Source organism: Neoarius graeffei, chromosome 23, assembly GCF_027579695.1.
Source record: "Neoarius graeffei isolate fNeoGra1 chromosome 23, fNeoGra1.pri, whole genome shotgun sequence".
NCBI classification, from domain to species: Eukaryota; Metazoa; Chordata; class Actinopteri; order Siluriformes; family Ariidae; genus Neoarius; species Neoarius graeffei.
In genome coordinates, this window is record NC_083591.1 from 56,032,937 (window position 1) to 56,177,115 (window position 144,179).

At 41.0% G+C, this 144,179-nt stretch overlaps 4 protein-coding genes across 4 annotated transcripts; 1 reads left to right on the top strand and 3 right to left on the bottom strand.

Moving 5' to 3' along the window:
- Positions 1 to 6,117: 6,117 nt before the first annotated feature.
- Positions 6,118 to 9,310, bottom strand: sst2 (somatostatin 2). The gene is made up of 2 exons (XM_060906472.1): positions 9,173 to 9,310; positions 6,118 to 6,297 (listed from the first exon to the last, which is right to left on the bottom strand). Exons 1-2 carry the CDS (start codon positions 9,308 to 9,310, stop codon positions 6,118 to 6,120), a joined length of 318 nt encoding a protein of 105 aa, XP_060762455.1.
- Positions 9,311 to 16,460: 7,150 nt separating this feature from the next.
- Positions 16,461 to 68,766, bottom strand: LOC132871329 (collagen alpha-5(IV) chain-like). Its single transcript, XM_060905440.1, has 55 exons — positions 68,631 to 68,766; positions 62,141 to 62,247; positions 61,754 to 61,993; positions 46,955 to 47,017; positions 46,648 to 46,704; positions 42,825 to 42,914; positions 42,606 to 42,650; positions 42,442 to 42,486; positions 42,278 to 42,340; positions 41,311 to 41,364; positions 41,188 to 41,214; positions 37,757 to 37,807; positions 37,589 to 37,651; positions 34,769 to 34,804; positions 34,628 to 34,672; positions 34,342 to 34,419; positions 30,773 to 30,817; positions 30,584 to 30,646; positions 30,065 to 30,109; positions 29,812 to 29,868; positions 29,615 to 29,665; positions 29,325 to 29,400; positions 28,102 to 28,137; positions 27,571 to 27,744; positions 27,343 to 27,411; positions 27,119 to 27,199; positions 26,935 to 27,005; positions 24,656 to 24,844; positions 24,281 to 24,452; positions 24,115 to 24,201; positions 23,935 to 24,039; positions 23,736 to 23,830; positions 23,510 to 23,660; positions 23,310 to 23,411; positions 23,017 to 23,181; positions 22,843 to 22,932; positions 22,617 to 22,745; positions 22,124 to 22,222; positions 21,928 to 22,020; positions 21,696 to 21,835; positions 21,491 to 21,605; positions 21,304 to 21,384; positions 20,944 to 21,042; positions 20,724 to 20,771; positions 20,413 to 20,595; positions 20,202 to 20,326; positions 19,968 to 20,040; positions 19,277 to 19,351; positions 19,003 to 19,128; positions 18,810 to 18,905; positions 18,494 to 18,703; positions 17,315 to 17,492; positions 17,114 to 17,228; positions 16,648 to 16,820; positions 16,461 to 16,563 (listed from the first exon to the last, which is right to left on the bottom strand). The coding sequence occupies exons 1-55, from the start codon at positions 68,764 to 68,766 to the stop codon at positions 16,461 to 16,463; spliced, it is 5,385 nt and encodes a 1,794-aa protein (XP_060761423.1).
- Positions 68,767 to 68,801: 35 nt separating this feature from the next.
- Positions 68,802 to 111,830, top strand: LOC132871330 (collagen alpha-4(IV) chain-like). The gene is made up of 41 exons (XM_060905441.1): positions 68,802 to 68,878; positions 71,645 to 71,687; positions 74,031 to 74,102; positions 79,926 to 80,060; positions 82,238 to 82,282; positions 82,454 to 82,570; positions 82,685 to 82,741; positions 96,185 to 96,268; positions 96,483 to 96,545; positions 96,643 to 96,687; positions 96,860 to 96,913; positions 96,993 to 97,050; positions 97,138 to 97,242; positions 97,344 to 97,502; positions 100,314 to 100,400; positions 100,494 to 100,648; positions 101,770 to 101,842; positions 101,947 to 102,053; positions 102,251 to 102,434; positions 102,541 to 102,594; positions 102,691 to 102,795; positions 102,883 to 103,101; positions 103,187 to 103,346; positions 103,572 to 103,747; positions 103,876 to 104,019; positions 104,106 to 104,216; positions 104,577 to 104,749; positions 104,850 to 104,913; positions 106,612 to 106,686; positions 107,059 to 107,166; positions 107,250 to 107,348; positions 107,480 to 107,551; positions 107,632 to 107,760; positions 107,980 to 108,015; positions 108,184 to 108,324; positions 109,574 to 109,681; positions 109,897 to 110,034; positions 110,127 to 110,243; positions 110,369 to 110,557; positions 110,846 to 111,129; positions 111,570 to 111,830. Exons 1-41 carry the CDS (start codon positions 68,802 to 68,804, stop codon positions 111,828 to 111,830), a joined length of 4,683 nt encoding a protein of 1,560 aa, XP_060761424.1.
- Positions 111,831 to 119,952: 8,122 nt separating this feature from the next.
- nyap2b (neuronal tyrosine-phosphorylated phosphoinositide-3-kinase adaptor 2b) lies at positions 119,953 to 141,849 on the bottom strand. Its single transcript, XM_060906473.1, has 5 exons — positions 141,637 to 141,849; positions 134,714 to 135,733; positions 121,595 to 122,566; positions 120,524 to 120,621; positions 119,953 to 120,432 (listed from the first exon to the last, which is right to left on the bottom strand). Exons 1-5 carry the CDS (start codon positions 141,839 to 141,841, stop codon positions 120,217 to 120,219), a joined length of 2,511 nt encoding a protein of 836 aa, XP_060762456.1. The 5' UTR covers positions 141,842 to 141,849; the 3' UTR covers positions 119,953 to 120,216.
- Positions 141,850 to 144,179: the final 2,330 nt, after the last annotated feature.

Here is a 144,179-nt window from a genome sequence, read left to right on the forward strand (position 1 = left end):
GCAAGCTGGAGCCTATCCCAGCTGACTACGGGCGAAAGGCGGGGTACACCCTGGACAAGTCGCCAGGTCATCACAGGGCTGACACATAGACACAGACAACCATTCACACTCACATTCACACCTACGCTCAATTTAGAGTCACCAGTTAACCTAACCTGCATGTCTTTGGACTGTGGGGGAAACCGGAGCACCCGGAGGAAACCCACGCGGACACGGGGAGAACATGCAAACTCCACACAGAAAGGCCCTCGCCGGCCACGGGGCTCGAACCCAGGACCTTCTTGCTGTGAGGCGACAGCGCTAACCACTACACCACCGTGCCGCCCGCCATTTTTATTATTATTATTATTATTATTATTCATACACATTCCTTTCAGGTGTCCAACGTGTGTCTTTCTCTTTCAAAATTCTCTCAAAATCTTCCATATTTAACGAAGCAAACCTGGCAGCCATGTTTGTTTACTTACAAATTGTCCTAATCGCTCGCTAGCGTGGAAGTTATACATCTCCGACATGTGGCATCATGTTGTCTTGACAACCATGCAGTATCATAAACCATATTCAACACTCATCCTCTATTGGGTAGAGTGATGTAATACACGTCAGATAAGCGATATGCTAACAATATTGCATGCTATCAAACCAAATGAATGAAACCCGCTAGAAGGGAATAGAACGTGTTTTTATTCCATCGAAAAGTGTCCTGTGTGTATAATAATCACTGATATTTCACTCTGATGACGTCACTCCCGGTGTTTTCCCGCATTTTAACTTGTCAAAATGGCGAGCCAGTTCAAAATTAAAATTCTTTTCATTAACTTGTGTATTTTTTTGTAGATGTGTCCCTATAATATAAAGAACGTTACACTGTCATGCGAAGATATGAAGTTTATCTTCTCGTGTTGAAAAATATTTCCGTTCACTACTCGAAGATAAACTTCATAATCTTCACACAGCCGTGTAATTTCCTCTGTGTCCACAATCCTCATGCTGCAGATTCTGAGATGCGAATACAGAAATGCAGAACTTAAGTTGCGTTTATTTATATGAGATGCCGTACTATTTTAAATATGTTGAAAGAATGATATAAAATAAACATTGGTTGTATGTCAGATGTCGTTCTTGTTATAGACACACCCCCTTCCAAGACCTGTTCGCTCCAACACCGTTACCAATCAATCAATATAATTAGAGAAACCCTTCGAAGTCCTTTTTACAATGCCAAATTCAAATGAAGGTCAAGATGATACAAGTCAAGTAGATGCGTTTTATTCCTCTTGTGGACAGATAACGTGATCATCCGTAGTGTAAAACTGGTAAACTAGCCACATTTACATAAGGTTTTTTTTTTAAATTAATTTATTTAGCAACGCGAATAATGCAAAAACTGATTTTGGATAATAGAACAATTAATGAATTTCTCTCCACGTGGCCCAAAATTCTCCGCTATTTTTTCCTGCTTCACCATGACCCAATTCAAGATACTATGTCATGCATCACGTGGTGGGCTTTCCCTGTTCACGCAAGGCATTGTGGGATACAAATTTGAAACAGGAGAGAAAAATGGAGGACGTGAGTGTGCGAATGAAACGTGAAAGACCGACTACAGTAACGGAAAGAAAGCAAGAAGAAAAGATGTTATGTTATATACGAAGGAAAGGAAACGCAGGACCAAACTAATAAACATGGGCGCTCAGCGAGCACCTCGGTGTGATCAGCTGTTCGTTTAGCGACAGAATGATGGAACTGTCAGTGCACGCTCAAAGGTAAACCTGTAGATGGCAGTAATGCAACACTGTGGATGCCAGCTGCCGTAAAACCCAAAAGAAGAAGAAGGTAAACCTGCGCATGCACACACGGACTTCCTCTGTCTGCTTGACTGCACCAAGCGAGCGATTTCATGCACATTATTTGCTTTAATCCCCTCAAATTAAATAACTTCCCAGCCACAGAATGGCCTGATATTTTGTGAGATATTACAGAAATAAACAGATATCACAATCACCACATTTCAGACGGAACTACATTTCACCGGTTTTATGAAAACGAAAGACCGTCTAGCTTTAAATAATAAAAACGTATCATCGTTAACAAATCGCTGATTTATAAGAGCATTAAAACCCTTTGAGAACAGGAACATAAATTCATCACACCAACCTGTCATTGATTATTTCCCTATAACAGCATGACAGTGAGTGTTTTATTCCTTACACAATGAATTATTGTATATCTTCATCTTAAATTCAGAAATGATGTAATCAACACACTGTATTTCTTCTTTTTTGCGTCAAATTTGAGTCACAGTAAACAGCTATGTGTATCGGGTATACAGTACAATGAAAAAAATTGCTTGACCTGGAAAATATTAAAAATATTCAAACACTTACAAAGTGTGAAAAATCCAGCCTGAGATCACAAGATCACATTTTAGCTGAGAGAAGTGAAAATGGATTAAAATGATTCAGTAAACTCTTATTTTATTACTTTAGTACTTCATGCTAATTAGTATATTAAGGACGTACTGTCTATGAACATTTACCACTCCGTTGAAGGAAATAATCACTGAAAACTAACCGAATTTTAGTCACCATATCAATTCTAGGACAGTGTTTCTGTAATGTTTTATGTGACTGAAGTGGAATAAACAGAGAAAATGCATGATTTATAAGGAACAAAAGTGAGTGAGTGATATGCTGTAGTCCATATAGACTATAAAAACACTCTACCGCTAACTTTTAGCACATGCGAGAAGACGAAAATAAAATACACTCAATCAGTGGCGGCTGGTAGTCTTTCAAACAGGGGAGGCTGGTCGGTTACGATATTTCCAGATTTTAAAAGCAAAAACATCAATTTTGCCCATACTCTTGCCTCTGATCTGGCTGATTGTTGGCAGCATCACAAACTGTGAAATAACAGGTTCTTTTGGCCCATTAGCCTACTGTCCAATATACATGATGGTGGTGTTGGGGGGGAGGGGTATATTTTAACATTTTATATTTTAAAATTGTGGCATGTTGTTTAAAAATTGATCATTATTGAAAGCAGCTCTTTGTCAGGAACCTCAGCAGTAACAGCAGAGTGTTCTGGAATAGGCACAAGCACTGACCTCGGGGAGCCAAACATAGAGCTGGGGGCCACACATTTCATTCAATGACACTTTCCCTATATTTTACTTATTTTGACTGAGAAATGTTTTATTGACAATTTTGATAACCCTTCACTTTTAATCCAGGTCTGTAGTGTGAAATGTTCTCGGCTGTGTTTTTGTTTAAAAATGTTTTCCAAATTGTAGCTGTGTTTAATTCATATCCAGAAAAATATATATTCCAATATAATATACTCAGCATAAACATTTTAAATAGATTCTATATTTTTGGTCCATCCATGACATATTACTAAAGTAGCCTATTTACTCCTCGGTGTGATCAGCTGTTCGTTTAGCGACAGAATGACGGAACTGTCAGTGCACGCTCAAAGGGAAACCTGTAGATGGCAGTAATGCAACACTGTGGATGCCAGCTGCCGTAAAACCCAAAAGAAGAAGAAGAAGGTAAACCTGCGCATGCGCACACGGACTTCCTCTGTCTGCTTGACTGCGCCAAGCGAGCGAATTCATGCACATTATTTGCTTTAATCCCCTCAAGTTAAATAACTTCCCAGCCACAGAATGGCCTGATATTTTGTGAGATATTACAGAAATAAACAGATATCACAATCACCACATTTCAGACGGAACTACATTTCACCGATTTTATGAAATTGAAAGGCCGTCTCGCTTTAAGTAAATTCTGTCCACTTGGTGGCCGTCTTGGTAAACCAGGTGTTTGCTATTAAAATCTTTGACAACAAAGCTAATTAGCTTCCCCCTCTTTGGGACAAGCCACCGTTTTGCACATTACATACTGCCTCAGTTAGAAGTTAAGCAATGGCTCATCTTTATTCAATCTGTCTCTGTGTAGCTAAAATTAGTAATGGATAGGGTGACCAGACGTCCCGGTTTTACCGGGACAGTCCCGATTTGGGGTTATGTGTCCCGAGTCCCGACAAAAGTCTGTCGGGACACGGATATGTCCTGGTTTTCGCCACTCGCGACGTTTGCGACTGAGCAGCGTGGGAATCATTAGCGGAGAAATGTCTGCATTTACTATTTTGATGAATTGACAGGAATCGCAAACTTTCCTGGTTACTGCCCCCTGGCCCTGTGGCATGGGTGTTTATTTAGCCACATTATTCCAGACAACAGAACGTGTTGCCATGCAACAATAAAATAAACATTAACTGGCGCGAATGTTCTTTGTCTAGTAGCTAGCAGCAGTAATGCTGCAGCAATTATGCTGAAAAGAAAATGTACCTTTTCCAAAGATTTACAGGGCACCTACCCCTTCCTCCGAGAGGCGCAGAACAATGCGCACGAAGCCGACTGCACACACTGTAAGTGCTTTGTTCTTGTACTGAGTTGGGTAGCCTATGCTGCAAATGCTGTGCGCTCCTGTGGGGGCTTTCCTCGGGCTGCCGCCCCTCTCCTCCTTTACTGCTGTTTTGTTTGAGTGTATATTTACGGAAGCCGCGAGAGGCCCTTCATATAATCTTTTTTTATTCACCTTGTTATCCTGAGATAACGACATCATTAATTCAGGATCTCGAGAAAACAAAACAATTATTCCGTGATCTCGAGAAAACAAAGCAATTGTTTCATGATCTCAGCTGGATCACTGTATCTCCGTCGGTAGAGACGAAGCCGGGCCAGTCTTCTGCGGAGGTGCCACGGACTAATTTTGAAATTATCCCTTATTAAAAGACTTAATGCAATCTCTCCCTGTGTCAACCCCTGATCAAAATATTGCCTTATTAGGTGATCGATTATTCCAGACATTCTAATGACCAAAGTTGCATCTATACAGAATGAGAAATAGCCCCAAAGTCAGCATATCACAAGTCTCTTGGCGCACCTGAATGAACCATTTCTCAGCTGTTTACTCGAGATCATGAAATAATTGTTTTGTTTTCTCGAGATCACGGAATAACAGTTTTGTTTTCTCGAGATCTTGGAATAACGGTTTTGTTTTCTCGAGATCTCGAATTAGTTGTATTGTTTTCTCGAGATCCTGAATTAATTATGTCGTTAACAAGGTGAATAAAAAAAAGGATTCTGTTTAACATACCATTCTGACAGTTTGGCCATATCGCTGTGTTGAACAGCTTGTTGCACCTTCCATTGAAGTGTTCACTTTTGTCCACATCTTCTTGCTTTATTCATTCAGTTGTGGGGAATGGTTAGTAAGGTTGATTCTGACCTAGGCTATGTTGAGGTCACATATCTACTTTTTAAGTTCATGCTATAGTGCATACAATTTTAGAGATATAGCCTACATGTGCATATGCATTCTTCTTGGTGTTCTCACAAACAGGTGGAATAAATCAGTTTAAATTTGGCCTATGGACATAGCCTGGCCTATTCTCAGCCATTACAAAATCTGTTGTCTGACCATAATTTAACTGATCTGTATACCACTATGCTACTAGATAACAAAATGCCTGTTTGTTTTATTTCATGTGAGATGTTGATAATGTGAGCTTCAACAAAATGATAAGAGCACCTCTCTGAGTGTCACGTTTACGTAAAAAAAAGGTGTGCGTGCACGAGCATGGTCGCGCGCAAAAGTGTCCCGGTTTCAGACTCGGGAAATCTGGTCACCCTATTATAGTGGTAAGCTAGCTCGATTAGCCAAGCTGTGGAAAAGCTTCAGTGAAAATCAAAATCTTCAAACACCAGATCATGAAGCATCTCGGTCAATTTTTTTTCGTCATGCAAATTACCCAGAACCACGCCCTAAATTTGTAATTTAGCACAGACAAAAAGCCACACACACCTCTATTTGTTGATGCTGTAATGTTTATTTCAAGCAGTTTGGGCTTCAGAACAGGATAAAATTGGCACCCAGTATTGGAACATGCTCTACAATTCCTTCAGCTGCTAAAATTAAAATAATTAACAAAGGCCCAGGTGTGCTCGAATTCAGAGACCGAGTGTGCCAGCCTGTCTTAGTGAGTGATTCGCAGCATATTAACGGTCTAAACGGCGCTTCCAGCCCTGGCTCGCGGGTGTAAACGAGCTCAGCATGCTGTCCTGGACTTCCAGAAGTAGTTCATGCAGTTGAGTGGTTTAGCCGTCACCATGTTTTCTCTCCTGACGAGCTCGATCCTGTTGCGAGGGGGTTCTTCCACCTGAATGGGTGCGAGCTCGTTGTTACTGAGCATCCACTGGAGCTCAGGAAGGGTGAGTCTCTCTGGAACCTGCACAGAAAACACAGCACTTTAAGAGAACTTGGGGAGGATAATACTGTTTAAAACATTCATTCATTCATTCATTATCTCTAGCCGCTTTATCCTTCTACAGGGTCGCAGGCAAGCTGAGCCTATCCCAGCTGACTACGGGCGAAAGGCGGGGTACACCCTGGACAAGTCGCCAGGTCATCACAGGGCTGACACATAGACACAGACAACCATTCACACTCACATTCACACCTACGCTCAATTTAGAGTCACCAGTTAACCTAACCTGCATGTCTTTGGACTGTGGGGGAAACCGGAGCACCCGGAGGAAACCCACGCGGACACGGGGAGAACATGCAAACTCCACACAGAAAGGCCCTCGCCGGCCCCGGGGCTCGAACCCAGGACCTTCTTGCTGTGAGGCGACAGCGCTAACCACTACACCACCGTGCCGCCCCTGTTTAAAACAATGCTGTGTAAAATATAGCACTCTTAGAAAAAGAAACCACGAAGACGAAATACTGTCATCACCCATGAAAGGACCTCTGATAAATCCTGTGAACTGAAATCTAAAGCTAATGTAGCTAACACAGCAGCAGTAGAAACCTTCACACATGTTCAAATAAATAATTTGGAAAGTATATCATCTCATCTCATTATCTGTAGCCGCTTTATCCTGTTCTACAGGGTCGCAGGCAAGCTGGAGCCTATCCCAGCTGACTACGGGCGAAAGGCGGGGTACACCCTGGACAAGTCGCCAGGTCATCACAGGGCTGACACATAGACACAGGCAACCATTCACACTCACATTCACACCTACGGTCAATTTAGAGTCACCAGTTAACCTAACCTGCATGTCTTTGGACTGTGGGGGAAACCGGAGCACCCGGAGGAAACCCACGCGGACACGGGGAGAACATGCAAACTCCACACAGAAAGGCCCTCGCCGGCCACGGGGCTCGAACCCGGACCTTCTTGCTGTGAGGCGACAGCGCTAACCACTACACCACCGTGCCGCCTATATTATATTATATTATATTATATTATATTATATTATATTATATTATATTATCTCATCTCATTATCTCTAGCCGCTTTATCCTTCTACAGGGTCGCAGGCAAGCTGGAGCCTATCCCAGCTGACTACGGGCGAAAGGCGGGGTACACCCTGGACAAGTCGCCAGGTTATCACAGGGCTGACACATAGACACAGACAACCATTCACACTCACATTCACACCTACGGTCAATTTAGAGTCACCAGTTAACCTAACCTGCATGTCTTTGGACTGTGGGGGAAACCGGAGCACCCGGAGGAAACCCACACGGACACGGGGAGAACATGCAAACTCCGCACAGAAAGGCCCTCGCCAGCCCGGGGCTCGAACCCAGGACCTTCTTGCTGTGAGGCGACAGCGCTAACCACTACACCACCGTGCCGCCTATATTATATTATATTATATTATATTATATTATATTATATTATATTGAAATGAGTGTTTTACTGGGAAACACGCCACTCGTTTTTGTCATCTGAGCTCCATCCGGGACACGGAGAACCGAAACCATGACATAAATTTCTATATGTCACTCATGAGGAAATCGATGAGCGAGTTGTTTTGATAATTTTTTTGTTTGTGAATGTGTCAATATAATAAAAAGAAAATCACATGTTGACTTGAAGATATGAAGTTTATCTTCTCATGTTGAAAAACTCGCATTTTTCATACGAAATACATCGCAGATCTGAGGGACATATTTAAATAACATTGTCTGGCTTTTTATCGTGCTCTATCAGTTATATTCCATTCAGCGAGCATGATACTGAACGAGTCGAAGACAAGTAGCTGAATGGAATATATCTGATAGACCACGATAAAAAGCCAGCGAATATTATTATTATTAAACATACACCTTCCTTTTGGGTGTTCAACGCGTCTTTCTCTTTCAAAATTCTCTCAAAATCTTCCGTATTTAACGACGCGGCCACGTTTGTTTATTTACAAATTGTCACAGTCGTTCGCTAGCGTGGATGTTTTACGTCTCCGATGTGTCACGTCATGTTGCCTTGACAACCATGCAATATCGTAAACCAGATTCAACGCTCATTCTCTATTGGATAGAGTGACGTAATACATGTAGGATAAGCGATATGCTAACAATATTGCATGCTATCAAACCAAATGAATGAAACCTGCTAAAAGGGAATAGAACACGTTTTTATTCCATCGAAAAAGTGTCCCGGATATATAATAATTCCCGATATTTCACTCTGATGACTAGATGTGTGTTGTCAAAATGGAGAACCGGTTCACGATTAAAATTCTCTTGACTGACTTGCATTTTGTTTTTTGGGTTTTTTTTTTGTGTGTGTGTGGGTGTGTCCATGTAATATAAAGAGCATTACATGGTCATGTGAAGATATGAAGTTTATCTTATCGTGTTGAAAATATTTTCACTCATTCGCTTCGCTCAGTCGTGATATACGTATACATTCACTACTTGAAGATAAACTTCATATCTTCACATGACCGTGTAATATCCTCTCTCGATATATATACACTACACTTTAAATATTAACTGAAGCACTTTGGAAAAATGTAGAGGTAAAAACCTACCCGAAACCTTCTAATTCAGTTGAAGTCTTTCCACACAAAATCCTGCTTTCTGTTGTTGCTCTACAGGCAGTTCTCTGATGTTTCAGGCTGGTTTTTGTTACAAGATCAGATCAGATTCGTTCTGTTTTTCTCTGATATCTGATGCACAGTTTTGTTTAGTTTTTTGCTCATTTCATTCCATACTGATCCTGAGTATAATTGTGCCATCTCTATTTAGTACACATCATTTAATAGTTATCACTATTTATTCCACTTAACAAATGCATTCATGAGTCATACCTCTTCTCCAAGCGGGACGTTACGAGCTTCTCCCAGAGCCGAATTCAAAACCACGTGAGGCTGGCTGCACGATATGACACCGACGGCTGAGACCAGGCACATGAGGGTGAGAGTGAGACGGAGTGCTGAAGACGACATCTTCGTGGTCTGGTTCAAGTAGGTGGTGATGATTTCGAGCTGGACAGTTTCTCTTTCTCGTCTGTCTCTGGTTTGCGGGTCTGTTATTTATACTCCTCTACTCTTTACCACTAAATCAAATCATTTTCACTTGGAAAAGTTTTACAACTCCAAGTCGAGAATTTGACTCGGTTACCGATCAACTTTATGTTATTTTTCCATCAGCTAATAGGCCTTTCAGTGCTGCCCAAATAAAGAGTGCCGTCCCATCAACCGGCTCGTGCTAATAAACTGCAAATGGGTGTCCATTGCATTACAGTGTTTCTACAGTGACCGATTTCTCAATGAGCCCAGGACATCATCAGGGTCATGTATCCTGGAAACAGCTGGTCGACTCTGGCTCGTTCCTTCCATCCAAAAGCATCCTGATTTAATTAACTCATCTCTCTGGTAACGTTACTGTGTGGCCTGTTGATTCCATGAGAATTTTGTTCTTCATTGGAAATGAGGAATGGACCATTAGGAACATGGAAATATTGAGTCAGAATTACGTGACTTTATTGTTTCTGTCCTAACAACTTACACAAGGACGCCCCATATAATCTAAACTTAATGAAAATGGATTCAAATATTTATATAATATATTTAGCAAAGAAAAGAAAACATAACTACCTGTATGGTGAAGTGTTCCATAAGAATAGATTTATTTAACATTTATGGAAGGAGTCTCCAGTGTTGGTGCTTTGTAACAGTCAGTCTTATTAACTTGAAGAAACAGAAAGGCTGCTCTATTGTACAGTGGCATGCAAAAGTTTGGGCACCCTTACTGAAAATGTCTGTCACTGTGAATAGTTAAGTGAGCAGAAGATGAACTGATCACCAGAAGGCATAAAGGTAAAGACGAGACATTTCTTTTCAGCGTTTTCTGCAAGATTTGTGTATTATTTTTGTTTTGTACAACAGGAGAGTGAAAAAAGAAAAGGAATACCATGCAAAAGTTTGGGCAGCCCAGTACATTTGAGTTCTCAGGTAACTTTTACCAAGGTTCCAGACCTTCTCATCTCATCTCATCTCATCATCTCTAGCCGCTTTATCCTTCTACAGGGTCGCAGGCAAGCTGGAGCCTATCCCAGCTGACTACGGGCGAAAGGCGGGGTACACCCTGGACAAGTCGCCAGGTCATCACAGGGCTGACACATAGACACAGACAACCATTCACACTCACATTCACACCTACGCTCAATTTAGAGTCACCAGTTAACCTAACCTGCATGTCTTTGGACTGTGGGGGAAACCGGAGCACCCGGAGGAAACCCACGCGGACACGGGGAGAACATGCAAACTCCGTGCAGAAAGGCCCTCGCCAGCCACGGGGCTCGAACCCGGACCCTTCTTGCTGTGAGGCGACAGCGCTAACCACTACACCACCGTGCCACCTATATTATCTCATCTCATTATCTCTAGCCGCTTTATCCTGTTCTACAGGGTCGCAGGCAAGCTGGAGCCTATCCCAGCTGACTACGGGCGAAAGGCGGGGTACACCCTGGACAAGTCGCCAGGTCATCACAGGGCTGACACATAGACAGAGACAACCATTCACACTCACATTCACACCTACGGTCAATTTAGAGTCACCAGTTAACCTAACCTGCATGTCTTTGGACTGTGGGGGAAACCGGAGCACCCGGAGGAAACCCACGCGGACACGGGGAGAACAAGCAAACTCTGCGCAGAAAGGCCCTCGCCGGCCACAGGGCTCGAACCCGGACCTTCTTGCTGTGAGGCAACAGCGCTAACCACTACACCACCGTGCCGCCCGGTTCCAGACCTTAATTTTCTTATTGAGCTAGGAAAGGTCAGATGATGCAGATTTCAAAGCTGTATAAATTCTCTGACTCCTCAAACTTGTCCCTAAAATCAACAGCCATGGGCTCCTCTAAGCAACTCCCTCGCATTCTGAATAATAAAATAATTGATGCTCACAAAGCAGGAGAAGGCTACAAGAACGTAGCAAAGTGTTTTCAGGTAGCTGTTTCTTCAGATCGTAATGTTATTAAGAAATGGCAGTTAACAGAAACAGTGGAGATCAAGGTGAGGTCTGGAAGATGAAGAAAACTTTCTGAAAGAACTGCTCATTGGATTGCTATAAAGGCAAATAAAAACCCCTGTTTGACTGCAAAAGACCTTCAGAAAGATTTAGCAGACCCTGGAGTGGTGGTGCACTGTTCTACTATGCAGCGACACCTGAACAAATATGACCTTCATGGGAGAGTCATCAGAAGAAAACCGTTCCTGCATCCTAGCCGCAAAATTCAGCATCTGAAGCTTGCAAATGAACATCTAAATAAGCCTGATGCATTTTGGAAACAAGTCCTGTGGACTGATGAAATCAAAATAGAACTTTTTGGCCACAATGTGCAAAGGTATGTTTGGAGAAAAAAGGGGGCCAAATTCCAGGAAAAGAACACCTCTCCGACTCTGAAGCATGGGTGTGGATTGATCATGCTTTGGGGTTGTGTTGCAGCCAGTGGCACAGGGCACATTTCATTGGTCGAGGGAAGCATGGATTCGAATAAATACCAGCAAACTCTGGAAGCAAACATCACACCATCTGTAAAAAAGTTGAAGTTAAAAAGAGGACGGGTCCTACAATAAGATGATCCAAAACACACCTCAAAATCTGCAATGGAATACCTCAAGAGGCCCAAGCTGAAGGTTTTGCCCGGGCCCTCACAGTCCCCTGACCTAAACATCATTGAAAATCTGTGGATAGATCTCAAAAGAGCAGTGTATGCAAGACAGCCCAGGAAACTTGTAGAACTGGAAGCCTTTTGCAAGGACAAATGTGTGAAAATCCCCCAGGTAAGAACTGAAAAATTATTAGCCGGCTACAAAAAGTGTTTACAAGCTGTGATATTTGCCAAAGGGGGCATTGCTAGGTATTAACCATGCAGGGTGCCCAAACTTTTGCTTCGGGCCCATTTCCTTTTTTGTCATTTTTAAAATTTAAAAGATAAAAATAAATTGTTTTTGCTTAAAATATAAAGGTAATGAGCCATCTTTAACTTTATGCCTTTTGGAAATCATTTCATCTTCAACTTGCTTAACTGTTCACAGTAACAGCAATTTTGACCAGGGGTGCCCAAACTTTTGCATACCACTGTACATGATAACAGGAATTAACTTACTTCACAGTTGTCCCATAACACTAACTGTAACTTTAAAATGTATAAAAAGTACATCATCATCATCACTACCTTAATTAAAGCTAGACTACCTTTCAAATTTTTCGTCTAGGTCATAAAAAGAATTTTCCCGACACCCAATTATTTTTGTTTAATGACCGAAAGCTACTGAATTCGAATCACAGACTTCCAATTTTATTAGTTTTTAAAAAATACAACAATTAATGAATTTATCTCCATGTGGCCCTAAATTCTCCACTATTTTTTCCTGCTTCACCATGACCCAATTCAATATACTATGTCATGCATCACCTGGTGGGCTTTCCCCGTTCACACAAGGCATTGTGGGATACAAATTTGAAACAGGAGAGAAAACTGGAGGACGTGAGTGTGCGAATGAAACATGAAAGAGCGACTACAGTAACGGAAAGTGAGAAGAAAAGACGTGATGTTATGTACGAAGGAAAGGAAACACAGGCCCAAACTAATAAATATGGGCGCTCAGCGAGCACCTCGGTGTGATCAGCTGTTCGTTTAGCGACAGAATGATGGAACTGTCAGTGCACGCTCAAAGGGAAACCTGTAGATGGCAGTAATGCAACACTGTGGATGCCAGCTGCTGTAAAACCCAAAAGAAGAAGAAGGTAAACCTGCGCATGCGCACACGGACTTCCTCTGTCTGCTTGACTGCGCCAAGCGAGCGATTTCATGCACATTATTTGCTTTAATCCCCTCAAATTAAATAACTTCCCAGCCACAGAATGGCCTGATATTTTGTGAGATATTACAGAAATAAACAGATATCACAATCACCACATTTCAGACGGAACTAAATTTCACCGGTTTTATGAAAACGAAAGACCGTCTAGCTTTAAATAATAAAAACGTATCATCGTTAACAAATCACTGATTTATAAGAGCATTAAAACCCTTTGAGAACAGGAACATAAATTCATCACACCAACCTGTCATTGATTATTTCCCTATAACAGCATGACAGTGAGTGTTTTATTCCTTACACAATGAATTATTTTATATCTTCATCTTAAATTCAGAAATGATGTAATCAACACACTGTATTTCTTCTTTTTTGCGTCAAATTTGAGTCACAGTAAACAGCTATGTGTATCGGGTATACAGTACAATGAAAAAAATTGCTTGACCTGGAAAATATTACAAATATTCAAACACTTACAAAGTGTGAAAAATCCAGCCTGAGATCACAAGATCACATTTTAGCTGAGAGAAGTGAAAATGGATTAAAATGATTCAGTAAACTCTTATTTTATTACTTTAGTACTTCATGCTAATTAGTATATTAAGGACGTACTGTCTATGAACATTTACCACTCCGTTAAAGGAAATAATCACTGAAAACTAACCGAATTTTAGTCACCATATCAATTCTAGGACAGTGTTTCTGTAATGTTTTATGTAACTGAAGTGGAATAAACAGAGAAAATGCATGATTTATAAGGAACAAAAGTGAGTGAGTGATATGCTGTAGTCCATATAGACTATAAAAACACTCTACCGCTAACTTTTAGCACATGCGAGAAGACGAAAATAAAATACTCTCAATCAGTGGCAGCTGGTAGTCTTTCAAACAGGGGAGGCTGGTCGGTTACGATATTTCCAGATTTTAAAAGAAAAAACATCAATTTTGCCCATACTCTTGCCTCTGATCTGGCTGATTGTTGGCAGGGTCACAAACTGTGAAATAACAGGTTCTTTTGGCCCATTAGCCTACTGTCCAATATACATGATGGTGGTGTTGGGGGGGAGGGGTATATTTTAACATTTTATATTTTAAAATTGTGGCATGTTGTTTAAAAATTGATCATTATTGAAAGCAGCTCTTTGTCAGGAACCTCAGCAGTAACAGCAGAGTGTTCTGGAATAGGTACAAGCACTGACCTTGGGGAGCCAAACATAGAGCTGGGGGCCACACATTTCATTCAATGACACTTTCCCTATATTTTACTTATTTTGACTGAGAAATGTTTTATTGACAATTTTGATAACCCTTCACTTTTAATCCAGGTCTGTAGTGTGAAATGTTCTCGGCTGTGTTTTTGTTTAAAAATGTTTTCCAAATTGTAGCTGTGTTTAATTCATATCCAGAAACATATATATTCCAATATAATATACTCAGCATAAACATTTTAAATAGATTCTATATTTTTGGTCCATCCATGACATATTACTAAAGGAGCCTATTTACTGTTGTTGATGTGGGTCACTTGCTGTTAGCCAATTCACTTTCTCGTACCAGGAGAGCTGAAAGGAACGAGTATTATTCCCTACCTTTTTCACCAAGTCAATTTGAGGCGTTGGTCTACCCTGCTCTTTAATTTTAATTTTTTCCTTGAAAGGAAGACTGGCAAATGGCTTCGCCAAAATTAAATCAGCAATGCTTGGCATCCGTGCGCAGCTTTCTTGCTAGCTGACTAGCCCCCTCAAGTTCAAGTTCAGTCACTCAAATAAACGACATTTCTGGAACTAAGATAGCAAACTTGACAACACTATATTTACACTTTATTTACAATGAAAATATATACAAACTAAAAAAGCTGGTAGAAACCGTATGTAATGAATGAAATCGAAATGGAAGCCGATCTCTTACAATACACCACAGCACTTGCGAATCCACATGGGACTGAACTGAGATTCACCGCTGCCTGTCTATATTTGAAACAAGCTGTCAATCAAAGAAAATATCCGGCCGCTTTCACCAATCACCAGTCTCCTCGCGGAAACTGCCATGTCCCTCCCACTGTGAGGCTGGGAGTCCGTGGGCAGGCATTTTCGCAGTATTTGTCCAATAACCATCTTACATTTTGAGATTGAAAAGCACATCGCTCCCAAATGCCATTGACGTCCACTGAGGCTGGGAGTCCGTGAGACTCCGTGGGCGGGCGTTTTCGCAGTATTTGTCCAATAACCGTCTTGCATTTTGATATTGAAAAGCGCATAGCTCCCAAATGCCATTGAAGTGCACTGAGGCTGGGCTGCATCGCGCTGTCACGAGGGGGAAAAACTCACGCACACATTAGGCAAACTGGGGAAAGTTATAACGGAATGATTTCGCACTGTAGTTGGGTTGAGCACATATATTTCTATGATTCTGGATCTGAAATAGCAATGTTATAAGGTCGGCTATAACATAAGCCTAGCGCAATTCATCCTACATGATGTTCATCATTTTTAGAGGAGGCTGAGCCTCCCTCGTTGTCTTAGAGCAATCGCCCGTGCTCTCAATAAATGGTTATCCAAGTTCAAAGTAGTGAAGCCGTGGGTTTAAAAGGCTAAAAGGGATAAGGGATGGATCCGGCTTCAGCCACTTCTACGTCATCAATCCCACAGCCTCATTTTGACTTTTCACAGTATCCTTATACTGTCATGTTGTCTGTTGTTGCCCGGATGGGGATGGGTTCCCTTTTGGGTCTGGTTCCTCTCGGGGTTTCTTCCTTGTGTCGTCTGAGGGACTTTTCCTTGCCACCGTCGCCATTGGTGTGCTCGTTGGGGATAGATTAGGGATAAAATTCTCATATTTTAAGTTGTTCAAATTCTTTAAAGCTGCTTTGCGACAATGTTTATTGTTAAAAGCGCTATACAGATAAACTTGACTTGACTTATAGAGGTGCAGATGAATATGGCGGCTTACACATATTTTGACCAATGCCCTAACTTAGCCACTTTTAAATGTGAAAATAATCAATATCCTTTCAGAATTACTACCTCAACTTAGTGCTACTTTGAATTACATGTCAAAGTGCTTAATTACAAGAAAATTCATATTTCACGATTCATTTCCTTTAATTTTGTGAGATACAAGATTCAGAAATTGAGAAGTTGAAAAATCAGAAAGATGAGTCTACTGGCCATAAGTCCAACTGGCGCATCGCATGAGGTGTGAAAACAGCCATCCACAGAATTTCTGAAATGTTCTGCTAGTATAGTGCAATGAAACGCATCTCATTTAATTAGATTACACTAAATTGCTTTTGGTTTACTTTCATACAGACACGGCAGCGACTGATGACACTCGTCATGGTTGGTCCTTTCACTGTTTTGGGCTTGGGTTTACTGTAAGAGAACACACACACTGATGTAGACTGGATTTAAATGAAAATAATAAAACAGTAAAAAGGGTTTCAACCTCAACCTCACCGAAATATCTTTTCTACATCAAGGGAAGCCAGCCAGTAGCTGTAGGAGTCAGGGTAATAGTTACATGTGCCACGGCCATGACACTCGATGAAAGGGACTTGTCTGAAATGCTCTAGGCAGGAACCAGGAGAGATGAGGGATTGTCCTGAGCCCTCGGCACCAGCACCGGTTTGCTGCCAGAGAAAAAGAGTCAGAATAGAATTGATTTGTCATTTGTTCATTCATTAGCAAGGGGAGATCTTTACCAAGAGTGCAAATAATTCCTGTAACTGGATGTTTATTATAAATCCATCCATCCATTATCTATACCACTTATCCAGAAGCTGGCATCAATCCCAGCTGACTGAATTTCCACATAATTTCCAAACAAAGACTTCCATTTCTTGTTAGCTACCTTCATCTTGTAGCTAATACAAAACTAAAGAAGCACATTGCACACCAAAAACAAGAAAATCCCAACTCCTACCATAGCAAAAGAGTAGCCAGTCCAGAGCGAAAACCAGCCTTCCGGACACTCGGGTGTCTGTGTGGTCTGGCTGTGTATGGCGATGGTATTGGCTGTGCTCTCACACACCGAACATCTGTTAAAAACATGCAAATCCAACATGGAATCCGTGTCTCCAGTAATATGTCGAATCCATAAGGAACTGTTTTCCTGGTTCCTTACCTGCTGATGTATTTTGCCAGAACATCCCCTCTGATTGGTTCCATTTTGGTGGGCATGGGCTCATCTGTGGATAGCCAATAGGAGTAGTCGTTGCGCGAGGCATAGCGACAGGTGTGCTCCGTATCGCAGAAGAGGAAGGGCATGGTGGAGAAACGAGGCAGGCAGCTACCTGATGTGCCTGAAGAAAAAGTTTTTTTCAAGGCATGAAGCACGGCAAGCCATATTCAGAGTCAGAGGCGTCAATATTTATGCGAGAAAAGTTATCTGAATTCATTACAAGCATTTAGCAGATGCTCTTATCCAGAGCAATGTACAACATACCCAGATCAGCCTGGGGTTAGGTGCCTCACTCAAGGGCACTTCAGCCATCCCTGTTGGTCCAGGGAATCGAACCAGCGACCTTTTGGCGCCAGAGCTGCTTCGCTAACCATTAGGCCATGGCTTCCCTCAATGAAACCAATTCAGAGTTGGTTTATGAGGATGTTTAAGTTGAAGCTCTGGATGGCCTAATCAGATTACTAAAATTCACTTTTATATGTGGTTCATATCTCAAAAACTGTTAGATTTTTCTTATGCAGCTCTCTTGCAATAGGGGCTTTAACTGACTGTGTGTAATACAAACTCCAAGTTATTCATTCATTCATTCATATTCTGTGCTGCTTATCTATTGCTGGTCGTGGTTGAGCTGGAGCAAATCCCAGCTGACATTGGGCGAGAGGCAGACAATCACACCTATTTCATCGAGTTCACACCTATGGACAGTCTAGAGTAGCCAGCTGACCTAATCTGCATGTCTTTGGACTGTGAGAGAAAACCGGAGAACCCAGGAGAAACCCACACAGGCATGAGGAGAACATACAAATTCCACGTAGGAAGACCCCAGTCAGCTGGCAGGTTCAAACTGGGAACGTTCCTGCTGTTTGGCAAATTAACAGCAATATTTTTTTCTTAATCTAGAGAACCTGTTCAGGCATTTCAGATTAACTCAAATTGTCTTGATACTTGATATACTCTTGGAAAAATGGGTTCTCAAAGGTTTCTCTGTGGGTTTCTTTGGGATAATTAAGGGGTCTTAGCTTCGTAACAGGGTTGGAACCCTTTCTGATAAGGTCTGTTGTAGAGATTTATAGCTATGTCACCAATATCAACATACTACTCCTATGTGAGCATGAATGTTACCCAGGTCTTGTCCATGTGCCCTCTCATTCCCATGGATGAATAGCAGGGAATATCCTGAATAAATGAACGTAGTTCCTTGTGGGCAGTTGGGAACTTGGATGCTCTGGCTGTGTCTGGTCAGAAGGAAGCTATTGAGAGTTCCTTGGGCTGCCTTTCCTGGAGGTCCTCGAACACCTTTCCTTCCTGGCTGCCCCACATAGCCATCTGGTCCTAAAGAGAGACCGTTTGCATTTATATTCATTCATTCATTCATTCATTCATTCATTCATTTATTTATGCATTGATATGTACAATATTTTTCACATTAGGCACCAACCTAGTAGTCCAGGTGCTCCTTTATCTCCTTTTTGTCCAGGGAAACCAGGGTGTCCTGGAGCACCCTGACCTGGAGGTCCTCTGGGGCCATGCAAGCCTAAACAAAAAGACATGTTTCCATCACACAACACGCCTCTCAACAGATTCATTAATATGGACATCACCTATCCTAATAAACAAATGTAACACCACACCTGTTGGCCCTGGTATTCCAGGTGACCCAGAAAATCCAGAAGGCCCACGATCTCCAGGGTTTCCCTTTGGCCCTGGATCCCCTGGCAAAGTAATTACTGGTATACAAGGACTATGTGCATCTAAACCTAACACATGAAGACCATAAACACATGAAGGATGGGAACTGTTGAATTTTAACATATTTCTAATGCATGTGTGTTTACTGAAATGTTTAACACAAAAACTACAAAGATGCTGTGACTACTAAAACAGCTGACTCCAGAATGAACTAACCTGGTGGTCCAGGAGCTCCTGGAAATCCAGGTTCACCTTTCTGTCCAAGATTGTAGCTTGGATCTCCAGGTTCACCTGAATGCGAAGTACATAAGTGTCTTTATTGCATAACAATATGACTGATATAATAGCTGGATAAAACGCAAGCCCTTGCTGATGATAAAAGGGTCACTCTAATCTGAGCTCCAGTCATTTGGGTCACAAAGAGCTATAATGTTATTCAAATGTAATATCATTTGTGTTATTCATGTATTTTGCTATTTCTATTTCAGCTATAATGACCTGTGACATAGCTGTTATATCATATGACCTATAAATCAAAAACCTTTCATCAAACCTGACTTTTGCCAGGCAGCCAGGGTGACTCACAGCAGCTCTATGCTTTCGAGTTGTTTTCAGTTTTAGTTTCCAATCTTTTTTTGCTTTCAATAAACAAAAAATTTTTATTTATAGTAGATTTAACTTAAGTTTACATTTATATTTATGGCATTTGGCAGATGCCCTTATCCAGGGCAACTTACATAAATGTTTAAGTCTCTATCAATAAATATGTCCTGACACTGGGTCACTAGGTCATGGATAAAGAATACCAAGTTAGCACTCAAATGAATCATCCATTTAAACATATTCATGTAGTCCTGTACAGTTTATTGATTTATAAAAAAAAAAAGATAAATTACTGCCCCCTTACCAGGAAGTCCAGGAAGCCCAGGAAGCCCTGGGTCACCTTTTGTCCCAGGGGCACCAGGAGCACCAGCAGGTCCCTGCCAGCAATGATAAATCAAAATTAGATGTCACTGTATTGGTGAAGAGGCCAAAAAACAGACCCTAGTTCAGAATCAATGCCCTCATACTTATATAAACCTTAATTAACTGAGATAAAAAAAATAAACAACAACAACAGGAGTTTAGAGGAGTAATTCACCCGGAGACCACGGTGTCCTTGGGTTCCCTTCTCTCCAGCAAGACCTAGCATGCCTGGTAGTCCCCTGTCTCCCTTGTCCCCTTTCAGTAGACAATCTCCTGGAGGACCTCTGGGGCCTTGTAGCCCTGGGAATTTGACAAGTTGAGATTAGGAGGCTGACTGAAAACCCCACAGTGAAAGAGGTGCTGGAAAGTAAGAATGACTCCCTCACCAGGACTTCCAGGTCTTCCATGAAGACCAGGTTCTCCTTTTTCCCCAGATAAACATTCTCCTGGAACCCCAGGATATCCAGGAGAGCCATTCGGTCCCGGTGGCCCTGGGGGTCCCTTTGTTCCCAAAGGACCAAGAAGCCTATTACCTGGTTTACCTTTAAGTCCCCTGTTTCCCTTGGGACCTGACAATGTTGCAGATTTCAATTAAACCTGATGTTCTTTTATTACAAACTGGTGAGCAAAAAATACATTGGAATCATGCAAACAATTACAGTTAGAATGCAGGTACAGTGTTTATTTAAATACTTGCCTGCTTGCCCTTTATGTCCTTTTGTGCCCGGAACAGGGTTTGTACAACCTGAAAAACATGCAACACATTTGCAGCTTACATACTACACACTACATTTCAAATGTTCTAGGATTTGTGGAATTTTTAATTTTCTGTGAAACATTAATACAGACAAACACCACATCCAGTCACTGGAAAGCTGAAGCACACTGAATGAAATGCAATGAATGTAGGCTTCTACCATTGTCCCCCCTTAGACCTGGTTGTCCAGGAAAGCCATCTTGACCCTGGTTGCCTTTTTGGCCAACAGGTCCAGGAGGACCAGGAAGGCCAGGAGTCCCTGCAACCAGATGCAAAGTTAATATCTGTTACTCATTCTAACCAAAACATAATTGACTTGTCTGTACCTCCAGGGTAAAATAGTTATGCTCTACCAATAATTGTTTGCTACACATTGACAGAACATTATGCAAAACTTATGGTTCATCAGGACCTTAAGGGAACAAAATATAAAATAACAAAAATAAACTTTTAAGGGAGACAAAAAACATCAAAACTGATGGCAAGTAGTGAATAATCTACAGTGTAAACAGACATGCACCTTGATCTCCATTTGGGCCTGTAGGTCCAGGAGATCCAGGGGCACCATGCGAGCCTGGCTGACCAGGTGTTCCTGGGGGCCCTGAAACAGGCACATAGAAAAAAAACAGAAAGTAAAAAAGAACGACATGAACAAATGTCATTCTAAGAGCACTAGCAATAACTGTGCTCAGTAAATTAGTGTTCACCTGCATATCCAGGGGCTCCAGTGTCTCCCGGAGGTCCTCTTGACCCAAGGTCACCTGGTGGACCAGGTAATCCAACATTCCCCTTCTCTCCTTTACATCCAAATACAGGCTCTCCCTGTGAGAAAACAACATATATGCATTGTATGTAACCACAGCCAGTGGCGTTAAGTATTAGGGAACACAAAGTACAGAGAACACTTTCTACCTTTTGACCTTTTGGGCCAGGATGCCCCAGGATGCCTGTACTCTGGTCACCTTTTTGTCCTTTGAGTCCAATAGCACCATCTTCTCCTCTATGCCCTGTGGTTCCAGGTTCACCTGGTTCTCCTTTCATACCTCGAGGACCTTATGAAACAAGTATATGCCACCAAGTAAATGCAAGAACTGAAACTCTGAAAACAGGATAACTGTGCAGCTCCATACATTGTGGCACTCACCAGGAAAACCTCTAAATCCAGGATCACCTCTAGGCCCAACTTTGCCTGGTTCACCAGGAACATAGCTGTCAACACCTCTATCACCAACAGGGCCTAGAAAACAGTCACTTAAAATAACCCCATACCTACCAAGACCAATTTCAAAACAAGTCATAATTCCCTCATAAATTCTTGTACAATATGCCTGAAAATGCACCTGATGGTCCTGGCCTTCCTGGTACCCCATTAATCCCATTAATTCCTTCAGGTCCTGGGAGTCCTGTATCTCCCCTTTTACCAAGTAAACCTGGTGATCCTGTTAAGGTTTAATGCAAAAATAGATTTTTTTTAGTGAGTGGGGTAGAATTGTCATAGAGTTAGTAGTGTTGCCACTTCCAGGTTCTCTGCTTTCCGACCAACATTCTAGAAAAATGCATGTAGGTGAATTGGTGAAATTGACCCTAGGTATGAAATAGTCTGTGAATGTATGTATGCAGGGTTGCCGACTATGGACTTGGGTCCCATCATAGGTTTATTTTTGCCTCACACCTACCGCTGCTGGTATAGGCTCCAAACTAAATTGCAAACTAAGATTGCTGTAAAAGTTATGAAATATTATAACATGATAAGATATGGAAGCTATTCACAACAGTGGATTTTAAAAATATTACATTTTCACAAAAAGGGTATCCTTGTTGGATGATACTTACCTGGTGGACCTGGGTCTCCTAGAGGCCCATGTTCCAGTATGCAAGGACCTTGAGGCCCAAGTATTCCAGGATCTCCATGAACACCAGGAGGCCCTTCCTGTCCTTCTTTTCCAGACAAGCCCTGAGATCCTGTCAGCAGAATGTAACTCTTGTATTGTTTATCTTACTTTGAAACATTAGTAGCAAGTGTGTGTGTGTGTGTGTGTGTTGAAGCTTCATGCCTTACCCTTGGGACCAGGTGGTCCAGTGAGTCCAAAGATGCCATCTGGGCCTTCAACACCTGATGGTCCTGGTGGCCCCTGTTCACCTTTGGGTCCTGGTTACCAATCAAAGAATCAACAAAAAATTACATTTTCACATGTTTCAAAATATGGCAAGGTTTATTCCAAACAGGTTTTACCTGGTACACCACAAATTCCATTTGGCCCTGGGAGACCTTGTATTCCAGGAGGCCCTGGTGCTCCCTGCATTGAGGACCCAGGTGGTCCCTGGGGTCCGGCCAGACCAGGCTTACCAAAGCCTGGCATACCAGGGCTCCCCCTACAGCCTTTCTGTCCACTTGGTCCTGAAAGTGCACTTGTATGCGTAAGACAGGTATTTTCAACAATCAAAATTGTTATGATATACCTTCCTTAGTAGTTCATGTTTACATAACTCCATGACCATATTTGAGATAAGCATGTGCTTGCTAACCTCTGTAGCCTAGTTGACCTCTACTTCCTGGTGGACCAGTTGCTTGGTGACAGTCACCTGGTTCACCTGGTAATCCCTGAACACCCGCTGCACCTTTATTTCCTGTATTGAAACCACATGATTCCACATGATCACATGATTCATAAGAAATGTGTGAATCATTAAGAATATGTTAGCCTGTTTTCTTGTGAGGTGTGTACCTTTTGGGCCTAACACCCCTGGCCTTCCTGCAATTCCAAATGATCCAGGGAAACCAGGAACACCCGGGTCTCCTGGAAGACCTTTAACACCTGGATCACCTGGAATTCCTGCCAATCCCTCTAGCCCTGGTGGGCCATATCCAGGGTCACCCTACAGATAGTTCCTTCTAGTAGTGAACCTGATGTCCAAAATATTTACACAGTATATAAGTGTTATTTGTTGTACCTTTGACCCTGGTATTCCCGGCAGTCCCGTTGGTCCAGGTAGTCCATTTAAACCAATTCCTGGAACTCCTGGTGGCCCTGGCTGGCCTTTATCACCTGCATACACATTGTACACTGACAGTTTAACACATTCAAGGTGTAATTGTCAGGGCTGCTAATTGAATTGAATATAAGAATGCATAAATTGATTGTATGCACACCTTTGGTCCCTGGTGGTCCAACATTTGGATGCAATAAAGTGCCTTTGTCTCCCTTTGGACCACGGAAGCCTGGAATGCCTGGATGACCTGGGGATCCAGGACTGCCTGTGTACACATAGGCCCAGTAAGTAAAATAGGATAAGATGCAGCAATAATGCTTGTGGCTGCCCTAGGATGTACCTCGTGGTCCATCTGGCCCTGGAAGTCCCTTCTGGCCTTTTGGACCTGGATATCCTGTGCTGCCACTACTACACTCTCCTTTCTCACCTACCAAATGATTATCAAAGTTTTACATTACCACCAAAAGGGTGAGTATTTACAACACATATGTGTTTTTCTTCCTTGCCTGGGGGTCCAGGTGGGCCTCTGATGCCTTGAACTCCATGGCTGCCTTTCTGGCCAGGAAATCCAGGTACTCCAAAACCTGAAAGACCTGGTGGCCCAATTGGCCCAGGGTTTCCTTGAATTCCTGGTAACCCAGCAGGTCCTGGATCTCCCATGGGGCCTAAAGTCATACCCTAATCACAAAATGACCAATATTTTTTGTTTTCTGATGAAATGCTCAGTTGTAGGCCAGCTTTGTAGTTTAGGTTTCTTGGGGAGTGAACACTTCCTTCAAATTACATGGACCAAGCAAAACATCATTCTGTAGTTACAAATATAAAGTCTACATCTAAATAATTCTAAAAGAAAATGCCCTCTGAGAAGCAGTATCACTTACAGAATTACCCTTGGTCCCAGGTGGTCCTTTAGATCCAGGGTGTCCTGGTGAACCATAGAGACCATCTAGACCAGGAAGGCCTGGCAATCCTGGCAACCCCTTATCTCCCTTCATTCCAAGGTGATAAGAGTTTCCTCCACTTCCCTTTTCTCCTGGTACACCCTGAAGTCCAGGTGGCCCTGGAGGTCCCTTCAGCAAATAAAGAACCTTATTACAATCAACCAAATTTGGACAAAGATTTGTCATGTTTATATTCAGGCCCTGTCCACATGGCAACGGATTCAGGTGAATCTGATAAAATTGTTTATCGTTTCGGCCTGGCGTCCACACGACACCGGTGTTTTGGGTGCCCCAAAACGAAATCTTTTGAGAACGGGTTCCAGAGTGGAAAAATCTGGCAATGGCGCCGTTGCGAAGTCGTCTGGATGAGTAGAACGGATTTGTTTACGATGACGTCACAACCACATGACTGAGTGCTTCACGCCGGGTAGAAGTGTAACAAACTCGATGCGAGTTGTCAACAAATCCTATAACTTAGTTCATGAAACGTGCTTACAAAATATTTTCACTGTGAATATTTATTGTGTAATGGTGCAAAGTGAGAGAGAGAGAGAGAGAGTGAGAGAATAGCCCTTAGGGCAGAGTCTTTAGTCCAAACACTGCGGAAGCAGTATAACCAAAACCGCGCACCGCCTGTGCACGTTCCAAAAACAAAAACAATCCCGCCAGCAAAAATAGGGGAAAAAAAGGAGTGATCTCACCTCTTCAGATGTTGGTTTAAGTCCGCCAATATATTCCTCAAAAAGGGCGTAGAAGAACAAAGTAATCCATCAACGTGTAGCATTCAATTTATTCCGGACCATTAAAGAATTCTGGAGGATATCAGAATGTTGGCATACCAGCTTCCATCTACCCCCGTTCATTCCTCTTTCCGCGTCTCCATTCAAAAAACGAGCAAGTGATTTAAAGGGACTATATCCATAGGACAGGGAGTGAGAAGGTGTGTGCGTGTGACAGTGACAGGGAAGAACCTAGGCTCATGCTCGCCCTGAATTTCTCTTAAAGTGAAGGCAGAAGAACGTTCAGCACCTGGCCAGGCTTTCTATGTATTAATTTACATAGCCGTTTTAATATGAAATATAAATAAGTGTCTTAGACAATAGATACTATTTTACGCTACTGATTAATAATCAAAACTTTATGTGGCTGATGCTACAGAAGAAGGGGTTTATGTGCATGTGTCCTACTTCTTCTATTGTTCTGGTGTCTCCGATGGGACCGTCTTACAGCGCATGTGTGGCATGTGTATTGCATCGTTTTCAGCAAGCGTTGCGTTGCCATATGTACCTGATATTTTACTGATCCGTTGCCCATGTGGACGCGATATTTTAAAAAAAAAATCTCGTTGCCATTGTCGTGTGGATGTAGCCTTAGTGTCACTATACCTCCTGCCAAATATCTGCATAAAGGTTGAAGTTAAGATGCTTTCATGTCTATGATATTTAGTTTGATTTAAATTAAACCCCTGTGTTTGGGCTGCACCATTACACTTCAGGTACAGACCAAAACAACCAGCTTCAAAGTGATGCAACCGTGGTTGAACACAAGTTCAGGAGTTGTGGAAAGAATTTTTTTTTGACATGCAACCTGACAAACACCATTTCTGCATTGTAGTGTGAATACGAGGAAATTTAGCTTTCCTTGATGTATGGTTTTCATGTGATGGCAGAAATTATAAGCAATGCTGTGCTGTGTGAGAAAGTGTGTTTTTTGCCTTTATGTCATACAAACAAGCAAAAATGGCAGAAATGATGTAAAGATTATGGCTCAGAAACCCAGTGTACAGCATGCTGTTTTCTATCATTTTCATGTTTTGTTGTGGATGAGAAAGTGTAAGTAGATAGACTGAAAATGATACTGTGACCAAAAAAATGGATGTGCACTAGGCCTTATATTGATATCAATCAATCAATCAATCAATCAATCAATCAATCAATCAATCAATCAATCAATCAATCAATCAATCAATTGGCTCACAGTCACTGGCTCTGGGTTATCCGTGCTTGGTTGTTATTCAAGAGATTATAATGGTGGCCAGTGAGTGAAGAAAGCCCAAGAAGACACTCAGCAAATTTTTTTTTTTTTAGCTTTTGAGTCTAGCTACAAATTATGTACGTGTGTACCATCTGATTAGTTTCAATCTCATTCTAATTTTTATAAGGCAAACAGACTACCATTGCATCCTTAGATACAAAATTGTATCATCGCTATTATTATACCTCATAACCTGGTAAACCAGCAACACCTTTAAAACCTGCATCTCCCTTTGGGCCAGGTGGTCCATTTACACCTACAAGTATAAAATAGTATACAGAGTTTCAAGTGGCTTTTATTTAATGTCACAATAAATATACTCTAGCTAATTGTAAACATTGTAACTGTGGTCTGGATAATATTATATACCTGGAAGGCCTTGAGGACCTGGTGGGCCTTGAGGACCTGTAAGTCCATTGCAACATTCATAACAGGGCTCCCCTTTATCACCTGTAATAACAAACAAGAAATCCCTATTTACATACATATGAAAACTTTCTAAGAATAAAATGATGCCAAGCCCACAAAACATGTTTCTGTTTCTTTAATTATACACAACCTATAGTAGAATTTCATCATGACAGTTTGTGTACCCTTTGGTCCCAGAAGGCCATCAGTACCAGTAACACCCGGAAGACCCTTGAATGTAATGGTTGGAGGATCTTCGACACATGGAGATAATCAATGAGTAAATGTTATAGAAAACAAGATCAGAAAGAAGACTGAAGATTCTATTCTATTATTAATTTAACAAAATTAATAAAATCACATTTATCACCTCCAATAATGTCAAGTCATGTTATGTAGAAAAGTTTTGTAACCTGGAAGCAGTACTGGGCCTGGGGGTCCTGGGTCTCCAGGAGGACCCTGTAGTCCTTGAGGACCATCTCTACCTGGAGGTCCAATCTGATCTGGTGCTGCATTACCCTTCTCCCCTTTGGGTCCTCTTTGGCCTGGTGGACCTGATGGCCCCATAGGTCCAAGGGCATATGAACCTACAAACATACTCAAGCTAATTAATTACATGAAGTACTGTACCTATAGCACAGGGAGGATTATTTTTCTATGAAGTTCTAAGAAGAATCTAAAAAGGTTATGAATGTTATAATTTCTTTTGTTTTTACATTTGACACAGGTGAAAAAGATGGAAGCTTGGAACATTATCTGTTTATCTGTTTGCCTGTTTCAAAAGAATTTAGTTTTCCAGTTAAGGCATTCTCAGTTAAATTTTTGTAGGAACTACAGTACAGTATATGTAAGTTTTTCATGCATATTATTTTACCTGCATGTTCTATAATTTTTTGAAATTTTTTTAATTAATTGGTGTATATCCTTCACATATTTATAGTTACCTGGAAGTCCTGGTGGTCCTGGAAATCCTGCAATGCCTAGAAATTGTAAAAGATATTAACAAAAAATGTATATTTTTATTTCTTTGCATACATCACTTTACACCGTAACATTTAACATTTTTGGATGGAATCTCCATTGTCAGCACTTTGTAACCTTCAGAAGTAAAGCAATAATTTTACTTTAATTTTTTGGCATGGGAAAGTTTTCAGGACAGATGAATTGCAGAATTGCACTTTGCAGTTTCTTGTTAAAACTGTTCATTGCTGCTGCGCGCTCATGTCTTCCAAAACAGAGACCTCCAAGACGCAATGAAGATCCACGTCTACAGAGTTGTGATCATCCTAGCTTTTCTCTACGGATCCAAAACCTGGCCACCATCTGAAGACCCTTAAGCATTTCCACCTATGCTGCTTGAGGAGTCTTTTGCATCAGCTGGGAGAACTACCATACCAACGCCAGCATCTTAGCAGAAGCTAAATTTCCAAGCATCAAGTCTATCATCATCCAAAGCCAACTGTGGTGGGCTGGCCACATCATCAGAATGGATGACAGCTGACTTCCGAAACAGATCTTCTACTCCCAACTCAGAGAAGGAAAGCGGTCCAGATGAGGACATAAGAAACAATACAAGGACCTGCTGAAACAAAACCTGAAAAGCTGCAGCATCAACTGAACAACTGAAAAGACTAGGCCAGAAACCGTAGTGTCTGGAGAGCAACCATCAGAAAAAGAGTCGAGAATTTTGAAAACCAATGGACAAACCACATCAAGGAGAAGAGGAGGCTGTGCCTTCCCACCACCAACATCTGCAGCATCTTCAACAAATCCTATAAATCAAGGATTGGGCTCCTCAGCCACCTGAGAACCCACCGAGACCAAGCTGCTAATGACTAGGAGAACATCATCTTTGCTTTCAAGGGATAGCCATGACGAATGTGAGTGATAACAGGAATGAACTTGTTCTACAGATGTTCCCCATTCAATAACAGAGTTGTTGTTACATTTAATGCAACTCTAAACAGATAAAAGTATGTGTTCATTAATAAATAAAAATAGAAAATGTTGGCAAATTGCTGTTGTATAAGAGGAATAAAACAGTCAGGAGAAGAATCAGCTTTAGCAGTGTCACAGAACAATGTAGGAATAGAATTTAGGCCTAAAACTAAATATTTGTAATTCTAACATCCATCTGTTCCAAGTATGCACCTTCAGATGTACTAACCTTTCATACCAGGCGGCCCAGGCTCTCCTTCACAACCAGCATCTCCCTCATATCCCTTCAGTAGACATCTACCAACCTGTGGATCCACAGTGAAGCTCATTTAACTTGGAGATGTAAATTTTTTTTTAAAGTATTTGAGATTCAACATACAATGGGATCAGTGATCTGAATTGTAAAAAATAAATAAATAAATAAATAAATAAAAATGATAAAATTAAAAAGCAAAAAAAAAAAGCTAAATATTAAAGTCAGCTTATTCATTTATTATGATGACAAAATAATAAATGTACTTCATGTATGTCTCCAGGGGGACCTGAGGGACCATGATCACCTTTCTCACCCTGGTAAAGATGAAAAGACAACATTCATACCGGAGCTGTAGCATTTCCTGAGATTTAATCCACATCACTTATGAAAACGTGACTGTTGTATCAGTTAAAGTTCCAGAAAGCAGGTTTGTGAGAATTTTACAAAAATGTACACTCACCTTGGGTCCTGGTGGGCCAGGTAAGTGTTCTGGAGGCCCACGGGCTCCTTTTTTACCCTTCAAATGATTAAAGACACATGCTCATACTCAAAAGACAGATATTTATGTACTTCTGAATAAATTTAAGAATATTTAAGGAAAGATACAGGATACAAAGACAGGCTTTATCAGCCAATATATATTTATAATCAAATGATGGGATAACAGAAATACACAGTGTTCATAAAAAAATTGAAATATATATAAAAATTACTGTCAATCCTTGTAATCCAGGTTCTCCTTCCTTTCCTAGTTTCCCCTAAATGTAAAACATTAAGATATCAATACTTTATAATTATGCAATATTATTAGTTGAACAAAACATCCAGATGTGTAAAGAAATATATACAATTATAGCAAGTGTAGCAGGAATGACGCTACAGCGAAATGGGTTAGCTTATTTAGCACTACAGCTACTTTAATTACTTTAAAGTCACCCTGAACGGAATAAAAGACTTGGTGTCATGTTGTTATAGGAAAACAATCAAGAACAGGCTAGTCTGAGGGAATAAAGTTTCTGTTTGGTTGATTATTTTTCAATAACAGCATTTTATACCACATTCATTCACCAATGATTACAATTTTAAGTGTTACAGTGAATTATATAATAACATTTAATTGCCCTTAACCTGTCACTGTGAACATTGCACATGCTAGCTGTCACGTAACACTGTACTGTAGCGATGTATTGAACGTGATATTTGGGGAAAAACAAAAACAGCCTTAAATCTACCTCAGCCCCTTGGACACCTTTGTCCCCCTTTTCACCTTTCTGAAGGGAGGAGCCCGGGCGTCCCTACAAGAAGGAAAGACGAGTACAAGCTCTATAGACTGTTTAAAGAAAAGTCCAGGATCCCATGGAAACTGATAAAGAAAAAAAGGCATAATTTTCAGCTTGAAAAATGCATGTAGAAAAACTCACAGGTCTACCATCACAGCCTCTTTCTCCCTCGTCTCCAGGCTCACCCTGAGGAGAGACATTTGTGCAAATGATCCATTTTGTAGTCTTCGGCGGTAGATATACTATAATTACAGGAACAATAACACATTTTCAAAGCTTTAAACTTTTACAGAAAACCTGATTTTTTAAAGGGGACATGCTGTGGATATGGCAATGGGACTTGGGGACGTACTGGACCTTTCAAAGTGGACTGGTACCTTCCCAGTCTGGAACTACCATACAAAGAAAATAGGTGGAGAGAACAGTGGTGGGTTTCACAAAAGCCTCTTAATGCTAAGAGCATCTTAAATAGGAGAGAGAGTGTTCATTGTGTTCCTCGCGCTAGCATTTAATGGTGATCTTTGTGCTGCGATGCTTTTGGGAAACTCAGGCCAGATCAGTTACAAATGTGCATGCATCTCATTTCATTTTTGATGTCACTACCCCGTCATTAACATATGACCACCCATAGCAATCTAAATCAAGAAGATGGAGCCATGTCAACTCTGTTGGAGTCTGCAAACTGTTACTAAAACGTACAAAACTTCCAAAAAGTCAAACATTATACATTCTATTGGATATTGTAATTTATTCTATCCACATTCACTGGATATGAGCAATCGCGCTCTGATTGGCTACTCTACTACTAGGATATCAGCTCAGATACCGTGAGTGGAGAAAAACAAAATAGCTGCGCACATCAAGTCAGATATGTCACTTTGTTATCAAGTATTTAAAAGAAACAGAAATAGCTAAAAGCAGGGCTGCCAACTTTTCGAAATTCCTTGGAGTGAGATTTTTTTTGGGGGGTGGGGGGGTCGACGGCAAAATTTTTCCGCACACCATGCAGTAAGTGGGAATTTTGTATTCAGTTTGATATTCACTCGTCCCTCTGCATTCTGGTGTTTTGTTAATGGGTCGTCCAGCTGGAGATGGACAAGGGGGGGGGGGGGGGGGGGGGGGTTTTGAGATTTTGGATTTAGTAGATGTTCCTGCATTCTGGTGGATTTTTGGAGTGGCCTGCTGTGCCATACCTACATTCTTACACACCCTGACTTGCCAGGCCTTCAGCTTGTGGCCAACAAAAGCACCAAGTTTTGGCTTAAAAGCCCCCACACTAGAAAACTACAGATGACTGCCAATGTTCCTGTAGCCCTATAGACCTGTGTTTCAGATTTAAAGGCAAGTTCATGTTTGAAAATATTTCATCAGCTAAGCCTAAACACCTTCTGAACTGAAACTAAATGTTAAGTTTTTAATAACTGTTGCAAAAATAAGATTGTCCCTCACTGACTATTCATTATGCATTTAAGGGCTTTCCCCACCACTGGGTTCAGCAGAAGATTGGCATGGGGAAAAATATCAACAGCAAAAGAACAAATAAAATGCTTAAACAGTAAGCAAAATGTGCATGTGCTACAAGAAACATTAAAATGATTAAGTTTGAACAGTATTGGAACACAAAAAGCTGAACCTTGGCCATAGGTGGGAATGTGCACACAAAGTTGGGCTTAACAATTTTGGTCATACTTAAATAAGCTATATTAATATATTTCTTATTAATTTATTTCTTATCTAAGTTTCTTATTAGTAATAGAGCATTCGTCAGGGCCTGTTATCTGACAAATATTCTCTACCTGTCTTGCCCTCTTTGAAACCCTGTCTCCTCAGTTCTCTGTCTTTTTTTAATTATTCACAAGTTCAAGTTCTTTGATATTAAAGGTGACCATGCTTTATTTACTTTAACTGAGCAATTACATACATCATAAATAATTAAAAATAAATACCCTGTAAATAAACAATAGGTATGGTGGCTAATGGCTCTTCTTGCATTTGTAATATTATCTCTTACTTGCTTTATTTTACAACATTTCCAGTATGGCTTCAAATAAAGTCATAAAGTATGATAACATACAGTAAACAAACTAAAAATGTGCCTTAATAACCGTGTGCTAAGGAGGTGCTCTCCTGTGCTGCTTGTTGGGGAAGATAGAGGCTGTGGCACGGCAGTAGGCCTATAATGATTTAGCATGCCTAGTACACAGCTCTCGATATGGCATTAAATATTCTCACAACACTTATAGGCTAAAACGATTAAGAAATTTTATATAAGTTCATAATTACGCCAGTAACACCACACATTGGCGTGCATATGTACAAACCTGTCTGAGACACCCGTCTTCAACTCGGATACCTTCTTCTCTCTCCTCTTCCTCTAAATTGACGGTAGGCAATTATCCAACTTCCGGCGAGTGCAGCATCATTAGATGCGCCACCTACCATAGGGGAGTGTGTACAGAAGGGAACACCGCTCTGCCTGTTTAGCCATGCGTAAGGCGTAATTGATCAATCGCAAGTGGTTGGCGTAATGCAATGGGTAGCCTAGATTAGATAGATAAACTAGATTTTTTTCTAGCGTGAGAAATTGGAGGTATGGCGTGTGAAGACAATCAAATGCGTGTGTCTCACGCTCATTGCGTGAGAGTTGGCAGCCCAGCTAAAAGAATATAGTTGGTTTCTCCCCCAATAGCTCCTGTTCCACACTCCAGCCCCGTTGGCGGCAGTAATGCACCTTTAAGTTGGTTTACCAACCACCAACAAACCCTAAAGAAGAAAACAAAATGGTGGAGCATGTTGCTGCTGAACCAACTGAGCATGAAGTAAAAACTCTACTTGAAACCAAAATACAAAAAAAAGCAACAAAATATGGAATGAAAGTATTTAATTGTAAGAAATATATATCGTATATATATATATATATATATATATATATATATATATATATATATATATATATATATAAAAAAGTGTGTGCGTGTATATGAGGTTTTTTTTCAAGAATTATTATTATCGCATTTTCCACAAATTGCTCCTGTCATTTCGCTGGTTTGTTTACATTCTAAGCGGAAATGATTTTGTCGGACATTTTGTATAAAATTTTGATTTATTGAATTTGCAAAAAAATACAAATAAAAATACTCTGTTTCTCAAAATCCAGTGAACGTGGAGAGAATAAAACAGTTATTCCACTCAATCTCATTGTACATGGCTTATAGCCAACTCGATGCTACGCACCTCATCAGCTATCAGCTCATGTACGACTCGATTTCGTGGAATAACTTAAATATTCTTCTTTTGGACTGAAACCTAGTTTGCTTGTATAACCAGTCAAAACTGTTCAGCTAATGTTAAACATGAAAATTCAACATCAAAAAAAGAAAAAGCATTAAAAACAGCAACATGAAGCCTGTAGCTAAACAATTCACTGGGTGTGGATGACGGAGTTCTCGTTTAAAGATGCTAGCCAATCAGGTGAAGTTATTTGCATATTTAATATTTAAAGCCACAGCTGCAAAATCAGCCTTTTTTATCCTATAATGATTTCATGCCATACATGAGAGAAAAGAACCAAGGCATTTTTTCAATTAAAAAAAAAAAACTAGCAAACTTTATAAAATATCTCAGGGAATGATATAAAATAATTGAAAAGTGTACAGGTCATCCATCCCCTTTAAAAATTCAGTGCAGAATTGAATCTAACTACACGTTACCTTTATACCCCGTTCACTATTCGCAAAAAATATTCCTCTTCCTCGTGGACCAGGCGCTCCAGGAGGACCCTGACCTCCCTACACATATTAAACCATGATATATCGTTGTATTGTACATTGACAGCAATTTGAATCGTCCACATCCAGTAAAATCAATAGATCCATCATTATACTGAAAACACAAGGCTGAATTGTGAATCATGTCTGTGAAGCAAAATATTCATATGAAAAGCTTTAATGTTAGATATATAAGTAACATATAAGTAATATACACTGTAATGTGTACCTTTGGACCATGAAGTCCTGGAACTCCAGATCGTCCTTGGGAGCCCTAAAAGACTCAGAGACACATACTGTACATATACAAGGCCACATGGCAGAGTGACACCTTTCCAAAATTAGTCTAAGACACAAAATAAGTTGATACCTTTAATCCTGGAGGTCCAGGAGGTCCAGGAGGTCCCTATAAAAAGACACAGCAAGAAGGTGTATTCATATACACTCACTGGCCACTTTATTAGGAATACCCCGACATCCACCTGCAGCTGTTTTATTTGATGCAGTTCTCTAATCAGCCGATCCCTTGAAAATCATGCAGATACAAATCAAGAGCTTCAGTTAATGTTCACAATGTTCAAACATCAGAACGGGAAAAATTGTGATCTCACAGTGAAGTGTGACTTTCTTTCTTTCACTGTGGTATGGGTGTTGGTTTGAGCCAGATGGACTGGTTTGAGTATTTCAGAAACTGCTGATTTCCTGGGGTTTTCACACACAACAGTCTCTAGAGTTTACACAGAATGGTGCGAAAAACAAAAAAACATCGAATGAGTGAGCGACAGTTCTGTGGGTAGAAACAAACGCCTTGTTGATAAGAGACGGTCAGAGGGAAATGGACAGATTTGAGGTGGTTTGAGCTGCTTTTTTGCCAGGAAGGTTATAGTAACTCATATAATCACTCTTTACAACCGTGGTGAGCAGAAAAGCATCTCAGCATGCAACAGAAAACAGAAGAACACACTGGGTTCCAGTCCTGCAGCCAAGAACAGCAATCTTAGCATCAAAAACAAGTTTCTATTAAAGTGGCCAGTGAGTGTGTGTCTGGACTTCATTCCACATATAGTACATACTTTTTCTATCTTTTATATGCTTTATATTGTCTTTTTATATTTTCTTTTCTACTTCTGTGCAAGTAAATTTAGCTTTTTATGGTAAATTCTGTTTTTTATGACACCAAACAATCATAAAAAGCATTTCACTGCACAGCACACTGTGTGTGTGTGTGTGTGTGTGTGTGTGTGTGTGTGTGAGAGAGAGAGAGAGACAGGGCCGCATTAACCCTTGCCGAGGCCCTGGGCAGACACACCCCCGAGGCCCCACCCCTGCCTGTTGTCAACTGCGCTCAGCAAATTCACCCCCTCAGACGCGCCTGTCTAACTAGACACAGAAACTTAAATAATGACAGTGGCACAATTAGAAATACTATTGAACGATAAAACTTTATATCCATCAACACCTATTTAATCGAGAAAAAGCAATGGTGAAATAGGCAACTACATGGTGAAAAACTCCATCAGACATCACGGCTAACAAGCCTGGTTAACTAAAGTTTAACCTCAAGAAGCCTTTGAATGAGTGAGTCAATGAACAACATGTCAAGAACATAACCGAGGCCTACAACAGTTTCTTTAGTATTCAGAACAAGAACATTCATTTGGTATATAACCGTTCGTTTTCATTTTGGAATCCAGGCGACTTTTAACTTGTGAAAACAGAGCGATAACAAAGAAAGAAAAATATCTTGCTTCTCAGAAATAAATCTCAAAATGTTAGGCTGTGTGAAACATTTCATCCTTTCACACACGTCCCAAACAGCAGCGGCACACAGCTTTGCGCATTCAGTTTGACAGCCATGGGTCAACTTACAAGGGCACTTTCCTACTTTTCTGGAAAGCAAAGTCATTAATTAAATCATTGAACTCAAGCTGGCGTAGCGTGTGAAGACATGGTGGACAGTGATCATATTGACAATGACGGGTGATTTATGCGACGGGACAAGGTGGGCTTCTTTACGGGTGGCGAAATGCATCAAAAATGTTATCAATATGATCAAAACTTCTGAAAATATCGTTTCATATTTTCCGATATCGGGGGCGGCACGGTGGTGTAGTGGTTAGCGCTGTCGCCTCACAGCAAGAAGGTCTGGGTTCGAGCCCCGTGGCCAGCGAGGGCCTTTCTGTGCGGAGTTTGTATGTTCTCCCCGTGTCCGCGTGGGTTTCCTCCGGGTGCTCCGGTTTCCCCCACAGTCCAAAGACATGCAGGTTAGGCTAACTGGTGACTCTAAATTGAGCGTAGGTGTGAATGTGAGTGTGAATGGTTGTCTGTGTCTATGTGTCGGCCCTGTGATGACCTGGCGACTTGTCCAGGGTGTACCCCGCCTTTCGCCCGTAGTCAGCTGGGATAGGCTCCAGCTTGCCTGCGACCCTGTAGAACAGGATAAAGCGGCTAGAGATAATGAGATGAGATGAAATTTTCCGATCTCGCTACTTCCGAGGCCCCCTGGTAGCCGAGGCCCTGGGCAGCTGCCCATGAAGCCCGTTAGGATAACGCGTCCTTGGTGAGAGCGAGAGAGAGAGAGCAATTAAATATTCATTTGAAATTGAATTTTACAATGGATATCATATGTTGAAAACAAATTTTCATGTTGATTTAACTGTTATAAAAATGGGATACGCTGTTACATTTCCACAAAGACTTTTAATAATATGCATGACACCAGCACCGAGTGATGTCATTTACTCTGGCGGGAAACTTCAGAAACTGAGGCAGTGAGGTGTGCTATGTTTCTTCTCTCTTTAATTTGAATAAAATGTTAAGGATACACCAAAAGTAGATTAATTATTCATCAACTCTGTTATTGTGATATCGGAGTGAATCTCTCGCTCATTTTTTAAAAACAATAATATGATTAAAATCCATAAAATTCTGTTTTTTTTTTAATACATACCCTGTGGGAGCTAGTTTGAGGTTAGCGTGTGGAGTTAAGACACAAAACGGTGAGAAATGTCAACTCTGTTATCATCAACTCTGTTAATGGATTGCCCAGTTTTCTGATAACGGAGTTGACAACATTGTCAACACTTGAAATGTACCTGCAGTTATAGAATGGGCCGTATGTATTTGGTCTTTGAGAAGCTGAACTGCTCAAAATAAGGAAAGAAGTCTTAAATTAACATTCCAAACTCACGTCAGTGCCTCTTAAACCCATTGGTCCTGGAAATCCCTTTAGACCCAGTGGTCCTGGTGGTCCCTGTAAGAAGGAAAACATTGGAACTGCTTCTTCTGAAGCTCAGAAACAAGGTTTTTGTATGACATTTCTAATCAAAGTCTTGGGAAAGTGGCGTGAATGACGTACCGGAGGTCCAAGACTTGCTTCTGTATTCAGGTCAGGGTGTACGGAGTCGCCCTGGTACCAAACAGAGGAAGAACGAAATCAGCAAGAGGTAAAGAAATGTTTTGGTCAGAAAAAATGAATCTCGGCACATTTTTCCACTTATCCCACATACATTTTTGGTGTTTGTAGTTTATTTTACTTCTGCAGTGGACAAAATGGACAAAGCTAATGGAGATGTTCCAGGACAGAATTGTAGATCAGGTGGAATTTTTCAACCTAGGTTAGAATTTTTAACCCAGATCATAATTTGTTGCTTGTATTTGGGAGATTTACTATATCTAGGGTTAGGATTTGGGAAGAGTTTGTATTTTAAACTACTTGATGACATAATAAGACTGGACTCATTAATACATTCAAAATATATAGTAGTCCTTCTATTGCAATTGTCACTGGTCTAGTGGTTAAGGTGTTGGGTTAATGACACCTTAGTGATGAGTATATTAATTTAAGTCAAGGAAATTGGAATATTAATTTAATAATAATTGGAATATTAATTTAAGTCAAGGAAAAGTTGCACCCTGCCACCCTGAAAAAAAAAACAGATTGAAAAAATTGTGAAAATTGACAGAGTTATAAGTGATTGGAAAAAAATCCTGTTTTTCATGGATCATTCTGAATCAGTGATCCAGATCAGCACCAAAAGTCATCATGTAATTCAGCCCAAAGGTATTCTTCATGTGAAATTTGGTGATGATTGGTTGAAAACTATAATAATAATAATAATAATAATAATAATAATAATAATAATAAAGTAGAAAGATCCTGAGTGAGCGTAAGAATTTGCGCCAGCATTGCTAGCACAAATAAAAAAAATGCTGAATAGACAGACAGATGTGGGGAAATACTCAGTAGGTGTAGACAGAGAGGAAATGGATGGAAAAAAGAGAAACAAAAGAAGTGAATGAAAATCCCTTTTAAGAATCTTAGATAATCCAAAATTTTACCTAGGTTGCAAATTATGAACTAGGTAAAAAAAAAAAAAAAAAGGTAAAAAAAATCACCTAGGTTGAATTTTTTTGACCTGTAACATAGATACACTTCCTAATCTTCAAGACACATTAATAAATGATTAATCAAATGATTTTTTTTTTATAACAGGGAGAGTCCGTATTCACAAATTTAACTCAAGATAAAATTCTGCTTTCCATATTTAGGAACTGGAAGTCATTCTGATTTCCAAGATCTCCAGCTCCATAACATTCCAGTGTTCAGCTACTTGGTAAGTTTTGTTTTAAAGTTTTGTTCTTTTTTTCTTTCTTATATTTATATATTACAGTCCCATGGAATGCGGTTTAAGGCAAATATTTACACAAAAGATTTTGTTTTGGGAAAAAATTCTATTATTTGCTAGAAATGTTAGCTTCATAGCAGTTTAAAACTTAACATTGAACTGTCTTAGCTTATTAATGAATTAAAAAAATTAGTTCACAGACTTTTCTTTGGCAGCTGCATTCACAATTTAAAATTTGTTAACTGTTTTTCACATCTGTAATTCTCAAACAGCTGTGAGCGAAGTTTTCTTTGAATGCCAAACAGCCTGAACAGAAACCCAGTAAACTGAAATTTGTCATCTGTTCCTTCTTTTCATTCAATCTGTTCTGTCTACTTTCAGTTTCTGTCACTGTATGATACACTGCATGAATCTACGATCTGGGCTTGAAAGAAATCAGCCCCAGCCTCACTTCTTATATTGATGTATTTTTATCTTTGATAGATGAGAAGGCTTAAGGCTGGTTTATACTTCTGTATAGAGGCTTTGCATTGTCACGTGACCCCATAGCAACAGTAACTACACCACCATGACAGGGGGCACGTTTTTAGTGCTTCATTCCGCCAAGTGAGTTGTTGTTGATTGATATGGGAAGGTTTTGCTGCTGTTTTGGATGTGCAAATCGTTCTGAATGAAACAAAGACATCAGATTTTTTAATTTACTAAAAGTAATTCATCATCAGGGTGGCATGGTGGTGTAGTGGTTAGCACTGTTGCCTCACAGCAAGAAGGTTCTGGGTTCGAGCTCAGCGGCCGACAGGGGCCTTTCTGTGTGGAGTTTGCGTGTTCTCCCCGTGTCCGCGTGGGTTTCCTCCGGGTGCTCTGGTTTCCCCCACAGTCCAAAGACATGCAGGTTAGGTTAACTGGTGACTCTAAATTGACCATAGGTGTGAATGTGAGTGTGAATGGTTGTTTGTCTCTATGTATCATTCCTGTGATGACACATACAGGAGTACACCCTGGCGATTTGTCCAGGGTGTACCCCACCTCTCGCCCATAGTCAGCTGGGATAGACTCCAGCTTGCCTGCAATCCTACACAGGATAAGCAGTTATGGATAATGGATGGATAGAAAAATAATTCATCATTGGGGGAAAAAACTAGAGCGATTTCTAAACATAGAAGGGAAAAATGGGAAAAACATTCAGCAGGACTCGGTGTTGAATAGAGAGGCCAAAAACCTTATGGTATGCTTACTTCATTTCCACAAAGATCAGAATTCCAAAAAAAAAATTCATAACTGCAGCAAGGTGCTCATTCTTATCCAGTGAAGTGAGCAGCAGAGCGTCACCTTCACCGAGACTTAAAAAGTGCATTTACATTCGGGGATCCTTTGGAGCGCATTGTGTGCACACTTTGAACCCAGTCATTATGGGAAACACCTGATGCTGGTCTGAACACAATCACTGATGCTCATAATTGCTATTGAACTGTACAATAATTATGTTTAGACAACTGTGCAGAGCAGAGTAAGAAATCATTCAGGTAGAAAAGCAAACAATGCAAAAGATATGTTGCTCATTATGAAAAAAAAAGAATAATATTTTTTCCTCAATATTTTCCGTAAAATGTGTTAGTAAATAACCCATGTTAAAATTAAGAATAAAAATAGTTAAAAATTAAAAATAAGCGCTGGATAAAAACCGATCTATCTTATGTAAATAAAGACACAAATTTCGTTGTCCGGTGGTCAAGTATTTATGAGATACGTTGCCTTGCACTTATGATCGTGTTCCCTGTGGCAGTACAGTCGGACGTAGTTCGTATGTACGGTCATTGTACGGTCGCAAAAGCCATCATAATTCAGGTCGGTGCTTTACCATATTCTCTATAGCACGAAGCTCTGCTATTAACATGATTGTGTGATAGTAGATTTCTGATTTTTATGGAGAAGAAGGAAATATGTAGAAGGAAATGCGATGCTACGAAATGGACCAATCACAGTGTTTGTTGTCTGCTTCGCCGTGACATGACATGATGTGTAGTTACATTTCTGGTGAGAGGTGTTTTCAGGCTGCTATGTAGGGCACAGATTCTACACAGAAGCAGAAATCAGCCTTAATAATACAGTGATAATAATATCAGCTGATCTTGTTAATGATCTTGTCAAAACAAAACTCTACCTTTGGCCCCGGCCAGCCAGGTGGTCCCTGAAAAACAACAACAGAGAATGGAGTCATTTTCTGACTAATATTTACAACCCACAGATTAGTTAAGATCAGTTAATAATCAAACTGAGTTCTTACTTCATGTCCTTTTGAGCCTGGTTCACCTGGTGGGCCAGGAGAGCCTTCTTCTCCCTGTGAAAACACCATGAAGATCGACAAATCTTTTTCTTGTCAGATAAATGTTCTATGCCGTGTCTAGAAATAATGACTGAAATGAGTAAAATTACTGTATTTACCAGTAAAACAAGACCATCTCAAGGCTAGAATGACTAAACCATCTGCAGTTCATCTCTCATCTCATTATCTGTAGCCGCTTTATCCTGTTCTACAGGGTCGCAGGCAAGCTGGAGCCTATCCCAGCTGACTACGGGCGAAAGGCGGGGTACACCCTGGACAAGTCGCCAGGTCATCACAGGGCTGACACATAGACACAGACAACCATTCACACTCACATTCACACCTACGCTCAATTTAGAGTCACCAGTTAACCTAACCCGCATGTCTTTGGACTGTGGGGGAAACCGGAGCACCCGGAGGAAACCCACGCAGACACGGGGAGAACATGCAAACTCCGCACAGAAAGGCCCTCGCCGGCCACGGGGCTCGAACCCAGGACCTTCTTGCTGTGAGGCGACAGCGCTAACCACTACACCACCGTGCCGCCCCAATGTAGAAGTCATAAAATAGAAATTTATAACCAAGTTTGTATGAAAAAACAACATTAGGTGCTTCAGACTTTTGCACAGTATTGTATATTATTGAATTTTTATATTTTTGTTGCAGTGTACAGGTGTCTCGAAATGTATTTCATGTGGGAAGCCATGGCTTAATGGTTACAGAAGCAGCTTTGGGACTAAAAGGTCACTGGTTCAATTCCCTGGACCAGCAGGAATGGCTGAAGTGCCCTTGAGCAAGGTACCGAACCCTCAACTGCTCCCCAGGCTGCTCTGGGTATGTTGTACATCGCTCTGGATAAAAGTGTTTGCTAAATGCCGGTAATATTTAATACAGTGTTAAATCTAACAGTATATTACTGCTTTAATACCTTTGCACCATCACAGCCAGGAGCACCAGGTGGACCAATGGGACCTTGATTTCCTGGTGTACCCTAAAAAAAAGGAAAAAAATATGTGAAATAAAAGAAATATAAGTACATAGAGGTTGCAAGTCATGGAATATGTCAGGAAAGTTGGACTGGAGTAAAATTACCGGCAAACCTGAAGTTCCAAGGAAACCCGGGCTTCCAATAGGTCCCTGTAAATTTGTGTACACACACACACATTGATCTGATAAACTATTTAAGATAAGCAAACTGGAACAGATATTCTATAATATAAAATGAAATAATAATAATAAGAGAACATAAAAGTCACCCTGTCTCCTTTCAACCCTTTGAGACCAACAGGACCAGGGTTTCCCTTAAAAAGAAAATCATATAATTCTGATCATTAATACACAGAACAACTTTATTTTTCATGTTTTAAGGCAAATGTAGCTTCTTTCTAACCTATAAGGTAAGGGATACAGTACATCATGGTATAAAATATCCAGAAAACAAACACACTCAGCTCTTTTAGTGTAATGCTTGTTACCTTTTCTCCACGCGGCCCTCGATGACCCTCGGCTCCGATGTAACCCAGGAATCCAGGAGGCCCAGGTTGGCCCAGATATCCTTTTACACCCTGTGGGAATTCACAAACTGAGAAAAGAAATCATGCAAAGAAAAAAAAAATGGAAGAAGGATGGCAATATATGTAACTCCAGTTCCAAAAAAGTTGGGACGCTGTGTAAACTGTAAATAAAAACAGAATGTGATGATTTGCAAATTATGGAAACTCTGTCTGTATTTCACTGAAAATAGTACAAAGACAAGATATGAAATATTGAAACTGAGAAATTTGAAAGAGGAATGTTGTCCCATTCTTGCCTGATTTACAATTTCAGTTGCTCAACAGTTCGAGGTCTCCTTTGTTGTATTTTGCGCTTCATAATGCGCCAAATGTTTTAAATAGGAGACAGGTCTGGACTGCAGGCAGGCCAGTTTAGCATCCGGACTCTTTTACTATGGAGCCATGCAGTTTTAATATGTGCAGAAAGCGGTTTGTCTTGCTGAAAGAAGGAAGGCCTTGCCTGAAAAAGATTTTGTCTCTATGGCAACATATTGCTCTGTAACATGTATATGATTCTGCATTAATGATGCCTTCCCATTTATTCCTGGACACATTAAATATTTATCAGGACTGTAATTTAGAGCTTTAGGACCACTAGATGTCAGCATTTCACAACATTCCCAATTAAAAATCATCAACTCCAGAAGGGGGCGACATTTCAGTCTGGCAAGAACATGTCAGGGTGACTCATACCTGTGTTGAAATATCTGAGAAAGAAGTTACTTCCTGTTTTAACTTGCATTATAGCAGCTATAAACAGTCGTTCCTTCATCAGTCACTCTCTTTCTCTCTGTCACATTGCAGTTTGTCCTGTTATTGAAAAACCACAAAGTCGAAACTCTTCTGTCCTGAAGACTTCCCCATGTCTGGAAACTACCTGTTTTTGTGTCACTGACTTTCAGACTTGAGCTTTTTCTGCTCATTTGTAGACCGTCTGTGGATTTCTGTCAGGAAAGAAGAGCTTATCTGTGTCTTCCCCAGTACTTTGGGACAGTTTTACAGTGTTACACTTCCGCCATGACAGAAAACAGTAAACTCCAGAAAACACAAATGTCTACAGGGACAAGATATTCCTCCCCTCTGTCGCAGTAACGTCTCAGCCAGCCAAGGTACCAGAGGTCGGATATTTTATTCTTCAAGATGTTTAACAATACTGTACAGCCAAAACAGATGTGTTTCTGGAGTTCAAGCCTCCATGTTCCCAGAGTCTACAAAGTCAAAACAACACATTCAAGGCCAAAGTTGAGCAAAATATCGCACGTCTGTAACAGTCTGTGCTTCTCTGAAGCATCACACAAAACTAGGCACAGCTTTCAGATCACACCTTGATGAATTCACAACCACTACAGTTACAAATATTATGAGTTTTTATATATATAAAATAAAGTCTTCTACTTTTAAGGTTCATAATTGTACACAGTGTACATTAATGTGAGTTTCTTCTTGATTATTGTGGTTTTTATATTTTTAAATTATATTAATTTTATGAAAACACGAAAAAGTATTTGGCTCATTTTATGGTATTAAGATGAACAGATGAAAAAAAACCCTTTCTTCCAGTTTGTCTTTTATTCCTTTTTATTCTTCATAATATTATCCTTGGACAAAATGATGCACTATCTATCTATCTATCTATCTATCTATCTATCTATCTATCTATCTATCTATCTATCTATCTGTCTATCTATCTATCTAGACAGATTAGATAGATAGATAGATAGATAGATAGATAGATAGATAGATAGATAGATAGATAGATAGATAGATATTTATCATTTTTTAAATGTCATGCATCATGTGAAATAAAAGTTAAATGTTTTGACCCAATTTTTTTTCACAATTTATCTTGAGGCAACAGAAAAATAGGGGAGAGAGAGAGAGAGAGAGATAAACAGATAGATACAGTGGTGCTTGAAAGTTTGTGAACCCTTTAGAATTTCCTATGTTTCTGCATAAATATGACCTAAAACATCATCAGATTTTCACACAAGTCCTAAAAGTAGATAAAGAGAACCCAGTTAAACAAATGAGACAAACATTTTATACTTGGTCATTTATTTATTGAGGAAAATGATCCAATATTACATATATGTGAGTGGCAAAAGTATGTGAACCTTTGCTTTCAGTATCTGGTGTGACCCCCTTGTGCAGCAATAACTGCAACTAAACGTTTGCGGTAACTGTTGATCAGTCCTGCACACCGGCTTGGAGGAATTTTAGCCCGTTCCTCCGTACAGAACAGCTTCAACTCTGGGATGTTGGTGGGTTTCCTCACATTAACTGCTCGCTTCAGGTCCTTCTACAACATTTTGATTGGATTAAGGTCAGGACTTTGACTTGGCCATTCCAAAACATTAACTTTATTCTTCTTTAACCATTCTTTGGTAGAACGACTTGTGTGCTTAGGGTCGTTGTCTTGCTGCATGACCCACCTTCTCTTGAGATTCAGTTCATGGACAGATGTCCTGACATTTTCCTTTAGAATTTGCTGGTATAATTCAGAATTCATTGTTCCATCAATGATGGCAAGCTGTCCTGGCCCAGATGCAGCAAAACAGGCCCAAACCATGATACTACCACCACCATGTTTCACAGATGGGATAAGGTTCTTATGCCGGAATGCAGTGTTTTCCTTTCTCCAAACATAACGCTTCTCATTTAAACCAAAAAGTTCTATTTTGGTCTCATCCATCCATAAAACATTTTTCCAATAGCCTTCTGGCTTGTCCATGTGATCTTTAGCAAACTGCAGTTGAGCAGCAATGTTCTTTTTGGAGAGCAATGGCTTTCTCCTTGCAACCCTGCCATGCACACCATTGTTGTTCAGTGTTCTCCTGATGGTGGACTCATGAACATTAACATTAGCCAATGTGAGAGAGGCCTTCAGTTGCTTAGAAGTTACCCTGGGGTCCTTTCTGACCTTGCCAACTATTACATGCCTTGCTCTTGGAGTAATCTTTGTTGGTCGACCACTCCTGGGGAGGGTTACAATGGTCTTGAATTTCTTCCATTTGTACAAAATCTGTCTGTCTGTGGATTGATGGAGTCCAAACTCTTTAGAGATGGTTTTGTAACCTTTTCCAGCCTGATGAGCATCAACAACACTTTTTCTGAGGTCCTCAGAAATCTCCTTTGTTCATGCCATGATACACTTCCACAAACATGTGTTGTGAAGATCAGACTTTGATAGATCCCTGTTCTTTAAATAAAACAGGGTGCCCACTCACACCTGATTGTCACCCCATTGATTGAAAACACCTGACTCTAATTTCACCTTCAAATTAACTGCTAATCCTAGAGGGTCACATACTTTTGCCACTCACAGATATGTAATATTGGCTCATTTTCCTCAATAAATAAATGACCAAGTATAAAATGTTTGTCTCATTTGTTTAACTGGGTTCTCTTTATCTACTTTTAGGACTTGTGTGAAAATCTGATGATGTTTTAGGTCATATTTATGCAGAAATATAGAAAATTCTGAATGGTTCACAAACTTTCAAGCACCACTGTAGATAGATAGATAGATAGATAGATAGATAGATAGATAGATAGATAGATAGATAGATAGATAGATAGATAGATAGATAGATAGATAGATAGATTCTTTTTTAATCAGCTCTATCATTGCACCATATAAAATAAAAGTAAAATATGTTGACCCTTTTCCCCACAATTTATGTTGAGTGAACAGAAAAATAGGAGACAGACAGACAGACAGACAGACAGACAGACAGACAGGTACCTTTTCACCCTTCACTCCTCTGCAGTGACAGATGGATTTCCTGTTACATACACATTTCTGAAACACAAACAGTGTAACGTTAGCGCACGCCACATGGATGACACAGAACTGTTCAGCTCATTAACACCATCTGATCATCAATTACATTATTTTACTCATTTCAAACATATCAGAAAGTGTCCGATCCACATTTAAACACTTCTTTCTCAGACATCTCGGGTTCAGACTGCGTCGTTTAAGATTACATCTCACACTGTCGGAGACGATCCCAATAAAATCTCTCGCTGACCTATAACCTGTAACAGACTGTGATCACGGCTGAGCACTGTGTCACATCACTGTATACAGTGAAGATCCTCAAACCAAAGACCTGCAATTAACGGAAATAACGGCAAAGTCAAAAATCAGATTGAGGTGAGCAGAATATTTTTTCTGTCCGTTAGCACATTTTATGGTGACAGCACTATTTATTTTGAGGAATTTTCACAGAATTGAGAAACTTTTAATTGCAGCTTTGCTGTTACTGAAATTATGTTCAGTTCTTTGGGTTTTCTGAAATCAACACCAGGTCAAAAGTATACATGCAAGGTCAAAAATTTACATACAGTCACTTAGATTATTATTCAAAGGTGTTGAAACTTCCAAAATGTCTCTTATCTTGCCAAGGCCGAGGTCTCTTAACTTCCTGTTCGTGATCATGATTGACTACAGCTGGTAGCTTCTCTGTGCCTTCATAAAAAGGCTTGTTTACAGCACTCATTGCATTGACCAACACACAGTAAAATGGGAAAGTCCAAGGAGCTCAGTGCAGATCTGAGAAAGAGGATCACAGATATACACAACTCCGGAATGTCTCTTAGAGTCATTTCTAAACAACTGCAAATTCCAAGATCAGTTCAAATAATTGTATCCAAGTTATTGTGAGGTGTAGTCACTTTGCCAAGCCATTTTGCTTCAGGAAAACCCAAACTGTCACCCTCAGCTGAAAGGAAATTAGTTTGGATGGTCGGGAACAACCTGGGAACCACCATGTCACAGCCCTGCCATGAACTGGAACCTGATGGATCACTGTCTACAGTTCAGATCACCGTGGATTAAGAGGCTGCTATCCAAGAAATAACCCCCTGCTCCAAAATCGACACCTTCAAGCTTAACTAAAGTTTGAAGCTGACCACACAGCCTTCTGGAGGAAAGCTGTATGGTCAGATGAGACAAAGATTGAGTTGTTTGGCCACAATAACCACCATGTACAGAGGGACACTGTACCAGCTGGTGGTGGTGGTAGGATCATCATGCTCTGGGGCTGTTTTGCTGCCAGTGGAACTGGTTCATTGCACAAAATGGATGGAATAATGAAGAAGGAGGACTACCTCAGAATTCTTCAGCATAAACCAGGGGTCTTCAATCCTATCCACAAAGGGCCAGTGTGGCTGCAGGCTTTCATTCCAACCAAGCAGGAGCTACACCTGATTTCACTTGTTTAATCATTTCACCCTCGTCTCCAGTCAACAATCAAGTGAGCCTCCAATTTGGCTGTAATGAAAGCCTGCAGCTACACCGGCCCTTTGCAGATAGGATTGAAGACCCCTGGCATAAACCATCGGAAACTTGAACACGACTTGGGAGTTACAACAGGACACTGAACCCAAACATGCATCAGAGCTGGTTGTGGAGGATAAAGCAGGCTAACATTAAGCTTAAAACAAGTCCTGACCTCAACCCTGTTGAAAATATATGGACTGTGCTCATAAGTCGAGTCCATGCCAAGAAAAACAAAACAAAAACAAATTTAATTGAACTCTACCAATTCTACCATGAAGAGTTGTGAAATATCCAATCAGAATTCTGCCAGAAGCTTGTTCATGGTAAACAAAAAATGTTTGGTCAAGGTGAATCTTGCGAACAGACATTTTACCCCAATATTAGTTGTGCTGTATGTATATTTTTGACTCAGTGTGTATACTTTTGATTGTGTTGATTTCAGAAAACCCAAAGAAAATTGTGCACCGAATTCAAGATTTTTTAAAGCTGTATGCTGTACAATCATTCTGCCCCAGAAAAAGAACAGTTCAAAGAAATTACTGAAAGCCGAAGTATTGCCATGACATTCATATCCAAGATGACATTCAGGTCACTGTATGTAAACCTCTGACCACAACTGTAATACAGGATACAGACTTTGATAAAACTGTTTTAAAAAAAAAAAAAAGTACAGGCCTGAGGTTTCCAAAATCATCACAGCACAAAGATGATCGAGCAACCAGCACAATGAACGCTCTCTCTCTCCTTGTTAAGACACTCTTAGCATTAAGAGACCTTTGGGAAACCCACCGCAGGTCAATATTTATACACAAATCTCATCTTTAACAGATTTAATCAATATCATACAGCCCCAGGGGATAAAGACACTTATAAAAGACTAAACCTCTACACAAATCCATACACAACGCTGTCTGCCATATTTGTCTCTCTTTAATAGTCATGAGAGTTTTCCAGATTTTCCCAGAATTCCGGGTTTTTAGATTTTCATAAAAATTCCTCCGGATTTTTTCCGCTATGACAATTTTTTGTTATTAGAAATCCGGAAACGTTATCATGAAAAATGCTTGAAAACGTGTCGCTGTTTTGCTTGCGTGAGCGCAGCCATTTTGAACCACCGTAAACAACACCCACCCTCCCCTTCGCTTTCTCAAGACCTCGCGATGTCTCAGAGGTATCGATAGCAAACGAGAACGGAAACCCGATCATAAACGTGCACGTGTGTTCACAAAAGGGAGATTACTCATTGATTGTCGAGTATTTGTATAGTGCTTTGTGTAAATTTATCCATCCGTGATCAGCCAGGTACAATGTTCAAGCAGGTAGACAGGCATGCTGACCTACGTGCCATTGACGCGGGTGTAAGGAATGCGTTCAAGTGGTCTTGGCTTGAAGAAAAAGACCTGAACGGAGATTTTTTTGTCTGACTACATCAGAAAGCTAGACAAACCTGGTAAGTAATTAGATCTAATTACTTTGTAATAATAGCATGGTATTATTATATTAACATCAGACAACCGCAATAGTTTTAATAGATACTGATAAGATTCGGTATTGAGCGTATTCAATTTAAACATTTAGTCAAGCGGTTCGAGTTGTACTGTGTACTAGAGGTCTGCGCGGGACAGAATTTTCAGTCCCGCTCCCACCCGCTCCCGCATTGTGCAGTCCCGCTCCCGCCCGCTCCCGCAAAGAATTATGATTTTCAGTCCCGCTCCCGCCCGCGCCTGCCATATTTTGTCCCGCTCCCGCCCGCAAATCCTGCATGATGCAGACGTTCGCGTTATTTCTCACGAAAGTTCTTGTCATTGTTCATGTCATCAACAACAGCTCTTCTAAATTTGAGTGCCCTATCATCTACATGATGTGACACAGTTGTTGGATGGGGCAGAATATCTCGCGCATCGAATTTGCCTATTGTGGCTGCCATGTCAACTAAGTGTTGGGCTAACTGAGCTAATCCCCGACCAGCGATGCTGTCATACGGGCGGAGATCCGCAGCAACAAAATCAACACATTACTCCACGGTCTTTGCCTTCAACGCATCTGTCACTTTTGCGTGTTCCCTCTGAACTCCAACAATTGTTGTCCTTTTAAGACAGTACATACATGGCGATTCAGGCCTGATGTACCTGATTTATGGCCGTTGTTTGTCAGAACCTTTTAGCACTTATCACAACAAGCAAAGGGCAGCTGATTTCCTTCTGCGTCGTACACGAGTGAGAACGACTTCCAAATGTCTGATTTCAGGACTCTTGACTTTTTAACAGTAAATGTACCTCTTTTTAAAGCAGCACTTACTTCTGAAGCACTGTGAGCTTCACTAGAGGAGCTCTGCTCTTCTGCCATGATCGGAGATCTCAAACACGGAAGAGCGGAAAGGAATCGGAAACGTACGCGAGATTAGACCACATCCGCAAATTTAGGCATCTTAAAATGTTTTTATTAATGCCAAATAAAATATCCAGCACAAATTATATATGATAGACATAAATTAATAATTTATAAATTTTATTTTAAACATGTTTTTAGTTAGCGGGACTGCAGCTTATCACCTCTCCTGCCCGCTCCCGCATTGTGCACTCCCCCTCCCGCCCGCAATGAGCTTTCAAAATTTGTCCCGCACCGCACTGCTTTGCATCAGGTCTTGTGGGTCCCGCGGGACTCCCGCGGGAGTGCAGGGCTCTACTGTGTACTAAGTCAGTCAGTATATATGATAATGTTTATTTCACGTGGTTTCAATCGATGTCTTAACTTTTAATAAGTTGTGATTGTGAATTCAGGCATTTAAGTGAGAAACGGCGAATCATTTATCTAAACTGACATTTATAGTATTTTTAATAATACTATAGATCTACGGTATATATTCGACAACACTGTATTTGGTTAGTGTTCTAGGTAAAACTTGTTTGGTTTTCAGTGACAAACAATGTGATTCAATTTAAAACTAGAATAGACTAGATATCAACTACATATAGTAGTATTTAGTAATCATGGTAATAGTAACATTTATTTTGAATTACGTGAATTTGGGGAAAGTGTTAGATGGCTTTTACTGAATGGTTCACTTAACGCAAGCAATTGTCTTGAAACAAGCTAGATTCTATATCTGACAGTTTGTTTTAATGACAATTGTGGTTTTGTGCTATTCAGTGTTAGGGGGAAGGGGGGTTAAAAATTTCTGGGCTTGGCCCTAGGGGAATTCCTGCCCAATTTTTTTTTAGGGTCAGGACTTAAATTTTTTTCAGGATTTTTCCAGGAGGATTTTAAAAAAAAAAAAAAGATGTTAGATGCAAGCTTAAAATGTCATTTAAATTCTGTGCATTCATAAAGCTGTAAAATACAATAGTGAAGGATGCATTTTTCTCCTTATAGAAAGTGCAGTGATGTGAATTCTTCAGAAAAAATGGAAAGTCATGAATTTTAAATAATTATAATGACATTAAAGTGAAGTTTGACATAAAACTAAAAAAATGTGATACGGAACATTTTTTAAAAATTTTTGTGTTAAAAATGTATAGTAGTATACATATCATTCTTAATATTATGCCGTGTTCGATTTTAGTAATTTTCATTATCTCTTATATTTTTCAGGAATTGCATCGTGTATTTGGTGCAACGATACTCTGCAATATGGCTCATCTGGGAAGAAGGACCTGAAATCGCATGCCAAAAAGGCAAAACACAATGCTGTGAGGAAGACAAGACAGACTAATCAATCTCTTCCTGCAGTCTTCAGTGCAACTAAGGCCATGAATGAAGGAACAAGTGCCCAGCCTTATGCAGTGTACCATATGGAGCCGCTCCAAATATTCATGGAAGTAGCGGCTGCTCTGAGCAAGTTCAACCTCCTCGTCCATACGTCAGCATTCTAGACAGAAAATCGCATCTGGAAGCAATGACTCTATCATTCATATCAGAACATTCGCTGCCTCTCCGCTTAACACCACAACTCATTAAGTTCGCACAGAAATTTGGGACGGATGCAAAAGCAGGTAGAGATATGACAATGGAGAGGACCACAGCTTCTTATAAGCTGAGAGATGGGCTGGCTGAAGTCATGCGCAAACGTTTAGTTAGTGATTTACAGACACACAAGTTTTCCTTAAACATGGATGAACGCACCAGTACCAGTAACCAAAAAGTACTCAGCATTTTGGTTAGTTATTTGAGGGATGCACAGAATGAGTGTGTTGTGCAGCATTACCACTCAACAACACTCACTGTGGTTAATGCAGCGGTTATTCACGCTATCATTTTGGAGAACTTCAGTAAAGATTCCATACCTCTAGAGAACTTGATTTCAAATTTGACAGATTCTGCAAACTACATGAGAGGCAAGAAATCAGGTGTTGAGACACGTCTTCGATCTAGTGCACCACACCTGCTGGATATCGATGGAGACACCTGCCGTCAGGGCCGGCTCTAGGTCTTTGGCTGCCCTAGGCGAGATTGAGTTTTGCCCCCCCCAAGAAAAAAACCCTCTAATAACATCTAAATAACACTTTAATCTAATCACTCTATTCTATTACTATTAAACAATGTACGGTGCATGGACAATAAACAAGAAGTCATTTTTATCTTTTTCATTATTGTTATTATTGTTATCATTATTAACATAAAGTGCCACAAAGTAAAATGACCACACAAATTCAATACATATCTCCATATAATGGGCAAAAACTCTTCCGCACCCTGTTCAAAGTGTAGTGCATGGTCAATAAACAAGAAATTATTTTTAGTTTATTTTTTGCTATTAAAAGTTAAGTCATCTCTGAAGAATTAACAAATTAAATGAATAAATTCTACAATTCTAAATTGTGCAAGCTTAAGCACCCTGTTAGGACATCAATGGGCTGTATTTTCAAACAAAAGTGCTATTATGGGTACTTTGTTATTGAAGTCTATTGCTGTTTGCATCTAGTTAGCTAGGCAGACATTGATTCAGGCGTCTAAAATATTAATTTGCCACTATAATGGTTGATATGAGAGATTAGATCAGATTTACCTCTATACTTGGCTCTATTTGTTTCTTCCTGTAGCCTTCGTTTGCGCCCTTGCGCACCCGAGAGTTTGGATTTCTTCATTTAAGCACTTGTAGTCTGGGCTACTTTTTGCAGTGGATAGCCATTCTCATTCCCCGATGAGCACCGCTCCCCCCGCCCCCCTTATAACCTATCATTGTGCATTTTTAGTAGGCATAAGGAAATCACCGACCACTACTGTGTAGGCTACACTTGTTTTTCAACCTTTTTGAGCCAGGGCGCACTTTTTTCAATGAAAAAATCTCAAGGCACATCACCAATAGAAAATGTTGACTGAAACTAAAATGCTGTTGCTAATATTTACAATATACAGTCATTCAATAATTTTCCACGGTACACTTGGTGATCTCTCATGGCACACTAGTGTTCCGCTTTACTAGAGTTCGGCAGCACAGTGGTTGAAAACACTGTACACCACTGATGCACTTGGTAACATCTCCATTCAATAACTCCATCCCTCCTTTTTGGTGGGCTTTTGGTCGCCCTTGGCACCCCTGGGCACACTTTGCGCTCTAGGCAATTGCCTAGGTCGCTTATAGCAATCGCCGGCACTGCGTTAGCATGTACACAGTAATACAGCCTGACCTTTGACTCCTGGTGGTCCAGGAAAGCCAGTATCTCCTGGGGATCCAACTGAACCTCTTACACCATCTTGCCCTGGTAGTCCTGATGGTCCTTCATCTCCAGGATCTCCAGAAACAGCTAAACCTGGAGGACCAGGTGGACCTATTTGACAAATCGCACCCTGACTACATGCTTTGCTGTACAATTAAATTAGGCTAAGACATTATAATGCTGACTCATTTTCAGAATAGTGGAAGTCATAATTTTTCTCCCACCGTTTCTGCGCCCCTGGATGGACGCAGTGCCCTTAGCATTTGCCTATATTGCCTATGCCACGGGCCAGCTCTGCCTGCCGTCATGTTCACAACGCTGTCAGGAAATTTTGTGCTAACTTTGAAATGCAAGTTGAAAAATTTTGTGATGATTTACTCACCGACACCAAGTACAGCACTGATATTAGGGAGTATCTGCAGGAGCTGTGCATAATACTGGGTGTAAGTTGATCTGAGCCCTACACAGAGAGTGGCACACCGCTGGCTATCAGCCTACGATGTAACACAAAGGAATCTCTCCGTAACTGATCCCCTTACGTTGTTGTATGCTGTCTGGATACCAAAAAATCTTCACTTAGCTTATGATATTCATACCAATCGCCTTATGGAAAAGCTGTCCAAACAGTCAGTGAAGAGGGTAAAGGCTATTCATGTGCAATGTGCTACCAAAGTTCTGAGCGAAGATGGGAAAAAACGTAAATTAAGATTGGTTGACAAGTTGTTTTATCAAAGGGACAAAACACTTTTGAACATGAATATGTATTTATCTGTTCTACCCATGTTCAAATCTTTCGTCCTGATGTTTGAACGGAAGGAACCAATGGTTCACAGACTCCACGATGAACAGACAGATTTATTTCGCCATTTTCTCGCCTGTTTCATGAGACAAGAGAAGCTGCATGACATTTCTGCCTCCAAGTTACAAAAGATCAAAGTCGATGATCCATCCATGCATCTGCCTTCAAAAGATGTCTTCATTGGTGATGCAGCCGAAAGGATACTGGAAGGATTGCCTAGACACATCAGCCTGCGTCAAGAATTTAGAAAGCGAGTGAAAGCAGCATACGGTATGTACGGTAGGTTCAGCAGAGTATCTACAGGGAAAGCTTCCTCTGTGCAACGAACTTCTTGTGTGTTTATCTGCCATCGACCCCAAAGCACAAGGGCATTCTGTTACACACAGTCATCTCAAGAAGCTGGTGAAGTTTTTCCTGACAGTAATCACCTCCAGTAGTGATATAGATCTGTATCTGAGAGAAATTTCAAAGATCCAAGTCGATCCTACCCTTCCAGATTGTGCCGTTACTCATCTCATCTCATTATCTCTAGCCGCTTTATCCTTCTACAGGGTCGCAGGCAAGCTGGAGCCTATCCCAGCTGACTACGGGCGAAAGGCGGGGTACACCCTGGACAAGTCGCCAGGTCATCACAGGGCTGACACATAGACACAGACAACCATTCACACTCACATTCACACCTACGGTCAATTTAGAGTCACCAGTTAACCTAACCTGCATGTCTTTGGACTGTGGGGGAAACCGGAGCACCCGGAGGAAACCCACGCGGACACGGGGAGAACATGCAAACTCCACACAGAAAGGCCCTCGCCGGCCCCGGGGCTCGAACCCAGGACCTTCTTGCTGTGAGGCGACAGCGCTAACCACTACACCACCGTGCCGCCCTGTGCCGTTACTGTAGATGGAAAATCAAAGGACAAGCATCTGGACCACTGGTGGGCTGAGGTGATGTCAAGCTACCCAGCACTGGGAAAAGTAATAAAGGCCTGTCTGAGCATCTTTTCTGGGCCATGAATAGAACAATCATTCAGTGTAATGAATGATATCATTGACTCCAAGTCAAATCGACTAGCTGTCAGGACATATTCAGCCCTACAAACCGTCAAGTACGACTTGAAGGCAAGAAACACCACTGCCTTGAAACAGTACCACAGAGATGATAGTCATCACGATCTGGTAGACAAGAGCACAGTATTTCATATGCAGACAGCTTATGGAAGATATAAGAAGCGACTGCAGGCTGAGAAAGAGAAGAAGAGTAGGAGAGCTGAAGAGTTGAAAGTGACAGTGACACCACAGAGAAATCCTTCCTCAAAAGTGACTGTTCATCAGTTGGCAAAGAAGATCTCATGTCATCTCATTATCTGTAGCTGCTTTATCCTGTTCTACAGGGTCGCAGGCAAGCTGGAGCCTATCCCAGCTGACTACGGGCGAAAGGCGGGATACACCCTGGACAAGTCGCCAGGTCATCACAGGGCTGGCAAAGAAGATGAAGAAGAAGATTATGAGAAGGTCAAGGGAGAGGAAAAGGAAAGAGCCAGAGTCTGGCCACAGTCCCTCTGCGAAGAAGAATGAAAAAAGAGCAAAGCATAACTAAATTGCATAGTTAAAGTGTATCCTTGAATATGTATCCTTGATAATGTTTAATTCAAGATAAAATAAAAAGTTGTGTAGAGATTTGGTGAAATAATAACAGCATTATTAAACAGATGTATTCATATATTGATGAAATAAGTGTGATAGATATATGAAACGGGGCGGCACGGTGGTGTAGTGGTTAGCGCTGTCGCCTCACAGCAAGAAGGTCCGGGTTCGAGCCCCGTGGCTGGCGAGGGCCTTTCTGTGTGGAGTTTGCATGTTCTCCCCGTGTCCGCGTGGGTTTCCTCCGGGTGCTCCGGTTTCCCCCACAGTCCAAAGACATGCAGGTTAGGTTAACTGGTGACTCTAAATTGAGCGTAGGTGTGAATGTGAGTGTGAATGGTTGTCTGTGTCTATGTGTCAGCCCTGTGATGACCTGGCGACTTGTCCAGGGTGTACCCCGCCTTTCGCCCGTAGTCAGCTGGGATAGGCTCCAGCTTGCCTGCGACCCTGTAGAACAGGATAAAGCGGCTACAGGTAATGAGATGAGATGAGACATTTAAAATAGTGCTGTACATAGGGTAGCTAAGAAATCAAAAGTAAAATGCACAAACAAACACAAAAAGAAAAGATGCATTAATAGCTACAACAAAAATACACATTACAAACACAGAGATTGACAGATAGACAAAGAGGCCAGAATTACACAAACAACAAATGAACAACAACATTGAATAGCACCCACCACAAAAAGAACTAGGGAATGGACAGCTAAGAGGTTGCAAAAGCCAGTGAGTAGAGATGAGTTTTGAGCCTGGATTTAAAAGAGGAGATAGAGGGGGCGAATCTAATGTCTGGGGGCAAACAGTTCCACAGACTTGGAGCCGCTACTGCAAATGCCCCATCACCTTTTTGTTTGAGGTGAGTCCGGGCCACATGGAGAAGACCTTTATCAGCAGATCTGAGGGACCGAGGTGCAGGGAGTGGTTTCAGAAGATCTGAGATGTAAATAGCTTGACCATGCAGCGCCTTGTAGATTATTAGTAGGACTTTAAATTGGATCCTAAAACTAATGGGGAGCCAGTGTAAAGAAGCCAGGACAGGGGTAATGTGCTCTCTCTTCTTGGTACCTGTCAGCAGTCTAGCAGCTGCATTTTGCACCAACTGTAAACGCATTAATTGAGGCCAAGTTTACATTAGACCGTATCTGTCTCGTTTTCTTCGCGGATGCACTGTCCGTTTACATTAAAACGCTTGGAAACGCCGGGAAATGGGAATCCGCCAGGGTCCACGTATTCAATCCAGATCGTGTCTGGTCCGGTGCTGTGTAAACATTGAGAATACGCGGATACGCTGTGCTGAGCTCTAGCTGGCGTCGTCATTGGACAACGTCACTGTGACATCCACCTTCCTAATTCGCTGGCGTTGGTCATGTGACGCGACTGCTGAAAAACGGCGCGGACTTCCGCCTTGTATCACCTTTCATTAAAGAGTATAAAAGTATGAAAATACTGCAAATACTGATGCAAATACTGCCCATTGTGTAGTTATGATTGTCTTTAGGCTTGCCATCCTTCCACTTGCAAGTGGTAAGTGACGCGCATGCCCGACATGCACTGAGATCACACACACAGCGGCTCAGTCCCGAATCACTGCTCGTGCACTTCACTCGCGCGCTCTGTGAGCTGCGCAGGGCCGGAGTGCGCACCCTCCAGAGGGCACTCGCTGTTCAGGGCAGAGTGATTTGGAGCGCAGGATGCCTGCGGAGCCGAGCATATCCGTGTATTGGCGTTGCTGTGTGCACGCGAATCGTGTATTGGTGTTGCTGTGTGCACACTAATCGTTTTAAAAACGCTAATCTGATGATCCGCTGATATGGTCTAATGTAAACCCCACCTGAGACTGTGGGAGACCAAGATAGAGGGAATTGCAGTAATCTAGCCAGGATGTAATAAAGGCATGGATGACTTTTTCTAGGTTTTCAAAGGATAAAGAAAGTTTGAGACGGGAGATCATTCTCAGCTGGAAGAAGCTATTCTTAATAACCACTAATCTGCTTTTTAAAGCAGAGTTCTGAATCAAGAGTGACACCTAGGTTTTTAGCATATGACTTAACATATGGAGAGAGATGAGCAAGCTTGTCAGCTGCTGAGGATCTAGATTTGGGAGGACCAAAAATGATAACCTCAGTTTTGTCATTATTTAGCTGGAGGAAGTTGTTGGTCATCCAGCACTTAATGTCCTCAAGACAATCCAATAGTGGCTGTATGGAATCCTTAGATTTAAAGGGGAGGTACAGTTATGTATCATCTGCATAGAAGTGAAAGGATAAATCATACTTTCTAATAATGTTACCTAGGGGGAGCATATACAAACAGAAAAGTACTGGACCCAAAATAGAGCCCTACGGGACCCCATAGGAGACTGGGGCTGAGGAAGAGGAGAAATGACCGAGAGATACGGAAAACGTTCTGTGTTTTAAATAGGATCTGAACCAAAGCAATCCTGTCCCATTAATGCCTACCAGTGGCGATCCTAGAGTGATTTACTCCCCGGGCGAAACCCCCTGCTGGCGCCGCCCCCCCGTCTTGGTTTTTTTTTTATTGGGGACCACTTTTTTTTTTGGGGACCGTTTTTTTTTTTGTTGCGCCCGCGCTCATGCCCCCCCCCCCCCCCCCCCCGCGTTGGGCTCTGTATTAGCCAACAGAATGTTAACCTTAGGTCGGAGGTCGATGATCGACTTTGTAGTCGTTTCATCTGATCTCCGGCCCTATGTCTTGGACACTCGGGTGGAGGGGCTGAGCTGTCAACTGATCACCACCTGGTGGTGAGTTGGATCCGCTGGCGGAGGAGGAAGTTGGACAGACCTGGCAGGCCCAAACGTATGGTGAGGGTCTGCTGGGAACGTCTGGCCGAGCACTCTGTTGGGGAGGTCTTTAACTCCCACCTCCGGGAGAGCTTTTCCCAGCTTCCGAGGGAGGCGGGGGACATTGAGTCTGAGTGGACCATGTTCTCTACCTCCATTGTGGATGCAGCTGTTCGGAGCTGTGGCCGCAAGGTCTCCGGTGCCTGTCGTGGCGGCAATCCCCGAACCCGGTGGTGGACACCGGAAGTAAGGGATGCCGTCAAGCTGAAGAAGGAATCCTATCGGGCCATGTTGACCTCCGGGACTCCTGAGGCAGCCGACGGGTATCGGCAGGCCAGGCGTGCTGCAGCTCGGGCAGTTGCGGAGGCAAAAACTCGGAACTGGGAGGAGTTCGGGGAGGCCATGGAGAAGGACTATCGGTCGGCCTCGAAGAAATTCTGGCAAACCGTCCGGCGCCTCAGGAGGGGGAAGCAGTACTCTGCCAACACTGTTTACAGTGCGGGTGGGGAGCTGTTGACCTCGACTGGGGACATTGTCGGGCGGTAGAAGGAATACTTTGAGGATCTCCTCAATCCCACCATCATGTCTTCCACTGAGGAGACTGAGGCTGATGACTCAGAGGTGGACTCGTCCATTACCCAAGCCGAAGTCACTGAGGTGGTTTGCAAGCTCCTCGGTGGCAAGGCACCGGGGGTGGATGAGATCCGCCCTGAGTATCTCAAGTCTCTGGATGTTGTGGGGCTGTCTTGGTTGACACGCCTCTGCAACATCGCGTGGCGGTCGGGGACAGTGCCTCTGGAGTGGCAGACTGGGGTGGTGGTCCCTCTTTTTAAGAAAGGGGACCGGAGAGTGTGCTCCAATTATAGGGGAATCACACTTCTCAGCCTCCCAGGGAAAGTTTACTCCAGGGTACTGGAGAGGAGAATTCGACCAATAGTCGAACCTCGGATCCAGGAGGAACAATGCGGTTTTCGTCCTGGTCGCGGAACACTGGACCAGCTCTATACCCTTCATAGGGTGCTCGAGGGTTCCTGGGAGTTTGCCCAACCAGTCCACATGTGCTTTGTGGATCTGGAGAAGGCATTCGACCATGTCCCCCGTGGTATTCTGTGGGGGGTGCTTCGGGAGTATGGGGTTCGGGGCTCTTTGCTAAGGGCTGTCCGGTCCCTGTACGAACGGAGCAGGAGTCTGGTTCGCATTGCCGGCAGTAAGTCAGACCTGTTCCCAGTGCATGTTGGACTCCGGCAGGGCTGCCCTTTGTCACCGGTTCTGTTCATAATTTTTATGGACAGAATTTCTAGGCGCAGCCAGGGGCCGGAAGGAATCCTGTTTGGGAACCACAGGATTTCATCTCTGCTTTTTGCGGATGATGTTGTCCTGTTGGCTTCTTCAAACCAGGACCTTCAGCATGCACTGGGGCGGTTTGCAGTCGAGTGTGAAGCGGCTGGGATGAGAATCAGCACCTCCAAGTCAGAGGCCATGGTTCTCGACCGGAAAAGGGTGGCTTGCCCTCTCCAGGTTGGTGGAGAAGTCCTGCCTCAAGTGGAGGAGTTTAAGTATCTCGGGATCTTGTTCACGAGTGAGGGAAGGATGGAGCGTGAGATCGGCAGGCGGATCGGTGCAGCCTCCGCAGTGATGTGGTCGCTTTACCGGTCCGTCGTGGTGAAGAAGGAGCTGAACCAAAAGGCGAAGCTCTCAATTTACCGGTCGATCTACGTTCCGACTCTCACCTATGGTCATGAGCTTTGGGTAATGACAGAAAGAACAAGATCGCGGATACAAGCGGCTGAAATGAGTTTCCTTCGCAGGGTGGCTGGGCGCTCCCTTAGAGATAGGGTGAGAAGCACAGTCACTCAGGAGGAGCTCGGAGTAGAGCCGCTGCTCCTCCACATCGAGAGGAACCAGCTGATGTGGCTCGGGCATCTTTTTCGGATGCCTCCTGGACGCCTCCCTGGGGAGGTGTTCCAGGCATGTCCCCCCGGGAGGAGGCCCCGGGGAAGACCCAGGACACGCTGGAGGGACTATGTCTCTGGGCTGGCCTGGGAACGCCTCGGTGTTCTTCCCGAGGAGCTGGCCGAGGTGTCTGGGGAAAGGGAAGTTTGGGCTTCCATGCTTAGACTGCTGCCTCCACGACCCGGTCCCGGATAAGCGGAAGAAGACGAGACGAGACGAGATGAGACGAGATGTTAACAGCTTTACATGGTCGTTTAAACATTTCTCGTCGTGTGTTGTACGTTGCGGACACGGCCCGTTATAAATTTGCTGTTACCAGAATGGCAATGATCAAGTCGTAATGTATTACTTAAGACTCTGTGTAATGTCATAGTAGTGTAGTACTATGGTAGTAAAGTCTTTTTGATGACTAGTACAACGTTCCGCTGGCGGGATTGTGCATATTATGGGGCTACGACAAGTTAGGCACACACACTGATGACGTCACCTGCGCAACTTTGGTATTGGGCTTCCCCATCCAAAATGTTCACACACACACCCCCCCCCCCCTGCCCGTCTTGTTTTTTTTTTTTCGGGGTTTTTTTTGGGGGACCTTTTTTTTTTGGGACCGTTTTTTTTTTTTCACACCCGTGCTCGTGCCGCCCCCCCCCACGATGCCGCCCTGGGTGGCTGCCTGGTTGGACCGCCCCCAGGACCGCCCCTGATGCCTACCCACTCCTCAAGACGAGAAAGGAGGATGCCATGGTCCACAGTATCAAAGGCCGCACTAAGGTCCAATAGGACCAAGATTGCATTCTCGCCTGAGTCTAGAGTGAGCAGTAGATCATTAGTCACTTTGAGCAGAGCTGTTTCAGTACTGTGGAGTGCTCTAAAACCTGACTGGAATGGCTCTAGAATGTTGTGCTCAGACAGGAAGGGAAGCAGCTGGGACAGCACAACTTTCTCCAGCACCTTGGAAATGAAAGGGAGCTTAGAGATAGGGCAGTAATTACTCAAGCATTTACCATCCAGGTTATGCTTTTTAAGCAGGGGTTGTACAACCGCATGCTTAAAACACACAGGAACAACACCAGATGACAGACACGAGTTAATAATTACCTGTATGGAGGGACCAACTACATCAAAAGCTTCTTTAATAATACAAGAGGGGACAAAATCACCAGGAGAGGAGGTTGGTTTCATGCGTAGGACTAAGTCCTTCAAATCTGCAAGGGGAATATTATGAAATTGACTGAAACTAGGTATAGGGCCAGGGGAGACATAAAGGGGGGTTGGCGGTGGGAGGGGGAACTGAGCTCTGATAGTCTCAATCTTGTCAATGAAAAATTCTAAGAATTTCTCACAAGCATCAGTATTGGTGATAGGAGCTGGTGAGAGTGCTGGGTTTGTGATTGAGTTTATAGTGTTAAACAGAATTTTAGGTCTGTTGGAATGCTGATTAATAATATCAGAGAAATACTTAGCTCTGGCAGCTTTAGCAGCTGCCTGAAAGAATTTTAGTGAAAATTTAAAGATTTCGAAAGAGATAGTGAGACCATCTTTCCTCCATTTTCTTTCAGCTCTCCGGCAGGCCTGCCTAAGAGAGCGGGTAGCTTCACCTAATCTGACCTGAGATTTGAAATGTGGTCGTCTATAACTAAGAGGAGCCACTAAATCGAAAATAGATGTGCAGGAGGAATGAAATAAAGCAATCAGTTCATCTGGGCAAGATGAGGCAGATGCAGCTGTAGACAAAGTCGTAGCAACAGCCTTACTGAGAAAACAGTCTGAGAACTGAGCTGTAGTGAGTGAGTTTATGCGTCTAGAGTAGTGACCAAAAGCTCTGACGGTCTGCACAGAATTGGGAAGGATTGTGTTGAATAGGATAGGTGTGTGGTCAGAGAAAGTAGCCTCCTCAATAATAATGTTATCTACAGTGAAACCATATGACAAAATGAGGTCAAGGGTGTGGCCCAGTGTATAGGTGGGTTGATCTATGTGTTGAGTGAAGCCAAAAGAGTCCAATACATCACAGAATTCCCTTACTAAGGGTTTGTCTGGGCAGCAAACATGAATATTAAAATCACCCAATATTAATAACCGGTCATGCACTGACACATAATAAGAAAGAAAGCCTGAGAATTCAGCAATAAAATCTTTATCTGGCTTTGGGGGTCTGTATATCAATACACACACCAACGGGTTAGTTTTAGATTCCACTGTTATGCACTGAAGTTCAAAAGTAGAAAATGTCTCTACAGGAAGCGACTGTATCTTGAAGACATTTTTGTAAACAAGAGCTACTCCGCCTCCTCTTCCAATGCGCCTTGGAGTGCTAATGAAGGAACAATTTGTAGGGCACAGTTCGCCAAAGGCAGAAGACTCACCAACTCCAGCAGCGATCCGGTCTCAGTTAGGAACGGTAAGTCCAGATCATGACGGGAGAAAAAGTCTCATCTCATTATCTGTAGCCGCTTTATCCTGTTCTACAGGGTCGCAGGCAAGCTGGAGCCTATCCCAGCTGACTACGGGCGAAAGGCGGGGTACACCCTGGACAAGTCGCCAGGTCATCACAGGGCTGACACATAGACACAGACAACCATTCACACTCACATTCACACCTACGCTCAATTTAGAGTCACCAGTTAACCTAACCTGCATGTCTTTGGACTGTGGGGGAAACCGGAGCACCCGGAGGAAACCCATGCGGACACGGGGAGAACATGCAAACTCCACACAGAAAGGCCCTTGCCGGCCACGGGGCTCGAACCCGGACGTTCTTGCTGTGAGGCGACAGCGCTAACCACTATACCACCGTGCCGCCTGGAGAAAAAGTCATTAAGTATAAAAGTTTTGTTCACCACCGACCTGCTGTTGACTAGCGCCATCCTAGCCACAGAATGAGCCACATCCTGAAGACAACGAGAGTATTCCAACTTACGAAATTGGAAATTTTTAGTTCACTTTAGCTTCTGCAAACGCGCAACTCTACTAAAAGATTGACAAACGAGGCTCAATGTCCCCAACATTGAAACCTGAAAGCTTTAGAATCTCTAACAGACCTTTACTTTTTAACAGGACTGTTTTGGGATTTTGCTGAGTTTACTTTCAACTGTCTGATTTTTTTCAAAGTAATGAACTGTGTAGGCAGGAAAATCACCGCGTTTTCTAAATGCACTCCTGAAAATTACTCATTAACTAGGGGAATTAAATTTGATATTTTTGACATGTTAATCATTAATGTACATGAAAGAAAAAGACTTAAAAGTTATAACTTGTTTTAGTGAAAATAAGTGTTAAAATGCACTAGAATGCAGGGTTTTGCGTGTTATGTTATTAAAATATTTTCGGGGGACGTTCCCCCCGTTGCCCAGCCCCACCCCCCCACCCCATATTTCAGGGTTTTTTCTTTGCTTCACTTTCATCTCTACTTTAAGTGCTTTAAGTGTGTGTGTGTGTGTAAACACACAGAAAAGACCACCAGGACTGCTGCAACCACACTATACACATGCTAAGAAATGTCTAAAAATATTCACGATTGTGCAGAAACACTCGTCTCTCTCAGCTTTACAGAAAAGCACGGAATAAATGAAACTCCTCCTCCACTGTAATATGATCTGGAGTTTATCTTAACCTCAGGAGATCTCAGGAGACCCCTAAAAAGTCATGTCCTTACATACAGACGCTGGGATTTTAAATGTTACACTCCTGGTTGCTATCTATGACGAGTTCCTGTGCTCCTCGTGTCCACATACCACAAAAAAAAGAACATGGTGTGAACGAGTGTGTGAATGTGTTTGTGTATCCAGGATAAATTCCCTCTTCACGCCCCAGCATTCCTGGGATAGACTCCGGATCCACAACAACCCTGACCGTGATAATGTGCTTACTCAGAACAAATTAATGAATGAAATGTCAACAGTTTTTTTTTTTATCCATTTATTATTACTATTATGTCACATAGAGCATCCGCTGTACAGGTATCTATGAATGAGATGTTACTATAGAAACAATCACGTATTTAACAGTTATTCCACGAGGCGCGTAGCACCAAGTTGGCTAGAATCCATGTATGACTAGATTGAGTGGAATAACTGTTTTATTCTATCCACATTCACTGGATTTTGAGAAACAGAGCATTTTTATTTTTATTTTTTGCAAATTCAAGAAATAAAAACTTTATACAAAATGTCTGACAAAATCATTTCTGCTTAGAATGTAAACAAACCGACGAAATGACAGGAGCAATTTGTGAAAAATGTAATAATAATAATTCTTGAAAAAAATTAAAAAGATACGTTCTTACCATCAAATACTTTTATTCCATATTTTGTTCCTTTTTTGCATTTTTTTGTGGTTTTGTTTTCAAGTAGAGTTTTTATTTCATCCTTGGTTGGTTCAGTAACACGCTCCGACATTTTGTTTTTCTCTACTCACGGTATATGAGCTGATATCCTAGTATCTGATGAGAGTAGCCAATCAGAGCGTGTATCCAGTGAATGTGGAGAGAATAATAGCTGATAGTCAAATAGTTGGAGAGGTATCATTAATTAAGTCAGTAACTAGTTAGCTGGATAGATAGATAGATAGATAGATAGATAGATAGATAGATAGATAGATAGATAGATAGATAGATAGATAGATAGATAGATAGATAGATAGATTTACTTTATTGATCCCAAGCTGGGAAATTGCTATGTTATAGCAGCAAGTTATCAGACATGCAAAAAAAAAAAAAAAACAACGCTGTACAAAATAAAGTAGATTGAAAATAAAAATTCCAGAACAAGCCGACTATACAATATAAAGATAAAAATGTAATGATAAAATATATATCTCTGTGTACGTGCTTTGTACAGGTGAATGTGCATTAATACGAAAAAGAAAAATTGAGCTGAATGCATATAAAAACTGTACAAAAGTGGCAGTATTGAAAAGAAGATGAATGAAGGAATGAAGAAATGAAAATAAATATGTAAAGTCTAAAGGTGCAAAGTGACAGGAGGACCAGGAGCAGGGATATAAACAGAATCATTCTATCTACATTCACCGGATATGAGTAATCGCGCGCTCTGATTGGCTAGTCTACTACTAGGTTATCAGCTCATATACCGTGAGTAGAGAAAAACAAAATGGTGGAGCGTGTTACTGAACCAACCGAGAACAAAATTAAAAACTCTACTCAAAAACAAACCCCCCCAAAAATACAAAAAAAGCAACAAAATATGGAATGAAAGTATTTGATGGTAAGAACATATCTTTTTTTAATTCAAGTATTATTATTATTAATATTATCACATTTTTCACAAATTGTTCCTGTCATTTCGCCGGTTTGTTCACATTCTAAGCGGAAATTATTTTGTTGGACATTTTGTATAAAGTTTTTATTTATCGAATTTGCAAAAAATAAAAATGCTCTGTTTCTCAAAATCCAGTGAATGTGGAGAGAATAAAGCAGTTATTCCACTCAATCTAGTCGTGCACGGATTATAGACAACTCAGTGCTACGCGCCTCGTCGGCTGTCAGCTCACGTACACCTCGATTTCATGGAATAACTATGAAATATCTATCTCTCTATCTATCTATCTATCTATCTATCTATCTATCTATCTATCTATCTATCTATCTATATACACATTAGAGTTCAGAGTTCTCTCTGTCAATACTGTACAATTTAAAAAATTAAGATGAATCAATATAAAATTGTGCAAAATAAAATTTTGTGCATTTATGCAGTGCTGCATTTAGGGAAGAGGATAGCTTAGCTAATGATGCAATCAAACTGGAAAAAAAAGACAAATAAATCCTAGTCTTGGTGTCCTATGATCAGTTTTGGTACATGTTTATAAAATTTAACATAATCTCCTGACTTGTTGACCCAGGGACAATATAATTTATTCTGAATCGCTGAAATGAAAACAAATTCAGATGAATTTGTACAAAAACTGTTTTCATGACCACCACAAGATAACCATGTTCCCGAACACCAATGCCACATCCTTGAACATTTTTCAACAATAAGCAAGGACATCTGTCCATTTAGTTTTCCCTCCAACAAACCGTTTCTAAAGTTTTGGCACCCCCCAATAAAAATGCAGAGTATGTTGATTAATAAAAGATTAATCAACAAGTGAAGGCATATAATAAGGACTATTTTGTTCTGATAATCAGTTAAACACAAAAAATATTGTGTATTGTGTTGGATTGAGAAATGTATACATTGATTCATATTGCTTCAAATACAATCACAATTTAGAATCAACTTGCAACAAACATATGAGCCTTTTCTAAAATTATGGCAATTGTAATAGTGATTTTAGATACATAAAAACCAACATAGCATTCATTTTCAACCCCAGTCCCATAATATTATTCCAATTCTGAATTGTTCACATGATGTTTAAGGTTAAAAGGAATAAATCAATGACAAATCATTTCATTTATGATTAATAGATGAGCCAGAATGATTAATAACTTCCCAACCTTACCCCTTCTGCCTTTCCATGCCAGAACGCAATCCAGCCAAGGAGGAGGATCAGCAGCGTCCCTGTTGCTCTCATCCTTCACAGTATTTTTATTGCTTTTATTTTAAAAAATATACATCATTAGTTTCTCTTATAGATCACTTTTAGATCTCCTTTTAGCTGGAGATACTGGCAGCACAGATTTGAGGCTGCTGCAGATAATAAAAGTGCTTTGGGACTGGGACAACCCACTCTTCATAAACAGGCCCACATTACTGAGTGACCAGAGCCATGTCGGATCAACAAGAGAGGAATTTCAGCACTTGTGATGATTACTGGCTCGTGTGTGGCTTGATTAGATGATAAGCAGGACCTCAGGAGGGAGAAACAAAACACAGAGGTATGTAAAGGTATATAAGGGAAGATTTTTCTTGAACACGAAATTTAAATAAAAAGAAAAAATTGTCAGCTGACCTTGAAAGGAGACTCGACAAGACAAAAAGTTGTGTTATAAATCACTGAATGATATTCAGTGGCTTTTTGCAGTAATAATTAAACCCTTGATTAAACATTAAGCCTGTTGTTCAAATTCATGTCCGATCTGAGCAGAAGCTGGAAACTTAAAGCAGCATCAAGAGTAAAAGGACTCTGATCTTTTAAGCCAAAGCAATGAGGCTGCTAATCTGCAGGACCACAAGGCATCTTCTCGTTATCTGGTAAGTGACACGCTCATTTATGATTTCTTAAGTATATATATATATATATATTTTTTTTTTAAACAACAACATATAAGTAGCATAAAACTGAGTACTGAAATGAAGCAAGTGTCAGGAAATAAGGTTCTATACAGGCAAACAGTCTTTAAAAGAAAAAAATCCATGATAAAACACATCAAAGATGTTGATATCGTGATTGTAATGATAATGTTGGTTGGTGGTTGGTGTTGTGTGTCGCCCAAATGTTCCTAGCGCTGGGATAACACTCAGGTGTTGCTGTTAGAACCTAAAAACAAACGAGTGAGAGCATCTTTTCCTACTTTACACTTTTCAACATCATATTAATGAGAAATCCGTGCAGACATTGACGCAAACGCTGGACTCCCAGAATGCAATGCAATGCAGACTCTGTTTGACTAGTTAGTGACCTGTCGTGATGGCGAGGGCGTTGACTGTGGTATTAGCATCAACGTTGAAGGCCTGGAAGCTGATCTGTTTGAGAAGCGTGTCCAGATGAGGAGGCAAGACAGCTGGACAATCTAAAATACTAAAGCGCTGCTGCATCACTCTTTCTCTTGGGTAGAGATGATGGCTAAATGATGGAATTTACTTCAGAAGTTGGTGCTGGGAATAACTTTATAATCAAGTTGGCTGCACAACAAGTTGGAAAACTGAGGTTAGCCATTGTTAGCAATGCCAGTTTATAATAATGCATTATATATAGAAGATATTACACGGTTATGCAAAGATATAAACTTTATCTTCGAGTGAGTTACGCGAACAAGTGAAAATATTTTCAACACAAGAAGATAAACTTCATATTTTCGCCCCACCGTGTAATGTTCTTTATATTATCTGGACACATCCACACATGCAAGTTAATCAAAGTTAATTTTGAACCGGTTTGCCATTTTGACAATGCGCAAACAAAATGTCAGTGGGAAAACACTGGGAGTGACGTCATCAGAGTGAAGTATCAGGAATTATTATCCATACAGGACACTTTTTCGATGGAATAAAAACGTGTTCTATTCTCTTCTAGTGGGTTTCATTCATTTGGTTTCATAGCATGCAATATTGTTAGAATATCGCTTATCCTACATGTATTACGTCACTCTGTTCGATGGAGAATGAGTGTTGAATATGGTTTACGATATTGCATGGTTGTCAAGGCAACATGACGTTACACGTCGGAGATGTAAAACTTGCATGCTAATGAGTGACTGTGACAATTTGTAAACAAACATGGCCACCAAGTTTGCTTCGTTAAATATGGAAGATTTTGGGAGAATTTTGGCTGCCAGGTCGCTCCGTTGTGTGTAGCTGTTGATGTTGATTTTAAAAGTAACTCAGTAAATTACACAGGGAAGTGAATACTTAAGTCTGAGTGAAAAATACTGTGGTGAGTGTGCAGCATGGAAGAAGAGTCTGGAGATGGAAATCTTAGTTTCTCAGTCTTTAGCCTGTGCCACTGGCTCTTGGTAGCACTGGCTTGACTGCATTAGTGTTGGCCTTTGCTAACACTTTTGATGAATGCTACACTGGCTGGAAGGTAACTGGACTGCTGCGCTAACAGCACCAAGTTGTGGGTAAGATAGTGTTGGCCTTCACTAATGCTACTACTCAATGCTACACCAGTTGGAAGATAACTGGACTGCCGTGCTAATAGCACCGAGTCTTTGGTAAGCTATAGCATTGGCCTTCGAGAATGTGCAGAATTCTTCTCTGAAAGAGACGTCATCTGGATGGGAGCATATGTTGCTCTAGAACCTGGATATACCTTTCAGCATTGATGGTGTCTTTCCAGATGTGCAAGCTGCCCATGCCACATGCACTAATGCAACCCCATACCATCAGAGATGCAGGCTTCTGAACTGAGTGCTGATAACAACTTGGGTCGTCCTTCTCCTCTTTAGTCCGAATGACACGGCGTCCCTGATTTCCATAAAGAACTTCAAATTTTGATTCGTCTGACCACAGAACAGTTTTCCACTTTGCCACAGTCCATTTTAAATGAGCCTTGGCCCAGAGAAGACGTCTGCGTTTCTGGATCGTGTTTAGATGCGGCTTCTTCTTTGAACTATAGAGTTTTAGCTGGCAACGGCGGATGGCAAGGTGAATTGTGTTCACAGATAATGTTCTCTGGAAATATTCCCAAGCCCATTTTGTGATTTCCAATACAGAAGCATGCCTGTATGTGATGCAGTGCCGTCTAAGGGCCCGAAGATCACGGGCACCCAGTATGGTTTTCCGGCCTTGACCCTTACGCACAGAGATTCTTCCAGATTCTCTGAATCTTTTGATGATATTATGCACTGTAGATGATGATATGTTCAAACTCTTTGCAATTTTACACTGTTGAACTCCTTTCTGATATTGCTCCACTATTTGTCGGCGCAGAATTAGGGGGATTGGTGATCCTCTTCCCGTCTTTACTTCTGAGAGCCGCTGCCACTCCAAGATGCTCTTTTTATACCCAGTCATGTTAATGATCTATTGCCAATTGACCTACTGAGTTGCAATTTGGTCCTCCAGCTGTTCCTTTTTTGTACCTTTAACTTTTCCAGCCTCTTATTGCCCCTGTCCCAACTTTTTTGAGATGTGTTGCTGTCATGAAATTTCAAATGAGCCAATATTTGGCATGAAATTTCAAAATGTCTCACTTTCGACATTTGATATGTTGTCTATGTTCTATTGTGAATACAATATCAGTTTTTGAGATTTGTAAATTATTGCATTCCGTTTTTATTTACAATTTGTACTTTGTCCCAACTTTTTTGGAATCGGGGTTGTATTTAAATATGTCACTCAGATCCGTGATGTATTTCATATGAAAAATGCGAGTTTTTCAACACAAGAAGAAAAACTTCAAATCTTCAAGCCAGTGTGTGATTTTCTTTTTATTATATTGACACATTCACAAACAAAAAGTTCCCAAATTTATCAAATCAATCAATGAAATCAGTGCTAATCAATGAAATATTTACTGTTGATCTGCTAAACAGCCATCTTGGATTTTGAGGTCAGGGTTGGTGAGGTTATTTCGAACTGTCCAACATGCAAATCCCGACTTCCCAGTTGAAATGGAATCCCACTGCATCACTATCTGTATCTCGAGTGGCACTGTGGATAATGAAGGAAACTGGGAACTAAAGTGAAAATCAAAGGTGTCCATGAAAGATGTTTAATGTACAGAAAATAAATTCAGAATTTCATTACAAGTTAAATCTTGGACATCCAAAGTTAAATTCAAAGATCTCACAATAGTTGTAAAGATTAATACCCAAATCATTGAGGGTGGATTTTTCCTTTAAGGTCTACAAGATGGAAGTGGAAGTGTGGCTACATGGATAGATTTCATCCAAACATGCATCGGACTGAGCTTGTGTTAAACAGCAGAAAGGGAAAAGGAAATAAACGAGTGTTTTATTTGCTGCTGCAGGTGGATCGTACTGGTGCATCTTACTGAACGGCACACTGATGCAGTAAGTGATAATGAGTGTATAATTATAACCTCTGAAGGTCACTGTGCACTTTTATGGGAACACCACCCATACATTGGCTTGTTCATGCATTTAAAATTTTCTTTTTAAAATAAAACTTCAGACTCCTGTTCTTCACTGAGAGGAAGTGAGCCAATATGGTCTCCTGCTCTTGTAGGTCATGCACCTCAAGCTTCAATGAGTTGTACGTTCTGAGATGGTTTTCTGCTCACCATGTTTGTACAGAGTAGTTATTTGAGTCATCATAGGGTTCTTGTCAGGTTTTGAATGTACTATATGTTAGTATTTTTGTTTTAATGACGTTATTGTAAATAATAAATAGAAAATCTAAATTTCTAAAATCTACACCCTCAGAAATATAGTACATGTAAGTGAATTGAAAAAAAAAGGTTAGAAACTACTTTATGTTAAAGCTAGACCGCCTTTCAGATTTTTCAAGTGTAGGTCATAAAAAGAATTTTCCCAACACCCAATTATTTTTGTTTAGTGGACTGAAAGCTACTGAATTCAAAATCACAGACTTCCAATTTTATTAGTTTTTTTTAAATAAAACAATTAATGAATTTATCTCCACGTGGCCCTAAATTCTCCGCTATTTTTTCCTGCTTCACCATGACCCAATTCAAGATACTACATCATGCATCACGTGGTGGGCTTTCCCCGTTCACGCAAGGCATTGTGGGATACAAATTTAAAACAGGAGAGAAAAATGGAGGACGTGAGTGTACGAATGAAATGTGAAAGAGCGACTACAGTAATGGAAAGCGAGAAGAAAAGACGTTATGTTATATACGAAGGAAAGGAAACGCAGGACCAAACTAATAAATATGGGCGCTCAGCGAGCACCTCGGTGTGATCAGCTGTTCGTTTAGCGACAGAATGATGGAACTGTCAGTGCACGCTCAAAGGGAAACCTGTAGATGGCAGTAATGCAACACTGTGGATGCCAGCTGCCGTAAAACCCAAAAGAAGAAGAAGAAGGTAAACCTGCGCATGCGCACACGGACTTCCTCTGTCTGCTTGACTGCGCCAAGCGAGCGATTTCATGCACATTATTTGCTTTAATCCCCTCAAATTAAATAACTTCCCAGCCACAGAATGGCCTGATATTTTGAGATATTACAGAAATAAACATATATCACAATCACCACATTTCAGACGGAACTAAATTTCACCGGTTTTATGAAATTGAAAAGCAGTCTAGCTTTAATATTCACATCAAGCATCTGAATAGGAGAAAAAAGAAACCTCAGTGATTTCAGTGACATGGTTGTTGGTGTCAGATCTTGACTGGTGTGAGTGTTTCAGAACCTGCTGATCTCCTTTACGCATCACAGTCTCTATTGTGAGTTTACACAGAATAGTGAGGGGGAAAAAAACAAGCGAGTGGCAGTGAGTGGCAGTTCTCCGGGCGGAAACTCCTTGACTCATCAGAGACTGGTTCGAGCTGACAGGTAAAGCAAATAACCACTCTTTACAACCGTGGTGAACAGAAAAGCATCTCAGCATGCACAGCTCATCGAGTATGACCTGCAACAGCAGAAGATCTCATCAGGTTTCCAATAACGTCACGGCTGTGAGCTGAGAAAAAGATGGTAAGTTTGTGGTAGTGCACTTTGACTTGAGTGTACATTCTGAGAAAATACAGGCAGCTGACATCACCATGAAGAAACACCTGTACACATAGAGAAAAAGATATTTACACAGTGCCTCTGATTTCTCCTGAAAAATAACCAGAATCTCAGTTTATTAATATCATAATTCAAGCATGCACTTTTTTCATTTCCTGTCAAGAAAACTCATTAGAGTCCCTTGCATTTGTTTATTTGAATTATTTATTAATAAAACATGTGTGCTGTGCCTGCCTTGACCCCTGAGTGCATGATATGAAAAGTGAAAGCATTTTGGTCTTGTCAGCAGCTGTGTGGGTTTCACCGTTCTCAGAACAAAATTTCAAATATCTGTTCAACAATGTTGAAAATGCTACTCATGTTTATAAAAAAAAACAGACTCAGGAATGAATCAGGACTGGCAGTGAGGCTGCGCTTGTTATCTCACTGAGATATTCCCACCACAGCTGGAAGGCCATTTGTCACTTTCCCACCATCTTTAGTGCTTTTAGAACCAGGGGAAAGGCTAAAACACGGTTCAACTTAGAAAGATAGAATTTACCGACTACACCAGAGCCACTGCTAATAATAGTACATTGTCATTTCTGTGCTGAAAAATGATTCAATTTAGTGACATGAAAATGATTAAGTTGTGTCGTGTGAGTTGTGTCGTGTGTTTTGTGTTTCTCACCTCACTTCCTGTATTTTTGTTCAGGGTAAAGTGTTGGAGCCATGTAATGGCAGGAACTGCTCTACGTGCACATGCCAACCTGCCAAAGGTGCCCGGGTATGAACTGTCTTCAGATATAAATCTTCTTTTTCATTCTATCTTACAGCGCCCTTATTACAGTTTAAGAAACAGCGTAACCACAATGTTAATAATGTGTAAATAAAGAGTAGTTACAATGTAGTTAATATAGAATTAGCTATAATTATAGCACATTGTTACATGTCTGTAATTCCACAACTTCAGTCGTATTTAACTTCATACAGTTCAAAACCAGTAGGTTTTACTGTGATAAATAACAGTAATCTTTAAAAAATGTTTGGAAAAAATAGTGCAAGCCACTGAAAAGAAAGCAAAGAGGCCTAGAAAAGCCTCTTAGTAGTAGTACTAATGTTAGAAGGAATACTAGTAATAATTCTAAAAGCAGCAGCAGCAGCAGTAGTAGAAGTAATGTTAAAAGTAATAGTAGTAATGTTAGAAGTGGTGGTGGTGGTAATGTTAGAAGTAATAGTAGTAGTAGTAGTAGTAGTAGTAGTAGTAGTAGTAGTAATGTTACAAGTAGTAGTGGTGGTGGTGGTAATGTTAGAAGTAATAGTAGTAGTAGTAGTAGTAGTAGTAGTAGTAGTAGTAGTAGTAATGTTATAAGTAGTAGTAGTAGTAGTACTAGTACTAGTAGTAGTAGTAATAGTATTTGAAGTGATAGTAGTAGCAGTAGTAGTAATGTTAGAAGTGATAGTAGTAGTAGTAGTGGTGGTGGTGGTGGGGGTAATGTTAGAAGTAATAGTAGCAATAATGTTAGAAGTAGTAGCAGCAGTAGTAGTAGTAGCAATGTTAGAAGTGATAGTAGTAGTAGTAGTAGTAGTAGTAGTAGTAGTAGTAGTAGTGTTAGAAGTAATAGTAGTAGCAGTAGCAGTAGTAGTAATGTTAGAAGTGATAGTAGTAGTGGTGATGGTGGTGGGGGTAATGTTAGAAGTAATAGTAGTAGTAATGTTAGAAGTAGTAGCAGCAGTAGTAGCAATGTTAGAAGTGATAGTAGTATCTGTAGTAGTAATGTTAGAAGTGATAGTAGTAGTAGTAGTAGTAGTAGTAGTAGTAGTAATGTTAGAAGTAATAGTAGTAGCAGTAGTAGTAATATTAGAAGTGATGGTAGTATCTGCAGTAGTAGTATTCGAAGTGGTAGTAGTAGTAGTAGTAGTAGTAGTAGCAGCAGTAGTAGTAGTAATGTTAGAAGTAATAGTAGTAGCAGTAGTAATAATATTAGAAGTGATAGTAGTAGCAGTAGCAGTAGTAGTAATATTAGAAGTGGTAGTATCTGTAGTAGTAGTAGTAGTAGTAGTAGTAGTAATGTTAGAAGTAATAGTAGTAGCAGTAGCAGTAGTAGTAATATTAGAAGTGGTAGTATCTGTAGTAGTAGTAGTAATGTTAGAAGTAATAGTAGTAGCAGTAGCAGTAGTAGTAATATTAGAAGTGATAGTAGTAGTACTGGTGGTGGGGGTAATGTTAGAAGTAATAGTAGTACTAATGTTAGAAGTAGTAGCGGCAGTAGTAGTAGTAGTAGTAGTAGTAGTAATGTTAGAAGTGATAGAAGTAGTAGTAGTAGTATTCGAAGTAATAGTAGTAGCAGTAGCAGTAGTAGTAATATTAGAAGTGATAGTAGTAGTGGTGGTGGTGGTGGTGGTGGGGGTAATGTTAGAAGTAATAGTAGTAGTAATGTTGGAAGTAGTAGCAGCAGCAGTAGCAATGTTAGAAGTGATAGTAGTATCTGTAGTAGTAATGTTAGAAGTGATAGTAGTAGTAGTAGTAGTAGTAGTAGTAGTAGTAGTAGTAGTATTCGAAGCAGTAGCAGTAATATTAATATTAGAAGTGATAGTAGTATCTGTAGTAGTAGTATTTGAAGTAATAATAGTAGTAGTAGTAGTAGTAGTAGTAGTATTAGTAATTTTAGAAGTAATAGTAGTAGCAGTAGTAATAATATTAGAAGTGATAGTAGTAGCAGTAGCAGTAGTAGTAATATTAGAAGTGATAGTAGTGTCTGTAGTAGTAGTAGTAGTAGTAGTAGTAATGTTAGAAGTGATAGCAGTAGCAGTAGCAGTAATATTAGAAGTGATAGTAGTAGTAGTGGTGGTGGTAGTGTGGGGGTAATGTTAGAAGTAATAGTAGTACTAATGTTAGAAGTAGTAGTGGCAGTATACTACTACTAACATTAGTAGTAGTAGCAATGTTAGAAGTGATAGTAGTAGCAGCAGTAGTAATGTTAGAAGTAATAGTAGTAGCAGTAGTAGTAATATTAGAAGTGATAGTAGCAGTGGTGGTGGTGGTGGTGGTGGTGGGGGGGGTGGGGGTAATGTTAGAAGTAATAGTAGTAGTAATGTTAGAAGTAGTGCTGGCAGCAGTAGCAATGTTAGAAGTGATAGTAGTATCTGTAGTAGTAATGTTAGAAGTGATAGTAATAGTAGTAGTAGTAGTAGTATTCGAAGCAGTAGCAGTAGTAGTAATATTAGAAGTGATAGTAGTATCTGTAGTAGTAGTATTCGAAGTAATGGTAGTAGTAGTAGTAGTAGTAGTAGTAATGTTAGAAGTAATAGTAGTAGCAGTAGTAGTAATATTAGAAGTGATAGTAGTATCCGTAGTAGTAGTAGTAGTAATAGTAGTAGTAGTGGTGGTGGTAGTGTGGGGGTAATGTTAGAAGTAATAGTAGTACTAATGTTAGAAGTAGTAGTGGCAGTAGTAGTAGTAGCAATGTTAGAAGTGATAGTAGTAGCAGCAGTAGTAATGTTAGAAGTGATAGTAGTAGTAGTAGTAGTAGTAGTCGTAATGTTAGAAGTGATAGTAGTAGCAGTAGTAGTAATGTTAGAAGTGATAGTAGTAGTAGTAGTAGTAGCAGTAGTAGTAATGTTAGAAGTGATAGTATAGTAGCAGCAGTAGTAATGTTAGAAGTGATAGCAGTAGTAGTAGTAGTAGTAGTAGTAGTCGTAATGTTAGAAGTGATAGTAGTAGCAGTAGTAGTAATGTTCGAAGTGATAGTAGTAGTAGTAGTAGTAGCAGTAGTAGTAATTGTAGAAGTGATAGTAGTAGTAGTGGTAGTAGTAGTAGTAGTAGCAGTAGTAGTAATGTTAGAAGTGATAGTAGTAGCAGCAGTAGTAATGTTAGAAGTGATAGCAGTAGTAGTAGTAGTAGTAGTAGTAGTCGTAATGTTAGAAGTGATAGTAGTAGCAGTAGTAGTAATGTTAGAAGTGATAGTAGTAGTAGTAGTAGTAGCAGTAGTAGTAATGTTAGAAGTGATAGTATAGTAGCAGCAGTAGTAATGTTAGAAGTGATAGCAGTAGTAGTAGTAGTAGTAGTAGTAGTCGTAATGTTAGAAGTGATAGTAGTAGCAGTAGTAGTAATGTTCGAAGTGATAGTAGTAGTAGTAGTAGTAGCAGTAGTAGTAATGTTAGAAGTGATAGTAGTAGTAGTGGTAGTAGTAGTAGTAGTAGCAGTAGTAGTAATGTTAGAAGTGATAGTAGTAGCAGCAGTAGTAATGTTAGAAGTGATAGCAGTAGTAGTAGTAGTAGTAGTAGTAGTCGTAATGTTAGAAGTGATAGTAGTAGCAGTAGTAGTAATGTTAGAAGTGATAGTAGTAGTAGTAGTAGTAGTAGTAGCAGTAGTAGTAATGTTAGAAGTGATAGTAATAGTAGTAGCAGTAGTAGTAATATTAGAAGTGATAGTAGTATCTGTAGTAGTAGTATTCGAAGTAGTAGTAGTAATGTTAGAAGTAATAGTAGTAGTAGTAGTAGTAGTGTTAGAAGCAGTAGCAGCAGCAGTAGTAGAAATGTTAGAAGTGATAGTAGTAGTAATGTTAGAAGTAATTTTATTATTATGAGTAGTAGTAGTCGTAGTGGTGTTAGAAGTAGTAGCAGTAGCAGCAGCAGTAGTAGAAATGCTAGAAGTGATGGTAGTATTCGAAGTAATAGTCGTAGTGGTAGTAGCAGTAGTAATCTCATCTCATTATCTGTAGCCGCTTTATCCTGTTCTACAGGGTCGCAGGCAAGCTGGAGCCTATCCCAGCTGACTACGGGCGAAAGGCGGGGTTCACCCTGGACAAGTCGCCAGGTCATCACAGGGCTGACACATAGACACAGACAACCATTCACACTCACATTCACACCTACGCTCAATTTAGAGTCACCAGTTAACCTAACCTGCATGTCTTTGGACTGTGGGGGAAACCGGAGCACCCGGAGGAAACCCACGCGGACACGGGGAGAACATGCAAACTCTGCACAGAAAGGCCCTCGCCGGCCACGGGGCTCAAACCCAGAACCTTCTTGCTGTGAGGCGACAGTGCTAACCACTACACCACCGTGCCGCCCAGTAGTAATGTTAGAAGTAATATTAGTAATAGTGGTAGTAGTCATAGTAATGTTTGAAGTAATAGTAGTAGTAGTGTTAAAGGTAGTAGTAGTCATAATAATGTTTGAAGTAATAGTAATAGTAGTAGTAGTAGAAGAAGAAGAAGAAGAAGAAGAAGCAGAAGAAGAACTCTTTATTTATCACATGCACACTGAGGCACAGTGAGATTAATCTTCTGCATTTAACCCATCTGAAGCAGTGAACACACGCATGCACACCCAGAGCAGTGGGCAGCCATACTACAGTGCCTGGGGAGCAGTCAGGGGTTAGGTACCTTGCTCAAGGGCACTTCAGCCCAAAGCATGTTAACCTAACTGCATGTCTTTGGACTGTGGGGGAAACTGGAGCACCCGGAGGAAACCCACACAGACACGGGGAGAACATGCAAACTCCGCACAGAAAGGCCCTCGCTGGCCATGGGGCTCGAACCCAGAACCTTCTTGCTGTGAGGCGACAGTGCTAGTAGGAGTACTAATGTTTGAAGTAATATTAGTAGTAATAATAGTCATAATGTTAGAAGTAATCGTAGTAGTAATGTTAAAAATCATAGTAGTAGTAGTAGCAGCAATGTTAGAAGTAATATTAGTGGTAGTAGTTATAATAGAAGTAATATTATTATTAGTAACAGTAGTAGTAACACTACTAGTAGTGAAAATATAACAGCAGCAGCGATAATACTCATATTTGTAGGTTTTGTCACAGTAGTAGCAATCATGGTAGTAGTACTAGTAGCAGTAGTAATGTCATTGTAATAGTAAGTAAGGGGGTGGTAGTAGTAGTAATTGTGCCAGTAATAGAAGCAGTAGCATCAGTAGTAATAGTACTTGTTGTAGTTTTAATAGTAATACTATTATTAGTAGCACTATTAATGTATTATATTAATGTATATTAATAGTAGCACTATTAACTGCTATTAATGATAATAATAGTAGTGCTAGTATTTGTAATTTTCTGTCGTTGTAGTAGTAATCATGGTAGCATTACTACAGTAGTATTTGTAGTAATAGTCATGGTACTAGTAAATAAGTCAGAGTAGGAGTAGTAATAGTATGTGTGATTGTAGTACTAGTAATAGCAGTAGTAGTAGTGGAAAAATTACATGTGGCAGCAACAGCAGAAGTTGCAGCAGTAGTACTAGCATTAGGAGCACTAGTATTAATAGTAGTAATGGTGCAACTACTGCTACTGCTGTAATACTAGTCATAACAGTACTAGTAGTAGGAGTAGTAGTAATAGTAATGGCAATATTAGTAGTAGTAATTGTAGTACAGTAGTAATAGTAGAACTAGTATTAACAGTATATAGTAGTATGAGTAAAAGTACTACTAGCAGTAGTAGTATAGATGTGCTATACTAATCTGCAATACATAAAATGGACTAGTAGAGCAAAAATGTTAAGTGACCAGACTGGAGTCTGTTCCTAGATCATCGCTCCTGAGTCTGGCTCGAGGTAAGATATAAGAACACTGATTTGCCCTCTGATCTGTACAGGGGGCACCAGGGCAACTGGGTGAACAGGGGATTCAGGGTGAGTATGGCCCACACGGCCCACCGGGACCACAAGGTGAGAAGGGCAGACGAGGGGAGGAGGGGGAAGCAGGGCCTGATGGACCTCCAGGGGACAGGGTGAGACCAAAAGACAACTGTTAGGATAAAACAAACATCTATACTTTAAAACACACACTGTAAAAAATGTAACTTGCAAAATTGTTGAGTGAAAAAAGGATTCTAAGTTGAATTAACAAATTTCCCTTCTAATTGTTCAAGTAACTAAAAAAAAATAGTTGAGACGCCTTTCCTTCACCACAAGTTCATAGGACTTGGAAAATTAACCTCCTAGGGCTTAGTGGTCACATGCGTGGACAGCACTTTATGGAAATTCGGAACAAGAATCCACATATGTGGACATACTTTTTCTCTAAAAGTACATCTTATCAAAATATGATGCTTAGTTTTTATTCTAACCAGGTTCTAATAAGCCCAAATAGCAAAGAGAAATAAAAAATGCATGTAAAAAAAACAACTTGGGCCTTAGGAGGTTAAGTTAAGTGAACTTATATATTCAAGTGCTGATTGACGCCCCTTAACCGATGCCACTGCGCATGCGCACTTCACAAGTTCGAAAGTTTCAACGGTCGGGTGGAGTGAGAAGTCCGTGGAAACTGACACGAGACGTTGTATAGGAGTATAGACTAAGCTTTCCTCAACAGAGGCCAGGGAATTCCCTCCTTGTATGTCGGTATTTGTTTCTGTTTGTGTAATAATAGGCAAAGTGAAGTAGAACTTAAGTGTTGAGAGGTTTGTGTTAACTAAAAAATGTAATGCACACTAAATCACTGTAAAAAAAAAATAGTCAAGCCAACTTAAAAATGTAACACAACCTGCTGCCAAAGGATTTTGAGTAAACTCAACTTAGAACCATGATGTGCCAACTTGCTCTTCTAAGTTAATTGCCATTATTATTTCAATTTATTTCAACTAAACAATTTGTTGGACTGAACTTCTAAAGGCAAGTCAAGTCAACTCAACATAAAATACTCTTCTATGTGAACTTAAAAGAACATTTCAGGGTGTCGTGGCTCAGGTGCCATACCATAAATCCAGGGACCTGGGTTTGATTCTGACCTAAGGTCATTTCCCAATCCCTCTCTGTGTCTCTCCTGCTCATTTCCTGTCTCTACACTGTCCTATCTGGAAAAGGCCCCAAAAAAAAAGAATAATTTAGGATAACTTAATGTTTTTTGTGCCACCTTGCTTTTCCAAGTTAATTGGAATGATTATTTCAATTTATTTCAACATCACAATTTGAATGCACTCATCCCATTCTCATTATCTCTAGCCGCTTTATCCTGTTCTACAGGGTCGCAGGCAAGCTGGAGCCTATCCCAGCTGACTACGGGTGAAAGGCGGGGTACACCCTGGACAAGTCGCCAGGTCATCACAGGGCTGACACATAGACACAGACAACCATTCACACTCACATTCACACCTACGCTCAATTTAGAGTCACCAGTTAACCTAACCTGCATGTCTTTGGACTGTGGGGGAAACCGGAGCACCCGGAGGAAACCCACGCGGACACGGGGAGAACATGCAAACTCCACACAGAAAGGCCCTCGCCGGCCACGGGGCTCAAACCCGGACCTTCTTGCCGTGAGGCGACAGCGCTAACCACTACACCACCGTGCCGCCCTTGAATGCACTGAACTTGCTAAATAAAGTAAGGTCAACATAAAATACTCATCTGTGTCGACTTAAAAGAGCAAGTCAGCACAACTATTTGGCCCGGAGTTGAGTTTACTCAAAATCCTTTGGCAGCAGGTTGCGTTACATTTTTAAGTTGGCTTGACTAATTTTTTTTTACAGTGCATGAGCTTATTCGATAATGCCATTTTCTTTAAAATCATGATGATGGAACAAATGATTGGAATGAATGTGTGATGCTGAATTAAAGGGGCAGTTTGTAAGGTTTAAATGTTTCTAGATGTGTAATAATAATAATTCATTTTATTATTAATAAGCTACCATAGAAAATTGTGCTTCACAGTATTGCCCTGTAATGGATTTAATAAGTGTATAAGTTTTTGGCTTCTCTTTTGAGGTTTTTCTGGCCCAGAAATAAGCCCTGTCTCCAACCAAAGCACAGCCGCTCATCTCCCTCATCTCTCCTTTTGCACAAAATCCAATTCAAAATGCAAAGTGTGGTCAGCTGAGGCTTGTCAATAGTTTCATTGCAAAGCAAACAGCAAAGGGAATTAAAAGTTACATATGGCTGCTTTAACTTTTTTTTTTTTTTAAACAAGGGGATGACTGGTCTCCCAGGCTTTCCTGGAGCAAATGGTGTGGATGTAAGTACTCAAAAAGTACTTAACTATACTCATGAAATGGAATTAAACATCATTAGAACCATATCCGTGTTTGGCTAATTGGCTCCTTCTGGTGTTTGTGGTATAAAGGATAACCTCATGACTTATTTTAGAGCCTCATGCTCAGCATCCTGTGTTTTTTGTGCATATCAGGGCCATGTTGGTGATGGAGGTCTTCCAGGTCCACCAGGATCATGTGGCGCTAAAGGGTCTCCAGGGGGAAAAGGTGTCCCTGGGACACATGGGTTGGATGGAATACCTGGACGACATGTAAGTCTTTTATTTTCGTAATTTCTTTACTATATAGGAACAATTAATACGTAATTAAATATTTAATTTAAAACTCATGACATATATTTAAAACTGTGCCTGTTCTGCTTTCAGGGACCTAAAGGACAGAAAGGTGTGAAGGGGGAGCCGAGCTTCATCAATATATATCAGGTTTGTTTACTTCAAGCAAATTTACATCAACTCCACTCTGCCCAAATATCCAGTTTCCTTTGAAAATACATCACGCTGTGGAAGTAAAATGCGTTGGATTCCTCATTTGATAATTTCCGTTGTAAATCCATCACTGTTGCTAGTCAACCTAGAACGGTATTATGGCTAATTTGGACTGGAATCTCTCTGAGTTTCACTGAGATACCTTTTTTATTCAGAGTCATATGATAAATATGGCTCAATATAGTGTGTATCAATTAACTGTGGCTAATATTTATCATTGCTAACTTTCCAGCAAGGATCTCCAGGTCCACCTGGCCTTCCTGGAGTTCCTGTAAGTTGATTTTTATCCTGTCTTAGGGTGGTTACTTCATCATTATATTTTTTTAAAATTCATGTGTAATATAGTTTAAGAATTACAAAGACATGCATTACAATATATAGATATATAATTAACAGTTACTCCATGAGACACGTAGCACCGAGTAGTCTATAATCCATGTACGACGAGATTTCGTGGAATAACTGTTTTATTCTATCCACAGTCACTGGATTTTGAGAAACAGAGCATTTTTATTGGTTTTTTGTCAAATTTGATCAATAAAAACTTTATACAAAACATCCGACAAAATCATTTCCACTTAGAATGTAAACAAACCAGTGAAATGACAGGACCAATTTGTGAAAAATGCAATAATAATAATAATAATAATAATAATTCTGGAAAAAGGTTCTTACCATCAAATACTTTCATTCCATATTTTGTTGCTTTTTTTATTTTGGGGGGTTTTGTTTTCAAGTAGAGGTTTTATTTTGTCCTCAGTTGGTTCAGTAACACGCGCCGCCATTTTGTTTTCTTTACTCATGGAATATGAGCTGATATCCAAGTAGCAGAGTAGCCAATAAGAGTGTGCGATTGCTCATATCCAGTGAATGTGGACATTTCATTATTCTGTCACTTTACGATATACACTCACCGGCCACTTTAATTGGAACTTGTTGTTGATTCTAAGATCCCTGTTCTTGGCTGCAGGAGTGGAACCCAGTGTGTTCTTCTGTTTTCTGTTGCATGCTGAGATGCTTTTCTGCTCACCACGGTTGTAAAGAGTTATTATATGAGTTACTATATCCTTCCTGGCAAAAAAGCAGCTCGAACCACCTCAAATCTGTCCATTTTCCTCTGACCTCTCTTATCAACAGGGTGTTTGTTTCCACCCACAGAACAGTCACTCATTCACTCACTCACTGAGTGTTTTTTGTTTTTTGCACCACTCGGTCTGTGTAAACTCTAGAGACTGTTGTGTGTGAAAACCCCAGGAGATCAGCAGTTTCTGAAATACTCAAACCAAAAATATCTGGCTCAAACCAACACCCATACCACAGTGAAAGAAAGAAAGTCACACTTCACTGTGAGATCACAATTTTTCCCGTTCTGATGTTTGAACATTGTGAACATTAACCGAAGCTCTTGATTTGTATCTGCATGATTTTCAAGGGATCGGCTGATTAGAGAACTGCATCAAATAAAACAACAGGTGGATGTAGGGGTGTTCCTAATAAAGTGGACAGTTAGGGTTTTTTAATTATTATTTTTTTTTTTTAATTTTGCATTTCTTTTTTTCAAGGGATTACCCGGCATCCTTGGTGCACCAGGAACTCCAGGCTCATACGGTCCACAAGGCTTAAGAGTAAGAATAATCAAATTCAAATTTCCTATACTGTTAGATTTAACCCTTTCATGATTGTTTTCGGGCAGCACGGTGGTGTAGTGGTTAGCGCTGTCGCCTCACAGCAAGAAGGTCCGGGTTCGAGCCCCGTGGCCGGCGAGGGCCTTTCTGTGCGGAGTTTGCATGTTCTCCCCGTGTCCGCGTGGGTTTCCTCCGGGTGCTCCGGTTTCCCCCACAGTCCAAAGACATGCAGGTTAGGTTAACTGGTGACTCTAAATTGAGCGTAGGTGTGAATGTGAGTGTGAATGGTTGTCTGTGTCTATGTGTCAGCCCTGTGATGACCTGGCGACTTGTCCAGGGTGAACCCCGCCTTTCGCCCGTAGTCAGCTGGGATAGGCTCCAGCTTGCCTGCGACCCTGTAGAACAGGATAAAGCGGCTACAGATAATGAGATGAGATGAGATGATTGGTGTCCAGACTTATGGCAGTTTTTACAATAATCCGGCAAGTCTGTGGTATCTTTCTTCTTTCTACACACACAAAAAGATCAATTCAAATATATCATTATTTTCCCACCATTTTTTTGTACTCTATGGCTAAATGCTTTAGCTTTTTAAGAAAAAAAAATTTTTTGACTCAAGGAAACCCTTTTTAACCCTGACTTTTTGTTGTAAACTAAACTGAAATGCAATTTAAGTCATTAAAATATAAAGAATCTGGGTATGTTTCTAAATAATTTCTGCATTAAAGGGTTAAAAAATGTCCACCTTATGCTAAGTGTTTGAAGTTTGCTCCTTTAACCGGGTGCAGGAGCCACAAGGTTGATGTAGTTAACAATCACACACATTCGCAGCATTTATTAACATGTGCCGGAACTTTTGGGGCAAACTTTATATGAGTGTGGCGAAATGTTACTGCAGCTCGAGTGCCAAGTGACACCGGAACCGTCTCGATTGATTGATTTCATTTGGCGTTAGAGCAAGTTGTGGAAATGTAGTTTAGTGATTTATTTTATTTTATTTTATTTTATTTTATTTCATTTTTTGCCAAACTTTTCCTTTTGGATCTTTGGCAGTGACATTCTTTCTGCTCTTCTTCATTAGGGTCCCGTAGGGATACAAGGACGACCGGTACGTCTGCATATAAACATACACACGTGTATTTACATACTTTACCCTGTAAACATCATACTGTTGAAGCATCCAGCAAACAACCACACACACACACACACACACACACACACACACACAGGAAATGGATTATTTTCCAATAACAGCACATCCTGAAGTATTTTATTTCTCTTTGCCAATTTCTTTATTAATTAAAGAACAGCATATTATGCTTTTTATTCATCCATAGTTACATTTCACAGTTATTCCTCAAAATCGAGTCGTACATGAGCTGATAGCCGATGAGGCGCGTAGCACCGAGTTGTCTATAATCCATGTACGACTAGATTGAGTGGAATAACTGTTTTATTCTCTCCACATTCACTGGATTTTGAGAAACAGAGCATTTTTATTTTTATTTTTTGCAAATTCGATAAATAAAAACTTTATACAAAACATCCAACAAAATCATTTCCGCTTAGAATGTAAACAAACCGGCGAAATGACAGGAGCAATTTGTGAAAAATGCGATGATGATAATAATAATAATAATTCTTGAAAATTAAAAAAAGATACGTTCTTAGCATCAAATACTTTCATTCTGTATTTTATTGCTTTTTTTGTATTTTGGGGGTTTTGTTTTCAAGTAGAGGTTTTATTTTGTCCTCGGTTGGTTCAGTAGCACGCTCCGCCATTTCGTTTTTCTCTACTCATGGTACGGTATATGAGCTGATATCCTAGTAGTAGAGTAGCCAATCAGAGCACATTGTTGCTCATATCCAGTGAATGTGGCTAGAATAAATAATGTTATCACTTGTGTTCTAGCAGCTATAAACAGTCATTCCCTCACCAGCCTGTTTTTATTCTGTCTCTTAAAGTTGATAATATTAAAAGAAAAGCGATAGCTTTATCTCTGACTGTTTCTCAGCATTTTTAACCCATTTCTGTTGATCGAATAAGTTGTCACTATAGAAAAGATATTGTATTAGAATGAGAGCATTAATATATGAGCTGCACTACTGGGAAATTAATCAACACCTTCTGACTTATCCAGAAGTCAGCGGCAGTGTGGTGTACATTCTGTACATACAGGATATGTGGACTGTATATTACAGATAATATGGATAAAGAGTAATACTGAAGTCTGTCTCTGTTTACAGGGCAAGTCACTTCCAGGTCCAAAAGGAGATGATGTAAGTTTTTCAGCTTTTTCTGAGCAGAACTGGGTGGGTGGGTGGGGGGTTCCCCGACATGCCCCGTTTTCTATAATTGCAGATACATTTCAAGCATTGACTCTTAACTATTTTTGATAATAATAATAATAATAATAAATTTCTCAGCCTCAGTTCCTTTCTACTGTAATTGTACCGGCACACTGTGACCACTACATGGCACTACAGGGAAGAGAAAAGAAGAGCTCTCGGGTCGAATACATCCCATAGTCAGAAATCTAAAAATAATCCACCAAGTGGAGATCAGGAAACAGTCACTATAGTTATTACACACTGCTTTAAACCAGGACACAGAAACAACAGCAAAATATAAAACTGACCTCGACGTGTTAAAAAGGAATTTGCTGTTAGCTTAAATTTCATGATTTTTTTATAATTAAACAATGTGTTCATTTTAATACAAGCAAATAATACATACATACTAGTAATAATAATAATAATAATAAAAATAATAATGGCGGCACGGTGGTGTAGTGGTTAGCGCTGTCGCCTCACAGCAAGAAGGTCCTGGGTTCGAGCCCCGTGGCCGGCGAGGGCCTTTCTGTGCGGAGTTTGCATGTTCTCCCCGTGTCCGCGTGGGTTTCCTCCGGGTGCTCCGGTTTCCCCCACAGTCCAAAGACATGCAGGTTAGGTTAACTGGTGACTCTAAATTGACCGTAGGTGTGAATGTGAGTGTGAATGGTTGTCTGTGTCTATGTGTCAGCCCTGTGATGACCTGGCAACTTGTCCAGGGTGTACCCCGCCTTTCGCCCGTAGTCAGCTGGGATAGGCTCCAGCTTGCCTGCGACCCTGTAGAACAGGATAAAGCGGCTAGAGATAATGAGATGAGATGAATAATAATAATAGTTATGGGCTGGGTGCGATTTGCTGGTGGTGGTGGGGATCATCCCCCTCTGGTTTTTATCTCTGCTGAAAAAAAATCCTCGGGGACAACCCCGTCAATAAAACAAACAAACCAAAAAAAAAAGTTGACATGACAGGCATGTTGTGACACAGTTTTCTATGGTCTACATTGCACTCACTTTCAAAATGACCCAAAGTGGCAGCTTTGATGTTCACGAACGTCCCCAGCAAATAGATACATTGTAGATAATAACAATATCCAGAGTGTGAACGTGGATTTAGCGCCATGAATCACATCCTTACTGATGAGCGCAGCAGAATGAATGTATCCACACTGACAGCCTTCTTTTCCTCGCTGTCAATGGGCCAGACGTGTGTTCCTTCCCTGCTGAGAAATTCGCAGAAATGTGGATTAAAGAAACGCGAAACGCGGCGGATAGCGCACCGACGGGAAAGCAGAAAAGGCCACATGAACTGCGCCATCAGAGCAAACTGTTCATTTAGTATTCATGTATTTTAGTGATTTTCGAGTCACTGTCCATTTAATCCGGAGGGAGAGAAACATCACAGCAACGTGACAAGCAATGCGAACTTTGTTGTGTTAGTGTTCGTGTATTTAGTCAGAGAGATAGGAAGATGTGTTCGTTTTCATTTAGTGTTATTCATTTGATATCATCGGATGTTATTGAGCTGTTAGCCCAGGGGTGGCCAACCAGTTGGAGACCAAGAGTCACATTTTTTATTGTATTACCGCAAAGAGCCACATCATACACATGGGCACACGAACATCACCCATCCCTTCCTCTCTCTCTCTCTCACACACACACACACACACACACACACACACACACACACACACACACACACACACACACACACACACACACACCTCTGCTCAGCCAGATTAATAGTAAATGTCACACACCAACATATTTACTCCTACAGTACTAAGACCACAGGCTGAGGCCAGTCATTTTTAACAATGAACATTGTGTGCACTTACTATGCATGCTGCTTAGTGGGACTCATGGCATTACCAAAAAAAAGCCGCACCATACACATGACCACACATGAACATCGCCCCCCCTCCCTCACAGACACACACGCTCAAGCACTCATCTCTGCTCAGCCAGATTAATAGTAAATGTCACACGCCAACATGAGAGAAATTTACTCCTTCAGTCAGTACTAATACCACAGGCCAGTCATTTACAGCAATCAATATTGTGTGCACTTACTATGCATGTTGCTTAGTGGGACTTCTGACATTCCTTGCCTTGAACAATCCTCTTCAAATCTGGCTTGTATTCCGTCGTTGCCACTCGAAGCAGTTCTTTCACATGGGTTTCAGTCAGAACAGAACGATGCTTTGACTTCACGTGTTTCATGGTAGAGAACACAGACTCGCAGACGTATGTTGACCCAAACATTGACAGTATCTTAAGCGCAGCCCGTTTCACATTCGGGTATTTTTCCAATGGCACACTTTTCCAAAACTCAATGGTGCCTTCCCTCAAAACAGGTTTCAGTTGGTCTTCCTCACGAAGATCGATCATCTCCAACTCAGCCGCAGCCTCATCTGTGACAAGCAGGGCTTTCAAACAGTCCATCTCCGCATTGAATGGGTCGACGAGGAACGTAACCTGTGGCCTTTTCAGTTGTATATCACGGAACCGGGTTACAAAGCTTTCGTGCAGGTTTTCAATTAGTGTTGCATATCTGGCTCCTTGCTTATTCAGGGAGGCGGGAAGCTTTGAAATGAGCTAATGACGACTGACATATAAGGCAGAATGGCTTGCCATTACGTTCAACAAAAAAGTATAAACTCTCCCACTCTGTTAAAAATGTCCCATGTTCGTCTTCATATTTTCGTTTTGCTGTGCATTTTTTCATTGCCATTTTGAGAGGCTACTTGACACAAGATACACCTTGCCCAAAAACTTAGCGATTATCTCACACACATGCGCATTTGACATGACCTGAAAATACTGTAATATACCCAAGCAAAGCGAAGATGCATTTGACGAAAATACCATACTGAACTCAAGCAAAGCGCACACGCACATAAAAAAAACACAAACACAAACTTCGATATGAACGTAAGAGCTGCATGACACCGGGCAAAGAGCCGCATGCGGCTCGCGAGCCGCGGGTTGGCCACCCAAGTGTTAGCCTATTGTTACCTTAATTTTGTGAAGTTTCATGATTAAAAAAAAAAACCATCTCCCCTTCTGGTTTTTTGACAAATCGCACCCTGGTTATGGGTGATACGGTGATTCAGTGGTTAGCGCTGTTGCCTCACAGCAAAAAGGTTCTGGGTTCGAACCTCATGGCTGACCGGGGCCTTTCTGTGAGGAGTTTGCATGCTCTCCTTGTGTCTGCGTGGGTTTCCTCCAGGTGCTCTGGTTTCCTCCCACAGTCCAAAGAGATGTGGTTCGGTTAACCGGCTACTCTAAATTGCCCGTGGGTTGAGAGGAAAAAACCTTCATAATAATCCAGTCAAAGCAAATGGGAAAGCATCAATTCAGACACAGTATGGTCAAATGTTCTGTTTGTTTTTGCTCCATGAACTGAAATAGATCCCGAACAACCCACACTCACTTTATAATACGTCGACGAGCTGGTTAGAAAAGGAAGAAGAAGAATGACAGCTTTATTCATCACAGGTACACTTGTGAAATTCCTCTCGGCATTTAAACCATCTGAAGCAGCGAACACACTCACAGAGCAGTGGGCAGCCATGCTAACAGCACCCAGGGAGCAGTTGGGAGGTAGAGGCCTCGCTCAAGGGCACCTCAGGCCAAGGCTGCCCAATGTTAACCAAACCCGCATGTCTTTGGGCTGTGGGGGAAACCGGAGCACCCAGAGGTAACCCACGTAGACACAGGGAGAACTGCAAACTCCACACAGAAAAGCCCTCGTCGGCCACTGGGTTCAAACCCAGAACCTTCATGCTGTGAGGCAACAGCGCTAACCACTACACCACTGTGCTGCCCCCTTTTTTTTCTGCTAACTCACATCGATTTGTAGCCTAGTAAACTAGACCCACCCGCCTAGCGGCCAAAAATATTTTTGCCTAGCGAGTGGGTCTAGCCTCGCACCATATAAACAAAAACACCCCGGGCATCAAATCGTGCCCGCCAATCACAACGCAAGGTTTTTGTTTGGATTCTTTGGGCGGGCTTTTGCAGGAGTGACGACAAAGCTGCGCGACGCTGGAGAAAGCACAGCAGGAAAGATGGCTACGGCTAGTGAACAGCGCGCGTTTGACTCCGCTTTGGAATCAGTTTTAGAAGAATTAGACTTGGAGTTTTCGTTGAAACATGAGCAGGAAGATGCTCTCCGCTCATTCCTTTTCAAGAAGGACGTTTTCGCTGTTTTGCCGACCGGCTATGGCAAAAGTCTGATCTACCAGCTGGCTCCGCTCGTAGTTTGTGCAGTACGAATAATTAATAAACAGCTTTGAAACATTACTTTTTGATTGTTTCTTATTTTCCCGTTATTTTAAATTTAAGGGAAATTATTTCACCAAACACCACTAAATAAAAACTCTCAAAAACAGTTTAAGCAAACCCTTGAAAAACACTTGGAAAAAATGAGTGTATGTTAAGTATGTGGTACAGACTCCAAACTTGTGGTCATTATCTCCAAACTTCTTAATATCTAGAACCTGTTTATTAATTAATACGCATTTTGAAAAATTATTTATTTCAAGGCCTCCCCCACTGCTTTCTGTCGCTCTGACTACGTCACAGTCACTGTTGCGCTGATTGGTCAGAGCGTTGGCCTATACGCACAGAGACAGTTTGAAAGACAGCGGGTTGTTCCTCCCACCCCCTTCGGAAATGTCTACGGATCGAGGCCAGACTAAATATTCACATTTAGTCTGGCTTGCCAGGCTAATCGATTTGTTCATTCTTGCTAAAGAGGCATGCACTAAAATCACTGTTCCTTCTTCCTTTTCATCTTCATCTGATAAGCTTTCATATTTTATGTTGAAAGGTACATTCCTGAAAAATATCATTTGCCCTATCATGTCTGCTGATGATCTCGCTAACACAACCATAGTAACCAGTTAGGACTAGGAAGTGGAATTTTACGTTCAGGACACAGACAAGTGAGTGATACACACAGTGAAACATCCCAGTGATGTAATCTGAAATATCTTGGAACACCACTCTTCTTTATTTAAAGCGAGACGGCCTTTCAATTTCATAAAGTCAGTGAAATTTAGTTGCGTCTGAAATGTGGTGATTGTGATTTCTGTTTATTTCTGTAATATCTCACAAAATATCAGGCCATTCTGTGGCTGGGAAGTTATTTAATTTGAGGGGATTAAAGCAAATAATGTGCATGAAATCGCTCGCTTGGCGCAGTCAAGCAGACAGAGGAAGTCCGTGCGCGCATGCGCAGGTTTACCTTCTTCTTCTTCTTCTTCTTTTGGGTTTTACAGCAGCTGGCATCCACAGTGTTGCATTACTGCCATCTACAGGTTTCCCTTTGAGCGTGCACTGACAGTTCCATCATTCTGTCGCTAAACGAACAGCTGATCACACCGAGGTGCTCGCTGAGCGCCCATGTTTATTAGTTTGGTCCTGCGTTTCCTTTCCTTCGTATATAACATAACGTCTTTTCTTCTCGCTTTCTTTCTGTTACTGTAGTCGCTCTTTCACGTTTCATTTGCACACTCACGTCCTCCATTTTTCTCTCCTGTTTCAAATTTATATCCCACAATGCCGTGCGTGAACAGGGAAAGCCCACCACGTGATGCACGACGTAGTATCTTGAATTGGTTCATGGTGAAGCAGGAAAAAATAGCGGAGAATTTAGGGACACGTGGCTCTAAAGTCATTAATTGTTCTATTTAAAAAAAACAAAAAAAATAAAATGGGAAGTCGAATTCAGTAGCTTTCGGTCACTAAACAAAAATAATTGGGTGTTGGGAAAATTCTTTTATGACCTACACTTGAAAAATCTGAAAGGTGGTCTAGCTTTAAATTGTATTCTATATTTTTTAGTCGGTGATGCTTCTTAGTGAATACACTGTAATTAAAAAAAAATTTATTAAAAAGTATGTTTAAGGTCGGAACTATAAAAAAAACTATCAACAGAACCATCAAAAACATTATCATTGACTAAAAAATGACTGACTATACAGGAAGTCTTATACAGGTAAATACAGAGAAGGAATAAGTTGCAGCTCTTTGGAATAAAAACTAAATGGAATAGTTTGGTGAAAAATCCACTTAGCCCAAATGTAATCAGTGAGCCTGCAGGTTTGGTGTCCAGCATTTACGACTTTAATTTTGCACTGGAGCTATGAGGAAGATCTGTAGAGCATATGGCTAAAAGGCCTCTTCTGCTTCTCTCATGCTCTTGGGATGTTCAATAAGCATTTGATTATCCTCAAACTCGATTTGGAGCGCAGTGTGTCTCACTTTCCGAGCTGTATGAAGGTGGTGAAAAACTTTAAGAGCTTTAAAAACCAATAAACCGATTCTGAAATCAATTCTAATTGAAACAGTCAGAGAGTGCCGAGATGCTTAAATAGATATAACAGAGAGGTTTAAAGTGTTTCTCTGATACATTCACTCGGTCCGACTGCAAAGTCCTGAACACGATACTGAAATACTTTCAGATGTTCCTGGAACGAAAACACTATAATCGTCTAAGTGAGAAAAGATTAAAGCATTAGCCATCTTACTAACGCGTACTGTTAGCTCATGCGAAGTGAAGAATGACAGCATGGCGACATTTTTAATCTCATCTCATCTCATTATCTCTAGCCGCTTTATCCTTCTACAGGGTCGCAGGCAAGCTGGAGCCTATCCCAGCTGACTACGGGCGAAAGGCGGGGTACACCCTGGACAAGTCGCCAGGTCATCACAGGGCTGACACATAGACACAGACAACCATTCACACTCGCATTCACACCTACGGTCAATTTAGAGTCACCAGTTAACCTAACCTGCATGTCTTTGGACTGTGGGGGAAACCGGAGCACCCGGAGGAAACCCACACGGACACGGGGAGAACATGCAAACTCCACACAGAAAGGCCCTCGCCGGCCACGGGGCTCGAACCCTGTATAGAACAGCTTCAACTCTGGGATGTTGGTGGGTTTCCTCACATGAACTGCTCGCTTCAGGTCCTTCCACAACATTTCGATTGGATTAAGGTCAGGACTTTGACTTGGCCATTCCAAAACATTAACTTTATTCTTCTTTAACCATTCTTTGGTAGAATGACTTGTGTGCTTAGGGTCATTGTCTTACTGCATGACCCACCTTCTCTTGAGATTCAGTTCATGGACAGATGTCCTGACATTTTCCTTTAGAATTCGCTGGTATAATTCAGAATTCATTGTTCCATCAATGATGGCAAGCCGTCCTGGACCAAATGCAGCAAAACAGGCCCGAACCATGATACTACCACCACCATGTTTCACAGATGGGATAAGGTTCTTATGCTGGAATGCAGTGTTTTCCTTTCTCCAAACGTAACGCTTCTCATTTAAACCAAAAAGTTCTATTTTGGTCTCATCCGTCCACAAAACATCCTTCCAATAGCCTTCTGGCTTGTCCACATGATCTTCAGCAAACTGCAGATGAGCAGCAATGTTCTTTTTGGAGAGCAGTGGCTTTCTCCTTGCAACCCTGCCATGCACACCATTGTTGTTCAGTGTTCTCCTGATGGTGGACTCATGAACATTAACATTAGCCAATGTGAGAGAGGCCTTCAGTTGCTTAGAAGTTACCCTGGGGTCCTTTGTGACCTCGCCGAATATTACAAGTCTTGCTCTTGGAGTGATCTTTGTTGGTCGACCACTCCTGGGGAGGGTAACAATGGTCTTGAATTTCCTCCATTTGTACACAATCTGTCTGACTGTGGATTGGTGGAGTCCAAACTCTTTAGAGATGGTTTTGTAACCTTTTCCAGCCTGATGAGCATCAACAACGCTTTTTCTGAGGTCCTCAGAAATCTCCTTTGTTTGTGCCATGATACACTTCCACAAACATGTGTTGTGAAGATCAGACTTTGATAGATCCCTGTTCTTTAAATAAAACAGGGTGCCCACTCACACCTGATTGTCATCCCATTGATTGAAAACACCTGACTCTAATTTCACCTTAAAATTAACTGCTAATCCTAGAGGTTCACATACTTTTGCCACTCACAGACATGTAATATTGGATCATTTTCCTCAATAAATAAATGACCAAATATAATATTTTTCTCTCATTTGTTTAACTGGGTTCTCTTTATATACTTTTAGGACTTGTGTGAAAATGTGATGTTGTTTTAGGTCCTATTTATGCAGAAATATAGAAAATTCTAAAGGGTTCACAAACTTTCAAGCACCACTGTACCATGCGATTTCAGTTCTGATGGATGTTTTGGGTCGATCTTCCCTCAGGGAACAAAATTTAGTCCTTTGCTGATGTTCCTGTTGTAAACAGTTTGTCGCGGAGGTCGGTCCTCTCTCTCTCACATCGTCACATTTCAGTTCTGTTTGATGTTTTGGTCATCAGGGTGGTTTTGATGGCAGGACAGAGGAGATGCTACGTCCTTGACATTCTGTTTTTTGTTTTGTTTTTTTAACTGTCGTTAATTTATTTTTCTATTAGTTAATGTTTTTGTCTTCATGGTTTTATTCTTGTTGAAACTTTTCTTAATTATTCACATCTTTTAGATGTGAGTACATGAGTACAAAATGGAGTACATGTGCGTGAATGAGAGTGAGGACAGTAGAATGGTCCAGGTACAAGGAATAGAAGTGGTCAAAGCAGATGAGTTCAAATATCTGGGGTCAACTGTACAAAGTAATGGCGAGTGCAGAAGAGAAGTGAAGAAGAGATAGCAAGCAGGTTGGAATGGATGGAGGAGAGCGCCAGGAGTGACTTGTGACAGAACAGTGAAAGGAAACATGTACAAAACAGCAGTAAGAGCAGCAATGTTGTATGGTTTAGAGACAAAAAGACAGGAGGCTGAACTGGAGGTCATGGAGTTGAGGATGTTGAGATTTTCATTAGGAGTGACAAACTTGGACAGGATGAGAAATGAGTAGGTATATTAGAGGGACATGTAGGACGGCTTGGAGACAAAGTGAGAGAGGTGAGATTGGGATGGTTTGGACATGTACAGAGGAAAGATCCAGGGTATTTTGGGAAAAGAATGCTGGAGATGAGACCAAAGATGAGATTTATGGATGTGGTGAAGGAGGACATGAGGACAGTTGGTGCAACAGAAGAAGATATGGAAGACAGGAGGAGATGGAAGAACATTATCCGCTGTGGAGACCCCTAACAGGAACAGCCAAAAGAAGAAGAAGAAGAAGAAATACTTTCTTATTTTATTTCTTATAGAACTTTATCTTAGTCCTGTCCTTGCCAGCTTGTTTTATTTGTACATGTTTTTTTTCTTCATAGTGAAACTGCCAGAGACGATTCTAATTGTGGCAGGTGCTTTAAAAATAAACACTTGACATGACATGATGCACAGGACACCCAAGTTGCGTTGTTAAGTACAAAAATCCACTGTGGATGCACTATTAATGAATACTGAGCTTCACAGTCTCTGTTCTAATCCACAGGGGGACGCTGGAAAACCTGGTCCACCTGGTCCACCATGTCCTTTTGTTATACCTGGACCTGAATATCTTCCTAAAGGAGAAAAGGTAAGAAGGTCCTGGTGTCTTTGGACGAATATGACATCACACAAATAATTAGAATTGTCCAACTGATTTATTTTTTTATCATTACAGGGAGAAAAGGGAGAAAAGGGACACTGTGGGCCAGTTGGACCAGATGTTAGTGTATTAATGTATAAGGTCATTAGGTGTATATGTCAGAATGAATGACAGCAATAACAAGCTCTTGTCTGATCTTTAGGGACCCACAACAGGCCCTGGCATGAAAGGGGAAAAAGGAATTATTGGATTTCCTGGTTTACGAGTAAACTAATAATAATAATAATAACAACAACAACAACAACAATAATAATAATAATAATAATAATAATAATAATAATAAATTCTCTCTTTTTCTTAAGGGTCTCCCAGGTAAAGATGGACCAGCAGGACTTCCAGGTCTACAGGTTATAAATGACATTGTATTATATTAATCAAATCAGGCATACCATTATACATTATGTACAGTAGGTTTTCTGATTTAGAACCTTATTCACCTATAGTCAAGATCATATTAACATTTCAACTTCTCACATATAAAGTATTAATAGTCAACTTGCTTATATCTCGCCTGCTCAGGGACCCAATGGAGACCCAGGTCCACCTGGTCACCGAGGTCACCCTGGTCTGAAGGTGAACCTTCAACATTAATACTAAGACCTTCACATGTACGTGGTGTCAGATATGAATGTTTTATTGAACATCCCTGCAGGGTGAAATGGGAGATCCAGGTTTGAAAGGTCCTCTAACTGTTCTCAACACTGAGCGAGGTGAGGAAAAGTCATCATTTGACTCATGTGCATGAATACACAGAACCTTGAAAAAGGATTTTGTCATTTTTGTCTCTTTTGATCCAGGGCCACCTGGTGAACCAGGGCCATGTGGACCACCTGGGCTACCTGGGGATTATGGATTAATGGGAGAACCAGGATTTCCTGGTCATCCAGGAGAAACTTTCCCCGGTAACCATCAGGTTTCCACATCATCTTGACAAAAGAATCTAGTGTTCCTCTGTCTCATTTGCTCCTTATTATATAACCTTTTTTTTTTTTTTTTGCTAAAGGACCACCTGGACATCCTGGACTGCCAGGTTCTGAAGGACCCAAAGGGTTCAAAGGAGACTCAGGTCTGCTTATTGAGTTTGAACCTGGACCTCCTGGGTTACCTGGGCTTCCTGGGATCAAAGGAGTCCGAGGTCAACCTGGTCCAACTGTTAAATTAGGTAACACAGCTCTAAGCATTCAGGATCACATTATTATAAGTGACTGTAAAGTGGTTTATCTTTAAGTGTTTTTTTTTTTTTTGCATGATCTTACTGAGCTCACTCTTTATTACTTTTAAGGAATTATACTGAAACCATATAGGCCATATATAAGACAGTGAGACCCCAGCAAATTATGCTGATGTCAACCTTAATTTTCTAGATCTCATTATTCCCATTATGATTGCCTGACCTCCTCACAAGTGAAATTGGACATGCAAGTCTTAGAAAACTTCCCAAGAACTTTCTTCCGCTCAGCTTATATCTTTGACCCTGAAACCAATACTCAAAGCTTGGAAATTTATGGTGGAATTTTCTAAAAGAGACATTTATTGAACATTTAGGGAGGGAATTTCCAGTATCAGCTCTGTGTAACAGAAGAAAAGCTGTAGTTTTAGGTTTTCCAACATCCTCAAGACAGGAGACAAGGACAAGCCACATTTTTGTCTTATTAATGTCAAGATTGGGAAAAGAGAGAGGCTGATGAAAACCACTGATTACAGCTGTCGCAAAGTAAATGATAACAGGAACTTTTCTCACAGACCTTTTACATCATTAAACTTGGTGTTCTTCTGCTTTCCAGAGAAGTTTGCCTGCCAATCATGTTGATTTTTGAGACTTTGGGAACAAGAAACTCTCAAAAGAATGGCAGACTTTCACCTCAACTCCTATGTTTGATCACGTTTATAGAGAATGGTCACTCCTGAAGATTGCATACATCATCACATACCTCTCACATTGACTGGCAGCCTTGTAAGACAAATTTGAAAGAGTCTGGTACTTCAGGTATTGTATTGATACTTACATGCCTGTAAAGTGTCAAAAATCAACTAGACCACAAGCAAGTGTCTGTTCCACCAAGTAGGAGCCAAATGAAGGCGCCCTTATGTGCAGAATCATACATATCTACTTGTTTTAAAGCTCAGCACCTACAGATATAGTTCTGTGCATCTGTAAAAATACTACTTAAGTTAACCATAGGTGCTAAAGAAGGCAACTGGACTTGCTTGAAATCCTTAAAGATGTTTCACCTCTCGTCCGAAAGGCTTCTTCAGTTCTGTGTGACTAGTGGGAAGTTTCAGGTTTTTATCCTCTAGTGGACCAAAAGCAACCCTAAGGAGAGTTGTTGAGGCCACATAGGTCGTTGACCCTCTCAGTCATCCTGTAGGTGTTAGAGTCACTAGAGGCTGGGTGTGAATGGTGTTATCAGCCTAGAGGGTCGTTAGGGTGATCTGTGGGTCATTGGCTCTCTCTGCCATCATGTGAGTCATTGAAGTCATGTGAGTCTTGGTGTGGATGTGTATTCAGTTTTCTGGGAAGTGTGCCAAGGACTGCATTGTAGGTGGCTGACAAGAGGTGTCTCAGGCTACATCCACACGACAACGGCAATGAGATGTTATTTAAAAATATATCGCGTCCAAATGGGCAACGATCAGTAAAATATCAGGTCCATATGGCAATGCAACGCTTGCTGAAAACGATGCAATACACATGCCACACCTCTAGGGGCGCTGGAAGACAGTCCCTTCGGAGACACCAGAACAATAGAAGAAGTAAGGACGCATGCGCATAAACTATTATGCGCGAGACTTCATATTAGCCACAAAGTCAGAAAAATCTGTTCGTAAAATTACATTATAATGACCAAATACAATGAAAAGTATTTTTCCAGTCTCACCTGTGAAAGGTAATCCCATGTGATCTCGTTTGGATGGTAAACCTGTTAGTACAGTTAAACGCAGCACATGAATGAGGCATCTTTATTCTCTGCTTTGACCTATCCAATATGGCGGCGAGGATGACGTATGATTCTACGCAGAAGGCGGCGTCTTTAATGGTCCAGAATAAATTGAATGCTATACGTTGATGGATTAATTTGTTGTTCTATGCCCTTTTTGAGGAATGTATTGTAGGCATGTGATCTCGTTTGGACGGTAAACCTGTTAGTACAGTTAAACGCAGCACATGAATGATGCATCTTTATTCTCCGCTTTGACCTATCCAATATGGCGGCGAGGATGACATATGATTCTACGCGGAAGGCGGCGTCTTTAATGGTCCGGAATAAATTGAATGCTACACGTTGATGGATTAATTTGTTGTTCTACGCCCTTTTTGAGGAATGTATTGTAGGACTTAAACCAACATCTGAAGAGGTGAGATCGCTCCTTTTTTTCCCTATTTTTGCTGGCGGGATTGACTCTGCCCTAAGGGCTATTTTCTCTCTCTCTCTCTCTCTCTCTCTCTCTCTCTCTCTCTCTCTCTCACTTTGCACCATTACACAATAAATATTCACAGTGAAAATATTTTGTAAGCGCGTTTCATGAACCAAGTTATAGGATTTGTTGACAACTCGCATCGAGTTCGTTACACTTCTACCCGGCGTGAAGCACTCACAGTCATGTGGTTGTGACGTCATCGTAAACAAATCCGTTCTACTCATCCAGACGACTTCGCAACGGCAAAGTTGCCAGATCTTTCCACTCTGGAACCCGTTCTCAAAAAGATTGCATTTTGGGCACCCAAAACGCCGGTGCCGTGTGGACGCCAGGCCTAAACGATAAGCAATTGTATCGGAGTCACCTGAATCCGTTGCCATGTGGACAGGGCCTCAGACCACCTTCTCTGTTCAGTGATGGTCATTCCAGGTTGTTACTACTTAAGTTCTCTAAATACACTACTTACAGTATGTGCCATACACTGTTTCAGTATGATTGCTACATTGATAGGAATAAACGGTCTTGATATTTTGTGTTAATTTGTATTTTACAGATAAGTGTTGCCCTCCTTATCCAGAATCACCTGAGGAAAAAGGGGACAGAGGATTGCCCGGGGTAAAAGGTGCTAAAGGGCAAAAAGGTGTGCATTTATTTGCATTGTATCTCTCCTCATTAAAGATAATCTTAGTAAGTTTGCAATTAAATTTTGACTCCATGATTTAAATTCCTTCAGGTTATCCTGGGGATAATTATTGCACTTCAAGTGGGGAACAGCCACCAGGTCCTCCTGGTCCTCCTGGACTCCCAGGATATGATGGTGTTCCTGGAAGTACAGGAGAAAGAGGTGATCCTGGATCCCCAGGAGATCCAGGTCTGCCTGGTGCTATTGTAAGTAAATCATAAATGTGTCATTTGCTCACGTTATGGAGTCATACGGAAGCTTTTTGTAAATCTGGCAGTAAATGTAGTTCACTTTTCCCATGAAAACATTTAATAAAAGATTGATGAATGAGGCCCAACTGATGCAACTAGTAAGTAAACAGGACCAACAATAAAGATTGTATTATGTAACTAGAAGGGCACATGGAGAGCACAGACCTCCACCAAGGCCAAATGCCATATCTCGCAACATTAGCAAAAGAGAAACTAAATTCAGGGATCTGCACCATGAGTCGGATCTACTAGAAAATGTAATGGGTTCTTCCATGCCCCATGCTACACCTTTCCACCAAGTTTCATGGAAATTGGGTCATCAGTTTTTATGCATTCCTGCTTAAAGCCTGACAAACAGACATACAGACAAACAAACCGCACTGAAAACAACCTCCTTGGTGGAGGAAATGATGTAATATATCTGTGAAGGTTCTCAGTCAGCCAGGTCATCCTAATCCATAGGTGCTAAAGAAGGCAACTGGTCTTGCTTGAAATCCTTGATGTTTCACCTCTCATCCGAAAGGCTTATTCAGTTCTGTCTGACGAGTGGGGAGTTTCAGGTATTTATCCTGTAGTGGACCAAAAGCAACCCTAAGGAGAGTCATTGAAGTCACATGGGTTGTTGACCCTCTCAACCATCCTGTAGGTTGTTAGGGTCAATGACTCACAAGATGTCTCCTTTCTCACATGACTTCTCTCACATGACTCACATGACTTCAGTGTCTCACATGATGGCAGAGAGCCAACAACCCACAGATCACCCTAATGACCCTCTAGGCTGCTAACACCGTTCACACCCAGCCTTCAGTGACCTGAACAACCTAGAGGATGTCTGAGAGGGTCAACGACCCATATGACCTCAACGACTCTCCTTAGGGTTGCTTTTGGCCCACTAGAGGATAAATACCTGGAACTCCCCACTAGTCAGACAGAACTGAAGAAGCCTTTTGGATGAGAGGTGAAACATCTTCAAGGATTTCAAGCAAGTCCAGTTGCCTTCTTTAGCACCTATGGGTAATGATGTAATGTTCTGCTATAATTTCAACAATACTGATTATGAAATAAATTATATCAAGGGACGCCGAGGCCCATGTGGTCCCCAAGGTTACAAAGGTCAGAAAGGAGACACTTATTTTTCAGCAGTAAAAGGTGAGATTTGTTTATGATCACATTTTACACCAATTGACTACTTTAATTTTGTCATATTGCAGCAGTGTGTTGTTAGGTTGTGTTTTTGGTCTACCTCATAAAAGGTATAAAAGGAGATAGGGGTGATCCCGGGCTCCCTGGTCAACCAGGAGAAAATGGCCAGGAAGGTATTTCAGGACCACAAGGTTCGGTTGGAGACCCAGGACCACCAGTATGTCAATTGTTTGGCAATTACACTAAAAATCTGATTGCCAATAATGGTCTACTTTAATGCAGATTATAATAAGAATGAATGCATAGATTCACTAAGAGATTATTTGTTTTCTTTGCCAGATTTCTTAATGATTATCTGAAAATGTTTCTTTGTCATTCCATTTAATTCTCAAAGGATTTTTTTTTTTCTGGTAGGGAAATGGATATCAAGGTCCAAAAGGATACAAAGGTTTACCAGGAGCCATAGGGCCTAAAGGTGACCCAGGGCCTCGAGGTCCTCAAGGCCAAGGTATTCAAGGTCCAAGGGGGCTGCCAGGAGAACCAGGAAACCAAGGCATTGATGGTCTGCCTGGATTTCCTGGACCTCCAGGTTCTCCTGGTATGATTATACACATTTCTTTCTAAGACAAGTTCAAAATTTTTTTTTTTCCAAAAAGTGGTTTGTCTAAATTGCTTAACTAAGCGGGTGGCATTCACACATTTAGGGCCTTCATGTTGTCCTGATAACCCTGGACCTCCAGGACCAAAGGGTGACACTGGCAACCAAGGTAGAATTCAGTTTTTCCACATTGATATATATTGCTTTAGAATGTTGTGATGGTGTGAAATGACAACTTTTTTCTTGTAATAATCAGGAGCTCCCGGGCTACCAGGAGCACCTGGGGATGCTGGTCCTGATGGAATCCCAGGCCCAAAAGGAGAACAAGGAGATGATGTCTTTGGAGGATTTGGGCCTCAAGGTAAATTTCTTTTTTATTTGTATTACAATAGATTGTATTCATCAATCTTTGCTTCACTGCTGAAAGTTTAAAAGCTTTACTTTGTAGGTTTTCCAGGATTACCTGGTGATCCAGGTGATCAAGGTCCCACTGGAAGTAGCTATGCTGGCACACCAGGCTCACCTGGGCCACAAGGACCACCAGGGCTCAAGGGGTGTCAAGGTGATAATTTATCTGGTAATCCTGGACTTCCTGGACTAGTTGGATTACCTGGAAGCCCAGGTCCAAAGGGTACTCGTGGTCTGTTGGGTCCTCCTGGAGTAACAGGTACATTTTGCATGTTAAATAACATTTGTAACCTTTCTTCTTACAGATGTTTGTCTTGTTGACTAAGCTGCTGTGTCTTGTCTAGGAGAAAATGGGCTCCCTGGTCATCAAGGATGTAAAGGGCAGGTTGGGGATGATGGGGACCCAGGTCCACCTGGAATACCAGGGACTGTACCTAATTTTTGTGCTGCTCTCCCAGGTCCGCCAGGTCCCCCAGGACCTGAGGGTCTGCCTGGATTGCCAGGTAAGGTATTGAATACTGTGAATTGATTTAATTTATCTTTACATGATTCACTGGATGCATCTTATAGTATAGCAGGTGCATGTTGGCCCCAAATTGAAGAACTTCTTGTTTTCAGCACCGTCTTTTATTCTTATGCTAGAGCTATAAGGTATTATATTTTTTTTGTTGCAGACATGTGTGCCTTCCATGTCACAGCACCACATTATAACCTATTTTTCAGGCAAACATTGTATATTCATGCAGGTATAAAGGGAGAAAAAGGACTGATTGGTATTCCAGGATATGGCCCAAATGGTCCTTCAGGCTCACCTGGCCTACCTGGCCCCCCTGGTTCCCCTGGGCCAAATGGTTCAAAAGGAACAGATGGTGAACCAGGACTACCTGGGCTTCCTGGGATAAAAGGTAAGGCTGCCCTTTCATGTCCTTTCATAAAATCTAGTTAAGTTCAAAATCTTAGCTTTCTATAATCAGTTACAGTATGTGATTGCCCTCTGATAACTTAAATCCCTGTGCAAACATGTGTTTTAAAGGAATGAATGGGGAACCTGGTTTAGCTGGAGCAAAAGGATTCCCTGGGAAGCCAGGTTTACCGGGGCCTCCAGGCAGGAAAGGAGAGAGTGGTGATCAGGGGCCAACTGGTTTGACTGGATCCAAAGGATCCAAAGGATCCAAAGGTACTTACTCTTACAGTTTGGGAGGCAATTGTATACCTTTAAATTTTGGAGCTGTGTTCAATAAAAAATTCCTAACTGATGATAAGGTGTTAAGGGAGCTCCAGGGACTCCAGGCAATTTCACCATGCTGAAAGGCAAAAGGGGCTTACCTGGACTCAATGGTGAATCAGGATTCCCAGGACCTAGAGGTAAAAGGGGTCTTATAAGACTTTGCTAGCATCTTAACATGTGATATTTTTTGGTTATTCATCTAAAAGCATGTTATTCAGTAAATTCTATCAACTGTTCAGTACCTACAATGAAATTCATAGGAAAGCTACATATGAGTGTGAGGAATATGAGTCAGGACAACATTTGGGCTCTGTGAGTTTAAGGGATTATTTGTGTTATATAAAAATGGTCTTGTTGTGGTTTGATTAAAAAATTATAAGCCCAGCCTCATTTGATTTATTTGTGAAATTTGGCAAGTCATATACTACATACAAATCATAAATTGCAGAAAGTAAATGCAAAGAAAAGGATTCTTTTATCAAATTAATTCCCATCAGGATATCAAGGTCAATCTGGGTTGCCTGGAAAACCGGGTCTGGATGGATTAGATGGTGCCCCCGGATTTCAGAAAGGTTTGCCTGGCTTGCCTGGAAGACTTGGCCTGCAGGGGCCACCAGGCCCACAAGGGCTCAAAGGATATCCAGGTGATGGGGGATTCCCAGGATGCACTGGAGAGCAGGTGAATAACTATTTGTCAAATTATTCTAAGCTGGATAGTTATCTGGTGGAATATGATATTCAGATGAAATAGATTGTAAAACAGATTTCTATTTATACAGGGTGATATAGGTTTTCCTGGATTAAATGGTCCCCCAGGCTACCAAGGGCTGCCAGGCAACAAAGGTATGTTATGTAACAAAGGTTTTATTCGAGAAGCACTTGTTATGTGCCACTCCTCTGTACTTCATTTTTCTATGTTGTCCACATGAGCTGCCCTGACTCATATTCCAGTCTTCATTGTCTGTGTCGTACGCTCCAGCCTACATCTTCTGTTCGTTGCCTGGCTTCTTTATCACATCACATTACAGAGTTAAATGAGTCAAAGACCTTGCAATTTTTGAACAGATTCTGGCTTGTGAAACAAGTTAGTTCCTTTTACCACTTAAGTTATAGCAGCTATAAAGTAATTCTCTCATCAGCCCCTCTTTTCAATATCTCTCGGAGATCATGAGATGAAATAACATTGTCATGTGACAGAGAAACCTCAAACTGGAAACACCTTGATCTGTGTTGGAAAGCTTAAAGGTAGAGCTTTACTCTGACAATATAATCTGGTGATGATTACACTAAACTATAGACCCTTTTTCTGTTTGTACACAAAGCTCGGCTGCGCGCGCAGCTCGGCAACGGAAGTATGGCGGAGTTAAACAGCCTGTCAAGCTATGCAAGGGGATTATCAACGAAAGACCGTGAAAGTTACCTTAATAAGTTAACTTTGGCAAATGGTGTTAGACTCCCGGATCCGTGTTCTATCAGTGAGTGGGTTGACTATGTTAGAAAGTGGCCAAATATTCAGGGGCCGGATATATATACATACTTGATTGAAAAACCAAGTGTGTACACCATGGACAAATTACGAGCCTACAAATCACTAGATGCTTACGAGTATGTCGTCTGTGGTCATGTTCAGGAAGTCCAGTACCATCAAATAGACGCAGAATTTTGTGTTTTAAAGTCAGATGTTCTACCAAGTCAGAGACAAGGGCACAAGACCACTATGTACCAAGTGTGGGTCTTCATCAACCATCAAGAAAACTAGGTCCTGACTGGGAATTGCACCTGTATGGCAGGGTAAGTAGCACTGGCCTATTAGCAGCTATTTGTTGTTGTAGAGTCTTAGATAGCAGTTAACTGTTCAGAGGTACGTTTCCCAAAACCATAGTTGCTAACTAAGTTAACAAACTTAAGCTTGCAACTTTGTTGGCTGCAATGCAATGTCCCATTGCCTGGCCAAGTTGATAACAGGTTAGCAAAACATAGTAGTTTTTGGTTTTGGGAAACTCAGTATGTAGCTGCTAGTTATGCAAAGATGAATTATGCTTCTATGTTGTCCTTTCAGTTGGCTATTACTCTCCTTTACATATCAAAAATCGTATGCCTTGCAACTTTCTCATAACCAGGGTTTGAAACTAACATGTTCATGAACACAGTGACAACAGTCCAGTCCACACATTTAATCGCCTGCAGCCACAGCCGCCGTCTGTTGCTCTGAAATGGGTGTGATCCTTTAGGAATCCTATAAAACTTTAGTTCGCCGGTGGAATAGCGATTCGTACAACCGTATACGCAACAACCAGACATGTTGATGCTGAGAACAGTATATATCCACATTTAAATCATTGATAAGTAGGCTAGTCTGTCCCAGAATCGATTGGGAAACTTACTGCTTCTGTTGCCAGGGTGCACGCGCAACTGTTTGATCACGTGACGCTGAAAAAGGGTCTATAGTTAGCCGTTTTATTCATACAACATAATACATTTCTCAGATTTATGACTTTATAAATTTCATATTAATATGTTACTTGACAACATGTTTTCCAGGTGACAAAGGGGACAGTACTGGATGTCCTGGTCCTGCTGGACCAAAGGGGAGTAAGGGTGAAAGTGTATGCGTAGGTCAGATTTGTTGTTGTTGTTGTTTTCATTTTTTTTTATTAGAGACAGGTGACAAATTAAAGGAAAACTGGAAACCTTATCTTTTTAAGGTTTTGAGCTACTTTGGGCCAGTCAAACTGCTTCAGTGCCCCTTTGATGTTATGCCCCCCTTGGCATAACATTTTTTCTTTGAATTTGTCACCCATCTTTAGATTTATAGTCTAAAATTATAGTCTATGTGTACTGTGTAATCTAATTATTTATATGTCCCATGTTTCCTCTCTTTTCTAGAGTGTCCTGTGTGTGATTTTGTGCCAAATTAATTAATCAGGAGTAAATATCAGAACTTAGTTGAAGTAGAATACTGTATAAAGTACTATCGTCCTGTCACAGCTGAATTTGGAGATCCAGGAGACCCAGGGAAGCTAGGACATCAAGGTCCACAGGGACAGCCTGGTCATCCTGGTCCCTCTGGGCCACCAGGTCCTGATGGATATCAAGGTAACCTCCTGCCTTGTCAGAAGCAATGAATGTCTCTAACTTGTTTGGGTTAAACCTCAAGATGCATTTCTTTGTATTGATAGGAAATAGAGGTCCTCCAGGGCTTTCTGGTCCTTTGGGTCCTCCAGGCATTCCAGGGTTTCTTGGACCTAAAGGGCATCTAGGTCTACCAGGTCAGAAAGGTAATGATGAGGAGCAACACCTCTCCAATGTTTCCAAATCCACAAACTATTTTCCTCTCTTGAAATCCAAGTTTATTGAGGTGTTATTATGCAGGGGAAAAAAGGTAAACAGGAGTTTATTTTTATTCCAGGAATTCAAGGACCACCAGGTCTTGATGGCCTAGATGGACTCCCTGGTCCAAAAGGAGAGAACGGCTGGTGTGGTGAGATGAAAGTAGAGAGTAACATATTCATATAATTTGTGTAGATATGTACATCTGATATTACAATCTTTAAATCACAGGTAATGATGATGTTGGCCTTCCTGGGTTACAAGGTGATCCAGGAGACCAAGGCCCACCTGGTGACCCAGGAATCCCAGGAGACATTGGGCTTGGGCCCAAAGGACAGATTGGATGTCCTGGACACCAAGGTCACAGAAAGTGTTTAAAAATCACATATTGTTATTTGAACTGAAGTTGCAGTTTAAAGCAGTTCTTTGTTGTTTTAGGATATTAGAATATCTAAAAATGTATAATTTTAGATGATGTTCTTTTGGAGTTTGCAGCAAATTGTTTTTTTCTACACTTTATTTATTGATTGATTGATTGTTGATGTATGGCATGTTTTGAGGATGTGGCTGTTTCTTCAGGTCCCCCTGGTAATCCAGGTCTACCTGGTGTCCCAGGTGCATGGTGTGATTCATTAATTCAAGGACTCACTGGGGATAGAGGACCAACTGGTTTTCCAGGACAACCAGGTTTATAAATTTTTACCTTCTCACTAACTGAATGTAACTGAACTTTGAATACAGCCATTTATTTGTAACTGCCATTTTTACTATTCATTACCTTAGGTCCGCCTGGTCCTCCAGGTTTAGCTGTTTCTGGAGATCCTGGAGATGAAGGACCATCAGGACTACCAGGGCAAGATGGTGTAAGAGGTTCAGTTGGATCCCCAGGAGATACTGGCTTTCCTGGACCACCAGGAGTCAAAGGTCAGGCTGTATTACTGTGTGCATGCTAACGCAGTGCTGGCGATTGCTATAAGCGACCTAGGCAATTGCCTAGAGCGCAAAGTGTGCCCAGGGGCGCCAAGGGCGACCAAAACCCCACCAAAAAGGAGGGATGGAGTTATTGAATGGAGATGTTACCAAGTGCATCAGTGGTGTACAGTGTTTTCTGCCACTGTGCTGCCAAACTTTAGTACCACGGAACACTAGTGTGCCATGAGAGATCACCAAGTGTACCGTGGAAAATTATAGAATGACTGTATATTGTAAATATTGGCAACAGCGTTTTAGTTTCAGTCAACATTTTCTATTGGTGATGTGCCTTGAGATTTTTTCATTGAAAAAAGTGCACCCTGGCTCATGAAAGGTTGAAAACCTTTTTTACAACACCTCTGATGCGGCTGGGGATGTAGAAATACGTACTCCTTACCTCTGCTGTTACACTATCTGTGACAGTAGCTTCTGCTGAAAGAAGCTTTTCAAAATTAAAACTGCAGAAGATATACTTAAGGTCAACAATGAGTCAAGAACGTCTGAATGGGCTTGCTCTGATGAGCATCAACCAAGAGATCTCAAGAGAAATATCATTTGATGATATTATCAAGGAATTTGCCATTAGGAAGACCAGACAAGTCCCATTGTAATGTTACTTCAATAACAAAGTACCCATAATAGCACTTTTGTTTGAAAATACAGCCCATTGATGTCCTAACAGGGTGCTTAAGTTTGCACAATTTAGAATTGTAGAATTTTTTATTCATTTAACTTGTTAATTCTTCAGAGATGACTTAACTTTTAATAGCAAAAAAGAAACTAAAAATAATTTCTTGTTTATTGTCCATGCACTACACTTTGAACAGGGTGCGGAAGAGTTTTTGCCCATTATATGGAGATATGTATTGAATTTGTGTGGTCATTTTACTTTGTGACACTTTATGTGAATAATGATAACAATAATAACAATAATGTAAAAGATAAAAATGACTTCTTGTTTATTGTCTATGCACCGTACATTGTTTAATAGTAATAGAATAGAGTGATTAGATTAAAGTGTTATTTAGATGTTATTAGAGGGTTTTTTCTTGGGGGGGGGGGGGGGGGGGGGGGGGGGGCAAAACTCAGTCTCGCCTAGGGCAGCCAAAGACCTAGAGCCGGCCCTGTGCTAACGCAAAATCATACTCATGATTATTCAAATCTGCTCAAAGTGTTTCTCCAATTTTAATTCTTGCAACAGGGCAGAAAGGACTTCCTGGTTTAATAGGTTTACCTGGATCAATAGGTTTGAAAGGAACTGATGGACCACCAGGGTTGAAAGGTGAAAAAGGGATCACAGGGGCCAGGGGTAAGTCTTCACAACTACAGTATCTTTGGGTAAAACATGTGTGAAGCTTCCATGTTTAACCATTATTTGACAATTGTTTAAAAGCTTATATAGTCTATAGTTTTGAACATCCTTTGGACCAAATGAAGAAGATATCATGACAAATGTTTGTTTAAAAAGCTTGCATTTTCTAAGTTGAAATAGTTGTTTATGTCCTGTGCTGGCCATTATTCCAGGTCCCCAAGGTCGTAATTGTACAGTGGTACCACCCACTCTGAACCCCCCTCAGTGTGGGCCACCAGGACAACCTGGGGTGCCAGGACCTCCAGGATACCAAGGAGTAAATGGACACCCTGGAAATCCAGGAGCAATTGGTAATGTCTTCTCCGAAACCCTTTACAGGATCAGTGGAGAATGTTGACATTACAAAGAAATGTGACTCAATGTTATTTTGTGACTTCTTTAGGTTCCAAGGGTCAGACAGGCCCTTATGGGTTACCTGGGAAACCAGGAACTCCAGGACTTCCAGGCCCACCTGGAGATGCTGGAGATCATGGACAAGATGGTTTTGTGGGGCCACAAGGTATAAAAGTAGCAGACAGCCTTCATTAACTTCCTTTAATTTTTATGACCACATTGTCTCACTCAATAAGAGTTTTTTTTTTTTTTTACATCTATCACTCTGCTTTTCCACATTCTCTTTTCTAGGCCCACCAGGGCTCCCAGGTGAGCCAGGTTTCCCAGGGCCAGTGGATCCAGTGGACTCTGGCTTTCTCCTGGTTATCCACAGTCAGTCAGAGGTGGTGCCGCAGTGTCCAGCAGGCATGCCTTTACTCTGGAGTGGTTATAGTCTTCTTTATTTGGAAGGCCAGGAGAAAGCTTACACACAAGACCTGGGTAAAATTTCCTTCTGGGCTGTAAGAACAAATCTTCATTATACTGTATTTATATGTTTATGTATTCAAAGGTCTGGATTTGTTACCAAGCTGTGCTGAGCTTTTTGGTGGAAAGGTGCAATAAAATGTTGCCTTTTTACAGTTCCTGGACTGCCAAATCTCTTGAACAGCTGACAAATATTTGTTTCAGTTTTAATAACATATAGGTGTTAACTGAGCAAAATCATGTAAGTTGATGTGTATAATTCTATGGTTAGCATTCATTTCTGCTCCCTGTCTCTATGTTTAGGCCGAGCTGGCTCCTGTCTGCGTGTTTTCAGCACCATGCCCTTCTCCTACTGTAACTCTGCCGCCTGTCACTACGCCAGTCGCAATGACAAATCCTACTGGTTGAGCACCAACAACCCTTTGCCTATGATGCCCATATCATGCGGGGAGATCTACCAATACGTCAGCCGCTGTGTGGTGTGTGAAGCTCCAAGTCCAGCCGTAGCAGTCCACAGCCAGAACACCAGTGTGCCCAGCTGTCCAATCGGCTGGAGAAGTCTATGGATTGGCTACTCATTCCTCATGGTGAGTGTGTCCTTGCAGTTACTGGGTTCTCCTACTGCTATATCTGTGAGCCCCAAATGAAAGAAAGAAATGTGGTGCTTGTTGAAAGAACGTTTTTGCCAATCGCACAAAGGCTTGTTGGTTGACTTTCCTCTAATGAGGTCCAAGTGGAATAATGTCTAATGAGGTCACCTTTAAAAGCCCTTCACTTGTTTTAAAATAGGAGAATAAGTTCTCCTATTCTGATGGTACAAATTGAATACAGTGTATTGGTTGATATTTGGGTCAAATTTGTGAATGCAGTTAAATTCCATAGATGTTTCTTTTCCATCTTTGTATAGTAGAAGTGTAACACAGTTCCGCTATCTGTATCTGTACTTGGATTAAACCTGAAGCAATAAATCTAGATGTATGCTGTATGTCAGTATATTATTGGTGCTAATGTGTATATGCTATCTCAGCACACTGGCTCAGGTGATGAAGGTGGTGGTCAGTCTCTCACCTCATCAGGAAGCTGTTTGAAGGACTTCAGGACTCAGCCGTTTGTGGAGTGCCAGGGTCCACGTGGGACTTGCCATTTCTTTGCCAACGTCTACAGCTTCTGGCTGACCGGCGTGAGCCATGAGCAGGAGCATGGCTTAGCACCAAAAACTCGCACTCTCAAGACCATGTCGCAGCAGCGAGCGTGGATCAGCCGCTGCCATGTTTGCATGAAGCAGTGATGAACTGAAGCGGCCGGGTCAGCGTAGTTCATTCCCAAATGTCTTCGATTTATGATTTCTTTTAATGAGCTATAATAAGGTTTATAAGCTATAATATAAACTGTTTGACTTTATAAGTAGTTGATAAGAAAAACATCTTTAGTATACTAATCATTGGGAATTCACACAAATTCACATCTTACTACAGATTTACTTCAAGTTACTTATTTTTAATATTCTATTATTTATTTTTGCGTTACTTAATATTAATATGCCATGATTTGATTATCAGAGAAAAGATCAACGTTTTTGTCCATCCAGGCTTGCATTATATTTTTGTTGTTGTTGTTAATAATTATTAATAAATTGGTATGTGTTTTTCGCTCTAGTAGAAGCCACCATCAAGGTTTTGAGAATTCCAGAAACATTCTCTCATCCAGTACACTTGTTAAGCCTAGGTCACAACCGGACGTACGATTTTTTGGCCATGTGATTTTTGGCTTTTCCCAAATCGCTGCGGTTTTTTTGTTCATGGAGAAAGACGCACGTTGGCCGTAAGTTTGTCTTGCAACCTGAAAAAAACGTAAGCACCCGTAGAGTTTGTTTGACATGCCAAAGAACCTCTGCGGCCGGTCTGCGGCCAATCTACGGCTCGAAAATCAGCACGTCACACGTGCGCCCTCCGTGCGTTTCACGCGCACCCTCCTTGCGTTTCTTGCGTTTTTTTTGCACGTAGACCGGCCATAGGAGCACGTACGGCCGGTTGTGACCGAGGCTTTAGTTGCTGCTAGCTGCCGAGTTTAGCATTTGAAATCTGAGTGGAAGTTTTTCAGCTATTATGATTCGGTAACTAGCTAGCTAAAGAGTACCATTCCGGTGATACTGGAGTAAGACAAGGTGAGCTTGGATGTTTTTAGCTAGCTAACAAACTTCATGACGTGCTAGCAAACAAGTTATGATCTTGGAAGCTTGGCTGTGGTTGTCAAACTTTAACCAAATAACTAGCAGCTACTCAGTGAAGCAGATATGGTGACTAGTGAAATGTCTGTGGTAAAATATGATTGTATATGTGTTGCAGATAATCTAAACACTTTTTTAAAAGTATTTTCTAAATGCTAATCTCTCTTTGCCAGTGATTTTCGAACATTAACTACGTAACTAGCAAGCTACTGAACGCTCTGTCAAGCAGCTACTGTACACATTAAAGCAGACGATTTTGTAGAAATGTCTGAGGTAAAACATATCATACATGTCAACCTTTGGTCAATCAAACCTGTATAACCAACCTCCAAAATCCGTATTTCCCTTATAAAATCCGTATAAGATGCAAATTAAAATAATTTACCTAAAATTTGAATGATAATCAGCAATGATATATCCCAGTTACTTTTTATTCAATATTAATAACAATAAACCTTCAGAATGAATACAAAGCTCCAATGTTTGACAAAAACACAAAGTGTTATCAGCGTAGTTACGAAGGAAATACTTCGTTGTTTGGAGACAGGTTTCACCGAGCGGCTATTATGCGCGAGACTTCATATTAGCCACAAAGTCAGGAAAATCTGTTCGTAAAATTACGTTATAATGACCAAATACAATGAAAAGTATTTTTCCAGTCTCACCTGTGAAAAGTAATCCCATGTGATCTCGTTTGGACGGTAAACCTGTTGGTACAGTTAAACGCAGCACATGAATGAGGCATCTTTATTCTCGGCTACTGTCTAGACGCTATACCAGAGACGGTTGAAGAATCTCCACTTTGCCACATCCAATATGGTGGCGAGGATGACGTATGATTCTACGCAGAAGGCGGCGTCTATGTTTATATGTCTATGACTTCCCGGTTGGCGGGATTCTCGCAATGCGGTGTGCGCATGATCAAAAGTGGAACGAAGTCTCGCTACCACAAGATAACGCGCGATTTCATAAGACTCTTTACTGGCTGTCTGTGGTGTACAGTACGTTTGTAAATGTTATGCGCTCTTTTATCATCATGGGAATTGATTATAGCTCTAAATAAATATTGAAGTTTTTTTAAAGAATCCGTATAACTTTATTTATACGCCCGTATACTACGTTTATTGAATCAAATCCGTATAAAATACGGACATTCCGTATAGGTTGACATGTATGACATATATATGGATAGAAATTCTAGCATTTAGCATCATGTATTTTCAGGGTTTCTAGCTGTATTTGAGCAGCGTACACGATTTTAAAAGCAGAAAGACTTGCTATGCATTTAATAGCAGATTGAAATTCATATTTATTTCTCTCAGAAAGACCCTCATGACAACCAGTATACTTCATTCATTTTGTTTCCTCAAACAGTACTATACAGATAAGAGAACACTCAGTGCAATAAGACAAAGGACGTAGTCTTTCTACCAGTCACAGTGCACATTTTACATACAGAGAGATTGTACATGGTTACAGCGTTCCTTAACCAGCACCCTCGGGGAGCTCCGTAGTGAATGTCAAACAATCATGGAATAAATGATCTGCATACATTGTAGACACAGAGGAATAAAAAACATACCATAGTATGGCCACATAGTCATGGCTACTCTGATGTTGTGTTTTTGCTTCATTTAAGCCAGGTTTACACTGTACGATTTAGTGGCAAATCATGTTAATGGGCAGAAAAAAATGACCGCAAGCTCACTTTGAACGGACAACATTTGGAACGGGAATCCAGTGGTGATGGGTTTTGATTTGTCTATACTGAAGAAATTAAATTGACAAAAGTATGAATGGTGTAGGCGGCACGGTGGTGTAGTGGTTAGCGCTGTCGCCTCACAGCAAGAAGGTCCTGGGTTCGAGCCCCGTGGCCGGCGAGGGCCTTTCTGTGTGGAGTTTGCATGTTCTCCCCGTGTCCGCGTGGGTTTCCTCCGGGTGCTCCGGTTTCCCCCACAGTCCAAAGACATGCAGGTTAGGTTAACTGGTGACTCTAAATTGAGCGTAGGTGTGAATGTGAGTGTGAATGGTTGTCTGTGTCTATGTGTCAGCCCTGTGATGACCTGGCGACTTGTCCAGGGTGTACCCCACCTTTCGCCCGTAGTCAGCTGGGATAGGCTCCAGCTCGCCTGCGACCCTGTAGAACAGGATAAAGCGGCTACAGATAATGAGATGAGATGAGATGAGATGAGATGAGATGAATGGTGTAGATCTAGATCGGAGATTTTGCCTCACGGATTCGGGAGCAACAGTCACTGACTCAGACGCAGCTATTCACAAATGTTTCTTAGTTTACTGAAACACAAACGTGAGTATACACTCACTGGCCACTTTAATAGGAATTTGTTCTTGATTCTAAGATTCCTGTTCTTGGCTGCAGGAGTGGAACCCAATGAGATGCTTTTCTGCTCACCACGGTTGGAAAGAGTGATTATATGAGTTACTATATCCTTGGGGGAAAAAAAAGCTTGAACCATCAATCTGTCCATTTTTCTTTGACCTCTCTTATCAACGAGACATTTGTTTCCACACACAGAACTGTCCCTCACTCAACTCACTCAGTGTTTTTTTTGTTTGTTGTTGTTCTTCGCACCATTCTGTGTAAACTCTAGAGACTGTTGTGTGTGAAAACCCCAGGAGATCAGCAGTTCCTGAAATACTCAAACCTCATACACATCTGGCTCAAACCAACACCCATACAGTACCACAGTGAAAGAAAGAAAGTCACACTTCACTGTGAGATCACAATTTTTCCCGTTCTGATGTCTGAACATTGTGAACATTAACTGAAGCTCTTGATTTGTATCTGCATGACTGTATGCATTGTGCTGCTGTCAACGGTTTGGCTGCTTAGAGAACCGCTGATTAGAAACAGAATGTGTATGGGTGTACCTAATAAAGTGGCCAGTGAGTGTATATCCACATTCAAGAGTGCGGTTTAGCTAAATAATGGGAAGATGTGATTTCAGGAAGCCAAGTGAAGATAAGTCTCAAGGATTTAACTGAAACTAGCCAAAACAAGTTGCAAGCATGCCAAACAAATTATCTGTATCAAATGGTGTCCCCTTTTACCGAGTCATGAACAACTCTAAACTTTTAAAACAAGTTTTCTCTAGGCATAACGCTGCTAGTATTATACCAAGGGATCTTCACTGTAAAATTTGACATGAACAACGTTATCGCTCAGTCCGTTATAGAATTCGGCCAGTATTTTATTGGGATCAGCTGACAATTATTAACCTTAAAAGACTGTTAAAATCATACAGTGTAAAATAGGCTTTAGTCTGACCATGAGATTGTGATTAAGTGCATATACACCGTTTTCTTTCTCTTCCAAAATGGCTGTATGTGTTAATACTTAGTTAACTGTAAGCTCAGGATGATGCTGTTAGAAGCATCAGCACAATTTCTTACTCTTACAAATGCAAACACTGCATTAGCTAGTGTTAGCTAGGCTACACTCTGCTACCTTTTGACTCAATTACAGTGCGTTACCTTTACCTACATGATGTTCATGGCAAGAATGAAAGGGGATGGGATTCACTTCCGGGGTGGACAAATCAGTAGCCTGACACAAGCAGAAAAGCAAATCTAGTGCAAAGTGGTCATATAATTAATTCTCTTGCGAGCACAATGCACATCACATTGTGGTTGAACACATCAAGAGAATATAAGGACATTAGCAACTTAGCAAAATGAATTTTTGCTTTTGTCATCCACCCTAACATCACGTGCTACATCAAAAACTTCAAGATAGACTTTTTTTTTTTTTCAGGAGTGAACAAGTACTGTGGTTACACAGTCACCCCTTAAACAGTTCATAAACTTGTTTCCCTTAGTCTGGATTAATGCATTTAACTAGATAACTGGCTAATTTGTTCTTCCTCTTATTATTATTATTATTATTATTCTTTCAGCTGCTCCCATTAGGGATCGCCACAGCAGATCATCATGATCCGTACATTTGATTTGGCATAGGGTTTTACACCAGATACCCTTTCTGAGGCAATCCTCCCCAATCTGTCCAGGCTTGGGACTGGCACTAAGGCTACATCCACACGACAATGGCAACGAGATTTTTTTTTTTAAAATATCGCGTCCACATGGGCAACAGATCAGTAAAATATCAGGTACATATGGCAACGCAACGCTTGCTGAAAACGATGCAATACACATGCCACACCTCTACGTGCGCTGTAAGACGGTCCCATCGGAGACACCAGAACAATAGAAGAAGTAGACGCATGCGCATAAACCCCTTCTTCTGTAGCATCAGCCACATAAAGTTTTGATTATTAGTCAGTAGCATAAAATAGTATCTATTGCCTAAGACACTTATTTATATTTCATATTAAAATGTCTATGTAAATTAATACATAGAAAGTAGGGATGGGAATCTTCATCATCAACACGATACGATACGCATCTCGATGCACTGCCAACGAGTCGATACATTAACGATTCATGAAATTACCAATGGTAAGATGTGATACAATTTTCCAACCTACTGCGATACAGTGCGATACTGTACGATTTCATTTTAACACAATGCGATGCAGTGAGATTCGATACGATGCAATGCGATGCAGAAGAAAATTATACCATGGAATACATAGTATTTCTCAAGTACTGGCACTTAAAGCATTACCACTGGCTGTGCCTTTTATTTTAAAAAAACAGGAATTACACAATTTCAAAATTCAGACCTGAATAATGAACAATTAACTTTCTGCCACATTTTTATGTTAGCCTAAGCAGCTCACGCTGCGTTAAGTTTTTGAAAGAGGTTTAATAAAGAATTAGATTTATACTAATAATAAAAAGAAAAAAGCCATGAGATTTTAGGATAGTGGATGCCATCCAATATAATAAGTAGCAAATTAACAAAAAATTAACCCGTTGACAAAGATTTGTCCAGCTCTCCACCTCGCTTGTAAAAGCCAAAACTTTTCCAAACTATTGATTTAAAGCCAACCGGTGAATGTATCACTTCAGATTCTTCCATGTTTCGCTGGCCGCCTCTGACTCAAAATCTGACCGCTGTTCTTCTGCTGTTTGCTTGGCCCGCCTCTTCGCGCGAGACGAGAGTTAGGCTGAATCAGCCAATGACGGCTGCATAGATAACTCAACCCAGAAACAGGCCAGTTTCTAAAAAGTTAAATAATAGATATTATTCGGTTCGTATCGATGCAGATATTTTAGTCGCGATGCATCTCAATCTCATTCGAATTTTTAACCGATTCAGACGTTTGCCAACCGATGCAACCGCATCGTATGGTTCGCATCGATTCCCCGATGCAAATCGGTGAATCTTCCCAACCCTAATAGAAAGCCTGGCCAGGCGCTGAACGTTCTTCTGCCTTCACTTTAAGAGAAATTCAGGGCGAGCATGAGCCTAGGTTCTTCCCTGTCACTGTCACACGCCCACACCTTCTCATTCCCTGTCCTATGGCTATAGTCCCTTTAAATCATGTGCTCGTTTTTTGAATGGAGACGCGGAAAGAGGAATGAACGGGGGTAGATGGAAGCCGGTACGCCAACATTCTGAGATCCTCCAGAATTCTTTAATGGTCCGGAATAAATTGAATGCTACACGTTGATGGATTACTTTGTTCTTCTACGCCCTTTTTGAGGAATGTATTGTCGGACTTAAACCAACATCTGAAGAGGTGAGATCGCTCCTTTTTTTTCCCTATTTTTGCTGGCGGGATTGTCATGTGGTTGTGACGTCATCGTAAACAAATCCGTTCTACTCATCCAGACGACTTCGCAACGGCGCCATTGCCAGATTTTTCCACTCTGGAACCCGTTCTCAAAAGATTTCGTTTTGGGGCACCCAAAACGCCAGTGCCGTGTGGACGCCAGGCCGAAACGATAAACAATTTTATCAGATTCACCTGAATCTGTTGCCGTGTGGACAGGGCCTAAGTATGCACTGGCTTGTGCATCTCCAGTGGCTGGGTATTTTTACCTAATCTGCATGTCTTTGAACTGTGGGAGGAAACCGGAGCACCCAGCGGAAACCCATGTAGACTCGGGAGAACATGCAAACTCCCTTACGACACATTACATTATGGTATCTGCTACTTTTTAGCCTTGTCAGTTAGGTTCCCAGGCAACCAAAACACAAGATTGGTCAGTACATAGGAGCTTTCACTTTCCCAATGGGCTAGCTAATGAACTTATCATTTGTCCACCCCTGACTCCAGAATCCCAGATTCAAAAATACTTTGGAGATGAATAACCACTTGAACTAATCTGAATGGTTGAGGTAGAGGGAGGGTGACAAGTATCCAACCATCTGATACAGAAGACTGTGGGAGTGCATTTTTTCCCTCTATTATACCCAATTACTGAGTGATGTAGCGACAGTTGCTACGTCCTTTAAGGCTCCAGCTCAGAGCCATTGGTCATTGGTTTAAAATGCCCTAACAGGGCTGATTGTGTCCATCACAATTCCATCAAATCACACTTATTAATACAGTAAGCATGACCATGCCAATAAATTACCTCATTCTAAAAACCTTCTTAAACAAGCACAAAATATTTTAAATAGTGTTTAAAGATTTAAAGAATACTTCAAGATTACCGATTGTCATTCATCTCTGGGCAACCACAGGCCCAAACTAACAGTTACAACACCTTCTGGGATTTCCAAACAGAAAAATCGCCCAATAAAAATAGGTTCCCTAGGATAAAAGGGATCCTATTCTACATCCTAGTCTTACCTTCCATTACCCTTTCATAAACTTGTACTGGTTACCCTTCTGCTGTGCCATGTTTGTACATTGAATTCATTCATGCTTACATAGCATACAAAACCTTCAATTTTGACTTGCATACTAAAGCCAAAGCTCACATAAAAACATAAATAATAATAATAATAATAATAGTAGTAGTAGTAAAAAAATCTGATCAACTCTTAAATAAAACCAATACCCATTAATTGCACATTTTTGTCAAATCCATAGTGTGGCAAGGCAGCGAAAAGAAAGCTAGCCCTAGTCCAATTTCACATCCAATGTGAAAATAGACGTCATTTTTTTTAACATGGCAATGCACCACAGAAATTTTGAGAGGTCTGATAGATAAAGGCCTGTGAAAGGTAATGGTTCTAGTTCATAATTTGCATTGCAGTGTAAAAAAAGCGGAAAAGTACAAAAGAACAAACTGTATTGTGCTAACTCTACATATTCTTTGCAAAGATATTCCATTTTGTTTAGAAAATATCTGTTAATGCTAGGTTCCATTTACAAGGAATCACAATACAAAAATATTAGATAAAGGTTAATACAAAAACCTGACGATCGGCACGCTCAGAAATATTGCTAGGTTAATCCCACTGCCTGTCTTTTAGTAGAGACAGTGATGGGCATAATTGGGTGCTCCCATTGTCCTGGTGCCAGTGGGAGGAGCAAAGCTAAATCCTGAAGTGCTAAGCGACCAATCAGATTGCAGTGTCCCAAAAGACGGTAGTCTGAGTGGGATATGGGGGTGGGCCGTATTTCTTTTGCCCATTGGCTTTTTTGCAGCTAGGTATGCTTTCCATCTGGCTCCGTTCAGGGGGGCGTTGACGGGACCGGATCTCACGGCATAATCGCTGTTTCCTTTCAATTGTCTCCATCATGGTGCTGTCGCCACATAGCCAGGGGAAGGGTGGCATCTGGAAGTTTTGAGAAAAAGAAATAAGATCTTCGTCTTTCATGCTGCAAAGGTCCAAGCAATTTGTAACTACACAGACACTTTACTGGTACCTCTTGGGCCTCGGAAGGTCGTCTCTGAGGTGTGCCTAATGGAGATGGTGCAAGTGATGTGGACAGGAATTGGGCTACCTTGGGGACCATCTTCAATTCTGCAAGAGGAGATGGAAATCCATTATAACCATCTAAATTGGTTTGTTAAAAACACAAGTTTGATCAAGTAAAAGTGCCCCAGAAAATTTTTGTTAAGTTGACTCAATGGTAAATTCATCATAGATCAAGGGTTGTTCATCTTATCCATCAAGAGCGAGTGCTGCTGCATGTTGTTGTTTTTTTTTATTTCAATCAAGCCAGAGCCACACTGTAAAGTACATGTTTATTTCATCTCAGTTCTGGTTTTGTACTAGCTAACACTATTGCAACAAAAACTGATGATCAACATCATAAATTGGCTACTTGGTTCTCAATTAATTCTTGGGTGTGGCTTCTATTTGGGTGGAATGAAAATCCCTTCCTAAGCTGAGACCCCCATCAAGGAGCTTCCTTAGTTCTTCCTCAGAAGAATTCATATTCCTCAGATAATGGTGTCCTTGATTTGTGGTTGATCCTATCCCAGGAACCCTGGGTACGAGACAGGACCACACAAGGATGGGATACAAGACCACTGCAAAGCACCATGCACATACTCATTCGCACACTTTTTCACACCGAGGGGTAATTTACAGTCACCAATTAACCTACTGGCATGCTTTTGGGAGGTTGTAGAAAACTGACATGGGCAGGGGAAGAAAATGCAAAGCTCTGCAAAGACAATAACATGTGCTAAGGATCAAATCAGTGAGCTGTAATGTAGCAAGACTACCTGCTGTACTGTCATGCTACCCCACAGTCACACCAACCGTTTGCAAAGAAGATCAGAACCCCTGTCAAGGGGTTTCCTTAGTTCTTCCTCAGTATAATTGATGATGCCTTACATGTGATTTGTGAAAGTAACCAGAAGTCTAGTAGCACGATTTATTACCAATATAATTTATTTTACCCAGATTATCCGGATGACTAAAAAGCTTCATAAACAGTAAGGTACATGTAGGTTATTGGAACCATCAATCGTAGTCCACTACTCACCAGAATTCCCCATCATTGTGGTAGGACTAACAGGTGAACGTCTACTCCGGCTGGAAATACTGGATGGAAGTCCAGACCTTGTATCCCAGTCATGTGCTTTGGGTGACTCCGTACTGTAGCTGCTCTTGTCCTTACTCTTGTGATGGGGTTCTGTCAAGGGAATTCCTTTATCTTTGTAATCTCTCCTATTTACAACATCTGTCCCATTACTCATCCGTTCCTTACAGTCCCATCCAGAATCTGCCATGTTGCTGTTACCCTGAAGAAAATCCAAACTGTTCTTTCTTCCTTCTTTGCTATTGTGCCGGCCCTCCAGGCCAGTTCTTCCCTGATCCTTACTACTGTGCCTGGTTAACAAGTCTGGCCCATAACCACTTCGGTCTCTGCTATCATGTCGTTCCAGACCATTCCTCAAAATGTCTCTGCTATCTTGTCGGAGCATGAGCTCTGAGCCATTGCAGATCCTGTCCCTGCTGTCACGTCTAGGTAAAGGTTCAATATTGTTACTGATCCAGTCTTTGCTGTCATGCCTCACTATGGGTTCACTGGTGCTGCACCCTCGGTCTTTGCTGACCTGTTTGGGAAGTAGCTCTGGACCACTACAGCCCTTGTCTTTGCTGTTTCGCCTCACTACTGGCTCCACATTGCAGCCCTTGTCCTTGCTGTTTCGTCTTGCTACTGGCTCTACATTGCTGCCCTTGTCCTTACTGTTGCGCCTCTGTCCTGGTTCCACATTGCTGCCCTTATCTTTGCTATCATGTCTCACTATTGGCTCAGAATTGCTGCCAGTTCTATCTTTACTGTCACGTCTCTGTAAGGCCTCAATGCCAATAGGCTCTCGGTCTTTGCTCTCACGTCGATGTGAAGATTTCCCGCTGCGCTCCTTGTCCCTTTTGGACTCCTTGTTGTGATGGCTCCTCTCCTTGTGCTCCCGTTTGGATTCAGAACCATGGCCTTTCCCTTTGGCTTCACCTTTTGAAGAATAAACACATCAGCTTACAGACCTTCATTCGTGTTGTAGCATTTAAAAATAGATTATTCCTTAGCAGAGAGAACCTAAAAATGTGTTTGTCTGTTTTCTAACTGGGTTAATGTTGGTCTTGTGTGTTACAAAGACTTTGACAGATTCTCCCCTTTAGATATAAGGTGGGTGGTCTTTCCCTTAATCAGTAACAGTGAAAAGGTTACTTGTCCCACCCACACATTTTTATCAAAATTAAAGCATTCACAGTTCAGTGTGAGGAACCTAGCAAGCAAAAGCCAAGCTAGTGCATATAACCTACTTTGATTTGATCGTTTGTACATGGAGCATTGAATAATTCAGATTGTCATTGTTTACTCTATTGTGTATAGTCCTACATGAGTAGTGTAGTAGGCTGGGAGTATTGAACAGGGTGATGTCAAGAAACATACATATTGAATATAAGGCCATGCCCACCGCACAGTTCTAAAATTGGTGTGATCGACATAGAGATGTGCAACAGGATTAGGATCCCACTGGATCCAACAAAAAAGTGTACACTACCGTTCAAAAGTTTGGGGTCACCCAGACAATTTTGTGTTTTCCATGAAAAGTCACACTTTTATTTACCACCATACGTTGTAAAATGAATAGAAAATATAGTCAAGACATTTTTCTGGCCATTTTGAGCATTTAATCGACCCCACAAATGTGATGCTCCAGAAACTCAATCTGCTCAAAGGAAGGTCAGTTTTATAGCTTCTCTAAAGAGCTCAACTGTTTTCAGCTGTGCTAACATGATTGTACAGTACAAGGGTTTTCTAATCATCCATTAGCCTTCTGAGGCAATGAGCAAACACATTGTACCATTAGAACACTGGAGTGATAGTTGCTGGAAATGGGCCTCTATACACCTATGGAGATATTGCACCAAAAACCACACATTTGCAGCTAGAATAGTCATTGACCACATTAGCAATGTATAGAGTGGATTTCTGATTAGTTTAAAGTGATCTTCATTGAAAAGAACAGTGCTTTTCTTTCAAAAATAAGGACATTTCAAAGTGACCGACCCCAAACTTTTGAACGGTAGTGTAGGTGGTTTTTACTTTCATGCAGGAGGTCAGATACGATGCTTGCATTACAACCAGCCAAGTTTTTTGTTTCGTGATTCTGTTTGTCTATCCCTGCTCAGAAGTGGCTGAGAAAGAACCCTTTCAACTTACAAAAAGATGTGAACTTTATTATAAGTATGGAATATTTTACTACATGTCAATCTTATCTTAACTCTTATCAACTCACATTGATAACATCACCTGGATAGCTTTCTTTCATCTCAGAAATATTGCTAAGATGAGAAATTTAATGTCACTACACGATGCAGAAAAACTAGTTCATGCTTTCGTTACCTCCAGGTTGGATTATTGTAATGCCTTACTTTCTGGATGTTCCAATAAGTGCATAAACAAGCTCCAGTTAGTTCAAAATGCAGCAGCAAGAGTCCTTACTAGAACTAGAAAATATGACCCCATCACCACACTGTACTGGCTCCCAATCAAATTTCGTACTGATTATAAAATACTACTATTGACCTTTAAAGCACTGAATGATCTCGCACCACAGTACCTGAGTGAACTTCTGCTCCTCTATGACCCGCCACGCCTACTTAGATCAAAAGGTGCAGGCTATCTGCTGGTACATCGTATAGTGAAGGCTACATCAGGGGGCGGAGCCTTTTCTTACAAAGCCCCACAGTTATGGAACAGCCTTCCAAGTAGTGTTCAGGAATCAGACACAGTCTCAGTGTTTAAGTCTCGGCTGAAAACACATCTGTTTAGTCAAGCCTTGTGTTAATGGTGTTTATGAGGTAAAGGTGTAGATCTGGAGGATCCTCAGACAGAGTGTTTTGGTAAACTGGGATGTATGGATGCTGTCAGTCCCCACTCGCTTGCTCACTCGAGTTTGTTGATGTTGTTGTGGCTGCTGCTTTATGTCCCGGGGCTCCCTCATGCCTGTGTTACCTTCTGGCTCTCCCCTTTTAGTTATGCTGTCATAGCTAGTTTTGCCGGAGTCCCTGCTTGCACTCAGCGCAAAATGTATACTGTACCTACTTATTCAGGTGGCATTGGGCATACCTAACAACCTGTGTGTCCCCCCCCTCCCAATCTGTCCCTCTGAGTTACATGTCAATCCTGGGATCGAGATGCTGAACCTCTTCTGCTCCTCGGACCTGCCTGATCCATCTTGGTGCCCTGTGTCTGGTTGGAGTCTCATCGCATCGCTCCTGTGGAGGACGGCCCCATGTGGACAGTTGGGGGTCGCACCTGGAGGATGCTCTGGACGCTTACAGTAATGCTTTTATGGCTGAGGACCACAGTTGACTTGCTAACTTTAGGACTGCAGTTGTCATGAACAGTTTTGCACTCAAGTTTCCATTAATGAAGAGTTTATAACATCAATGAAACTGACTTCATGTTAAAACTGTTAATGTTATAATCATGCTGTCTGTTGTTGTCCAGGGAAAGATGGGTTCCCTTTTGGGTCTGGTTCCTCTCGAGGATAAAATTGGCTCATGTCTTGGGTCATTCAGATTCTGTAAAGTTGCTTTGGGACAATGTCTATTGTTAAAAGCGCTATACAAACAAACCTGACTTGAATTGATCTTAAGTTTCAGTGAAAACATCCCAGCAGTTTACGAAGAGTAGCATTTAATGTGACGAGTCACCCAAAAATTTCAGACGCCCATAAAATCATAAATATGACAGGTGGTGCTACCATCTTGACAACTTTTATGTACACCCACCTGGGGAACATTGTATGTGAGTTTGATCGAAATCCAATCAATCCTGTAGGAGTCGTAGCGATCTTTGTAAACTGTTTACGGACGACAACAGATGACGTGTGATCGCATAAACTCATCCGGGCTGGCCTACAGCTGGATGAGCTAAAAATGGACAAAATTAGTTTCGATCCATCTATAAAGTAAAGAAATGCATTTCCTTGCATCGAACAATGGAAGGAATATTGCGTATATTATACCAAATTACGGACGCCAAACAGAACTGTGTTGAAACGAGGTGTTTGCTTGACAAAGATTCATGGTGCTATGAATAGGAGAGGTGGTGGTGGGGTTATTTAAAAAATACTGTAGGTTGGTTAGGAATGCTTGGGAGGGTTTAAATTACAAATTTATTTATAAATTGAGAAATAGATCTGTCATGTATTGAAATACATTACCTAAGCAGGATGTAGGATGGGAGTCAGCGATTGATAAACGGGAAGTTTTTGGAAAATAAAGCAGCAGAGGTGAACATAACGACAAGTACGTGTGACTGATTTGATTGAGGCTCGCAGGTTTGATTAGGGAATTGAGCATAGGCTAGAAAATATCGTGGGCAGGAACTAACAAAACTAATAACTGCATGAAGGGGCAGAACTCCTGCAGAAGCCATATGGAAGTGGGATTTTTTTTTTTAAATAAGAGTTGGTGCACAACTCTAGATCAGAATGTTCAGCTATTTTATTTTGTTGTTGTTTTCTTGTTTTTACTGTATCCATTTACACTGCATTGTTTGTGGCCACTTGGTGTCACTTCGCTCCCAAAAATGATCCGAGCTTGTTTTTCCATGTAGGTTTGCTTTGCCGTTCAGATCAGTGACACTTTCAGTGTAGGTAGTTCATGTTATAGTCATTTTACGATCATACTCTATTGCAGCAAACTGCTAAAAGTGTATTAAACCATCGTTATCACTTTCACCCTGTAATATGAAACAAAGTGTGTCTCACTTTGTAATGTTCTTCAAATGAGCTTCTAATAATTACTGATAAATGTCTGTCATTATTCTCTCCACTCTCTAAGGGCTTCTTAGCCCATGGCCAATACAGTTTAATTTGCACATCATTGATCGGTAGCCTGATAAATGAGTCACTGATGATGTTTTCCACCTACAACCAAGACAGATGATGGTTCGATCAAACACTGAGTCAAAATACTGCATGAAAGCAAATGCAAATTGACATTAATCCGTATGAAAATGACAACAGTCAAATGTCAGATCAGATGACCAGCCACATGTCACATGGCAGCACCAGAATAAATGTAATAACGTAATGCTGTAGGAAATTAAGCTTACATGATGATGAACAGACAGGGAAAAAAAAATCAGGCCATGGCCCTAATTAACACTGGACTAATTGCATAAGTTGAAAGCACTCGTTGTAGAAAAGAAAAGCCAGTATTTTTTTTTTTTTTTAGCAGAGTGCATGTCTGTACAGGTAGTGCAGCACCATCTCAGTCAGAGCTTGTTTTCTCCTCTGAGAACTTCATGTGTTTGCTGAAACGTAGTGGCTGTGACCTGCATCATGATTGGTCTGCTGTTCCTCAGAGAGTGACTCAGTAGGGAGCTTCCTTCCTCTGTTACCATGAGGAGCAAAAACTTGCCAACAAGAGCTTCTCCGCGTGCACGTGGCTTTATCCACACACGCACTGAACGACACAGTCTTCACAAATTGACTAATGCTCATGAAGAATGCTCATGAACGGGGTGATTTAAAAGGATTTTTTTTGTTTCAGGAAAGCGTTCGGTGAGGTCAGTGCTCGAGAGGTGAAGTCCAGCAGAAGTGACAGCTTGAGGCTTGTCACAATTCCATTCGTGCACTGAATTAATTTCCAGTTCTATGCAAATACCTTCACCAGTGCATTAATATATAAAATGTAAAAAGTAAGAAGTCCTCATGTCTCAGCTTTGACCTCACCATTTTTTAACCATTTAAATTTTTACAACGTAAAGAACCTTTCAGAGATGTGGATTTATTTTCTCTTGTTTTAAAAATATAAATGTTTCTCCCATCAACAGAGCTGAAAATCTCAGCAAACAGGAAAAAAAAAATTAATTTGATGACAAATATCTGAGACAGTGTTGACAGATGGTGAACAAGATATCTTTTTTAACTTGTTTAGATGTGCACCAAGAAACAGTTAAATAAATGAATAAATAAATAAATAATAATAAAAAAAATTTAGATAGAGATTGTGAATAAAGTCACAGTAATTTGCGCTAGCTGTTACAAATCGGGACGTCTGGTCACCGTACCCTATAGATCCAGAACGGTAAGAGATAGAGAAGGATGCTTAGTGAGGAAAAGTTGCATCCTGCCGCCTTGAACAAAATAAAAAAAAAATTTGATTGAAAAAAATCATGAAAATTGACAGTTATACCGTAAGTGATTGAAAAAAAATCCCGTTTTCATGGATCATTCCAGTTCAGTGATCCTGATCAGTACCAAAAGTCATAGCAACTTAATTCAGCCCAGAGGTATTCTTCATGTGAAATTTGGTGACAATTGGTTGGAAACTGAGGGAGAGATAGCATCTTAAAAATGTTAGAAGAAGAAGAACAAAAGGAAGAAAAGGAAGAAGAAAAAGAAAGTAGAAAGAGCCAGAGTGAGAGTAACAATTTGCGTCAGCGCTGCTAGTGCAAATTTAAAAAACAGCAAAACAAGATTTCAATGTCATCCTACAAACAAAGAGCCTGCAGTCCCACGCCTTTGTAAATTCACAAATCTAAATACTGTACATTTGTATGACAGGAAAACAACCGCTAATATGCGTCTTTCACTTGCCATGTCTTTTCTCATCTCATTATCTCTAGCCGTTTTATCCTGTTCTACAGGGTCACAGGCAAGCTGGAGCCTATCCCAGCTGACTACGGGCGAAAGGCGGGGTTCACCCTGGACAAGTCGCCAGGTCATCACAGGGCTGACACATAGACACAGACAACCATTCACACTCACATTCACACCTACGCTCAATTTAGAGTCACCAGTTAACCTAACCTGCATGTCTTTGGACTGTGGGGGAAACCGGAGCACCCGGAGGAAACCCACGCGGACACGGGGAGAACATGCAAACTCCGCATAGAAAGGCCCTCGCCAGCCACGGGGCTCGAACCCCGACCTTCTTGCTGTGAGGCGACAGCGCTAACCACTACACCACCGTGCCGCCCACCATGTCTTTTCCTTTTTCATTAATTTTTGGTCACTGCAGAAAAGCAGTAACACTGTACACTGTAAAAAAAATAGTTGAGAATACTTGAAATTTCAAGGCAACCGTCTGCATTAAGAATTTAATGTTTTGCCAACGATGTGCCCATGATAATCCAAACTATGATAAAACTGTTATCTTTATTAAGAATTCTTAATTAAGTCAATTTTCAATTCCTCATTCTGCCAACATAGATTTCTCTTTTTGCTGAACAGTGGCATTCACAGTAGTACAAAAAGGCAATTGAGGTTATCACAATTTTTTTTTTTAGATTTTTTTTGGGGCTTTTTTCACCTCTATTTGGATAGGACAGCATAGAGACAGGAAATGAGCGGGAGAGAGACACGGGGAGGGATTGGGAAATGACCCAGGTCCCTGGATTTATGGTATGGCACCTTATCCACCTGAGCCACGATGCCCCTGAGGTTATCACAATTTATCATTAAACTATACATGCCTTTTTTCATTGTTCTACACAATTACAAAACTTCAATATTGAAATAAAGTTTTTAAAACCCATGTTGTGGGTATGGCGTCGTGGCTCAGGTGCCATGCCATAAATCCGGGGACCCAGGTTCGATTCCGACCCGAGGTCATTTCCTGTCTCTACACTGTCCTATCCAAATAAAGGTGAAAAAAGCCCCCCCAAAAAGTCTGATTGCCTTTTTGTACTACTGTGAATGCCACTGTTCAGCAAAAAGAGAAATCTATGTTGGCAGAATGAGGAATTGAAAATTGACTTAATTAAGAATTCTTAATAAAGATAACAGTTTTATCATAGTTTGGATTATCATGGGCACATCGTTGGCAAAACATAAAATTCTTAATGCAGACGGTTGCCTTGAAATTTCAAGTATTCTCAACTATTCTTTTTTTACAGTGTACCAAGGAGTCAAAAAATCCTAAATGCTACAACTAAAGTAAAGTGTACATGTAGGTGCCGATATTTTACTGTGGCTGAACACAAACGGCCATGTAAAACACCATGACGCACTCCATCAAGCCCAATGCAAATACACCTGATCCTCCATCTGCCTCTCTGTAGAACAGTGCTTTCTGCAGCACCATGGTGCTTAAGGTTTAAACGCTGTTCACATATGTAGCAGGACAGTAATATGCTGCTGTAGCTTAATGCTTCCAGAGTAGACCATGGAGTTATACCTACTGCTCCGGCTCTTAATCTCCACAGATTAACTTATATGATCTGCACTAGCCTATTTGCAGCACTTGGATTAAAGCAGGCCAAAAATCCCTCGAGCACTGATGGAAAAATGGATGCCGTCATCCGACTCTATGATTTGCTGTTTTCTGTCCTCTAACTGGTGTTGCAGTGAAGACCACCTAAACCGAGACCAGAGTGTACCAAGACTTTGAGGACTTGAGATCAAGTCAAGACCAGGACCAGACCAGTGCGTGTGAAGGGGGTGGGAGATTGGTGACAGCCATTAACAGGAAGAAAATTTTAATTAGCGATGAGTCATGTTATTCATTTAATAATAAAAACTAGCGATATTATAAACTGACATTTCGACCTCGCTGACATCATCATCATAAATAAATGGTTTGAATAAGTAATTAAGAGTCAGTTGATGTTTTTATAAGGTCCCAAGGCAGTGCATCAAGTAAAATCCTTAGCGCGTACAGAATCAGATTCCACGCCTTCATCACGCCTATTGTCTATCGTCAACAAAGGAAAACTTAGACGAAGAACGTGATCATCTGAGAGAAATTTTTCAAGCCCTAAAATACCCAGAAATGCTCATTAATTCAACCATTGGTCAGTTCTGCTCCAGGATGGTGCAGGAGTTTGGGTTATCAGCTGCCACCAATCAAGCTTCTGATGATATGAAGACCATTCATTTTTCCTTGCCTTTTAAAGAGCAGAAGTTGTCTGACATGGTGATAAGACAGCTTGGATCTTTGAGTGCTAGACTTAACATTGCTTTACTTCCTGTTTACATGAGCCATAAAATTCAGGAGGAAGTCAAGTTGCACAAAGCCAAACCGCCGCTGGTTGGCCAACAGAATGTTGTTTATTTATCTAAGTGTGGTCTGTGTGATGCAGACTATGTTGGCTACACCTGCAGGCATCTGTACCAGTGAACTGAAGAACAACACCACTCAAACATTGGTAAACACCTTAAAGGATATGGGACATGAAACATAAAAGCACGCTATATCAGTTTCTTTCCATTAAAAATATGAATTAATTGCATCAACAAATACAAAACCATCTATTAAATTCAGCAAAATCGTTATATTCGTGATTATATGGCATTTCTGCTCGACTTCCGATATGCATTTTTTGCAACCGGAAGAGCCGCTGTCACGTGATCATACGTCACAAAAACTTTCGGGCACAGCACAAGCGGGTAGATGAATGGAGAAGTGAATGACAAGAAAATTGTTTTTATAGTCTTTAAAGTACATTGGACATCATGGTGTATTGTGCTGCTTATGGTTGCAATAATTCCAATGGGAAATGCCCTGGAGTAAGTTTTTTTGCATTCCCCAAGGACCCGAAGCTGAGGAAAGTGTGGGCTCACCTGCGCATGCGCAGTAGGCTTCGCGCATGCGCAGTAGGCTTGGTAGGATAACTTTACAGAACACCTGTTGAAAAAACTTTGCACCTACTGTTTCCCACAAACTGTGTTCGGACCATTTCACTAAGGATTCTTTCAACATTAATACTCAGGTACTGAGCGATATTAATTCATGAAACATGAAACAGGAAGTATAAGGATGAGAAAAAAACAGTTTAAATCAGGAAGCTGCGCACATTTGCGCCAGGCTGCACAAATGTGCGCAGCTTCCCAATTTAAACTGTTTTTTTCTCATCCTTATACTTCCTGTTTCATGTTTCATGAATTAATATCGCTATTTTTTTTTAAAAAATCGGATCTGCGCGATTCAGCCGTGAAAAAGGCGGCATCTGTCAAAAGGCGCGCTGTTTGCATCCCTGCACGGAGGCCAGGGGACAGGGCAGGAATATTTTTGTTGATATCAGTGCGATTTCGCGACCCCCCTGTTGAAGACCTCTGCGCTAAGCGTCTGAAAGCCGAGGTAAGGATTAGTATTATAATTTTGGGTGTATCAATTATTGATTATCATAATTCTGACTCGTTTTGCCATTTTGAATGTTTTCATCTCGGACTCTGGAAGCATTGTATCTCAATCAATCTCGAAAAATATCAGCAAAAAAAAAACTAGCTTGCAACGGACTTTAGCTAGATCTATGATGAACTTTCAATGTATGATACAAAAATAATACTTCTTTCAACAGATCATTAGCCTTTGAGCAGAATTGTTTTTAACTTACCAGGAAGTGTTATCGAGCCGACCGCTTTCAGTTTCATGGGGATTGAATGAACTCTCACTCTCAGAATCATCTGACCCGTCAGAGTAAAGACAAGATCTATGTTCATGTGAATTTCCAGCTATCGGTTCGAATTGATAGGGTCTAACTGCACATCTCTGTGAAACATCGGGAATGTCACTGTCGATGGTGTCCATTTCGGTAACCTGTTTACATTAGATTCCCAAGTGCTGGCTCCTTGGAAAGTTTTTGTGACGTCACGGGTCACGTGACCACCTAGCTCATTAACGAATCCTTGTTTTACGCTGATGTATAAAAAAACTTGAATAATGTGATGATTTTCACATTTTTGACGCCCTGCAGTGATTTAGATGGCATTTCTTATGTCCTTTATACATAATTATGCCCAGGTAAAAATCCATGTCCCATATCCTTTAAGATTGAGCATGGCCTCCTAGACGCCCCTGATTTGAGCAATTTACTATTCTACGAAAATGCACAGGGAGCCAATTAGACTGTCTGATTTACAAGATGTTGCTCATCCAAGCAAAAAAGCCAAAACTAAACATCCAATCTGCTTCTGTACGTGCCAAGGTTTTTACTTAATGCACTCCCTTGGGACCTTATGAAAATTTGAACTGACTTTTAATTACTTATTCAAACACTGTTTATTTACTCTGATGATGATGTCAGTGACGTCAAAACATCAGTTTATAATATCGCTAGCTTTTATTATTGACTGTATAACAAAAGTTGTTTTAATCAAGTCACGTTATTGGTTGCATCTAAAGCAGGAAGTGCAGTGATTATATCCAATCACTGTAATGACGTTAACAAATAAATCAGACAATGCACAAGCATTTTAGTGAAATCACCATAGTTGTGGTCTTGACCCATCTTGAAATAAAATCCTGAGTCTTGATTGTCCAAGACCGAGACAAGACCAAGTAAAAATGCGGTCGATTCCGAGACGAGACCAAGACCTTCAAAAAGTGGTCTTGAGATCAAAACCGATCTCAAGAACTGCAATATTACCTCTAACTCATCTCATTATCTCTAGCCGCTTTATCCTGTTCTACAGGGTCGCAGGCAAGCTGGAGCCTATCCCAGCTGACTACGGGCGAAAGGCAGGGTACACCCTGGACAAGTCGCCAGGTCATCACAGGGCTGACACATAGACACAGACAACCATTCACACTCACATTCACGGTCAATTTAGAGTCACCAGTTAACCTAACCTGCATGTCTTTGGACTGTGGGGGAAACCGGAGCACCCGGAGGAAACCCACATGGACACGGGGAGAACATGCAAACTCCACACAGAAAGGCCCTCGCCGGCCACGGGGCTCGAACCAGGACCTTCTTGCTGTGAGGCGACAGTGCTAACCACTACACCACCGTGCCGCCCTACCTCTAGCTCATCCAGTTTAACCCGGTTCAGGTTTGCAAATTAGATAATGAGTTGAATGAGGCAAATTGGGAGAAGGGAAAACAACAGAAAGCTCAGGATGATGGTACTCCACTGTTTTTACATGATTCAGTGCCTTGCATAAGTATTTACACACAACCCCTTTGAACCTTTCCATATTTTTTTACAACCTGAAATTGAAATGCGTAAAAGACACCAATCGTGGACTTTTATTAGCAAGTTTGGTAATGTTACTAAGGTCGATTAGAAATCATTTTTTGCACTTTAATGTTAGCTACAGTTTATAATGCTACCACGAGCTGGTCTAGTGGTTAGTGTGTCTGCCTCTCGATCAGGAGATTGCAAGTTCTACTGGTGGTCGGGTCATACCAAAGACCATCATAAAAATAGTACCTACTGCTGTCTGGCAAAGCATGCTGCAATACAGATGCAAGTGGGGGGTCAAACTCTTGCAGTTACCAGAGGACTGACCCTAGCTGTATAGGAGAGAGGCTGAGGGCTACAGAAATGGAGAACGACGCCACCCAAGGCACCTTAAGGGCCTGGTTAGTACTGGGTGGGAGACTGCCTGGGAAAACCAGGGTATGGTGTGGGAAGGACTTTTGACAGTTTATAATGTGACACTATCCTAGAGAGTTAGCTAACATACCTGTCCTAGTGCTTGATACCTTTTGTAAATTGTTACTATTTACATTTTAAAGAACACTTTATATTTCATAATATAAATCCGAGTAGGCGGCACGGTGGTGTAGTGGTTAGCGCTGTCGCCTCACAGCAAGAAGGTCTGGGTTCGAGCCCCGTGGCCAGCGAGGGTCTTTCTGTGTGGAGTTTGCATGTTCTCCCCGTGTCCGCATGGGTTTCCTCCGGGTGCTCCGGTTTCCCCCACAGTCCAAAGACATGCAGGTTAGGTTAACTGGTGACTCTAAATTGACCGTAGGTGTGAATGTGAGTGTGAATGGTTGTCTGTGTCTATGTGTCAGCCCTGTGATGACCTGGCGACTTGTCCAGGGTGTACCCCGCCTTTCGCCCGTAGTCAGCTGGGATAGGCTCCAGCTTGCCTGCGACCCTGTAGAACAGGATAAAGCGGCTAGAGAGAATGAGATGAGAGATAAATCCGAGTAAATGCAGTAGGCAAGTTTTCAAGCTTGTTATTACCCTTTGGCTGTGGCTATGGTTAAGCCATAAGATATTTTATTCATCTTGCTAACTCTATATCCTCCCTACAACTGCCGTAATTGTTTAACACAAAATCATTGCATTCATTCTGACTGTAAACAGCTTTGAGTCCTAATGAATCATTTATCTCATTGACTGCTCTATTTAGTCCCTATTGATTAACCCATCAATTGTCAGGCATTAGTAAAACTCACTCTCAGTGGGATCTTTGCTCTTACGGCCGCTGGAGTTCTTCTTCAGCATGTTCCTGCCACTGGTGAACAAGTTGGTGAGCTCATCCAGAGGGCTTGTGGGTGTCCGTGAGCGTCCTGCTGCAACGTTCTGTGTTGAGCTGTGGTGTCGTGGCAGGGCAGTGCCACCTTCTAAAGGTGGCGCCCTCATGAGGCTGAGCGGTGTGAGGCAGCGGCCCATGCTGACGGGAGACGGGCATGCTGAGTGGCTCCGCTGGGCCCCTGCAGAGCTTGTTGAGCCCCTGTAGAGAGCGCATGGCAAAGGCGGCGCCGAAGAGCGACCTGAGACTGTGATAGTGGGCGTCGCCATAAGTTCCCTCTCAGCCCGTCTGAGGTGAGAAGAAGAGGCAGAACTAAGGGGCTCCATTGAGGAGGAGGAGGACGACGGAGACTTTGAGTAGGCGGCATTCTCTAACATGGCCAGCTTGGTGACATCCACCGGCGTGAGTGGAGATTCATCAGAATTGGGCGAACACTGTGCAGGCACTGGTGGGAAGACCAGCAAAGGTGGACGGTGTGTTAGCAGGTTGGGGAATGGGGCAGGGATGTCGCAATGGGATGCGCTCCGAGGGGTGGAGGTGTAGTTCATGGCAGCATGGATATCCATATCAGATGGACATGGTGTGATGCACTGAGAGCGGTACCCTAAAAGATCCCAGCGTGAATCAAAGTCATCAAAAGCAGGATACTTCATTTCCTCGTAGACGGCCTCGCCCGGCTCCTCAGGCTCGGGACGAGAGGGCGGATCTCGCGCTGCATTCCCTGACATCTCAATATAAACAGGTTCCTCTGACTCTGAGTCCTGCTGTGGGCTCTGAGGTTGTGGAGGAGAAACTGGAGAAATTGGAGAAGGAGCCATTGGGGGTGAGTCTTTTGAGTTCAGGATGTAGGACTCATCAAAGGAAGTGCTCAACTGTGTGTTGGGATTCCTCTTGGGTTTCGGAGGTGGAACTCGTCTACACTCCTCGCTGCAGCCCTGAGTCACTGGATGAACAGGGGGGAAAACAATGAGGGGGAGATATTAGCATAAGCATTGTAGCATTAGTGGTAAAATCACCTTCAGCACCTATTTTGTACGTCTAAAACAAGAAAATGTTTGGTTATATGATCTGAATGAGAATGTGAGAAACTCTTAGGACATGCTACCACATCGCATATCCTCAAAACTGAGTCCAATCTCAAGTCCAACTTGTCTAAGTCATTCTCACTCAAGTCCTAAACAGAGTCCTGGCATGGAACTGCAATAAAACATTAGTTGAGTACTTTGAGTAAGATATTTCAAAATAAGTGAGACTAAGAAAGCGTGATTAAGGATTTTATCTGGGTACACTCTTTACAAAAATGGTTCTTCAGCATTCTTCAATTATAGGAGTACTTTCAAAAAGAGTAAATCTCTGTTACAGAATTTTACGTAGTACCATTAAAGGTTTGCCAGGGAAAAGCTGGGGAAATTTCTGTTAAGAAGAATAAAACACTTCAAGATGTGCTATTATAGGAAAATCCACTTGGTATCAGGCAACATCACACCATCTGTCATTGATTATTTTCCTATAATGTCATACCCCCCACGTGTTTTATTCCTTACTTAATTGGGATTAACAGAAATGAAGGTGTACTTTATAAGATTCTGATTTATGTATAAAGAATACTTTAAGAACTAGAGGGCATTCGGTAGAGTCCATACCTCCAAGTCAGATAGTATCAACATCAAAATCAAATCACTTGAACCTAGGATCATACCAAAGCCGTCCACCAAATTTCATCCAAATTCATTCACTACTTTTTGAGTTATGTTGGGAACAGACAAAAAAAACTCAATTCACATATTGTGAATGTTATTGAAAAATATGGTGGAACCTTAATTGCAGTATATATTGACCTGACTGCAGCATATGACCATCTTCCAAGGAATTTTCTCTTCGCAATCCTTACAATACGAACAGGAGCAAAAGATCTGATAGCAATCTTGCAAAAACTTTACGAAGGTACTACTGCATCTACTGTATCAGTGACACAAAAGCAAAATTTGATGTCCTAGTTGGATGTAGACAAGGTGGGCAGGAATCCCCTGTATTTTCAATTACTACTTTATGTACTAAAAGTTGTCATACATGCTATTGATCAAGTTTTCCCTGAAGGATGGGGAATCCAATTCGAGTCCAACATCCCTCATCTGTGTTCAAATAGAAAACAAAGGAGCAATGGAGGACTACGTGGGATTGGCATTATCCAATGGATTTTAGATGCTGATGATGTACTACTGTTCTTTAGATAGATGAGGCTGAGAGACGACTGAGTAGCATTAATGGTATGTGTAAAAGATTTGGGTTGACGCTATCATTCAAAAAGACTAAGGCCCAAGTCTTCGGCAATGAGGAACTTGCAAAAAAAAAGGAACAATCTTGAGTGTAGATGAAAACACAATTGAGAATGTGACTGAATTTATTTACTTGGGCAAATTTCTCTCAAGTGACACTAAAGCGTTATCTGTAGATCTACAAATAGCAAAAGCAACAGCTAAATTCAATGAGTTGTGTTCTGTGCTAAATGATAGCAGTATCAACATGGCTACAAGAAGGAAAATGTTGGAATCATGTGTGAGATCTTGACTAACCTATGGAGTGCAATCTTGGCTCCCAAAAGAAATTGAAATACATAAAATGGAAGTGTGCTGGTTCCAGTGCTTAAGAAGTATGGTTAAAAGGGGTTGGAGAAGAGAGAAGATGCAACTCAGAGGAAGGTGAATACAAGTTTAAGTATTTAAAAAAGACCTAGAATATACACACCTTTATGCCCGATACGGACATGAACACAGTAAAACAATCAAAGAGTCCATAGTTTGGAAAGCATTCAAGTTGGAAAAATGTCTATCTCTTATGGTGCTTTGCACATCGTCTTTCTTGGACTTCTTTTCTTTTGATGTCAATCTTGCAACAGATGTTGAGGGTAAAGGCTCTCCACTTGCTACAATCATTAACCATAGACCTCCAGTCTGCCATAGCTTTGCCACGCTTGAAAGCACTTTTGCAAATGTCCTTGTAACGAAGTAGTGGCCGACCAACTTTTCTTGTTCCATCAGCCAACTCACCATATAGTAAGGCCTTGGCTGGTCTGTCATCGTCCATACGGCAAACATGCCCCATCCAACGGAGATGATTTCTGACCAGTTTGATCTCTATATCTTCCATCTAGACCTAGAAAGTACTGTCAAAACCACCCCCTTACAAAACTTCATATATACACAACATCTCAAATATATCGGTCATGTATTGTATGTAGAGCAGAAAACACCACGTAGAGTACAAGAAGAAGTTGTTATTTGCGAAACCAACTAGAAAATACTACCATGATCCATGGATAAAATATGCAAGAATTCTCAACCTTACTATTGATGAAGCAAAGAAGTTAACACGATCTAAGTTGGAGTTTGCCAAGCTAATGATAAAACAAGCTTGCCTCATCCACTTCAATGAAGTAAATCGAGGAACTCACAGGTTGGTAGGTGGGTAGGTGGGCAGGTATAGATATCTGGATTTGCATCAAAATCTAATCAGTTGTTCCTCAGCCAGTGGATCACATTTCCTCTAAATTTCATCAAAATCTGTTCACGACTTTTTGAGTTACTTTAGGAACAGACAAACAAACAAATGGAGGCGAAATCATCTCATATCATCTCATTCTCTCTAGCCGCTTTATCCTGTTCTACAGGGTCGCAGGCAAGCTGGAGCCTATCCCAGCTGACTATGGGCGAAAGGCGGGGTACACCCTGGACAAGTCGCCAGGTCATCACAGGGCTGACACATAGACAACCATTCACACTCACGGTCAATCTAGAGTCACCAGTTAACCTAACCTGCATGTCTTTGGACTGTGGGGGAAACCGGAGCACCCGGAGGAAACCCACACGGAGAACATGCAAACTCCACACAGAAAGGCCCTCGCTGGCCACAGGGCTTGAACCCGGACCTTCTTGTTGTGAGGCGACAGCGCTAACCACTACACCACCATGCCACCCAGGCAAAAGCATAACCTTCTAAAACAAAAATGGTGGAGGTAGTTATATCCTACCAAATGAAATTGGTTGATTTTTTTCGACATGTCTATATTCTGTCATTTATGTGTCAGAACAAGTTTGTTTTTATTTATTTAAATAATACCTGATTTAGTTCATAAGGTATAAGGTTGTATTTTAATTTCGAATACTGTGTACGATGCGATATGTCGCTCATTCTCTACCCCCGAGCTCTTCTGAAGTTAAAACCGCAAACTTGCAGTGATATCCCTGTTTTGCTGCATTGATTACGAGGTTGATAAACTATGCTCTCATATCTTAGCATGGTGGATTGTGCAGATAAAAGTGAGAAGGGGGTGAAACTGCGCTGCAGCCAGATTAAAGTCATTTTTCAAGTCCCTGCACACGCCTGTGCGCTAATAAAACCACTATAGATGTGTTAATGATGTGTAAAGAGGGGATGGGGGGTATTTCTGGGTTTCGGTATGCGTTCATCTTTCCTCTCCTCTCCTCCTCCTCCTCCTCCACCCCTTCCTCTGTCTCTGTTTAGCCCCGCCCCTATCCCAGATCTCCTCTAAATCTAGGTCAATCTCTCATTCTGAATGAATTCCGCCTGATCTGGTCACTCCTCCCCTTTCCGTTTGTCCCGCCCTCTTTTCCTCCTCCTCCTCCTCCTCCTCCTCCTCCTCGCAACACACAAGTATCAACAACACACATCCCATCACTGTCAAGTCCCTATTGGATGAGGCCACACCAAGGTCGGTCCGGATTGGTTGCTGTCTTGCCCTGACGTCCTGTCAGCTCACTGATGATTGGCTGAAACTGATGTCTGATGTCGGGATTGGTGGAGCCCCGAGAGGGGGGGTTCTCTGTTTCTGTGGGTCGGTTGCCGTGGCATTGAGGAAGATCTGCGTGCATGCTGTGATCCCTACAGTAACACACTCTTCACTACACTTAATGGCTTTGCACTGAGATCAGAAATCTCTGCCTAAATCGTATCTGATTCCTGTTACCAAACCTTTGCATGAACATCTTTTTTGTTCACATGAACGCTTTTAATGTTACTTTAATCACGTTAAAAAAGCAGCACACCATCGATATTACACATAGAAATTAATTCCTTTCTCGGTTTCTGGTTTTTCCTCGCCAAAAATAACATTCATAACCCAATCACTTGCTCAGAAATCCAATATCTCGCTCGGCGGAGTCTTGTAACTTGATTAGTGGAGGTCTGCTGTAAAAATAACACACTAGTATTAAAAAAACGGAGCCATGCAGAACAATGGGTGTGTAATTACAAGACAAAGAGAACGTGAACAACTTGAACATCCCTTTATTCATAGCTGAGGCTGTGTTTCGAACCACCGGAGCACGAGACCGTGCACCCGAGCACAACTCACGCCTGAGGCCATCGACGTCTTCGTTCATCGCTCTGACGTTTGGCACGAGATCAGTGACGGGGTTCAGGGATATCATAATGTTGAGGTCATGGTCCACAAGAGAGCAATCAACGATTTCATTCATTTGCAAATACTGATGGCACACGAAGAAGAAGAAGCATTCGAGCCTTTATCAGTGTACAGGAGCGTTCATTTGATGGAAGTTGGGCAGGTGGAGCATTCTACTGCAGTTCAGTTCACTTCAGTTTTATTTGTAGGTAGAAAGAACTTTGAGGAAAATCTCATAAAGTTTGTGTAGAACCAACATTTCTGACAACTGATTTGGAAGCTTCTGATTAAAATAAAATGAATAAATGAACTCAACGCAAAATAGCTATTTATCAATAAATGGTATAAATAAATTGTCATGCTTTGGCTGGGTTCCCTGCCCGAACTCATAATCACATCATCAATCTATCTTTGGCTAATCAGACTTGCCAGAGCAGTTGAGGGTTAGGTGCCTTGCTCAAGGGCTCTTGAGGCACTCCAGCTGGTTCAGGGAATTGAACCAGCAACATTTTGGTCCCAAGACTGTTTCTCTCACCATTTGGCCATGGCTTCCCCATGGGTATAAACAAAATGAAATAAAAATTAATAGATATGTAAAAAAAGTAAGTGAGTAAATATATAAATAAATCTGAAGTATACAAAAATGAGCTCAAAACATAAATTATGTATAAATAAACATGTAATTAAATGACATAAATAAATAAATAAATAACTTTAAAGAAAGGAATATAAATATAAATTTATAAACACTCTATAAGTCAGAAAATTACATTAATTAATTAATAACAAATTACGTGTAAAAAAAAAGTAGATACATGGAGTGAATAAAATGAAGCATAAATTAAGAAATTAACTTTAAAAATATATAAATTAAGTATAAGTAAGTTAGTAAGAAAATAACATCAGTAATAAATAAATAAACACGAAGTACAAACAAACTAACAAGTTAATTTATTAATTAATAGCTCAAATAAGGATAAATATAAAATAAGTTAAAATAAATACAAATAAATATGTTAAGTAAAAACAAACAAACCAATAAATAAATTGATAAATAAATAAAAATGCAAGCAAGGATGTTTTCATGTCCAAGTAATTTGTCATGAATTTTTTAAAAATATAAATTAAGTATAATTAATAAATCAATGAAAACATTAAGTATAAACAAACAAATTCATTCATTCATTAATAGCTGAAATAAGAATAAATATAAAATAAATATAAATAATTATGAGCAAATAAATTATCTAATAAATGAAAAAAATGCAAGAAAGAAAGAAACAGTGTTTTAACATTGATGAAAAGCATTAAAATAGACTTTTTAATCATCAGTTAACCTGCAGACTTTTCTCTTCAGGGAACTGAAATGAACTCAGTGATGTAATTTGTCCAGTTTTCTTGTCTGTTGCTGTGGACTGTAAACTTACCGTCCCACTTGTGGGCGTGTCCTCCTTTGCAGGTGGTGGTGCTGTGGTCCACGGCCTCAGAGGATGCGCTGAGTTTGGTGTTGGGGTCACGGCGCGGTTTGGGTGGAGGCTGTTTGCGGGAGTTTGGGCTGCCCTCTTCCTCCTCGGCTCCGCCTACAGAGTTCAGGGACTGAGAGCGAACGGAAAACTGCTGTGGCTCTGACATAGTTGCAGATCCCATACGCAGGTGTTTCCCCTCCATGGCCACCTCCTCACTCGTCCTACAGAGAGAGAGAGAGAGAGATTTCTGATATAGTGCTGAGTCTGGGTTTAGTCCGTATCTATGACTGTAGCACTGCCTATAAATACAGACCCCTTATAAATAAATTTCATCTTGTTCTTTGATACAGCGGCAAATATTGCATATGTTCAGACCTGACATATATATTGCCAATAAAGAGAACACCTTGAAATACAGGACAAGTATTATGCTGGAAATCTGTTACCATTTCCATGGTAACGTGGGCGACATCATCACTATATTGTTTTAAAGCCCATATACACTTGAATAGGAACTTGTTGTTGATTCTAAGATCCCTGTTCTTGGCTGCAGGAGTGGAACCCAGTGTGTTCTTCTGTTTTCTTTTGCATGCTGAGATGCTTTTCTGCTCACCACGGTTGTAAAGAGTGATTATACGAGTTACTATATCCTTCCTGGCAAAAAAGCAGCTCGAACCACCTCAAATCTGTCCGTTTTCCTCTGACCCTCTCTTATCAACAAGGCATTTGTTTACTTTCCACCCACAGAACTGTCACTCACTCAACTCAACGTTTTTTGTTTTTGGCACCATTCTGTGTAAACTCTAGAGACTGTTGTGTGTGAAAACCCCAGGAGATCAGCCGTTTCTGAAATACTCAAACCAAAAATACTCATCTGGCTCAAACCAACACCCATACCACAGTGAAAGAAAGAAAGTCATACTTCAGTGTGAGATCACAATTTTTCCCGTTCTGATGTTTGAACATTGTGAACATTAACTGAAGCTCTTGATTTGTATCTGCATGATTTGATGCATCGTGCTGCTGTCGAGGGATCGGCTGATTAGAGAAATGCAGAAAATAAAACAGCAGGTGGATGTAGGGGTGTTCCTAATAAAGTGGCCAGGGAGTGTATAATAATAATAATAATAATAATAATAATAATAATAATAATAATAATATTTAAGAGTGTTTCGACAACTTTAAATATAACATGTTTCCATACAATGAGCCTTGTTAGTTTCTGTATTTCAGACTTTTCATTTTTCCAATCCAGAAATTAGCCCCACCCCCAAACCTGAGTTGCTTTTGCAACATTGCTAACAAGAAAATTGAACAAAAAGTGAATTTTCCCACAAAATCAGTTGATTTAGTTGTTTTTTAGATGGTAAGTAAAGTAAAACTATCCATTATGTGAAACTGTCTTTGGCATCCTGTGTCCTTTCCCCTTCAGTGAAAATATGTACACGATCCTTTTCTTTATCTTTATTTAGCTTTTTTTTAAGATGAAAATGTTGCACTTGTGAGTAAACTTCAAACTGTAATACAGTAGTAAATGTAAAATCGCTGTCCAAGTAAATATTATGTAACAGAGCACATCAAAACTGTTTTTTCTCTCCTAAAATAATACATTTGAAGACAAGCGCTATTTACCATCTTCTGCATACGTGACCTCACAGGAGCAGTATGATTGGCTAGTGTCGCTCTGATTGGCAGAGGAAAGATGGTATGCCCCGACCACTTACAACCCTGATTCCAAAAAAGTTGGGACAAAGTACAAATTGTAAATAAAAACGGAATGCAATGATGTGGAAGTTTCAAAATTCCATATTTTATTCAGAATAGAGCATAGATGACATATCAAATGTTTAAACTTAGAAAATGTATCATTTAAAGAGAAAAATTTGGTGATTTTAAATTTCATGACAACAACACATCTCAAAAAAGTTGGGACAAGGCCATGTTTCCCACTGTGAGACATCCCCTTTTCTCTTTACAACAGTCTGTAAACGTCTGGGGACTGAGGAGACAAGTTGCTCAAGTTTAGGGATAGGAATGTTAACCCATTCTTGTCTAATGTAGGATTCTAGTTGCTCAACTGTCTTAGGTCTTTTTTGTCGTATCTTCCGTTTTATGATGCACCAAATGTTTTCTGTGAGTGAAAGATCTGGACTGCAGGCTGGCCAGTTCAGTACCCGGACCCTTCTTCTACGCAGCCATGATGCTGCAATTGATGCAGTATGTGGTTTGGCATTGTCATGTTGGAAAATGCAAGGTCTTCCCTGAAAGAGACGTCGTCTGGATGGGAGCATATGTTGCTCTAGAACCTGGATATACCTTTCAGCATTGATGGTGTCTTTCCAGATGTGTAAGCTGCCCATGCCACACGCACTAATGCAACCCCATACCATCAGAGATGCAGGCTTCTGAACTGAGCGCTGATAACAACTTGGGTCGTCCTTCTCCTCTTTAGTCCGAATGACACGGCGTCCCTGATTTCCATAAAGAACTTCAAATTTTGATTC

Excerpts from the sequence above, each read along its gene's own strand:
- sst2 (XM_060906472.1), bottom strand. The coding sequence starts at position 9,310 with ATGTCGTCTTCAGCACTCCGTCTCACTCTCACCCTCATGTGCCTGGTC. Across the intron at positions 6,298-9,172 it reads ACGTCCCGCTTGGAGAAGAG|GTTCCAGAGAGACTCACCCT; the intron begins GTATGACTCATG and ends TTTTCTGTGCAG.
- LOC132871329 (XM_060905440.1), bottom strand. The coding sequence starts at position 68,766 with ATGCAGCAGCGCTTTAGTATTTTAGATTGTCCAGCTGTCTTGCCTCCT. Across the intron at positions 22,746-22,842 it reads TGGACCACCTGGTCCCAAGG|GATCTCAGGGCTTGTCTGGA; the intron begins GTAAGGCATGAA and ends TTCTGCTGACAG. Across the intron at positions 16,821-17,113 it reads CTGGCTACTCTTTTGCTATG|CAAACCGGTGCTGGTGCCGA; the intron begins GTAGGAGTTGGG and ends TTTCTCTGGCAG.
- LOC132871330 (XM_060905441.1), top strand. The coding sequence starts at position 68,802 with ATGGAATTTACTTCAGAAGTTGGTGCTGGGAATAACTTTATAATCAAG. Across the intron at positions 102,435-102,540 it reads TGGACCTCCAGGTTCTCCTG|GGCCTTCATGTTGTCCTGAT; the intron begins GTATGATTATAC and ends TCACACATTTAG. Across the intron at positions 111,130-111,569 it reads TTGGCTACTCATTCCTCATG|CACACTGGCTCAGGTGATGA; the intron begins GTGAGTGTGTCC and ends ATGCTATCTCAG.
- nyap2b (XM_060906473.1), bottom strand. The coding sequence starts at position 141,841 with ATGTCAGAGCCACAGCAGTTTTCCGTTCGCTCTCAGTCCCTGAACTCT. Across the intron at positions 135,734-141,636 it reads ACACGCCCACAAGTGGGACG|TGACTCAGGGCTGCAGCGAG; the intron begins GTAAGTTTACAG and ends CTGTTCATCCAG. Across the intron at positions 122,567-134,713 it reads GAGCAAAGATCCCACTGAGA|GTGAAGCCAAAGGGAAAGGC; the intron begins GTGAGTTTTACT and ends ATTCTTCAAAAG.